Source organism: Stegostoma tigrinum, chromosome 18, assembly GCF_030684315.1.
Source record: "Stegostoma tigrinum isolate sSteTig4 chromosome 18, sSteTig4.hap1, whole genome shotgun sequence".
NCBI lineage: Eukaryota > Metazoa > Chordata > Chondrichthyes > Orectolobiformes > Stegostomatidae > Stegostoma > Stegostoma tigrinum.
In genome coordinates, this window is record NC_081371.1 from 17,538,701 (window position 1) to 17,682,879 (window position 144,179).

General features: G+C 41.3%; 1 protein-coding gene and 1 long non-coding RNA gene across 7 annotated transcripts; one reads left to right on the plus strand and one right to left on the minus strand.

The window, feature by feature from the left end:
* The first annotated feature begins 4,171 nt into the window (after window positions 1-4,171).
* prr5b (proline rich 5b (renal)) lies at window positions 4,172-110,923 on the plus strand. 6 transcript variants are annotated; one of them, XM_048548559.2, is made up of 9 exons: window positions 4,172-4,537; window positions 42,540-42,653; window positions 44,346-44,426; window positions 46,801-46,849; window positions 59,036-59,093; window positions 63,711-63,802; window positions 72,034-72,174; window positions 105,297-105,435; window positions 107,720-110,923. In XM_048548559.2, exons 2-9 carry the CDS (start codon window positions 42,550-42,552, stop codon window positions 108,310-108,312), a joined length of 1,257 nt encoding a protein of 418 aa, XP_048404516.2. In that variant the 5' UTR covers window positions 4,172-4,537; window positions 42,540-42,549; the 3' UTR covers window positions 108,313-110,923. The 6 variants fall into 6 exon arrangements, with proteins under 6 accessions (XP_048404516.2, XP_048404513.2, XP_048404520.2 ...); XM_048548556.2 differs by lacking the exon at window positions 4,172-4,537 and adding an exon at window positions 15,833-15,850; XM_048548563.2 differs by lacking the exon at window positions 4,172-4,537 and adding an exon at window positions 28,314-28,331.
* Window positions 30,779-42,645, minus strand: LOC132210704 (uncharacterized). The gene is made up of 2 exons (XR_009446875.1): window positions 42,522-42,645; window positions 30,779-31,973 (listed from the first exon to the last, which is right to left on the minus strand). It is a non-coding gene; the product is annotated as an uncharacterized LOC132210704 (long non-coding RNA).
* Window positions 110,924-144,179: the final 33,256 nt, after the last annotated feature.

Below are 144,179 nucleotides of genomic sequence, written 5' to 3' on the forward strand. Positions count from 1 at the left end.
ATCCAGTCCTTTCAGGAACATCTTCAGCCACTTTCCCACTCTCCTGTCTCTGTGTCCACGACATTTTAACATTTGAAACATGTTAACATTTTAAAACAAATATAAACAGCTCAATGACAGAGTAATTCTGTGAATCTCAATTATTTTCCCATTTCCAGATCTACTGGGGCTCCCAGTCTCTCAGCAGATGATCAAGGTTCCAGTGTTGTCTATTATTTCACATTTAATTATTGGTGTGGATACTTATAACAAGATTACTGGTCTTAATTTTGTGAAATGAGAAGGGAGAAAGAAACTAATGTTTCATTGCTGCAGTTTTAAATGATCAGAATAGTTAAATCTTTGAAGTGATATTCATCTTGCTTTGTGTTCTCCAACAGGTGAAAGGGCTGCCAAAAGCAGGTGGCAATCTATCACACTGAATTGCGACGGCGTTGACATTTAATAGGGTTTTCAAGAACCCTGCATCATCGTGTCCTCCTTATGTACCATTAGACCTTTTGAGTTCTTTCCCACCTGAAAACTGGTCTTGTTCCAACTCACCTATGAAGGCTGGTACAAACAGGGATATGGACATTTGAATAATTGCTAAAGGGCTCATAGCTGTTAGTAGATAAATCCTAATGAGACATGTTTTTCACCAGTCATTTGTGAATTTCAGTCAAATGATTCACAGGTCTTTTAAGGTTGTGATGTAGATTCTTTTGTCATGTCAGTCACTTCACAGTGCTGTTTCTTTCTGTTCCTGGTACTAAGACTAACTCCCAATGACATGTAGCATGTATGTCTACCTGGTGAATACCTAGTCTAGCTATTCATCACTAGATCTTGCTGGAAGATATCAAATAATATCAGGTCCACTGCGCATGATCACTTACAACCAAACTCAAACCTTGCTGAGTGTCTTGAGGATTGGCGGCTTGAGGGAAATATGAAACTTCTTTAGCACAATGAAATTTTTGAAGAAGGGCTCTCACACATCAACATTCTAACATTAATTGTATATGTAGATCTCTCTATTACCCTCTACTGTCACCTTCAATGACAGGTGCATGATGCTCCTGGACATTATGTTCACTTAAATTGAAACTTTTTATTCCGCCTTTGTTGTCCTGCCCTTTTCCCTAACATAGATTCAAACTCATCTAATTCTCTAATTTCCTTCACATCTTCTCACACACATTCTTGGCGCTCACCATGTCTCTAAGATCCACTCTTTTTTCCTTACCCTAATCCCAAAAAGCTGACTATTCATTTCCCCTGCTGGCCTCTATGCTAGAGACATTAGAAACACATTCTTTCTGTTTAGGTTGTCTCTTTTCCCTGTCTTCACGCATGACCCTTGTGTGCTTTGTAAACAACTGTCCCATCTCCAACCTCTCCTTCCTAACCAACATCCTTGAACAAGGATAATGGGAACTGCAGATGCTGGAGAATCCAGGATAACAAAGTGTGGAGCTGGATGAACACAGCAGGCCAAGCAGCATCTCAGGAGCACAAAAGCTGACGTTTCGGGCCTAGAGCCTTCATCAGAAAAGGGGGATGGGGAGAGGATTCTGAAATAAATAGGGAGAGAGGGGGAGGCGGACTGAAGATAGATAGAGAAGAAGATAGGTCGAGAGGAGAATATGGGTGGGGAGGTAGGGAGGAGATAGGTCAGTCTGGGGAGGACGGACAGGTCAAGGAGGCGGGATGAGGTTAGTAGGTAGGAAAAGGAGGTGCGGCTTGAGGTGGAATGAGGGGATAGGTGACAGGAAGAACAGGTTAGGGAGGTGGGCACGAGCTGGGCTGGTTTTGGGATGCAGTGGGGGGAGCGGAGATTTTGAAGCTGGTGAAATCCCTCTCCACCTATCTTCTCCTCTATCCATCTTCAGTCCGCCTCTCTCCCTATTTATTTCAGAATCCTCTCCCCATCCCCTTTTCTGATGAAGGGTCTAGGCCCGAAATGTCAGCTTTCCTGCTCCTCTGATGCTGCTTGGCCTGCTGTGTTCATCCAGCTCCACACCTTGTTATCCTTGAACAAGCTGTTGTGTCCCTAATCCATGCTCATCTCACTCACAACACCATGCTTAAGCATGCCAACAGTGAAACTCTCCAGTCACTTCCCACTACTGCCAAAGCACTGTAATAGCCCAAAGCAAAATCACAAACGAAATCCCCGACATTGCTACTATCATGCATGATTCTTTGTTATTCTTATTACCCTGTCTGCAATCTTTAACATGGTTGACCACAGTGTCCTTCTGTCATTCCTCTCCTCTGTGGAAGTGGTGGTGTAGTTCTAGTGTCAATAGATCAGTAATCTAGGGACCCAGGCTCTATCCTCTTTGGATATGAATTCAAGTGCCATCATGGTAGAATGCCTTTCTCACAAATTCTTATTTTTCCATTCAAATTCCTTGATGGTCTCACCTCTAGCATCTCTGAAATCCTTCTAGCTTTAAAACTCTTTGAGAACACGTGCCTACCCCTGGCCCATAGCAGCTAGTGCACGGTGGATTTGAATTCAATAATGAAATCTTGAATATCAAGCAGTCTTGGTGATGGTGATCATGACAATTATTGATGAATGGTGTAAAGACCAATCTGGTTCATTCATGCCTTTAGGGAATGAAATCTGTCATCCTTACCTGCTGTAGCCTACATGTGGCTCCAGACCCACAGCAACATGTTTCACTTTTAGTGTCATCTAGAATGGTCTAGCAGGCACTCAGTTCAAGGGCAATTCAAGGTTATAGGCAACAAAAACTGGCCTTGTCAATTACAAGCTCTTCATAGTATCACAGAATCCTTACAGTATGGAAGCAGGTCATTTGATCCAGCAAATCCACACTGACTCTCTGAAGGGCATCCCAACGAGACCCACTCCCTACCCTATTCCTGTAACCCTGCATTCCACATGGCTCACCCACCTCACCTGCATATCCCCGGACACCATGTGTAATTTAGCATGGCCAATCCAACTAACCTGCACATCTTTGGACTGAGGTAGAAAGCCACGCAGATGGGGGAAGAATGTGCAAACTCCACACAGTCATCCACGGCTGGGCGTTGTGAGGCAGCAGAGCTAACCTCTGAGTCACTGTGCCACCCCTAAAAGAAAGAATTCTTTCCACTGAAAGAATGAACATAAAGTACTCATTGTGACTGCTCTGAGACGAGCATACTCTTATCCATTCAGAAATTAACAAATAGCCTGTTGTAGCTTCTCTGTCTAGACCACCATTATCTCCAGATTCCACCAAGAAGCTATTCTTGGCTGATACCTATTTCTTGCCTACCTGTTGCCACTCCTCAATGACATTATCTCAAGATGCTGAAAACACCCAGCTCCCCCACACTGCCACTTCTCCATGCCATTGCCTGCCTGTGCTCCTGTCTCAGCTCATCTGCTATTCAAATCCTCAGCCGATCAAGGCTATCCCAATGACTTCTCCCTCCAGAAACCCACTGCTGTTGTATCCTATCTCACACCAAGCTCCATTCATCCTATACTCCCTCGTCCACCAATGCCTTGTTTGAAAATTCTTATGTTTATCTTCAAATTCATCCGTGCCATCAGGCCCACCATCTCTGAAATTTCTTCTATCGCTGAAACTTTTGAGAAGTCTGCCTTCCTTTGTGTTTAGCTTCTTGTAGACACCTTGAACTCACTCAAGCCACCATTCAGTGGCTTGCATCTTCAGTGGTCTAACTCGTGAATGCTGGAATTGTCTCCACTAAATCTTTCTCTCTTGCACTTTCCCATCCTTGCAAAACTTCCGATAGCCCCCTGCACCCTTTGACAACGCTTACCTTCTCTTTGACTATCAGTCATTTTGTGCCAGTGTCAAGCTTGTGAAGTTTTACGACTTTAGAGTGTCACAGAAAGACAAGTTGCTGAAGTGGCAAAATGACAATGTTAAACTCCATTTACAAGCTCAACGAGGTTCTGATGAATAAAAGCTGCACTCTATCACGCCAGGATAGAAGGCAAATTCACAAATCGCCCTCTGTGAAAACCCCTGCCCTCACGAGTACAATAAAACTGCTATATTGGCCGAGCCTGTTATCGCATTAAAAGACATGAGAAAATGAAGCTGTAGAAGGCTAATCACTTATTCATATCTTGGCCTTTCATTCTGACGTACCATTTGTGTTTGTGCCGCTGTGGTTTGGGGCGGATGTTGCCTTGAAGTCCCCTCTCCTGGCTTCACTCCAGCGCAGTTTGCAGTTAGCACATTGTGCACTGAAAATCCCCACCCTTCTCCGCTCCCAAACATCTTCACACAAGCGGACGGCTGCAAAACGAGCAAGAAGGAGGAAGAAATAAAGCGTCATTCAAATGCAGGTACAAGTCAGAACTGTTCTCGTATCCAGTCGCAGAGAGAAACCGTCTCTCCTCAATGGATTTGCTTCCTTGATGGTGATGAAACTGACAAGTTGCTGAAATACATTTGCTGGATGAATCCAATCCTTTGCAGTGGGCTGCAGGAGCGTCTGATGACTGTTGCTGTTGGTAACGCGCTGCTGCTGTCTTCAGCGGCTGTAAGTTACGGTAGGTGAAACGGAACATCTTGTCCGCCGACACGCTGTTATTTTTCTTTAACAAATTGCTGCTTTGTGCTATCTCAAGAGGGAGTTCGCTCGGGAATCTTAGACGCTCAGGGGGGTGTCAAAAATAAAAGGCTGGGACGGTCTTGGAAGATCAGATGCTGTCACAGGGCTTTCACCTCCTCTCCCGAGCAACGAGGAGCCATGTCCGGGATGAATTTCAAGTAGGAACATTGGGATTAGATTTGTTTTTGGGACAAACTCAGCTCTTGCTCTGGCGCCGCAGTGTTGTATTAAGTGCATTGGAATGCAAACAGTTTCCAATTTGTATAAATATTGTATAATAAATCTTTTACTTTTTTTTGGTTGGGGGTGAAGTACATTTGAAAGGTCGGTCCCCATGGTCGGAGTTGAATGTTTAAAAAGTCCACATGCATTGTTCAACCCCGTTTCAGTCCTCATGTTTCCCACAGTACTTTCTTTAATTGCACTAAGGAATGCTGTTGATAGCTACTGAAGGTCTGTCAATCCAGAGAAACTGAGTGGTACAGCAAATTAACATTTCTGAGAGTTTGAGTTCAAATCCGAGCCAACCTCAAGTAAGATCACATTCCTGGGCAGGCCAGGAGAGAGAAGCCGGAAAAGGGGGACATTTGGTTCATATGGAGCCAGTTCTGGATGAATGCAGAGCTGTTGATGTCAATGCTACACTGAGACTCTGTCGGAGACCACAAGGATGGCTGCTCTGTGACCATTAATACAGCAGGGGGCACTCTTCTGAGATGCTAGGTTATAATGATAAAGGTGTTCCGGCACCCACAGAAGGAGTCAATTCGGCCCATCGTGTCCACACCGGCTGTTCCAAGGAGCATCATGACCTCGCGCCGATCTCCTTTCCAACCTCGCCCCCCAATCCTTACACACCGTTTCTGTTGAAATAACTATCCAGTGCCCTCAAGTGAACCTGTCTCCACCGCATTTCCAGTGCATCCCATTCTCCAGCTACTGCTGTGTGAAAAAGGTTCATTTCTCAGACCACCCTTGCTTCCTTTGCACATTACTAATTATTGAGAGAGGATTTTTTTCTGCATCGTATTGCATATTATCCGGGAGCACTTGACCATTGACTCATCACAATTGCTCTATTTTTGTTGGCACTGATAAGCTGCTTTCATAAGCACAATTGCCCCAATTGCTAATAATGAAGGCAGAATAAATGTATAGGTTAGGTCGTACCTTGTCAATGAGGGAATAATGACCTTTATAACTTTATACACTCCATAACGTCAGTCTTCTGTTGGTAACACAAAGTTCAACTGCACTTACAACAGCTTGTTGTTTGAATGACGTATTAAACTAAATCCCAATCTGCCATGTGTAGTGAACCTAAAGATTCTTTGTACCATTTTGTAGGGTTCTTTCAATGTTCTGGGCAATATTTAATCCTCAACTGACATTACTAAAACTCAATATACTGTCAATATCTCATTGCTGTTTGTGGGACTTTGCAGTCTGCAAACTGGCAGGTGCATTTTCAACATAGCAACACTGACTACCCTTCAGAAATACTTTGCTGGATATAAAACACTTTGGGTTGCCCTGATTTTATGAATGAGGCAGCTTACATAATTGCTGAAAGTAAGATGCAACAGAATATGGAAAGGAGGAACAATTTGGACATAAACTTCAGTTCATAAATCACATGACAACCCTAAAGTGTATATTTTCCATAAAAATAGTATAATAAGTCCAGAAAATACAGTTAAGTACAAATTCTTTATTTTTGGTACACCGTTATAAATAAAATAATGAGATAAAGCAAAAACAGATATGCTGGCAAAATTATTCAGCCTACTTTTAAAAATTACATTTTATCATCATCACAATATCCAAGGAAATTATTCACTGAGTCATTTTTGAAAGGGAGCACAGATGATAGCTTTCCACATCCTGGAGCTCCAGTATTCTGAATTGTACTTTGGACTTTTGAAGAGCACTAAATTTCCTTGATCATCTTATGATAAACATTTCTTCTTAATGAACAACACAACAGATTTGCTGTCCACTTATTTCTTGCTGTTTGTGAAATCTTGCCCTCTCATTCTCTGTAATAATACCTATGACAGTGATGCTTGACACATTTCATAGATGCAAGTCCTGCTTTCCTTAGAAACAGGATCAAGACATTACCCAAACCGATGAAAGCTTCTATTTGAAGCACCCATGTAGCCCCCATAATATTGATGCTCAACAAGTTCTGCACGTTTACAAATTCATCCTGCGTTACAGAGTCATGGCAAATCATATTTTCATCATAAAGTAACTTGTGAAAAGGATTCACCCACTATAGAGTGAACAAATAAGTGAAATACCATAAAGACCAAAACAGCAACATACGTATATGCTTGGTATATGAAAATTCAGGTCTTTAACTACAGCATTATAGCTATGCATTATCAATCCCTCAAAACCTACAAATATTTTATTCATGGTTTGATCTTTTAACCTGGGTGCTGGAAACCCAAATTTAAAATTCAGTTACACTTCTGCACCATTATATTTCCATTTGTGACAATGTGTACATTTTATGGCGAACTTACTAACACAGTACTGTCTTTGGAAATGTAAGGATATATTTCAAGAGTGTCCTGGCACTAAGTGCTGTTCTGGAGAGCTGGTGCAGGCCCTATGTGCAGAATGGGCTCCTCCTGCACTGTAATGCATCTGTGATTCCGTAATAGACTGAATTTCTGTGTAGCAAAATGTCTTAGCCTGGGCCTGAGTATGTCACTACTGTTTGGTTGCCTACCTGCACTGAGGTTTTGTCTTGATCATGCTGTTTTGCAGAGGTGCAGATTGTTTACTTTCTAATTTCTACTTACAGAAGTTGGCTGGATATGAAAGAATAGTTCACCAGCTCAAGAAAATGCATACACTAAAATAATTGAGGCACAAACAATTAAGTACTGCTTAGCTTTTTCTACCAGTATACAAAAATTTGTACTTACAAACCTGTGGTTGAGGTGATGGTAGGTTTAGGGGAATTAGATGTTCATCCATCTCTATCAGCATATGCTGTATCCCATTTTCTTCGTAGTGAAGTAGATGATCCAAAATGCAAAAGCACAGAGCTTGGAATAACAGATGTCATTAGCATGGATCAGCTTGTAGGGTATTGTCGTTTGTATATATGTAGGACAGGGTTGAGGCCAGCACTGAGCAGACCCAAACAAAGACATTACAAAGTTGGCACACTATTGAAGCATCTCATACCAAATCTCATCACAGCCATATCCAGTGTACTGCACAGCCGCAATGCTAGTCACAAAAAGGAATCACATATCCATGCAGATGACTTGACACGAAAGCATAATCGCAACCTGATATACTTCTGACTAACTCCAGTTTACATGTTATCCTTCCAGGAACATCTGATCAAAACTAAAAAGATCAAAACCAGAAACAACCTCTTAACCAAACTTGTGTGATCTACTTGGGGTACTACTACCACAACACTCTGGACATTAAAATTAGAGGGAGTAAATTTAAAACTGAAATGAGACGACATTTCTTCAGCCAGAGAGTGGTGGGCTTGTGGAATTCATTGCCGCAGAGTGTAGTGGAGGCCGGGACGTTGGATGCCTTCAAGGCAGAGATCGACAAATTCTCGATCTCAAAAGGAATCAAGGGCTACGGGAGAGTGCAGGGAAGTGGTGTTGAAATGCCCATCAGCCATGATTTAAATGGTGGAGTGGACTTGATGGGCCGAATGGCCTTACTTCCACTCCTATGTCTTATGGTCTTATGGTCTTAGCACTTGCTCTGTCTTGCTCTGCAACAGGGTGCTGCATAAGTGTCCAGTTATCTCACACACACATCTTGCGGGTTCTCAGTTGAATGTGCATTGTAACTCAACACCTCTGCTCACACTTCTCCCTTGGCTTCCTGTCCTCACAAAGATCCCTTTCCCAAACAGCTACTAACTAATGAAAATCCATCAGCTGGTTGAATTTATACATGTTGCATCTCACACCACTCTGTGAGGATCTTTTCAATCCAACTACTGCCTGTTTTCCATCCTAAATCCCCATTTGAAGCAAACTTCCTGAACAAGATTCTACCGACAGACATCCCTTGGATCAAGGAATGGGAAACTCAGGAGGTCATTAACATGTGAGATAACAAGGTGTAGAGCTGGATGAACACAGCAGGCCAAGCAGCATCAGAAGAACAGAAAGGTTGACGTTTTGGGCCTAGGGTCTAGGCCCAAAACTTCAGCCTTCCTGCTCCTCTGATGCTGCTTGGCCTGCTGTGTTCCTCGAGCTCTACACCTTGTTATCTCAGATTCTCCAGCACCTGCAGTTCCTGCTATCTCTGGTCACTAACAAGTTCATTGTGAAAAACCCCATTGTGTCAAATAGCAGACTTTGAACTACCTTGGTGAAAATAACACTTGCTATACAGGCTCAGGACAATTCAACCAGTGGGGCCTTGATACAAACCCCTTATAGACTTGTGGAGAGACACAAACAATTCTGCAAATTACTGAGGAGAGGCCCCTCTATAGATTTACAGACAGACTGATCACCTCAAATTCTATAAATAAGGAGGCTATCACTTGGCTTTGGCGATTTGCATTCACTGAATAAATAAAGTAAACTAAAGTAAATGTAAGAGCATAATCAAAGTATAGGTGAGTAATCCTTACATCAGCATTGTACAGTAACAAAGTTCACCAAAAATAGTCTTCAACACCTCATAAAAATACAACTGAAATGCTGTTTCCACTTGATTTCCATATATAGTGCAATCAATCTTCTGTCTTTACCATTTCTATCTCTGGCTCTGTCTCTCTATCTGTGTGTCATCATCCGGCTCCGATTCACCCCCTCTCTGTCACTTAATGTGTCTGTCGCTTTTTTTTGTTTTTCCCATCTGTTGTAGATATTTTCCTCCAAACTGTTTCATTTAGCAAATCCATTCCCTGAAGTGCAAAATCTTGAAGATAGAAACGGTTTGCAAACTTTATTCACAATATTTGTATGAAAGAACATTACTATGGAGTATGCAAAAAAAAGTGGTTTTAAACAAGAGTTTAAGTACAAAGTCAAGGTATATACAATTGTTATGGTGTAATTGCAAGGGTTGTGTGGCATAGTTTTTCAGTGAATGAAGGATGTGTAAATTATGTTGGATCAGAAAACGGTGTTATGACATATCTTGTCATAGCAATACAACTCTTTAATCATTGTTCCACTCTGTATCAGTGATGTTGAGGCAGAGTTTTGCTGCAGTATGCTTGCTTTGCTCCTGATAATGTGATAATTGAGAACTCCTTTCAGAGCTCACCTTGCTTCGATCTGTAAATTCAGCGAAAATTTTTCGGACAATTGGTTGTCATTAACCTTCAGGTTCAGAGAGAAATGAATGGTCTACAGCTTAACATAGAGTCACCCGTTCATAGATTTTTGAAGTAGTGATTTAATAATAGCACTCTGCCCTTTGAAGCAAGTTACTCCAGACAAGTTTGATTGATTGTTTTTTCAATTGTTTGATTTGCGATTAAGTCTGAAACAGGCAGCAGCTCACATTTATTCTAGATTTCTGAACTGACCAAGTTTTAAAGATTTCAGCACACATGCTGTAACTTAGTAATGAACCACTACCACATCAGGGATACATTCTAAGTTTGCTGGAAGGAGTGGATATTAATTTAGTTGGTAGGCTGCTGAATGGTTACCATTCTCCTGTCCTAGACACTATCGACTTCTTTAAAATTGATGACCGGCACCCATCCAGACAAGTAACAACGATTCTATTCTCACTTGAGCCTCACACATGAACAGGCTTTAAAACATCAGGGTGTAAATAACTTATTATCTAAGAATCCCTACTTACCTTTATAACCTTGGTGTTAATATGGCGTGTGTAAATCAGCTTCTCTCCAATAGTAAGGTAAAGATTGCTAATGATGGGGTTTTACTTGTTACGCATTGGCATGACTGCCACCAATTATTTGCTAGTCCAACCTGGGATTTTATTCCTGCTCCTGTTATATTTTTGGAGAACCTGTCACATCAAATGCAGCTGGTCTACAGAGGAATACTCTCTCTTTACATTGCTTCAGGAGGAGCCCAAGAGGAATAGGTTCTGTAATTGACCTTAAGGTCCATCTATTTTAGAAGTTAGATCTTATGACCTTAAAACAACAAGCTAACTTGCATCCGATTGCAAACAAATACATTTTATATTACAATGCTCTTGGCCTTGAAAATATATATGTTCTGGAACACACTGTAAACACATTTGCCATATCTAAATGATAGTTTAGATTGTTGCCTTTACAAATGCAATTTGCTTGCAGAAAAGTAAGCTGACTGACAATATTATGGTTTCCTAGTGCTCCCAAGGTCCAATAATTTGTTTTGAAATCAAGACTCAGGCCAGAATTTTTGTTGGGTCCAGAGGGCCCCTTGCCATAGGCAAAATGGCACCCAAGCCCCGATTCAGAAAGACCCTGTCCCAAGTTGGCACCCATCTATTTTTGCCAGACCCAGGTCACATTTCACTCCTGTGTGGGTCATGAGAGTGGCTGTGTACTTAGCAGTGCAGTTACTGTCAGTGAGACTTATCACCTGGGGGCAGGGGTTGAAGCCTTGCTGGTTTGCAGGGACCTGTTGGGAACTGGCTTCAGATGCAGCCTCTACATTTCTGGAGGAGAAATTTTTGTCACTTGGATTGTGCTGTAGACGAGGGTTAGCTTTATCATGCAACCCAGCCATTGTACTCCCTCTCACCGGCATGATGGCTCAGTGGTTAGCACTGCAGCCTTGCACTGCAGGGACCCAGGTTTGATTCTACCCTCGCGTAACTGTCTGTGTGGAGTTTGCACATTCTCCCCGTGTCTGCGTGGGTTTCCTCTGGGTGCTTCAGTTTTGTTCCACAGTCCAAAGATGTGCAGGCTGGGTGGATTGGCCAGGCTAAATTGCCTGTAGTGTCCAGGGGTGTGTAGAGTTGGTAGATTAGGCATGGTAACTATAGGGTTACAGCAAAAAGGTTACGAGGTGGGTCTGGTTAGGATGCTCTTCAGAGGGCTAGTGTGAACTTGTTGGGCCAATTGGCCTGTTTCCACACTGTAGGGATGTCAAGATTCTGTATCATCATCCCCTTCTACTCCATGAACTAACAGTGTTACCTCCACCAGTTACTGGGTGACATTCCTCAATTTATGACCATTTCAGAGGAGACATCCGGAATCATTAAGCTCCTGGGTGAGGATGGATGAACTGGCTTCTGTTCTTCATTCAGCCACTCCCTGGCTTGGTTGCAACAAGGTTAATTGTAAAAGAATTCCCTTCCCTTCTGAATGCCCGTCTCCCAGATCAAACAAATTTTAAAAAGGGGCCATTTCAAAAAAGCTATTGTGAGTTAATAATGGAATGAGTTTCTTAGTTATTAAAATACAAGAAGAAACTAATAACAAAACACATATATACATATAGATTAGGAATAAGTCTTTTCTCACATTTCACTGTGTGGTCATGATTCTAAAGTGATTATTATCAATTTAGCACTCAATTAGTATTGCTACTGAGCCCCATTTTACAACTTCTTTCAATATTTTCACTAAGAAAAACATCACATTACTATGTCATCAAGAACAAGAGTTTCTGTCGCTAAGATACTTTTTACTACTCTTCTGATCATTTTAGCTTTCCAAGCTAAAGGTCAACATTTACTATTCTTTCCCACAACATGTGTCATATACTTCCCGGAAATGGTGAGCCCATCACAGTGATTCACATAAGTAGCACCACTTAAAATCAATACGTTTCATGGACATCTCTCAATAATTAAAACTTCAAAACACAACGCTCCACTTTTAATTTTTTCAATTTTTTTTGTTTGCCCAAATAATATCTTCCATGTTGGGATCTTTCATAAATGTACTCAACTATAAAGGCTTCAAAACTGGCATCTGGCCTCATTTGGGTATGCAGTTCATCTGTCCAATTAGAGTTTGCAAACCTTCCATTTCAGTTTTGGAAACTTCTGCATCTTTTTCCTGAATAGCAATGGGGCTAACATTTTCCAACTAAGATTGCAGATGCAAAACGAACTTAATCCATTCTCCCTGATTTCCAAATGCCCAAGAAGCTTGACTTCCAATTTTGAATTCTGCTTTAAACCTATTTATAGGCAGGTTTTCAAATTCACTGCTACCACTGCACACATCATAAAAATGCCTGAAAGCTGTTTATCATGTTGCTAGTAAAACATGACAGACTCAGCCTTGACCTGAAGACAGTCCAATTTTAATAAGACATTCCTGATTGTGAAAGACCAAACTCAAGAGACGTCTTTAAGCCAGTATGCACATGTATTTAATTTCCAGAGAGTCCCCACTGTGTCTGCTGCCTGTTATAAATGATGACAAAATACCTCTTACCTCACTGGATCCATATTCCTCAATGGTCACCTTCCCTGCTCACAGGAGTGGTTATCCTCTGTCACCGCCTTTCGGTTGCTGCGGGTGGATGAAGGAGTTTGTATAGGTTTCCAATTGAGCAGCATCCCTGGGCCCTGCTCATTGAAGTGGGGTATAGACCTTCCTGCTCCTCCCTCAGTTTCTCTTCAGTCAGACAATGTGGACTGAGAAATATAAAAATGAAAAAGCAAGTATTTGATTGTCTGTGTAGACAAACCATGTACTCTATCTAATCAACGCTTTGCAAGTTGGGAGGGTGCAGGTCAATGGGAGTGTATTAGTGGGAGGTTTGTCTGGATTTTGTTCCATCCTTTGCGTGTTGTGCTTCAAACCATTAATTATCCTATTGCCTTGCTCCTTCTGAGGTATGCTGATATACCATGACTATCATTCCCATTCAAAAGGTCACAGAATCACAGAGTCTGTGTGGTGCAAAGGGAGGCTGTTTGGTGCATTGAGTTACAGTGAGTCCTCTAAATGAGTGCATATGAGTTAGTGCCATTCTCCTTCTTTAACCCCCATATGCCTGAATACTTGTTTCCATTTATTTGGCCCTCATTCTCAAAATGTAGTCCCATGTGCACTAAACACTGGCTCTAAAATCATTTTTTTTTCGTCATACGTGACATTAGATCAAGCTGGTTATTTCAACTGAAGTGAGTAAGATAATCTCTCAAAGTCCTTTTCAGTGTAACACCAGGCATTGTTGACTTGCCTACTCAGTGGAGACCTGCTAAAATGAGCTATTGGATTCCAGCTTCGCAGGGGTTAAAGGTTGCAAAGAAATAATTAACTGTTACTATTGGTCATTTCCCTCCAATTTTCTGCTGTCCTGCAGGGGTATTTTTACCTGTCATGAGGTCCCATAGTGGCTGACAGTCCCTAGCTACTCTTCAAAAGAACTGCTCTCGAAATTTGAGTTATGAATGTCAGCACTCTGTTTACTTTTAACTATGAGGGAGCTCACAGCAGCACCCAATGTTGCTTTTGTCCAAAGTCAAATTAAAATAAACGAACATGAAGCCAGTTATGTCTGCAAGCAAAAACATTAACACAGACTCCAAGAATCTTCCATACGTAGACAGCCCTAATTGTTGTCATTAACACTTGCTGTACCATGAAGAAAGGTGATAGAATCACACCTCAGAATCTCCTATTGCTGACCTTTTTCTATTCAGTGGCAGAGCAGTCAAATATATCCAATTTGTATACAAAATAAATTGCTCTGTCGCATCTGTGACAATCTTTATGATCGTTGTAAGCAATTGAAAAAAAGTTTCTTCATTGTTATTCTATGCTCGGGTGAGGGTTGGAGAAGGTTTGTTAATGCAGGCTGGTGAAAAATGGGTGAGAGCAGGTCTCCATTTGTTCCCTATCACAGTGACGTTGTGGTATAATTTGTTCAGTAGCTTTCCAACATCAGTGGAATTCTTGGCTTCAGGGGAAATAAAGATGGAAATTGCTGAGGCACTAGCTCTAATCTTCCAAACGTCCTTTGATTCAGTAGCCAGGCCAGGACAAGAAAATTCCAAATGTTACAGCCCAACTTGTTTGAAAAATATCGTAAGGACAACGTCACTATGGAAAGGATAACAGCCTTCAATAGTAGTAAGGCACTTACAAGCAATAACACTGCACAAAATGAAGAAGTACTTCAACAAGTGTGGATTAATTAAGGAAAGCCAATGTGAAATTGTTAAGGTTAAATTACGTTCTACTAATTAGCTTGGAGTTTTTAATGAGACGAATGCAGTTGATGTAATGTGCATGGACTCGGAAAAGATATTTGATAAAGTGTCACATATTGGCTTGTCGTTAAAATTAAAGAACATGGAATAGAAGAGATGGGGCAGCATGGATATGAAGTTGGCTGACTGAAGATAACAAGAGATTAGTGATAAACAGTTGTTTTCAGATGGAAAAGGGAAAAAAGTGGGGTTCCCTTGGGTCAAAAGCAGGACTGTGGCTTTTCTTCATCTCTATCATCAACCTATTACTTGTATAGAGCACAACGTCGAAATCTGTATTGACACAGAACCTGGAGGTATTGTGAAAGGTGAGGTGGATGGTGATAGATTTCAGAAGGACATAGAGAGACCGATGGAATGGGTCGAGAAACAGGCAGATAAAATTTATTGCAGAGGAGTATTGAGTGATACATCTGTAAGCAGAATAAGACAGGCAGTTCATGCTTTAAGTGGGTCTGCAAGTGTTACTAATGATGAGTCCCTTAAGCATAATCCACTTTAATTTTGCTATATAGACTTGTGGATACAACAGTCAGGATCTCTTAGGAGTGAGATCTTTCATCTATTCATCCCCAAAAACTTTGTAACAATGTCTAATATGAATCAAAGAGATCGGGAATAGCTTGCAAATCTGGTGTAGAGTGGAGGTGATTCTATGATTCAACGAAGTATGTTTTTGCTGCAAGTTCACACCATTTCCAAACAGTACAAATGGGGTAAACTGAAGTACAAGATAAGGGAAGTCTACCATTTAGCTGAAGGCCTATCAATAGCAGACTCCACTGACATTTTTAGAATTATATGACTTCTTTACTTTGTATACATTAACTTGTTATTTTCAAAGTTTACACACTTTCTTGACTTGTTGGGATGTTGCTAAAAGGTATAAATGTTAATGTTTCTGTATAGTTTAGAGGTTTGATGAGGCCAGAATTATTCCTTGGTACAGTGGCGATTGGGTTGAGTGAAAGACTGTTGAGTTCCATGGAAACTGGGTCTTATTCTTCCAGTTTGGACTTCCACCACTGTTTGTGATGAAACTGCGCGACTACAGGAAGTTAAGTTCCTTTGTTATTCAACTGTGGGTGTTGAGCTGAATTTAGTCTGTAAATAATTAAGTACAGTCAAGTTTCCCAGCACGACTGCTTGAATTTTTAACCATCTTTAACCTTGAAATATACTAAAGCCTTCTGTAAATGTTACGTCAATGTTCAAAAGAATCTGCCGGCAGTAATATATACAGTAGATTCTACAGAGCTGATATATTGAAAATAAGCTGAAATCTAAATATATATTAAGAATATTTAAAATGAAAACTGCTTGCCAAGAAATGGCAGACAAATGCTGGTTGAAATTTGTTAACTATTCCCATGATCACTCAGATGATAAATGCACATTTTCACCTTGAGAAGGTGTGGTTAAGTGTGATGTAAAATTATACTGAAAGTCCATGATTATAATTGGTTAAGTTGCATTTTATTCTAAACTGGGTCAAGAGTTTTTTCTATAAAGAGGGAAGTGGTTTTTTTTGACATGACTGTTAAGATTGTAGAACTTTAAAATTGCGGAACTAATCATTGGATCATTCCTATTCCGTCTCTTTCTCCAACCTAACTGCTTCTTTCTCCAATATAGTGTCTCCCATGAGTTTACATTACTTTGTCCAGTCTCTTACGATGGTTTATGGAAAGGCAATAGGAAAGGTTGGATTCGAGACATTTTGACCTTTTTCAAAAATACAAACAAGATACATAGAATGCAGTCTTAAAGAACGATATTTAAACATGACTATTTAATTTCACTCTTATAAAATCCTTCTTAATATTCTATACAATTTGTTGTGTGCATCAACAAATGTGAATATTTCAATGTGCAGGGTGTTACTATGTTTGACTGTATTCAATATTGCCTAGGGCTTGTTGCAAAATTTTTAATAAGTCACTCAGGACAGTTCAAGCATTACTGTGTGGGAGGGAAACAGACAGGAGTAGATTGTATGTTAAGCAGTGTTGCTGCTAAGCTGTGCTGCTAAGAAGGAAACCACTGTCTTTGTGACTAGTGCTCAGGGATGTCCTTGGGGTCAGTAGCTGCAGCCATGTGCTGGAGCTAGTTGAGTGGTGGACAGAATTGTTGCAAGATCTGTACAATCTGTCTTGATCATATTTGCTGTTTTTGTTCCCTGAGAGGTACTTGATCGTAGTTTGTTACCAATATTTGTCTCATGTCAGTTAGAATATAATTTGTGTGTGTGTGTGTGTGTATGCACAATATCCATCCACATTATTATCATGTCACAACTTTTTCAGGTTACAAACATCCAATGAGCACAAAGTCAGGCTCATTAGTTCTCATTGTTTAGCTGCTAGGGGTGCAGGTCAAAATGGTGTGCATTGTGTATGTGTGCAGTCTGCCACAAACCACATTGAATGCCATTTTGGTGACAGTGTTAGCACTGTGCAGCTAACCTCTGTCAGATGTATGCACAGAATGCAGATCATGATGTAAGTGTGCAATGCCGATTAAATGCCAGTTCAGTGTTCCTGCTAAAGTCATCTTTTAACGCATGTTCAAATGTACGAGATTAACAACAGTGAGGAGAATTTCCATTTGCGCTACTTAAAGGGATAATTAACAGCTTACAGGACAGTTGTTGTTGTGATTCTGTAAGTGTTTGCTGCTTTCTACATTTCTTTCAACTACAAAAGTCTACAGGATTTATTGTAGTAGAGTCAGAGTTTCTGCTTACTTCAAGAATTCTGCAGAAACCAATTGCTACTGGACGGAATGCATTATTTGGCATTCCCCTTGGAATACAAGAGTATTGAGCCAAGGAGCAGAGGAGCAGCTGCTGGTTGATTGAGGAATAAGAGGAAAGGGGTGAAGGGCTTTCAGCAAGAGGCCATATCTATCCCTATCTTTAGGGACCAATCTCTACAACTGAACGTCGGTGATGAATGCTGTAAGACCTGCTGTAGCCACCGCTGCAACCTTAGAGCAGGATAAAGCCACATCAACTATGGTGGTGACTGTAGCTATGAGTATTTGTTGATACATCCAGCATCTTCCTGACAGAAGCTGCAGTTATTTGCAATGGGTGGCTGTTTGCCATCTATTGTTGCCTAAATGAGGTCACTGAGAGCACACCATCTTTTTTACTCTCTCTTGCCAGAAACCAGCAGGTGGAATGAGTGTGTGGCTTTGCTAAGACTGCTGGTTTTCCCATGGTGCAGGGTGCCATTGACTACAAGTCCCCAGTACCAGAACTGGACCATATTTGAGTTCCGTGAGTCAGTGTGAATGTTTAACATCTTCATGGATGCCTAAAAGTTGATAACCCTCATTGAATGAGTGGTTATAAGACATGTACTATAATCAAGAGCCTGTAGATCTGCAGGTTTTCTTCTTTAGGCCTTTATAAACCTGGCAAACACAGCAGTAATTCTGCCAACTCTAACAGGTTGACACTTTGGGTGAACTGAAGAAGCTGCATGTTGAAATTACTACAATTGTTTTTCCACATAGCAAGTTGTTAGGGAATGGAGTGCATTGCATGGAAATGTGATGGCAGCAGACTCAATTGAGTCATTCAAGAGGCTACTATATTTTATTTTGGATAGCAGTTGAGTGCTGGGTTATGAAGCAAAGCCAGGAGATTCGCACTAGATACTAGAGCTGGATGAGATAATAGTCAGTGCAGACACAAAGATGAATGGTTTTTTCTGTACCTTAATCATTCTGTGAATGCAGTGTGAATACCATCAGAACTGTATTGTAACTTATAGAAACAATAGCATGCATTATCCTAAAGTTCCAGTGGGGATACTCACAATTAATAGCTGTAAGTAAGCTCGTAAAATTGCCTTTCAGAGAAACGTTTTACACAATTGGGAAAGCTCTCCTCAATTGGGATTATAACAGAGAAGTGTGAGATTAAATTTAAATTATCTTTGATTTAGGATTGAACTTGTTCAGAGTGCACAACATAAGGATTGAGTAACTTCCAAAATAATAGATTTTTTGCGTTTTATGGAAGCAGTAATTTTTTAAAAGAAGAATTGGGAAAACAAGCTATTGCTTTGCACAGGCACATGATTTTTAATGTAGATGCTGTTTTGCATTTATAGCATGATAAAGGACCCACCTCATTTCCTTTCAAAATTGACAATAATCTGATTCCTCTAATCTTCATTCAGGTTGGGTGTTGGCTGCAACATCAAATTTCTATATATTTAAACATTGTCATGTTCATGTTCGCAAGGAAGGCAGTATAGGGTATTTATTATTTGCAAATTTACGAGGTTTATGAAATGGAAGCTGTCTTATCTAGTCAACAGTAGACAGAAGGATTTGGCCTTTGAAATTTGGTAAAGTTTTCTTTTTCAGAATATACCAGGCAGCTTTGTTTATTGGTATTTTATCTTATTGCAATGTATTTTCATGCCGCATATTCATTGATAAATACTATGTAGAGAGCAAGAGTAAGTGAGGTGGGTGTGCAAATAATTCTGCAGATTGGTTTGAATGCTTAGTTGTGAATGGCAGGATGATCTGCTGAAATTGTCTGGTGACTCACTGTCTGGTATATTTTGACTGTTCAGCATAGCTTCATGAATTGTTTTAGAATGAATGAAGCATGTCTCTTGATGGGACACTTAAGTAGGAAATTCTGCAGTTAACCAAGAACAAGGTACAGCTTTTAGGAAATGTTTTCTGATCCAACCATTTAATGAGTGCATGATATCTCCTCTTCTGCGAGACGGACGATTATCTTGCAACTGGTATTGGAATTTTTTTTCAATTATCTTGAGAACTAGGAAGGGAAATTTCACAGCTTTTATATTTGTGGATGCTTTATATGTATGAATGTAATAAGCAGAGTAAACCTCATAACATAAGCCTTTGGAAGGACAACTTTCTTTTATTTTGTATTTTATCTAGTTCTTAACAATCTTTGTGTTAGGAAATAGTTGTGCAAAATAAACTAAATGCAGAATCATTATTAATAGTTTATTACCCAAAGTAATTGGAAGTGCTAATACCAATGTGTATTCCATCCGGAACAAAAGTGCTGGTAAAACAAATCAGGAAGCTCCTGTGGACAGAAAGAGGAATAAAGTTAATGCTTCAGAAGTCGTCAGCTGCAGGTTTGTCCTTGTGCTGAGTTATCTCTGAACCTTGACTTTTTCCACAGACCTGCATTCTTTCATTTTTATTTCAGATTTCCAACATCTGCACCATTTTTATGTCCATTGTAAAGAGTAGGCAAGCAATAGATTTCATCCGAATCATCATAAACTCCAGCACAGTCGTGAGATTAATGGGGAACTGTCTACTCAGATTCTTATGTGCACCTTCCTCATGCTGTAGGGAAGAAGGTTTCTCTGGACCACAGCCTATCACAGTCTGTAGAGGCAGCAGATGTGATTTTAAATGGAAAGCAACACGAGACTAAGGCAGAATCTTGCTCACCCATAAACAATGTGGGCAAAGGTGAGACAATTGGGCAAATTGGGTCAGATCCACTGTAATGAGGCTCTCGACGTTGAGAGCATGAGGTCCCATTCTCCAAGCCAGAGTGTTGAATGGCAAGAGAAGAATCTCACCAGTGACAGGCTTGTTTGCATCTATTAGCAGGCATTAGCATCTCATTATTTGCTAAACTCACCTCATTAAGATGCTTTTACCCATTCTCCCACCCACTGGATAGAAACTCGACGATGCCATTTCCCATGCTGCAAGTCAGAGCAGGACCTGGGTGTCTCCAGCTCACCTCTCACTCCTCCTCCATCTAGTCCAACCTTCCCCAACACATAGGGTGTGCCCCACCTGCCGCACAGATGTGAGCATCAGGCATGTACAAGCCTCACCGTTCCCTCGTGGCACATCTCTAACCCATTCACAGTGCTCTTCACCATTCCAACGCTGTACTTTAGAGTGCACTGATACCTTTCATGGAAATGCTGCTGCTAGGACACTGTGCTCAAGGACAGGCACCCATCCCTCAGATTGGGCCTAGTGCATCTCGTGGCTTCTTGTACTCTATTAGCAGCTACACACTTACCACCTGCATGAATCTCGATCTTGCCATGCCTTGCCTTTAGTGCTTTACTCACTCAGCCAGAGTTTAAAGGTACCAGTACTTTCGTCTTGCCATGTTTTTAAGGCACAGACACACAGCTTCTCATAGTTGTCAGCAGTGATCCTTCAGGGCAGGCAGGGTTTGGAAGTGGTACTTTCTTCTTTGGGGAGTTCAGATCCTGGCTGCAATCCCCCCTTGACCGTGCCACGCAGCTTTAGGAATCAATCCCACTCATGGCTGCAATGCATAAGCAGTGTATTGCTGCCTGGAATGATTTACCCCAGATGCAAAGTAGCAGTCACCTCCCAAGTTCCCATAGTTTCTACATAGTACAGGAGCTGCTGACTTCATACCTTGGGTCATAAAACATCTTGAAGTGTAAAGGATTGTGAGCCTTTGTACCCTATTCTGGTGGTTGAAGTTAGAAAGAGATTGACTCACACAGCTGATGATAAACAGTGACTTTATATTGAGAAGGGTAAGGACTTATTTATAGTGTCCCCAATGCACCTTCGGATGGTGGTCGTCCATTCCCTCCTGCTATGTTTCAGTGTAGTCCCAGGCTCTGTCTGCTATACAGTGGAGCCCATCAGACAAGCCCGTGAGTGCTTGTACCTAGAGGCTCCAGACATACTGAGTGCGTCCTGCCCAGAGGCATGTCCATCCTACTCGTCTTGAAGGCTGATGTGGGAAGCAGGCAGGAAAGAGGTGGAAGGTTTGGCTATACTGGAGTGTTGTGAAAGGAAATTTCTGGGGCTCCTCTGCACAGCTGCATCCACCAGGACCTCCCAGTCCCTGTCAGCAAAGTGGGTGCCAGTTTTCCTCTTTCTGCCCTGTCCATGGCAGTTCAAACAAATTGCACATGGCAGTTCCAATCTGACAGCACTTGACCTGGGGCACAACTGCATTTTAAAGATGGCACCAGTGCCCAGAATCTCAGGACGTCCCAGCAATGGAATCCATCAAACAACCCCGGGAGTGTTTGTGTCAATAGGGCCCAGACATAATCGGTGTATCCTGCCCAGTGGCATCTGCATTCTCATTGTTTTGAACTTCCACTGCTGGTGAGAGGGCAGAACTGGTGCATGGAGTAGCCATTGGCTATGGTGTAAAGCCAAGCTGGGGAGTTTCGGAATACAGAGCGAGCAGCTTCAGTAGGCCCCATGGAGAGAAACGCTCTGTAAAACTTGCCAAAATTGACATTTTGATTAGTGCTAAAATTCAACCCATTCATTCTTCAGTCAATTGCAGGGCTATTTATTGAGCTGTAACAAATTTATTTAGGTATCTAAAAGTTTGAAAATTCCTGAGGTTTTTTCTCTAAAGTTTCTTGTAACGATGGGGTTGTCACTTTACTAGAATCACAGATCCTGAGTCACGAGGCTGGATTGTAGTTTAGTATCAGACCTTGATAGGCTGGAAAATTTGTTTAGAAATTTAGTACAGTGATGAGGATTGGTAGAAAGCATACTGCTATTTTTATGAACTTAGTGGAGGCTGGTAGCTTAATTTTTTTTCCAGAATCTGAAAACCTGGGTATTCACTACAACAATTAAGCAACAATATTCACTGTTTAAATCAGAAGTATTTAAGACAGACAAATCAAAACTAATAATCACACTATCTTAAACAACCAGTTATGTTAAAGATTAAAAGTACAAAGATCACAAACACTTACACTTCAAAACATGTTTCTCAGTACGACCTTCCATCTACATCCAGGTAACTTACAACTCCAATAAACTTATGTCAGGTACTTTTCTGAAACTGAAACGTTAATTAACTACTTAATCTGAACAGAGTTTCAAGATTCAATAAGGGCTGAGATTTCTTCAGGCCTATGCTTACTTCCCTTCATATCTTCTCCAACCATTCCTTAGTTACAGACTCCCAATTTAATTCAGGCAGTGCAAAGGTGTAACACATAGCCACCTCAGATCAGAAATCCCCTTGGTTCTAATGTTCTTTAACTCTAAAGTTGAACCAATATCCTATACAGCCACAACATGACCTCCCGACTCCCATACGCAATGCATTGACCAATAAAGGCAAGCCTACCAAATGCATATCTACCAGTGACTCCACTTTCACGAAACTATGAACCTGCACTCCAAGGTCTCTTTTTTTCAGCAACACTCCCCAGGACTTTACCATTAAGTGTATAATTCTTGCTACGATTAGCCTTTCCAAAATACAGCACCAGACATTTATCAAAAAGAAATTCCATCTGCCATTCCTCAGCCCATTGGCCCATCTGGTCAAGGTCCTGTTGTACTCTAAGGTAACCTTCTTTGATGTCATGTGCAAACTTATTAACCATACCTTCTATGTTTACATTGGAATCATTTATATAAACGACAAGAAATAGTAGACCCAGCACCGATCCTTGTGGCACACCATTGGTCATGGGCATCCAGTCTGAAAAGCAACCCTCCACCACCAGATTGTGTGCAATTCTGGTCTCCCTGCTATCGGAAGGATGTTGTAAAATTTGAAAAGGCTCAGAAAAGATTAATGAGGATGTTTCCGGGGTTGGAGGGTTTGTGCTACAGGGAGAAGCTGAATAGGCTGGGGCTGTTTTCCCTGGAGCATCGGAGGCTGAGGGTTGACCTTATAGAGGTTTGTAAAATCATAAGGGGGCATGGATAGGGTAAAGAGGCAATGTCCTTTCCTCAGGGTGGAGGAGTCCAAAACTAGGGAGTATAGGTTTAAGGTGAGAAGGGAAAGATTTAAAGGGGTGGTGCATTAATGGAATAAGCTGCGAGAGGAATGGGTGGAGGCTGATACAGCTACAATATTTAAAAGGCACCTGGTTGGGTACATGACTAGGAAGGGTTTAGAGGAATATGGGCCAAACACTGGCAAATGGGACTAGATTTATATAGGATGTCTGGTCAGCATGGACGGGTTGGACTGAAGGATCTGTTTCCGTGCTGTACAGCGCTACACCTCTATGACTCTTTGGAGTCTTGTATCCAGATCTCGCTTTCTCTCTGTTCAATGGCAAACCCAAGTCACTGTTAAGAGTCTTTCAGATAATAATTGGTTTAATTTTTTAAGACAATACCCATCACTTCAAATTAATTCAGCTGGACAGAAATGTTGTCTGTTCTGTAGCCAGATTGTTTTAATCTAAACTCAAATTATGTGAATACAGAACCATCTCCAACAAATTCCTTTCCCTGTTAATTAGTAAATTTCATACTGACCTTTTCATTTCTATTCTTTGTCTTCAGGGCAACTTGGTCACATGATGAGTTACTGGAAGACATATGCCTTACAAGAAATCTTTGAGAAATCCAGCTTCTGAAGGGAGCACAATCCCAGAATTTAACAGTTTTTTTTTGTCCCAAAACACTACCATGGTGAAAATAGGCTGCAAGTCTACAATGCACGGCAGATTTTTTAAAAATTATTCATTAACAAGATGAGGGCTTCACTGGTTAGACAACATTTATTGCCCATCCCTAACTACTAAGAGAGCAGTTCAGAGTCAAGCGTATCAGGTAAGGATGGCAGTCTCCTTCCCTAAAGGACATTAGTGAACCAGATGGGTTTTCCCCCCAACAATCAACAATGGATTCACTATCATCATTAGATTCTTAATTCCAGACATTTTTATTGACTACAAATTTTGCCATCTGCCATGGCAGGATTCGAACCTGGGTCCCCAGAACATTATCTGGGTCTCTGGATTAACAATCCGGTGATAATACCACTAAGCCATCACCTCCCCATATATATCACCATGTTTTTCTGACAGAAAGTACATACCTCTGAGCAACATATTTTTTGTACCACACAGCTGATTGGGTAAATGCCCATACCTTTGAAAATTCTCTTGCAGAGCTGTAAGTAAGCCAGATGCAACAGAGCCTATGTTATACATGGCATGTCTGGGTTGCTGTATGGCTACATAGTTTAGAGGGGCCATTGCTTTTAAGGCCGCTGATGGCTAGCAAATTTTAATTAAGACTTTCTGGGTCAGTAATACCTGTGGATTGACACGAGCAGATGGGGAAGGAATAACTTGTCACACATCTAACAAGTCTCTGATCTAGCTTCTTTATCCTACTCCTAATCTTTCGCCTTCTTCCTCATGAGATGAGAGAAATTTTCGTAGGCTTATCGGCTGTTGCCAGTGCAAAACTGTATTTTGATCTGAATGACATTATTAGCAAATTGACCTTCCAAAGTGCTAAACAGATCAATATGCAGCACTTACAGTCGTTGGAGTAGATGCACTAAATTACCTCCTCAATGTGGTAAAAGCCAAAAGAACCACAGATGCTGGAAATCAGACACATTCTGGGTCCAGTGACCTGAGGAAGGATCAATAGACCTAAAACATTAACTCTGACTTGTCTCCACAGATACTATCACACCTGCAGTGATTTTCCTTCAATTTCTGTTTTTGCTCTTCATTATGGTGTTTGTCTGAAGGTTGCCTTCATGACCATTCATGAACTGCTGGTCATTATTTGGGTAACAACTAGCTCCTCACCATGGACCCCAATTAAATGGGTAGATCAGGTGACTTGTTTCCTTAAAGAGAATTGGAGGGGTTTTTTTTCTTTGAACGATAATTGGAATGCAGTTTTTTTGATAGTGCACTTAAGGTGGTAGCTATTAAGAATGCCAACAATTTGGACAAAAGTCCAAAGAAAGCTATGGCTTCCTTACAATAATGGGCAAGGCCTGACACAGCATTTTGAAATGTCTAAATATAAAGTGTTTTAGTATTTTCATCTACCTTAAAGAATAACTCATGAACTTGTCTGGCAGAGAGATTTAGCAATTTCTTGACACTGGATTTTGAGTTTTGTTTCATTAATAGAAATAGAAGAAAGTTTTGCGTCCTTTTTTCTCTATCTTGCTAATGTGGGAGGTTCTGAAGTAATGTAGATAATTTATTTTCAATTCAAAATGTGTTTGTTGTGGGAAGTGCGAGTCTCAGGTTATCCTGTACTTGAGGCAACAAGAATATACACCATGACCAGAGAAATCACACTTTCACATAGCTGTGATAATGATTTCGACACAATATGTCATGGTCTTGGAAACACACAGCATTCATTTCAATTTGCAATGATGGTAAATAATGAAAAAATTTAGATCTTTCAAGTCGATGTGTAATCTCAAAAGCAGAAAGGGGCCAAGGATTCTTCCTTCTATCATCTGAACTGCTGTGAGTGCACATGGGCTTGGTTTGTCTGTCAGTTACAAGTTAAATAGATATATGGAAAATTTACTAGAAACACAAGAAGGAAAACAGACCTAGAAAAAACCGTTCCTCTTGAACAGGTTACAGATTGGAACATGACAAATTGTGTTCACAACACTATGAAGCCATTGTTTGCTCCAAGTTAGCAACAGATTCAATGATTAAAATGAAAATAATTAACTCCCATCTTCCAGCATACATCCTGAAATTGGATATCAACATGATAAACATCTTTATGTTTATCAGGCACGGCATATCTACCTAAAGTATAAGGTTACCTCAGATCAGCATTGGTGAATGAATAAACAACAAGGACCAAGACTGCCTGTGTAAATATACTGATTGTTATTTGGCATAAAAGTGAAGGTTTTTCTAGTAATACAATGAGTGTGACTTTTAACTACTGATTCCTTTTTCTCTTCTGAGAAACTGGTGAGAGATAGCTGACAATCTTGGGGTTCTGGGAGGTGCGAGGAGGTGGGCGGACTGGCGTGCGAGGAGATGGGCAGACTGGAGTGCGAGGAGGTGAGCGGACTGGAGTGCGAGGAGGTGGGCGGACTGGAGTGCGAGGAGGTGGGCAGACTGGAGTGCAAAGAGGTGGGAGGACAGGAGTGAACGGAAGTGGGCGGACTGGAGTGCAAGGAGATGGGCGGTCTGGAGTGCAAAGAGGTGGTTGGACTGGCGTGCAAGGAGATGGGCAGACTGGAGTGCGAGGAGGTGGGCGGACTGGAGTGCGAGGAGGTGGGCGGACTGGAGTGCGAGGAGGTGGGCGGACTGGCATGCGAGGAGATGGACAGACTGGAGTGCGAGGAGGTGGGCAGACTGGAGTGCGAGGAGGTGGGCGGACTGGAGTGCAAGGAGATGGGCTGACTGGAGTGCGACGAGATGGGTGGACTGGAGTGCAGTTTGGCTCCTCATGAATAAGCCAAGGGCTTCATGTTGCAAACATAAGCTGTACCTGTAAACAGGCACACACGCCACCTCCCTGAAACAAGGATGAGCAATAATTCAAATGTAAAAATGCAGGTCCTATGCTTTGTGAAGGTACAAATACGCAGTATTGAACATTTAGTTCATTTATACCAACCAACTCAGCCAATGATCCCCACATGTAGACCATTGAAAACTGGCTCTGGAAGATTTAAATATTTTTCAGTCCTCCTACCAGCCTGTTTGATAGACCCCTGGCTCAATGTATCACATGAATGATATCCTTCTTTCCCAGTTTTAGCATGAAACCTGCCTGCCGAGCAGCACACATCGACAGGGTGCTAATGAGAGCTGGGTGCTCCAATGATCTAGGTATCGTGCCATCACCAATGGATCCAACATGGAAGATGGCCATTTCTTACAAATAGTACAGAGCAGGCCTTTGTATCAACTAGTGCCCAGAAGGATCCCACGCATGGGATTTGCTGAAGTTTGCCAATTACAACCACCAAATGTGACCTTAAAATATCACACAGTGAGCCAGCGTTATTTTAAGTGTTTGTGGGATGCCTGGCAGAAAACATTTGTTTGGAGAAATGAGTCTCCTGGTTTATAAGCTGTCTAAGGGGCTTTTCATAACTGTTGACTAAACATAAGTTCTAAACAGCATTTTTTACCAGGGTTGCTGACCCCATGCTGTGCTGTTTTTAACATATGACTGGGTCCAAGAATGTGAGGTGGAGACTCCATGCTGCAGAAGGAAAGAGTTATAATGGTTAGCTGTTGACAAATGGTCGGCTGTAGAGCCTAACTCCTGGAAAACAGCAGGCTATACTGGCAACATGCTGGCATTAATGCAGACAACTTGCTGTGAACAATGAGCCATAAAAGTTACACCCTGGCAAATGAAGGGTTTAAAGTCTACACCTTAAATGCAACTGTCACAATGGTTTGTCTGTTTGTCTGTATGTAAAAATGTGGGTCAGACACTGTTTCTATGAGACAGTTACATTTTTACCATGAATAGTTCGCTAAGAGAGGCCAGCGAGGATGGAATTTTCCAGTTAGCAGGGTTTCCGGTCCCGCCACCCAGTCAGTGAGAATGAACCCCTGCCAATCAAAGCGATCCTTACACAGTAATTTCCTGATTCGAGGAGCATTAATTGGCTGAAGACTGGATTACCAAACTGTATTTGAGCAGAAGTTCCATTTCAAAGAGCTGCCAGTCACTCTGGATTGATCAGTGGCTTTGTCATTCCAACAGCATCAGTGGCCAAGACTTGGACTACAAGCAATCCTCGGAATTTAAGGCTTGGAGTTTGGGAGCAGGTAAGTATTTGTGGTAGAGGGAGTGTTAGTGATGGAGAACAGGGGCCCTTAACTAAATACCTAACCTGTTCCTGGCTGAGATGCGTGCAGCATGATCTCCCAAGCATTACCACTAACTCCTGAACTCTTCACACACCAACTTTAAAATCGAGGGTAGGTGAAAATCTGACTGTATTTGCAGCCAAATATTTAAACTCTTAAAGGCCTCAATTTGTGTGTGATTGAGTGAGCTGCCTCCCATAGAATTGTACATAGGTCATGGGCAGGAGGAGTGATGGATTGCTGGAGAATTTTACAGGACCCAACCTTGAAACCAACCAATGAAGGACTGTTAAATTCACCGCCCCCACCCCCACCCCCTCACTCCCAGTCTAGGCAAATGCCATGAAGTAACAGTGAAACAAATGAGAAAACAAGAGCGAAGTTGTTTGTTCTGGGTGGGCTGATATCTAAGGACACACATACAGTTTCATTGGAGAAGTATCAGTTTGACGGACTTTGCTAGCCTACATAGCCCTCAGTCAAACACACTAAATAACTGGTTACTTGCTGATAAAGAAAAATGACCTGAATATCATTTTAAGAATGAACACTCCAGTTAGCAAAGTGAAAGACTGTGGATGTTGGAAATCTGAAACAAGCACAGACATGCTGGAGAAACTCAGCAGGCCTGGTGGCATTGGTGGAAAGAGGGGCATAATTAATGTTTTCAGTCTGATATGAGTTGCAAAGAAGCATCATATTGGATTTGAAGCACTAACTCTGTTTCTTTCGCCGCAGATACTGCCAGACTGCCTGAGTTTCTCCAGTATTTTATGTTTTCCTTTGCGTTAGAAACCTGTTCACAAAAGTACAAACTTTTTTTTCCCCTCTGGTGTTGAGCCCCTGTGGGCTGGTTTCCCCAAAGCTCAACAGTTTTGTAATCTACATTCTCCATTTATGGTGCTTCAGTAAAAACATGCGTTTTTAAGCACCTGTTGAATGTGCAATTACAAGATTTATTCAGTGACTGAACTGCCACTGAAATGTACAAATCCAAATTGAATCAGGTTGCTGAGGGAGAACCTGGGCAAAGCTTCCTTATTAATGATGTTGTCTGGTGTTCCTGAAGAACAAGAGAGATCGAGAAGGGATGTGTGCTATTCTCCACAGGCATTCCTTCCAGAATTCAGTAAAGAATTGCTTGGGGAATGAAAATGAAAGCCAATGGGCCAGTGAAGAAGTTAAAATCTAGAAGCACTTAGTGCATGAATGTCTGTTCCGTTGATGAATACATTCCCCTCTGCATTATTCAAATAACTAATGCTTCAGCACCTACCAGAACAATAAGTGTGAGTAAGCCATTAACTACATTATTGTTTATAATCTTAATGACTACTAGCAACAAGAACATACCATGGCAATCCAAGATTAAACTGTTTCTCATTATAGTCACCTGACCAGAAGGATTTGTTTAACAACAAAATAAAGTTATGAATAGCATAATATATTGTTTTGTTCCCTTGTTTCCCTAAACACTTTTACAATGTTTTTATTTTGAAATACAAGTGTTAATAATTTTAACTGGGGAGGGATGGAAAATAACTCAGCCCAATTTTAACCGGTTGAATTAGTATTAATAAATGTGCAGCCATAACCCTAGTGATGACTGATTATTGACCATGCAATATTGCCATGAACATATGCCATTTGAAATTTAAAAAGTGTAAAGGAGTATTAACAAAACAAATTTCTTTTAGCATACTTCCAATGTATTTACATTTGAAAATCAGTAAGGGCCTAGTCTCCTTTATCTGAATGTAGCCATTATTCAACAGAAGTCACCAAATGGCCACAGCCAAGGCTATGATTATACTGTTGCAAACACAAATGGTAATTTTAGCAACAAATGTCTTACACACAGTGCCGATAAATGTACTTGCAAACAAACATTTACCACCTTTTCATGGTGCAAACTCTTGTTGCTTCCTCTTTCCCAAAGCAGAGTTCTGATCTGAACTAAACACTATCTTAGTGCAGCCTTCAGATTATTATCCGATAGTTGCAACTAGTACTTTGACTTCATCAGAATGATAGCAGAGGATGGCACACAGAGGATCTGCCCCCCTACAATCCTTCCAGAATCTGGTTGGGTGTTGCTTACGCATGCTCATTATTGATTGGGCTATGTCACTGTTGCCGTTAGAATGGTCATTCCATTGGTCAAACAGACCATGAGGATGGCACACAACCTCACACAATGCTGATGGTATTTTCATGTTGTGTATGACACGTTGAACATTTCAAAATCCACTGGAGCAAGTTTAATCTCACAATTCATGGATATTTGTTCAAATTCAATGTTATTAAAACAATTAGCAACCAATGCCTCTGATTATTTTGTAAGGGATATGGAGAGTTGTAAACTGTTCCAACTTCTGGATATATATTTTTACAAAAATCTAAGATTATAGGTTATACCTTTAATATCACATATCATGAAATCAGCATTTTTCCTTACAATGTGAGAGGATCATGACATTTCAGGCAAGCAATTACAGTTATAAAGGCATCTTGCTTAACCTCAGACCACAGTATACCATATTGTGTATTTAAATTGATAGTTTAGGATGTAATGAAAGCTCAATTATTGTTTCTTTATTTATGTCCGGTGCTCCATTGCCAAAGGTTTGGAAATGATGTGAACCAGAAGTGTGTCTTCCTTTCCAGAAATTAAAATTTCCTGCAGTATCTACAGAATGTAGCATCTTGATGAACATGCCTCCGAAAACCATTATCAAAAGGAGATTAATTGATTATTCATCTAATTTCTGTTTGTTTGGATCCTGTTTAGAGTTTTTGAGAAGATTTGTGGCTCAGGTTGTGGATGAGGTTGCAGACTTGCTTGCCGAGCCAGTGTGATTGATTGCAGACGTTTCATCAACCTAGTCAGTGTGCCTCTGGTGAAGCGTTGGCGTTCTGTCCTGCTTGTTTTTTACATGCCTTGGTTTGCTGGGGTGCTCGGTATTACTTCCAGTTTTGTTCTTCAGTGGTTTTAATTTAGGTCCAGTTCAATGTATTTGTTGACAGAATTCCGGGTGGAATGCCAGGCCTCCAAGAATTCTCTCGGGTGTCTCTGTTTGGCTTGTGCTATTATGGATGTGTTGTCCCAGTTAAATTCGTGCCCTTCTTTGTCCATGTGTAGTGAGGCAATTGAGAATTGGTCATGTCTCTTGGTGGCTAGTTGGTGCCCATGTGTCCTTACTGTCAGTTATCTTCCAGTTTGGCCTATGTAAAGTTTCTCACAGTCCTTGAATAGTATTTTGTATATTACATTAGTTTTACTAGTTGTGAGTATGGGGTCCTTTCCATTCGTCAGTAGCTGTCACAGGGTGGTTGTTGGTTTGTGAGCTACCCTGATACCTCGGGGGCCTGGGTAGTCTAGTGGTCATCTCTGATATGTCCCTAATATATGGTAGGGTGACTAGTGTGCCTGGCCATGTTGTGTCTTCTTCTTGTGGTCTGTCATGGAGGTAACAGTGGATTGTGCTTTTTGGGTATCCATTCCTTTTAAAAACTCCATGTAAGTGCTCCTGTTTTGCTTTGTGTAATTCCGGGTTGCTGTGTGTTGTGGCGATGTTACCCAGCAGGGTGACGAAACATCTGCAATCAAACACATCAGCTTGGTGAGCAAATCTGCAACTTTGGACCCTGTTACATGCAAACTGATGCTTGTATTTTTCTACATAACATACATTGTAATTAATTGAATAAAAAGTGCTATGATATGTCTCTGTCAAAGATATTTGTGAAGATATATAAATGTGCACATCAGAAAGTCAGAGTCAGAGAGTCAAACAGCATGGAAACAGACCCTTCAGTCCAACCAGTCCATGCCAACCATAGTCTCAAACTAAACTAGTCCCAACTGTCTGTGCTTGGCCCATAACCCTCCAAACATTTCTTATTAACGTACTTATCTAAATGTCTTTTAAATGTTGTAACTGTACTTGCATCCACCGCTTCCTCTGGAAATTCATTCCACACACGAACAACTCTCTGTGTAAAAATGTTGTCTCTCATGTTTTCTTTAACTCTTTACCCTCTCATCTTAAAAAGATGTCCCCTAGTCTTGAAATTTCTCCACCCTAGGGAAAAGACATCTGCTATTCACCTTATCTATATCCTTTATGATTTTATAAACCTCTATTAAGATCACCTCTCTACTTCCTACCCTTCTGTGAAAAAAGTCCCAGCCTATCCAGCCTCTCCTTATAACTCAAACCTTCCATAACATCCTGGTAAATCTCTTCTAAATCCTCTCCAGCTGAATAATTTCCTTCCCATAACACATGGATCAGAAAAGGTCACAGTTACTCTAGTTCAGGCCTCACCAACTTGCAGTACAACCTCAACATAACATCCCAACTCCTATACCCAAAGGCCTGAGTGATGAAGGCAAGCATGCTTAATGCCTTCTTAACCACCCTATCTATATGAGATGCAAACTTCAAAGAACTATATCCCTGAAGCCCTCGGTCTCTCTGTTCTACAACACTATCCAAGCCCCTACTTTTACTTGTATAAGTTTTCCCTTCGTTTGCTTTACCAAAAAGCAATAGCTCCCAATTATCCAAATTAAATTCCATCTGCCACTGTTCAGCCCATTGACCCAATTGATGAAGATCTCTTTGTAATCTTAGATAACCTTCTTCACTGTCCGCTGTACTACCAATCTTTGTCATCTGCAAACATACTAACCATACCTTCTTTATTCTCATTAAAATCCTTTATATAAATGGCAATCAAAAGTGGACCCAGCACTGATCCCAATGGAACACCACTGGTCATAGGCTTCCAGTCCAAAAAAACAACCCTCCACCATCACTGTCTGTCTCTTGCCATGAAGCCAATTTTGTATCCAATTGGCAAGCTCACCCTGAATCCCATGGTATCTAACTTTACTAATTAGTCTACCATGCGGAACCTTGTCAAAAGCTTTAGTAAAGTATATACAGAGTCTTTACTTCAGAAATTGTAACAAGTAAAAGCCCTTTATTGAATTTCGCCTGGAATTAATTGCTAAAGCCAGCAGGAAAATTCCAACATCCCAACTAATTCGGAAAGCCCCAAGTGTTTCCAAATAAAGGCCGTAAATTTCTGACAACAATGTCTGCTTTGAATTGAAAGAACAGCTGAGACTGAAAGATTTGCAATGTATAAAGGGTCCTGTCAGCTTGAATTCTAAGTAAGCAGCATATTTCACTGGTCAGAACATATGAAAAGGAAGTAAGAATTCACTAATATTTTAAATGAGCAAATTCAAATCACATAGTACATTTTGAATGGAAGGCATGTTTGAATGAACTTTGATTAAGTTAACATAATTTGAGTTAAATGACATCAAATTTACTTCCTTGAGTAGCTTTGTGTTGAACAGTTTGTTTATGGAATCCCTAAATACCATGGATAATGGATAATTTAATGCCTTCAGGGAAATTAGTAAATCAGATTTTTTTGCTGAAACTTAAAATTCAAGCTGCTGTGGAATTTGAACTCATGTCTCCATATCATTAACCCACGTTTCTGCATTACTAGCACAGAAACGTAAGCATTCTGCTCACTGTAGCTGACATAAGCAACATTTCATCTGTAAATACACTCCAAAACAATGGTAACTTCCTGGTCAAGGTGTCAAAGGCCATTGGTATCATCTGATAATAGCTGCCATTCTAACATCAAACCTTTCAGTAAAAGATGGTCAGGTTTCATTGCAAGTGGCTATAGTACCTAAAACTGTCTTTAAATACCATAAATCATTACGAGAATAAATAATTTCGCTTATGCATCACCTACCCCCCATAGGATGCCCCACAGGTTGTAATGTATTGTAATGAGGGAGATACAGCAGCCAGTTTGTAAGTAGTGAACTCTCATAGCCTGCATTGAGATACTGAGCAGATGGTGTATCTTCATGAAGTTGGTTGTGTAGTAAATATTAGTCTGAACATTGGGAATATCCTTGAACATCACATGGTGCTCTTCAGAGGGTCATGACAGTCTGGAAAAGTTCCTACTGAATTCAAAGCCACAACTGTGTGAATTTTGAGAAACTTTACATTAAAACATCTCACAAGCGGCTTGTTAGAAAAATGCAGGAATCCAGTATGAGGAGGATAAAGCAGCGTGAATGTAAAGTAGAGTGATGAATAGAAAACAAAGAGCAAGAGTAAAAGGTTGGTTTTGGAGAGTGCTGTAATGTGGTGCTAGATTCATGTTTACTCCGGACACAAAGTTTGCATCTCAATACAGAGAACTCAAATCTGCTGATGACCCTGAGGCATGAGGTTTGGCAGACAAGTAAGGAGGACAGTAAAGAACGATGCTGATAAATTAGAAAATGCAAGGAAGATGGCAAGGAGAGTTTAAAATGGCTAAGCTCAACAAGAGTATTGTTTCAATACAAGATTCAACAGATTTGATTGAGTGTCCAGGACTTTGAATGTCCCTAAAAAGTGTGTGAGCCTTGGTAAAGAGGGCCTTTGGCATGTGCCTGGGGAAACTCGTACTGGGGAGAGACTTGACAGAGACCCACAGAGTATTGCAGCATGGAAAGATGCCCTTCAGCCCATCTGTAATGTTCTATGTTCTATGTAAGTCTACACTGGTCATCAAGCACCGATCCTCTCTAATCCAGCTGGGTAGATTTGTAGGCCACAGTATTTCAAGCGTTCACTCAAATATTTCTTAAATGTGATAGATCCCACTTCTACCACTGAGTTCTAGATACCACCTACTGAGTGAAAACATCTGTCCTTAAAATCCTTTTAAACCTTCGGTCCCTCTTCTTAAATCTACGGCCCCTAATTGTTGACACTTTTACTGAGGAAAAATGTTTATTCCTATCAATCCTATCTATGTCCTTCAGAATTCTGTTGATCTCAATCAGATCCCACTCAGCCTTCTCTGATCTAAGGAAAACAGCCCTAGTCAATGTAGTCTGTCTTCATAGCTGGAGCACTCCAGCCAGGACAACATCCTGGTCAATCTCCTGTGCACCCTCTCCAAAGCAATCACATCCTTCCTATGGTGCGGCAACCAGAACTGCTCATAGTACCCCAGGTGTGGCCTAACTAATGTTACGTTACAGCTCCATCCTAACTTTCTTGCTCTTGTATGTTGTGCCTTGACTAATAATGGTAAATATACCTTCTTAACTATCTTATCAACCTGTCCTGCTGCAAAGATCTATATGCATGCTCACCAAGGTCCTGCTGATCATCTGAACTTCACAGGGTCCTACCATTCATCATGTCCTCCCTTGCCTTTGTAGTCCTCTCAAAATGCATGACCTTACACTTCTCAGAATTAAACTCCCTCTGACCAGCTCATCTGTATCGTCCTGTAGACTAAAGCTTTCCTCTTCATGAGAGACCAGATCACTTGCCTTTAAATCAAAGAAGGCTATCAGGAGATTAATTCTTCTGAGTTTATTAAAATTAAGAACATTCATCAAGTGTATGGATAAGACTGTTTCCTTTGGCTGAAGAGTCAATGATGAGAGCTTTTCAAGATAATATTATCATTGAGGAAGTGAGGGGAGGGGTTAGGCGCAATTTCTCAAAAAGTGAGTTGCAAGTGTAAAGGATTCCTTGCCACAGAGATTGGTTTAAGCAAAGACCACTTCATTTTCAGGGAAATTTGTATAGATGTTAAAAGCAGAAAAAGATACAGAGATACTAGAACTAGGGCTCACAGTTTAAAAATAAGGGGTCACCCATTCAAAACAGAGGGGATTTTTTTCTCAGAGGGTTTTAAGCTCTTGGAATTTCCTTCCTCAAAAGATAGTGGATGCAGAAACTTTCATATCTTTAAGGCAGGGGTAGATAGATTCTTAACTACTGAGCGGATGTAAGATTATGGGAGAAGCAGGATTGTAGAGTTGAAGTTAAAATCTGATGAGCCACAATCTTATCTAATGGTGAGCAGGCTTGAAGGGCCAAGTGCCTACTTTTCGTCCTCATTCTTTTACTAGGTGGGACCTGGGCAATGATACTAATTTAGCCCTCACAAAGAGCTGGCACAGATTCAGTGGGTGGCAAATTCCCATGTACTTCTGGATGCTAATGGTGGAAATAAACGTGAGTCCTGAGCTGGCACTGACCAGCAGTGTGACAGGCAACATGACCTCCCATGATACAGTGCCCTAACTGCCCAGCTTCTCCTTTTGCAATCTGATGGGTGACTGGGTATAATCAAAAAAGAGATTGATACATGTTTAGAAACATCAAGGGGTATGGAAAGAAAGCAGGAACGTGCCAGTGACATAGAGCATAAGCCATGATCATTCTGACTGATGGAGCAGGTTTGAAGGGCTAAATGGCCTCCTCCTGCTCCTAATTTCATTTTAAGCTAAAGTATTTAATTTGTTGATTTTTATTATTCACTTGTAGAACATAGGCATCACTGCCTGATCAGCATTTACGGTTAATCCCAAGTTGCCCTTGAGAAGATGGTGGTAAGCTGCCTTCCGAGAATCACTGCCATCCAAATGCTGCAGGTTGGCCCTGAGGGAAGGGAATTCCAGGAATTTTACCCAGCGACATTGAAGAAACAGTGATATGTTTCCAAGTCAGGAAGGTGACTGGCTTGGAGGGGAACTTGATGGTGGCAGTGTTTCCATATATCTGCTGCCCTTATCCTTCTAGCTGAAAGTGGTCGTAGGTTTGGAAGGTACAGCCAAAGGATCTTTGGTGCATTTCTACATCTTTTTGATACTACACACTGCTGCTTCTGAGCATCGGTGGTGCAGGGTGTGGATGTGATGTCAATTAAGCAGGCTTCTTTGTCCTGGACAGTGTCAAGCTCCTTGAGTGTTGTTGCACCGATCCAGAAAAGTGGGGAGCATTCTCTCACACTCCTGACTTGTGCCTTGTAAATGGTGGACAGGCTTTGGGGAGTCAGGAGGTGAGTTCCTTGTCTCAGTATTCTAAGCCTCTAACCTGCTCTTGTAACCACAGTGTTTATGTGGTGAGTTTAGTTGAGTTTTTGGTCAATGGCAACCTCAGCGATTCTGCTAGGATGGATTCAGTGATGGTAACACCAATGAATATCAATGGGCAGGGGTTAGGATTGTCTCTTATTAGAGACGGTCATTGACTGGTATTTGTGGCACAGATGTTACTTGTCAATTGTAAACCCAAGCCTAGGTATTGCCTACATCTTGTTATTTTGAACATGGCGTTGCTTCACTATCTGAGGAGTTGCAAATGGTGCTGAACATTGTGCAATCACCGACAAACATCCCCACTTCTGACCTTATGATGGAGGGAAGGTCATTGATGAGGCAGACGAAGATGGTTGGGCCTAGGACACTACCCTGAGCAACTCCTACAGAAATGTCCTGGAGCTGAGATGATTGACCTCCAACAACCACAACTATGTGCCAAGCATGACTCCAGGTAGCAGGAGGTTTGTTCCCCATACCCATTGATTCCACATCTGGAGTTCCTTGATGCCACATTAAGTTAAAGCAGACTTGAATGTCAAGGACTGTCAATCTCACCTCACCTCTGGAATTCAGCTCTTTTCTCAATGTTAAAACCAAGGCTGTAATGTGGTCAGGAGCTGAGTTGGCCCTGGCAGTACGCAAACTGGGTATCACTGAGCAGGTGCTGCTTGACAGCACTATTGATGACACCTTCCATCGTTTTACTGATGATCAAGAGTAGAATGGTAGTGCAATAATTGGTCAGGTTGGATTTATCCTGCCTTTTGTGTACAGAATGTACCTGGGCAATGTTTCACGTTGTCAGGTAGATGCCAGTATTGTAACTGTACTGGAAGAGCTTGGCTAGTGGAGTGGCAGGTTCTGGCTCACAAGTCTTCAGTACGATTTTCTGAATGTTGGTAGGGCCCAGATCTTTTGCAGTCTCTGCTGCCTCCAACTGTTTCTTGATATCACATGGAGTGAATTGAATTGGCTGAAAAATGGCATCTGTGATGCTGCGGACCACTGGAGGACTTACTCCTCCAATAAGTTGTTCACTTATCCACCACCATTCGCGACTGGATGTGGCAGGACTGCAGAGCTTAGATCTAATCCATTGATTGTGGGATCTCTTTGCTCTGCCTCTCACTTGCTGCTGTTGCTGTTTGGCGTGCAAGTCATCCTATCTGGTAGTTTCACTAGGGTTGACACCACATTTTTTAGGTATGCCTGGTGCTGCTCCTGGCATGCCCTCCTGCACTCTCCATTGAACTAGTGCTGATCTTCAACTCTGATGAAGAGTTATCTCAACTCAAGACATTAGCTTGCTCTTTCTCCATGGATGCTGCTGACCCACTATGATTTCCAGCATTTTTTTTTCAGTATTGATCCTCTGGTTTGATTGGAATGGTTGCATGCGGGATATTCTGAGTCATAAGGTTACAGATTGCACTGGAGTTCACTTCTGCTGCTGTTGACAGCCCACAGTGCCTCATGGATACCCAGTCTGGTGCTGCTAAATCCTGCACAAGGACTGTGTGATGGCCACTCTTATTGATACAGTCATGGACAGAAGCATCTATGGCTGGCAGATTGGTAAGGATGAGGCCAAGCATATGTTTCCTCCTTGTTTGTTCCCCCACCACCTGTTACAGAATCAGTCCAGCAGCTATGTCCTTTAGGGCACCACCAGCGCAATCAGTAGTACTGCTGCCAAGTCACCGAAATGGTGGACATTGAAATTCCCCACCCAGAGCACATTTCCCACCCTTGCCACCCTCAGTGCTTTCTCCAAGTGATGTTCAATGTTGAGGGGTACTGATTTATCAGCCAAGGGAAGATGGTACATAATCAGCAGTAAGTCTTCTTGAAGCCATGAAACTTTATGCCATTGTTTACAACTCCCTGGGCAACTCCCTTCCAACTATATGCCACTGTGCTGGGTCTGTTCTGCCGATGGTGATGGTGGTGTCTGGGACACAATCCAATTCACAGAACCATATCTTGCCGATAATGTAGGCTGTTGCTTGATTTATCTGTGAGGCAGCTCTTCCAGTAGTGGCACTAGCCCCCTGATGTTAGTAGGGAGGCCTTTGCAGGGTTGACAGAGCAGTTTCTGCCATTGTCTCTTCCAGTGCCTAAGTCAATGCCAGGTGGTCTGTCCAGTTTCAATTCTTTTTGAGACTTTGTAGTGATTGATATAACTGAGTGGCTTGCTAGGTCATTTCAAAGGACAGTTATGATTCAACCACATTGTCGAGGGTCTGGAATCACATCTAGGCCAGACCTGGTGAGGATGGCAGATTTCCTTCCCTAAAGGATCATTAATGAGCCAGATAGGTTTTTCCAATAATCAGTAATGATTTCATCAGTAGAGTGACACCATAAAATACAGTGTGAATATATGATTGAAAATAGAATTGAGGATTATAAGGATATGTCCAGGGATTTAATTCATATGGAGTTGTTATATCAAAATTGATAACAAATCAAATTTGAATAAATTAAAGACTTGCATTATTTTTGCGTCATTCATGACCTTAGGGAGTATCAACGGGCTTTCTAGTCAATAAATACTTAACATGTAGTCACTGTTATAATGTAGGAAACGCAGCAGTCAATTAGCAAACAGCAAATTCCCACAAACAGCTATGTGATGATGGCCAGATAATCTGTTTTTGGTGATGTTAGTTGAGGGATAACTAGCAGTCTGGACACAATGAAGAATTTCCATGCTTCTCCTCAAAAATCAGGGCTTGGAAACGATTATAACCATGTAAGGGACCAGATGGTACCTCGTCTTTTGCAAACCATAGTATTTCAGGCAATATAACACTCTCTCAGTAATTAGTCCATTGTCCATCAAATTTAATATGTTCAAACATCTGAGCTCATTCTTGAACCCATGTCTAATTGGCTCTGAGATGTGGGTACGGCTACTAAATTAATATCTGAAAGTTAGATAGACACATTGGAATTTTCGTTCATTTACTTTGATGAGATGAAGGGCTCTGTACAGAAAGTATAAAATAGGGGTAGCAGTCAGCCATTCAGATCTTTGAGGCTGCTCCCCCTTTGAATATGATTGTGGTTTATCATTTAACTCAGCATCCCATTTTTGCTTTGTCCTTACACCCTTTGATTCCATTAGCCTTAAGAATTATACCTAACTCCTTCCTGAGAACATTCAACGTTTTGGCCTCAACCCTTTTCCGTGGCTGAGAGTTCTACATGCTCATCAATCCCTGGGTTGAAGAAATTTCTCCTCAACTCAATCCTGAATGACTTATCCTGTATCTTTAGATTAGCTTTAGATGTTAACTTTCCTCAAGACAGTTTTGGAGAATTATGATACGGAAGACTTCCATACAATCTACAAAACAAACAAGATGGATCACTAAATGGTCTTTCTTATTCCATGTATTGTTCTTCTTCGAACCATAGAATCCCAACAGTGCAGAAAGAGGCCATTCAGTCCAGTGAGTCTGCACTGACTCTCTGAAGAGCATGCCACCCAGACTTATCCCTGTAACCCTATATTTTCCATGGATAATCCACCTAGCCTGCACATCTCTGGACACTACAAGGTCATTTAGCATGGCCAATCCACCTAACCCACACATCTTTGGACTACGGGAGGAAACCCACGCAGACACAGGGAGAACGTGAAAACGCCACACACCTGAAGCTGGAATTGAACCTGTGTACCTCATAATGTCAGGCAACAATATGGAACACTTAACCACTGCACCGCCCAATAAGCTTTTTTATAACAGGGAATAAAATAAAAACAAACTAGTATGTATATCAGTGCTTTTCATATTACAGGCCTTCCCAAAATAGCTTTAGAAGTCTAATCATAAATATTTCCCACACAAGAGACCATTTGGGCCATTGCGGCTATATTAGCCAGACTTTGTAACGTTCGTCCACGTGACAGTTGAATTGCACAGAAAGATCCCACTAGAGCACTGACATAGATAAGTTTTGTTTTACTGGTTTTGGGTAAGAGAGAAATTTCTGGTGGGACGTTGAAGGAATCCCCTGCCCTACTTTCGATTTGTAACCTGAGGTCTTTCTCGTCCACCTGAGCAGAGAGAACGAAACGATTGGAAGTGTAACATCAGCTGATAAGGCGCTGTCATCAGCGTTGGCTTACTGCTTGCTGTCGACTGCACCCTCCAACCATGACAAGGCAGCATTTTATCAATCCTGCACGGAAAATATCAACCTAGTTCACGTGTTTGAGTCTCTGGAGTAAGGAAATGGAACGGCAATCTCCTGTTTCAGAACTGAGATTGCTAACCCCTGAACCGAGGCTCTATGGGAAGTGACTTTAACTCAGTTTGAATTCAGTGCTCAAATCTGAGCCAGTTTCCACTGCTAGAGTTTACTGTCTGAGATTGAAGTGCACCCATTGCGTTTTTTCTTCATTTTAACTGAAAATTAATACTTAAACGGTGACGGCTCAGTGGAAACAGTTCATTTTTTAAAAAAAAACTGCATTTGTAGCAAATAGTTCAAACACTGTGATCAATCTGTTCCATAGCAGGAAGTGAGCTAATGATCAAACTGCTCTGTACAAGGTGCAAATTGTCCTCATAAAATAAATCTCTTTTAGCTTTTTCAATGGAAAGTACGACAGGAACATTCGCACACAGTTACATTTCACACTTTCCTACTGTCGCAACTGTTCTGATAGCTTCTGGTTGTAAATGATTTCTTTTTAGAAAATAAACTTGTTGCCAATATCTTGCAAACTCTCTTCCCATCTTCTTTCCCCCCACCCCCAGTAATCCCTTCGGAAAAAGCAGTAAGGGTGGAGTCACGGCGTCAGATCCGCTGGCTAGCTTCTCTCTCGGTTTGTGTGTATGTGTGAGAGAGAGATGTGCAATATTAATGTGTGGGAGTAGTTTTTCCTGAACTTGCACCAGGTTACTGCTTAAAGTGTGTGGCATGTAGTCACCATTGAGTTTGATCTGCATGTTTTTTTTGAAAAGGAAACTAACTCTTTGAAACATTCACCGTTAATTATGAATCGGTTTCTGTTTTAAAGCTACCTCCAGTTTTTTTTAAACATTTTCTATTTTATCGCCTGCTGTACGGTTGATTCCTGAGACTATTCACTAACTGCATTTGTCCAAGCAGCGTTCTCTCCTTACTGCCCCCGCCGCCACTTCTTATTTTTGCCGTTGGGGTGAGGTTTTTTTTCTTGTACTAACCATGAGGAATTTCCGCAGACCGAAGTTCATGAGTTCACCCAGCCTCAGCGACCTGGGAAAGAGCGAGCAAGCAACGTTGGATGAGCGGGGGACCCAGCAGCGACGCGCCGGCTCCAACGCCACCTGGAACAGGTAAAGTCTACATGCAGCTTCGCACACCCCCCCCCCCCCCCCCCCCCCGGCTCACTGTCACAGTTTACAAGTGCATCTTACTCTCCTGTGATGATGCTCGCTAGCTCCTAGTTTGAAACTGAACCACTGCATTGCATGTTAGTTTATGTAGATCAAAACTCTCCGTTCAGATAAGTTTGCGATCTGCAATGGGTGCCTGTTTTTAACATTATTAAATATCAAGGCTACAGTAACTTTGGGGAGAGAAACAGTTAATATTCTGAACCCGTTCTGACTCTTCACTGAAGAATGGGCAGTTCAAAAAAATCAGATGCTTCTCTCTCCACAGAAGCTGTGTTACTGTTTCTCTTTCATTAGATTTCTAACATCCACCCGTTTTGATTTGGCTCTCCTGTCCGGAAGTTGCCTGGATTTAAATACACTGCTTGTCTACACGCACTGAGGTCAATATTGGGCTGGACGTTTCCAAATTTCAGGTTGCCTCGCCAAACGGACTCTTGCCATTCAGTGGGCAGCGTGATGCCACTGCTATCAGTGGCCTCCCGTTGAAGCTGGAGACGAGAGAGTGTCTCCGTGTTGGAGCACTCTTAAAAGTTCAGGTACACTTTGTTTAGCTTGGGCAGGCTCCAGTGAAGGGAGGGTGAAGCCCCTCCAACAGCAGGACCGGAGCCTTGGGCCTGCTGGGTGACCCTCATCCGGAGTTGCCTGAAAGGAAAGCTCATCCCACCCCAAGAGAGTACCTCAATTCTCAACTCACAACAAGGAAACCTTAAGGAGTGAGGTGTCAGCTACGCTGTTTATATCCAGGATAACATCTGTAACAAAGTAATTGAATATTTACAATAACATGCATATCATAACACGTGAAGTTATAACCCTAGAGTGTGCATCTACATATAAAAATAGTATCTAATTTGGAAATATTAAAAAAATTGTGCAAGCAGCCTATAAACAGTGATTATGGACAATGTACAGTTCTGGCATCATCTATAGCTGTAACATTAAAGACAGGACTCCTTTTTAAAGTATAGTATTAATAGACTAACAAATGAGGTGTCTTCAGTTAGGTGCTTTGAAATTAATTTCTTGGTAGAATAATGGTAAGAACACTGAGACATCTGCTCATGGAAGGCAAGTTTTTTATTGTTGTACTAAGATCCTTTTAAATCAGTGAGCGTTTATAACTGCTAGTATTGAGAAGATAATTTAATGTTAAGCTTGTTTACTGCCATTAGGTCTGTCTAGAATTATATTCAGAAGCTTCTTCCAAAGTGAAAGGTCTGTCTTCATTGCATATTCGGATCAGTTTATGGTTATCATCTGATCTTTTAAAATTATTTAATGGAATCCACCAGATATTTTATTAATGGAATAAATTAACTGTACTTTAACCCACAACTGGCAGCTGCTTTACCATTTCTGAGCACTACTCCAAAGTTAGTTTAATTTAATTGTAGCCAAGAGGACAAATAATTTATAAGATGTACCTGGGTTGAAATTTAATATTTAGGAAAATGTGTTACTAACTTGAAATACAAGCACTGGACTGATCACTAGTCACTGCATTGTGTCAACTAGTACCACCAGTGTGAAAAGCATGACTATACTATATTGGTCTAGTTAATTGGTATATGTGAGCTGGACTGTATTATTTAACTGGTCTGGACAAATGTTGAGTCTTTTGTTTTGCAGCATACAGAATGCTGTAATTGCTGTATTCCAGCGGAAGGGTTTACCTGATAATGAACTCTATAGTCTCAACGAAGGAGTTAGGTAAGTAAGCAAAGAATTTCTGTAATTGAGATTAACTTTTTCTTTCTTTGTTAAAATGCTGGTTTGTCCAATTAGAGCTTCCATGATTTAAGAAAGCAGACTGAAAATAAGCATTTTCTATAAATAAATTGATCTGCTGATAAGCCAGTTGTCTGGAAAATTCTATTTTGGTGGAGAAGCTAAGTATTTAGTGACGAAAAATGATGCTTTTTGTAATTTAATATGATCTGCAGCAACGTCATGTGAAAAGATGGTAAGTCTACCTGGGAAAATGTAATAGTGCTTTGATTGACTTTCCCCTTCCAGTGACGACTGTTCTCACGACTGTCTGTACCTTGTAGCTGATTCACTTGTTTATCAGGAAGCAAGCAGTTTCATGGGACCAATGCTGTTTGCCACTTTGCTTTGAAATCATGGCTGGGAGGACCCTTTTGTGACACCCGAGTACATTAAGCTGTTTCAATTCTGCCCGTGTCTGCGTGGGTTTCTTCCAGATGCTCCGGTTTCCTCCCACAGTCCAAAGATGTGCAGGTTAAGTGGATTGGCCATGCTAAATTGCCCGTAGTGTTCAGGGGTGTGTAGATTAGGGGGATGGGTCTGGGTGGGATGCTCTGAGGTTTGGTGTGGGCTTGTTGGGCTGAAGGGCCTGTTTCCACACTGTAGGGATTCTATGAAACTGTGAGTAATACATTATTTTGCTTTCTACCTGTATTTTTGAGTATTGAACTTAATCTGTGATGATGACAAAGCTGGTGAACTGTTTTGACTTGTTTAAAGTCACATGATTTAAGTCCTGTCTAATCAGTTCAGCAAGGTTGCACTCTGTTGAACTCTACAACTTTGTCAAGCCAGCCCTCCAGATTGCATCACTAACAGCTATAATTATTTGAAAATAAATTTTTGTTTTAATACCTACAATACTGATCTCCTTTTGAAATTTTCCCCAGTGGTTGATCCTTGAGGTGACATATTTAGAAACCAGACTCTAACAACAAAAGATTGTTGATGGGAAATACAGAGTGGAGTATTTCACACAATAGTAGAAAGTCGGAGTTAACATGGTGAGACGCCATAACAGTGACTCTAGGAGATTTATACAATGCAATCTGAAGTGACTGTTTTTGACCACAGTCTGTTTACTGAGCTCTGTGTACATTTGTAGCTGCTTTTGAATGATTTTGTCCTGTATTAGTCAACTGTTTTCATCTTTGTTTTTCTTTAAAGCAGTTTTAAAATTTAGATCTTCCATCATTTTGTTAAATTGCAGAATAGGCTCAAGGGGCTAAATTGTTCACTTAATGTTCCAGTTGTGTTCCTAAAGAGTGAAGCCAATCTGATGTTCCTATGGCAACCAGTGTAAAGGCTGCAGTTGAATTCTGTAGGACATTCTATGTTAGAATTTAAAAAATTGAATATTCCCAATTTCCTATATTTGTAAATGAAATAACATTTAAAAGCACATTTTAAAATATTAATTATGCTAACTCTTTATACTTCTGCTCACTAATGCTTCTCCCCATCACTTCCTCCTTTTGTTCCCTGTTGCTTCCTGCTCCCCCCTCCTTAAACTTTACTGGAAGCAGAGAAAAAGTGAAAGGAGTCATGAGGGTACAGAGCAGGGAGGGAAGCTGGGAGGAGGATTGTTAGTGAGTGCGAGAGCAGGAGAAGCCAATCCAAAATAGCAGGCCACATAATACTAAGTCAGCCTTGGCATGAAACATTTCCAGTTTGGCACTTCTAGCTCTAGTTGTACAAGTGTACCCCAGTCAGACAATGACTTAAAACCAGATGACTAAAGTCAGAGACTGCTGTACTCCCACCTCTACTGAGTTCATTTATGTTTTTAAACCATGTATGGCTTAATTGAGGGAGTAATCAGCAACCTGCGTTTTCCACTCACTGTGATTTGAGAACTAAATTCATTTCACACCTTTAAGGATGGGGGCATGGAAGGATGGTAGAATGTTGACCTAACTTGGCCATCAGGAAACTGACAGAAATGCACGTAACACTGCTCTTTCTTAATGACGACAGTTTTATTCTTTGTTGAAATCCTGAGTATTCCGTTGTAGGTGTGGTTAAATTGACATCTTCTGCATTACCACAGCCAATACCTAAAGGCAGATGTCATCATTGGAAGCAAACTAAAAACCATTTGACTTTTTCCATACAATATACCTTAGTCATAATTTCAGAAAAGCTTCATGTGCCAATTTCATTTTATTTCCTAAGTTCCTTGCACCATCCTTCTTTATGACCTCTGAGTGCACGTGCTAGTTGAGGACAGTTTTGAGCTGTGGATCCATGCCCAGGCACAACTAGTTTGACTGGCCCAACTTGATTCTAATCTTGACATTTTTTTCTCTTGCTGCAGACAGTTGTTGAAAACAGAACTTGGATCATTTTTCACTGAATATCTTCAGGTTAGTAGCATGTAGTTTTGCTTTAGTCTCCAGTCTGAATTGTTCATTTAGAGACAGATTTGTATATTTTTAAAAACAATATAAATGGTCTCACTGGCATGAAATACTACAAATTGAAAACTAGCAGCACAGTGCATATGGACTCGCAGCTGGGACTGAGGAGAAAGTGGGACTTTCTCCTAAAACCCAGGATTCCTCAAGAATCTTTCAAGTTTTAGTACTATTGCATAAAATAGAACGAAATTGCGAGAAGACTGTATAGAGTAGATAGTTGGAGTCCTTTTTCCAGGGTAGAAATGTCGATTACTGAGAGACATAAGTGGAAGAAGATGTGAAAGGCAGGTTTTGTTTTTCACGGAGTGGTAAGTGCCTGGAATGCACTACCATAGCAAGTGGTAAAAGCAGATATAATAGCAACTTTTAAGGGGCATCTTGAATGACAGATAAATTGGTAGGGAGTAGAGGTCTACATACTGCGTAGAGACAAAAGGATTTTAGATGAGAAAAGTGTTGTTTGTTGGTGTAGGCTTGGTGGGCTGAAGGGCCTGTCCTGTGCTATGCTATTCTTTGTTCTTTGCCCATCTGTATTGATTGATGCTGTACATGTTGTGATATTTTCAACATTAAGGATGACTTGTATTTAGAAAGATTATAAGGTTCACTGAAACACACTGGGCATATAAGGAAATATAGTTATGCTCCAGATCTCATTATAAATACTGTAGTGAAAATTATTTCAGGAACTGTGACTTTCCCAAATTAATGGTATTGTGAGGGAGAAGAGCTGCGAGACCATTTATATTGTTCTTACAGAAATTTCATTTCAAAATTTAAAATAACCTTCCTTTGACAAGTGCACCATTGCATTCTGAAGAAGTCCAGCCCTGTAATGCAACATAGTCACCACAGTTGAGTAGCGACCTATTTCATCTCTTCCTGGTTGATTTCTGCCCAGTAGGAATGAGCTGGAAAGGGTACAGTTTCCACAATACAGAACATGCTGTCAATAAGCTTGATTTATTTTCCATGACTGCCACTGTCAGGAGTTTTCCCTCCGCATTACAGGAGTTGGAACATGGATGGGTGTTGATAATTCACTACATAGTGAGCTCATGAACTGGCTATTACAAAGTCTACATGAGTAATGGTTGCCTTCTGCACAAGCCTACCCCACTACTACAGGACCTCCATATCTTAGCGATTCTTGTCTATTTCTTTGCCATGTACTTGTAAGCTTATCTCTTTCTGGCCATTTGCCTTCTATTTCTTTCATATCCCAAACCTAAGAACTACAATATGCTTTTTGTTCTCCCATCATCCACGCTTCAAAAGAATCCAACATGTCAAGGTGCTGTTATATCTTTTCTACTGTCCTGCTCGCACCTCATCCTTCTCTACGGCCCTGTACCGCTCTGCAGTTGCCCAGTGTATCCCATATTTTAAATCCTTTGTCCTTTTTATAAATTCCTCTGTGATCTTGCCTCACCCTATATCCAGAACACACCCTCCAGACTCGTATTCGTTGCTGGTCGCTGGAGGCGAAAGATAGAGAGCAGTGAAATTCACCCCGCTTCACCCATCTTTAGTGACAGAATTTATCCATTTCTGTCCTACTGTTTCAAAATCCCATCGGAACCTCAGCCTTTTTCTGTTGCTGCAATTCCAAGTGATCCTCAAAGCCCATCTCTTTAACAAGTGCTCAATCCTCGTAATTCCTCTTTTTTAGTCCATTATTTTTCTTGCCACCAACTGCGAAGTGCCTTGGGATGTTTTATGGCATGAATGGTTACACATTGCAATTATTTCCACAGCTGCTGCTGTTTAAATCTTGTTAGGAGGTTTGCATAGGCCTCTTTCCTAACAGGATGTTCTCAATATAACGGTCATTAAAATGAGCAAAGGAATCAATTTTGAATTTCAGCTCTGACTACTGTCCAGTGGAAATGTTCATCACTCACAACCCTGTGGCCCAGTATTTTTGAATGTGCTGTATAGAAATGTTTAAGAAGTAAACATAAAAGTGAAAAAAAAAACATATGTTTTAGGTGCCCTGATTGTGTGGTGGCAGTAACTTTTGATAATAAGGTTTTGATTTTTTTTTGATTGATAGTAATGTGAATCTCAAAGCATCTAGCCACTAGGTTTGGGTTTAGCAAATCTAGAATCACAAATATGAAAGTAGACCAAAAAAAAGCCCGAAATTTTATTGTTTTAAATTTGCACCATTTGATTTTAATCTTTATTTTCTTTCGTACTCTGAAGGTTTTTGCCTTCTGTATTGCCATACTGCTTTGTGTCCCAGAGAGACTTTACTTTCTTACCCACATAACATGGTAAATACCAAGGGAACAGAGAGCCTTGTTGCCTTTGTTTCAGCCACAGTTTTGGTTTCATGTTTTCACATGATCATCCTTGTTAACAAAAGATTGTTAGAAAACTTGGGCCTTCTTTAATAGCCAAACAAATTTAAGTTGTCAAAGAAAAAGTGAATGGTAGCAATCACTCTCAGTCATTGAAAAACTTGTCCAGTTCCTCATGGTTTGTGACTGCTGTCCAAATATGATGCAATTTACATTCTCGTGCAGTGGTTTCCTTGCTTTTCAACTGTGTATGGACATCACCTGGCTAGACTTCCTCTGGAAACTTTTGATGAACCCGTTCTTTTGAACAAGAGAGATTGATGTGTATTGAGTATAACTTAGTTGAACAAAAGCTGCTAATGAAAAGCTTATTATATTAAACAGCATTTATACTTGTACAGCATCTTCATTGAAGGAAAACCTCATGAGGCACTTCAGAGGAGTGTTTGTAATACAAAGTTTAACTAGCCCAAAGAAACAGGTTGTATTTCAGTTAAATGGTTTGTTTCCCATCCTGTCTCAGATACAAACATGCAACAAATTAAGATGTTGAGCTAAGCTGGCACGTGGTACCAAAGTTTAAAGCTGGTTTATAATCTCTTAAACACAGTGATTGAGTTATGGAGGCCAACACTGTTCTAAATTTCAACTAAAAATGTTTTTATTAAAAATTTTCAGTTGAAAAACTAACGCATACATTTATATGTCGTAAGGACATCCCAGATGGATCTTTGTAAAGCTGTATGTTTTGTGAAAGTAGTACTAAAATGTAACAGAAACATTAAAATGCTCACACTACACAGCACACGTTCAACCCAATGGATATTAAACTTTGTTCCTCGTTTTTATTTTTGTTGCTTTAAGTCATTTGCTGTTATTTATTCTACTTGCAGAAGTTGTTGATTCCTTTGAGTGAGATAATGTTGAAAAGGGAATTGATACTACTAAACCATAATACTGTTCGTGATGACACGGAGCCCAATACATTTCCATGTGTTTCAGTTGCTAAATAACACTGGCTACAAGTAGTGAATAGCATATGATAATGAAAATATCTGTTAATCCCATGAATGGAAAACTGCAAAAATAATTCTTACTGAGTTGTTGGATTTCTTCAGTTCAACACAAGCAGGGTAGCAATTTTCACCAAGAAGTAGTTTGCATCAAAGTGAACCTGGTCTTGATTCCATCGCAAAAATGTCCCTACTCTCTCAACCCTCGGATGAACAATCTTGGGTGGAATTTTCCAGTTTCTTTTAGAAGGGTGGGTAAGAAACTTAATTGGGCAAGAGGCAAAAATTTGGTTTCACAATGGTGAGTTAGTTTTGCTGTTACGTTTGCTGAGCTTTTCAAGAGAGCCCTTCATGATTTGGAACCTGTTTCCTATTTATTCATGTGCCATGTATACTCTTTAACATACCAGTCCTCTGGAATTGTGTTCTTGAGTGCAATTTTTTTAGCTAAAAACAGGAAATGCTTATATTCACAAACTCAAACTGTATATGACAGTTGTACCTGGTGGAGTCAACTTGTTCCCCAAAGTTCTGGTGAGTACAGACATCTTTAGTTATTATTAGTCCTTCATAACTAAGGTATTCTTTTGCAAAACCATGAAGCCTGTTCACATTGATCACCTCATGATCAACAAGCACTCTGATGTTAAAGGATTTGGTGTTTGTGGTCTACCCAAATGAAGCAGCTACACTGGATGATGCCAACAAACCTGAACGGGGCAGCCGTTGGGACTCAAACCCAGATGCCCAGCTTTTGTGATTATGCCCTTGACTTGTGCAAGTCTTTGAAGAGCTGTTTAATGTGTAATTTCAGGTTGTAGAGACAGAACAGTGACTCAGTGGTACATGAGCTGCTGAGTGCTGTAGCTGTTTATGCTTTTAGTGTAAACTGTCAAATGTGAGGAACAGTACCATTGTGGTGCCAGTAGTCTACATTGGGAGCTACAATGAAGGTAACACACTTAAGACATTTGATGGAGATGTCTGGCACTCAACCTCCTGGGTGAATCTTGAAGCATTGAGTAAACAATGGTGAGTACCCTTCGGAGCACAAAAAATTATTTACCTTGTTGTGACATTGAAGGCAGGTTCTCTTGAGCCATGCGCAGGTACTGACCTCAGTAGCCATCTGTATTCAGGTTGCTTTCATCAGTCAGCGTGGCCTTGTATTACTATTGTTGAGGGAGAAGAATTTCCATTCCCTCCTGTGCAGTCTTCAGGAGAATTTCTAAGGAGATGGCACTGAAGTGTGGCACTACTTTCTGACTGGCCTTTGATGTAAGGAGTTGTGGTTGCTTGAAGTTCCTGGGTTGTGAAGAGTGGCGTATTTTCTGGTTATCCTTTCATTGTCTTTCTGGATGTTGGAGCCTGGCAGGACTTGATGGGGGAGGGTAGAACTTCCATAAAATTTGGCACTTTACCTGTGCGTGAACATGTAGTGAACGAGAGGAATGCAGTTAGGCTGGAAGAGGTGGCCACTCCTCAGAAAAAAGTGCAACTTGTTTTTATGCCCACTTCTAAACTCAGTCACAAAAAAATGCCCCTTATTTCTAAACCTGTTTTTTTTTGAATTGAGGACTGGTGTCTTTGTAAACAGTTTTACAGACAGTCTTAATTTCTGTAGCGGTTAAGTAATTGGCACAGTCTTTATAACGTAACCATGGTTACTGATGGAGGGGATTTAAGTCAAGCAATGGCATCACAGATGTTTTTCTCCTATTTTGTGCTGCATTGTCTCAACACTTGTACAGAAAAACACAGTCCATACACACTGCTGCCAAACATAAAAGCTTTACAAGATGCTTCAGGTGGGTTATAGTTCTCCTTTCTCACGTGTGTTAATTGATCACGTGTGTTAATTGATCACATAGAACTCAATTAGTTCAGCCTTTCAAGTCTAATACTTTCTTCTCAATGGAGCACACGGTACCTGATTATTATTTAATTGTTTCATGTCCAAGAATCATAGAATGATTACGTCAATGAAAGCAGTCATTTGACCCTTTGTGTGCTTCCTCTGCAAAAGCAATCCCTCCAGTCCCACTCCTTTGAATTGTGCCTTTTAAAAGAGAAGAAAACAATCTGCTTCTATTCACAGAGCCTGGCAGTGCGCTCCAGATCCTAACCACTCATTAAACCACAAGGTTTTACCTCATGATACCTCAATTTCTTCTGTGCCCAGACTCCTCATTATTTTTAAACATCTCTGTCAAATCTCTGCTTCTCTGAGAATCATCTCCAGTCTGTCCACGTCACTGAAGTTCTTTCCCTGCAGCAGTTCTCCCAAATCTTGTATATCTCTATCCAGTTCCCCCGAGGCATGGTGTCCAGAATACCCAGCCGAGGCTGAAATGTTTATTTTATGTAGGGACGTTGTAAATTCTTTGTTTTTTATTCCCATTATACTTTCATGGGATGTGGCCTTGTTGAGGAGATAAGCATTTGTTGCATGTCCCTATTGAACTGAGGTGCTTACTCAGCTATTTCAGAGTGCAGTTGCATCTATGACATTGTGGTGGGTCTGGAGTAACGTGTAGGCCAGGCCAGAGAACGATGGCAGACTTCCACCCCTGAAGGACATTACTGAGCCCGATGGGTTTTTACAATAATTGATGATAGCAATAGTGACTATGAAATTGATACTCGCTTTCAATTCCAGATTGATTTATTATTGAAATACAAATTCCATTAGTTGCCTTGGTGGGATTTGAGCAAGTGTCCCCAGATCAGTAGTTGGCCGCTGAGTTATTGCTCCATGGACCACTGTATCACTGTCTCCCGAAATCTTGTGTACTCAATGTCCCTATTTAAAAATGTCATGTTTCTGAATGCTTTACTAACCACTTTCTCCATCTTGCCTGTTACCTTCAATTCATGTATATTCCTATGTTCCTCTGTAGAATTGTACCCTTCGCTTTATTACATCTCCCCTCTCCTACCAAAGCAGTTATAAATTGCATCAGGCTGATTCCAAAAAGCCGACAGATTAATAGCTCAAACCCCTTAATATAGTTCCCCACTGCCTCAAGAAAGTAACTAATATAATTAAAGACCTCCCCCACCACCCCAGTTATACTCTCTTCCACACTGTTCTGTTGGGCAGAATATATAAAAGTTTGATTACTGGCTCCCCATTGTTATCAGACTTGTGAACAGACCCCTCAAATGTTAATTCACCTCGCCCCCTCTCCTCCCATTCTCCACCCCCCCCTTTTCTGTGGCTATAACACACTAATCTGCATTCTGTTCTGCGACCCTGATGCATTTTTGCATGGAATGATCTGCCTATATAGCAAACAAAACAACACTTGTCACACTTCCTCGGGACATGTGAGAACAATAAACTAAACGCACTCAGTCCATTTTATATATCGGTCCCATATATCCAAAATCATGATGAAAGAGGATGGAATTAAAGCTTACTGCACCAGTATCTTAATTGTTTAATAATGCAAGTTAAAATGTAAGCAGCCTGTAGTAATCTCTGTATTGGTGTCTGCTGCATCACAGTCTCCCTAATGAATGTTTCCAATCTAGTTTCACTGTGTATAATTTTTACATATGTGCTGATTAATTGGAACTAATTAGAAGAAGTAGTAGCAGCAGCAAAATAAGCTGGTGCCTCATTAACAGAAATAGATTTGCGACCCATTGCTCTCCTTCTCCTGTTTTTTTTGACCAGTGTTCTATCTGCACAATGCAGTTTCACAAGTGGACACCATGCACTGTGTATTATACCCCACGCCTTAGCCAAGGTTCCGGTAATGGGGTGTGTTAAAACTGGGAAAATGTTGCACCAGAGATTATGGGTCTCCGTTTGAGCAGTAGTCTCCTGAGGATTTGATAGAAATATGCATTGCCCTCTGAATTTAAAAACATAACAGAAGCAAGAGTAAATAAATCAGCCATTGAGCCTGCTCCACCATTTAATACAATCGTGGCTGATCCCAATTTGGTGTCGTCCCCTCCCTCCTGGCCTGTAACCCCTTAGCCCCATTACTGATTAAAAATTGCCTATGTCCTCCTTAAATTTATTCAGTGTCCTGGCATCCATTGCACTCTGGTATAGAAAATTCTTCAGATTCCTGGTCCTTTTGAGAGAAGCAATTCCTCCTCATCTCTGTCTTAATTCTGCCAGCCTTTAGCTTAAAATTATGATCTTTGGTTCTAGAATGTCCCACAAGTGGAAACAATTTCTCCAAGTCTACTTTGGCAGTTCCCTTTAGCAGATCTAAAGCTATCTCAAGCAGATTTTTAAAAAAAACAGCGTGCGTGGTTGTTTATAAAATAGTGAACATTTTAAGAAAAAACACGTAACAGCCACAGTTGTGTCCCATTAAACACAAAATGGGCAAGTTGTTTGCTTTGAGTAAGTCACATGTCCCACAGAGAGAGTTTGCTGTGCACAGAAGTTCCTTTTGGTGGAGCTCAGATGCAGTCACATTGTTGGTGACAGTATGGTGGATATAAGCTGGTGATTTGGTTCATTTTGCATGCAAAGTACTGGGTTCTTCTCACAAGTTTCCAGCAATCATCATACAGTCCCTTGTCTCTTCAGAATGTCACACCAGCCATTTGTATGAACATTCCAGTTAAACCAACACAGAGGAGTAGGAGGTGAGATGTCTACCTTCACCAGCTCTGAACAAAGGGAATCGGGGAAACATTAGACAGGAGATGATGCTAACAACTACAGCTATCTGTTAGAGAAAACAGTGGGTTTTGATGAAGGACATTAAACTCATCCGATTTAACTAAAATGACTGAACCTGAAACCCTGTTCACATCACAGAAAATACTGGGGTTGAAGCATCTTTAGTTATACAGCTTTTTAAAGTCAGTCTGCTTGTAACTTCAGCAGTGAAGACAGCAGCTCGAGTCTGGGCTCATGGCTCCCTCTGATCTCAATCTCTCAAAAGTCTGATTTCTGGAAAGAATCTGGTATTTTGCCTGTGAAATGAACCAATCCCTAGTTTACATCCACCTTGACACCACCAACTAGAGCTCCAACAAAGGACCTCTCCACAGCCCGTTTGATTTACTGGTCCTGCCTAACTTGTGTGAACTGATGCCAATATCCTCCTTGTGCAATTTGTAACTTCTGTTCCTCCTCTTAACTTTACTTCTTGGGCATGTGTGTCTTTGAATGTCTGTTGCAAAATATTCCCCCAGAATTTGAATGCATTAATAAATCCTCTGTGCTTGAACCCTCAGGAATTTGGTGTGGGTCATTTTTAAATTGGATTTCACAAACAGGACGTGTTGAAACTGAAATATCAAGATGTAGGGCTAGATGAACACAGGCCAAGCAGCATCAGAGGAGCAGGAAAGCTGACGTTTCATGCCTAGACCCTCCTTCAGAACCCTTCATTTTCTGAAGAAGGGCCTAGGCCTGAAACATCAGCCTTCCAGCTCCTCTGATGCTGCTTGGCCTGCTGTGTTCATCCAGTTCTACACCTTGTTGCCTCAGATTCTTCAGCATCTGCAGCTCCTACTATCTCTTGGTGAAATTGAATGTACTTTTTCAATTTTATAAAAGAAAATCAGTTAAAAACATTCTTTTGTCAGAGACTGAAGGGAAGAAAGGTGAAAGCAATTAAATTCAGCTCTTTCCCTCTTGAATGTGATAGTGTAATGTTTGACTGGTATTCAGAACCTTTTCACTGCTGCACAGTTGGAACCTGAAATTTACAATCGGACTCATGGTTGGATTGTGGGATTTCTCTACGCTAACGTCACTAACTACCACAAGCCTTGGATATTGAGGGGTATATGACATTCAAGAAAAATAATGAGTTAGGTACAGATAGAGTGGTTGATCCATTAATCAAGGACGGCATTTGTGCAAGAGTAATGTGTTTTGGAGATCAGGATGTAGAATGCGTTTAGGTGTAAATGGGAAATAGTAGGTAAAAGAAGTCCGTAGCGGGTGTGATCTTCTGGCTGCCTAACAATAATCAAAATTGGAACAAAGCATACAGACAGGAAGATTGAAAGTGTGTGATAAATGAAGGATTATTGCCGTTCCCATCTAAATATAACTTGGAAACTCAGACTAGCTACAGTAGCCTGGAAGAGGAATTAATACATTATCACTTGTTGGACCAGCAGATGTTAAGGAATGATTATAGAAGTTTTTATTAAATTTGGTATTGTCAGGATTAATGACCGACAATATGATTGAATTTTGCATCCATTGTGAAAGGGAGAAGATTGGATCAAAGACTAATATTTCAAATTGAAGTAAGAGCAACAAAGTGAACATGAAAACTGAGCTAGCATTCCAAGCTAGGGAATTGTTTGATATAGATGCAGAGGCAGACATTTTCATGGGATATTTCAGAATATACTTATTCTGTATATTCTAACTGTTAAGCAAAAAGTTCTAAAGGGAGAATCCGTTATGTGTGGTTAACTAAAGTTGGGGAAAGCATCTGACTTAAGGCGAAAGGATATAACTGTACAGAGGATGATTGAGAGGTCAGACGATTAGTCAAATTGTGAAGAACAGTGAATGATTATAAGATTAATCATGAGGAAGAAATTAGGGTGTGAAAGGAAGCTGGCTAGGGATACAAAAATGGGTAGTCAGAGTTTTGACTGATTTTTATTTGGAAAGGAGCGTAAGTAGAAGGTTTTTGTTCTGTAGAGCAGTGGTTTTTAACTGGGGTGTATAAACAGGAATGCTCTGCCACTTTTGGAAAGCAGCGCCAATTTACCTGAGCATTGAGCTCGTGTCCGTGCTTCCAGTCTCCCTCTGAGGTCAGTGTCTATCACTGAAGACAGTATCTGCTGACACCTGGTGCTCCTATGAATTGCACATACACGAGTGTCCAGAGCTGCACACATACATTCCCCGACATTGGGCATGTGCAGAGATGCAGCACCATGTACTGAGTGGAAAATTGGGTAGGTTGTGGAATTGCTGTTCTCATTGAACTGTGCCTTGATGCTGAGATGGATGGGAATTGGTGCTCTAGAAAGTGAGAATGAGGAATAAATAATAGTTAACAAGGAAATAGTCTTCAGTTTCAAGGATATACACAATAATCCAGTAATACCCCTAAATGCAGAGGTGAAAGGGAGAGAGGAATTTGGCAAAATGATAATCATGAGGGTAGTGGCACTGAACAAACTGATTGAGTTACCAGTTGACAAGTCTCTCGGTCCTGATGAATTTCATCCTAGTGCCTTCAGAGATTCCTAGATCTAGAAAAGTTTCCATTAAACTAGAAAGAAGCTACTTTTGTCCCTTTTGTTTTCTCAAGAGGCCAGCACCCTCTGTGTAATCTCAATTACAAGTGCAGCCTACCAATTTGATCTTTTTAGGATTTACATGTTGTTTTAAAATTTAAGTTTAAGGTTAAAGATGGGTGAAAGCCATCACAACACCTGATGGTTCCTCTTTCAATCCTGACAAAGTTTTGTGCTGGTATTGATACTGAAGAGGATAGCTATCATTCAGACACGTTTAAAACAATATGTGGCTGAAAGGATGGTTAGTTTCTCGACCTTCATTCTTGTATTTGCAGCTAAAGTGACATTTGATCTCACAGCCAATAATGAAAATTGAAGGTACGTTTACAAACAGGGTGATGTATTTACCATGAAGTGTCACCTTGTGCCATCGATGATGCCACCAGATCGTTTTCCTTTTTCTCTGCCTCCTGCTATGTCTCAGTGCTGGACTTGGGTCTATATCTAGTGTGAAGTAAACCTGCCTTATGGTGGTGTCTGTTGGTCTTCGGAGCTTTCACCCTGGGGGTGTTCGTGGCTTGAGTGCTAAGAGTGTCCTGCCTAGATGCAGGTTCACTCTTTTTGGCTTGACCTGCCATGGGATCCCAAGTTGGATGGAGATAGATGAGCCAATTGAAGCCTCCTGAGAGGAGACTTCTGGGCAGCCTTTTTGTGGTTCCTCGTCTGCTGAGTATCTGCTGCCACCACCCAGTCTCTGTGAAGAAGGTACACCTGGAATAAGGTCGAGATCTCTCGTAACACTGGTGCTTTGCAGTTGGTGCGAGCATTGCTGGTTAGACTGACGGAGTGCAGGCTTGTGCCTCTATCTAGCACATGTCGAGTAGTGTGCTGGACCTGGGTCTCCGGGACAGCTGTCGTCCTGTCCGTGGAGACAGGCAGGTACGTCCGTGCCACAAGCAGCAGGGTACAGATGGCATTGATAGTCTCTTCCAGCCTTTTGAGGTAGTTAACCCAGTGCCTCTGACAAACCTGCCTGCTGCTCCTTTGTCAGTCTGCTGTATCACCTCATAATAACAGATAAAGAGCTGTGCATGCAGTCTTGTTTTTCATTGAATGAAGAATCCTATGAGCTGTGTTAATAATTTACTGTCACCATTTAACAGTTGAGGTGCATTTTAACATTGTGTAAACTTAAGTGATCCTTGGATCACAGCTTTAACTTAAAGACAGGAGCTTCAAAAGTTCAGGTTTGTTAGTGTACCATAGATCAAATGGTCTCTGGCTCCTGTGCTCCACAGTTCAGATTGTGTTCTAAATTAATACCAATTGGGAAATTATCTTTGTGTGTATTTTGATTTAATCCTGTGTTTTGTTGCTGATAATTATTCACCTTTAAAACTGTGATCCACATTGGAATGATCTGAATGTTGCACGTCTAAAATTCCGTAGCACCTATTCACAAAATCACTTGCTACAGAATGGATTTAGATTTTTGATTCTGTCCCTGATATTCTCAGTCAGTATTTAATTCACTTGCAGCCAAGTGTTTGCTGACTGTACTGACAAGTGTTTGCAAATGTATTGAATTTTATTTCATTTTGTGTTTCCTTGCGTAGAATCAGCTGCTTACCAAAGGCATGGTGATTTTGAGGGACAAAATTCGGTTTTATGAAGGTAAGAAGATGGCTTTTCTTCTAACAATTTTTGTGTTTCGTGCTGGCATCAACTCTAGAATTGTGGTGTGCTGTGACCGATTCTGAAATTAACCTGTTATGCAACCCGGTGCTTGTCTATGGCCTGAATAGTACATAGAAGCAGTGACACCAACCCTGCACACACCCCCCCCCCCCAAAAATAAAATGGAAAAGTTGGGGAGAAGTCTATCTCTGTTTGGCTGAATCAGAGCTTTTTATGACAGTTGAGTGGCTTGATGTGGGCCTTCTGCCCCCGTCTGGAATGAAACATAAAAAGTGTCTACACCAGTCAAGAAAGAGAAGGAGAAAAGATCATCCATTCTAATCCCCTAAACTCCTGGTCCTGGTCTAGAACCTTTCAGGTTACAGCACTTCAGGTGCAGAACTGGTTATCTTTTCAAACATTTTACCGTTTCTGCATCCACCAGCAATCCCAGTGGTGAATTTCAGGCACGTGTCACCCTCGGTTAACAAGTTTTAATCCTTCTGCCAATCGCCTTAAATCTATGTTGTTGCACCCCCAACCCACCCAAGTAAATGACTTGGGATCATGGTGCTGTCCTGTATATCTAGATCCCTCTCATTGCTTTTCTACACATCAATTAAGTCAATCTGCAGCCCCTTTCGTTCTAAAGTAAGCAACATTAAGCCTCTCCAAACTTTGCTCATAGCTAATAAAGTGTGAAGCTGGATGAACACAGCAGGCCAAGCAGCATCTCAGGAGCACAAAAGCTGACGTTTCGGGCCTAGACCCTTCATCAGATGATGGGTCTAGGCCCGAAATGTCAGCTTTTGTGCTCCCGAGATGCTGCTTGGCCTGCTGTGTTCATCCAGCTTCACACTTTATTATCTTGGATTCTCCAGCATCTGCAGTTCCCATTATCTCTGATACAATTTGCTCATAGCTGTAATTTTCAAGCCTTGGCGACATGCTCTATGCTCTCTCTCTCTTCGAGTAATTGTGTCACCCCTGTAAAGTGGCTGTGCCAGGGCTGGGTGCACACAGTTCCAGCTGTAGCCTAGCCAGTGTTTTGTACAGTCCCACCATTACATGGCTTCTCTCTGAGAAGCTGTAAAAATCAATCTTCTGTCTCTGGTAATATAAAGAAGCTCTTTGGGTATGTAGAAAAAAACTTTTTTTTAATAACCAGTGAACAAGTGAGTTTCTTTAATGTGAGCTTCTTTATTAAAGCTGTCTAAATTGCTTGCATCTCAATTTTTTGTCCTTTTTTGCATAATGAGGATTAGGACCGAAGCTTCACTGCAAAGTTAAACTACTCAGACCTTCATAACGCTTCAAAACAAGATTTTTCTCTGTTTACGTTACCTTGAATAATGCTGCTGTTCCTGTTTTCGCTGAAATTGAACACATAAAGATCACTGTTGACAAAAACATTAATTTGATAACAATATACATAGACAATTTAACCTTTAATATTGCTGAGAAGAGAGACCCGCTGTCAAGTTTTTCAGGCTTGTTTGATCAGATTAAATACAAGAAAGCCAACTGTCATACTGTCACGACTATTTACACTTTTTGGAGAAAAAAAGTTGCTGATTAGTTGGCAACTTGATGCATAAGCCATGATTTAAGCTTGATTAATTACCTGAAATGAGTTCTTTGTGAAGTTTATTTTTGATTACATCGAAGTGTTCAAAAAATGCTCCCTGATCATAGAATCACATTTAATAGTAATGTTTAGTTTTGGGTTTTTGCCGATGGGGTCTGATTAAATACAGTCTGTTCCATGCCACTTAAAACAACCAGAGAAGTGTGCTACATGATTCTGTGATTGGGCAACACGTGTTAAACGATCATGCATGTAGTAACACCGACCCTAATAACCAATTCAAGATGATCCATCAAGCTCGTTATTGACTCCTTACGCTGCTGCTGGAAGCATGCATTCAAAAGCATGAACTCCTCTGCAAACAAGGAATATATTCAAGTCTTGTGCCTTTTTTTAAAATTAGTTAGGAGTTTGGAAAATCAGTAGTCCCCTGTTGCTTTTTCTATGGCAATGCCTCAGCCAATCAGGAATGGCTCACCAACCAATTTGTAGTCTTTCATTCATTGTGTCATTTGCTCTGATTGTTTGAAATTTGGTGTTCTAGCATCTCTCTTTTCAGTGATGTTAAAGTTCGATACTTTCAAATGGCTGTTTAACCTCACCACAGCTAATATAAACAACTCAAATTGCCACTAATAGACCACCCCATCCTTCCATCACAAAAACAAGACTGATCACAGTCTTTTTCTCGAGATTTAAAAAAGCACAAAAAAAACTGTGGGTGCTGTAAATCTGAAACAAACTCAGAAATTGCTGGGGAAACTCAGCAGGTCTGGCCACCTAATGCGTACCCCACCCGATGACTTCAAAACACATATACCACCCTTTTCTAGCTACCGTCAGTTCTGTGGAAGTGTCACTGAATGCAAAATGTTAACTCTGCTTTCTCACCATAGATGCTGCTGGACCTGTTGAGTTTCTCCAGCAATTTCTGTATAATTGACTGGGAGTGAGAGCTGCATGGTATAGGTCTGGTGCTGCTAGCTTCATTCCCCTTTTCCCCTCTTCACTGAGTTGTTTGTTGAAGAGTTCATGATGCTACAACTTGAGCTGTTACACCACATAGTCTCTGAAAGCCATGTCCTACACAACATTGTCCATCAGTTACTGTATTAGCTGGGTGAATCAGAACCAAGGCACGAGGAAAGATGCAGCAGAACATAAAGATATCATTGCAACTCAGTGAGTTGTGTTTTCTGCCTATTTAATGTATTGGGAGAAAAAAAATTGAGAGATTCTTTGATATAATTCTTCTGATAATTTTGGGCCATTGTTCATCTGATGGTATCCCAGTATTTGAAAAAGTCTGAACATTGCTTGTGATTATTTGAATAAACCTTGAAGCAAGTAGGAATTTGTTATGGGGAATAAAGAGATGGTAACCCGATTAAATGCACACTCTAGTTCGATCTTTTCAAAGGAAGACACAAATAACATCTCAAAAATATGGGTGGATACAAGGCCTAATGGGGAAGTTGGAACTAAAATAAGTTAATGTTAGCAGGGAAATGGCGTTGCGGAAACCAATGGGATTAAAGCCAAATAAAGCCCTAGGGCCTGATAACCTTCATCCAGAGTGGCTGCTAGAAATAGCAGATACATTAGTGGTCATCTTCCAAAATTGTATAGATTCTGGAACAATTCCAGGAGGATGTGAAGATGTTTCACTGGGATTTAGACAAATCAAGTAAGTGGGTAGATACATGGCAGATGCAGTACAATGTGGATTAAATGTGAGGTTATCTACTTCAGTAGCTAAAACAGGAAAGCTGGTTATTATCTGAGTGGTGATAGATTAGGAAAGGAGGACCTGCAATGGGACTGGAGGTGTCCTAGTATATTGGTCACTGAAAGTGAGCATACAAATGCGAGAGATGGTGAAGATGGCAATGGCCTGTTGGCCTTCATAGCAAGAGGATTCCAATACAGGAGTAGGGATGTCTTGCTGCAATTGTATTTGGCCTTGGTAAGACCATATCTGGAAAATTGTGCACTTTTGGTCTTATTTGTGGGAGCAAGTTCTGGTTCTGGAAGAAGGTAATGAAGGTTTACCAGACTGTTTAGGACTGAGTTGAGGAGAAATTTCTTCATCCAGAGTGGTGAGCCTGTAGAATTCTCTGCTGTTGTCAGTAGTTGAGGCCAAAACGTTGTATGTTTTTGGGAAGGAGATACAGCAAATCTTTTATTAATCAGCACCTATAGGACCAGGAGAGTATTGGGGCTTAATCAAATATTCCAGTTAATCAAGAGATTCACATAATCAATGTAGAAACACACACTTTATATTAGAAATATAATACAGGGGCTATACACGTTACTGTTATACTTTATTTGTGCTTAAATCATTTAAATAATAAGATATCTTTGCGTTAAATAAAACTTGTGAGCAGAGAGCCTTCTCACTTGCACCTGAAGTGACCATTAAGAAATTGCGGAGTTTGTCATCAGACAGTAAATGTCCAGTAATTGAGGTATAGTATATAATTTCTACCAGTTTATTGAGAGTGGCAGTTCATAGGGTACTGGTTAAAACGAACTTTGCTGTAGATACAGTTCTTGGGGCTAAAGGGATCAAAGGGTACGAGGTGGAAGCAGGAACAGGGAAATGAGCTGGATGATCATCTGTGATCAGATTAAATTATGGAGCAGGCTCGAAGGGCTGATTGGCCACGTTCTGTTGCTGGATTCTCAGTGTTCCTATGTAAATGATCATATGTCAGCAACTGGATAAAATTTACATTGGTAGTTAAATGCCGTTGATAAATATTATCATTTAGCATGTTTATCAAAATGCAGTGTCCGTGAAAATGCTTATAGATCATCCTTGTAGTTCACAGTTATGAGTACTAAACACTACTGAATGGGTACATTTCCTATGTAACCTATTCACAGGTTGTACTAACCAAGGTACTATGGCACCACATCAGCAGTGAGTTAAAGCCAAAAGAAATGATTAACAATGAGAGACTTTTTATACTTGTAATCCTTTCTGTTTCTTAGATTATGTTTTTTTTGTTAATATGTAGGACAGAAATTGCTTGACACAGTGGCTGAAATTTGGGACTTTTTCTTTTGTGACATCCTTCCTATGCTCCAGGCAATATTTTGCCCTGTCCAGGTAGGTTAATTTGTACATCTTTGTAATAAAATATCCTTTCCTCCCCTGTTTTAGAAGAGAGTGGAATAGTGTTGTCAATTTTGTGTATTGAGTTTGTTAAAGTGAGGGTACTGTAGGCAAATTTGTGGATGACACATATGGAAAGGCAGGTTGAGAGAATGATACAAACAGCTTACAGAGGAAATATTGATATGTTCGGTAAGTGGACAAAAAGTTGGCAAATAGAGTATTATCTGAGAAAATGTACACTTGTTCTATTCGGAAGAGAGAACAGAAGAGCAGTATTATGTAAATGGAGAAAAACTGCAGAAAGCTGCAACACAAAGAGATGTGAGGGGTACTTGCGCACAAAACGCAGAAAGCTAGCACACAGATGGAACCTAAAATCGCTATAGTGTGGAAGCAGACCATTTGGTCCATTGAGTCCAGACCGATCCTTCGAAGGGCATCCCACCCAGACCCACTCCCTAATGCTATCCCTGTAACCCTGCTTTTCCCGTGGCTAATCCACCTAGCCTGCACATCACTAGACACTACGGACAATTTAGTTTGGCCAAACCACCTAACCTGCACACCTTTGGACTGTAGGAGGAAACCCAGGCAGAGGTAAGGAGGGTGTGCAAACTCCGTACAGACAGTCACCTGAGGGTGGGATTGAACCTGGGTTCCTGGTGCTGTGAGGCATCAGTGCTAACCACTGAGCCACCATTCTCCCTTAGGTGCAGCAGGTAATCAGGAAGGTGAATGGAATGCTAGCCCTTATTTCAAGGGGGATGCAACTGTACAAGATGCTGATGAGACTGCTAAGGCAGTAGTGAGAGCTGTTTTGGTCCCCTTGTTTAAGGAGAGGTGTCATTTTGTTGAAGACAGTTCAGACACTGTTCACTAGGGTAATCCCTCATAAGAATGGATTGTCTTATAAGGAAATATTTGACACTGTATAGATTGGAGACCATCTCATTGAAACGTATAAGATTCTTAAAGGGCTTGCCAGGGTAAATGCTGAGAGGATTTTCCCCTCATGGGAGAGTCTAGGATCAGAAAGCATAGTTTCAGATTGAAGTGGCACCAATTTAAGATGGAAAAGAGGAATAATTTCTTCTCTCAGGACTCCGAGTGTTTGGATCTGCTTGCCAGTGAGAGCTGTGGGGGCAGAGTCCTTGTGTATATTTGAGTCTGGGGTAGATTCTTGCTCCATAAGGGAGTTGAGAGTTATGGGGAAAGTGCTGGAAATCGGTCGTGAGGAGTGTCCAATCAGTCATGATCCGATTGAATAGCGGAGGAAACTTGATGGGCCAAACAGCCTACTCCTGTTCTTATTTCTTGTGGCCTTCAAGTTGTGTCCCTTAAACAGAAGGGAGCAATGGTGATTGTATTCTGTGCTGCTAAGTGTAGTGCTGGTTACATCTCAACAGAGGCAGATTACCACTCTATAACAAATAACACAATTCTGGTTCTGAAATGAAAAACAAAACTAAATTGCTGGCAGATGTGCTTGAATGTCAAACCACATTGAGCAGGTAGCTACTGCAGCAAATGAACTAATTTTAATAAGATCAAAGAGTGCAAGAAATTCAGAATTGCTGTCTGAAAATAGTTGTCACGGGGAGGGGGAAAATGTCTTATCTGGCCTTGATAGTAATCATGAAATGGGCTATTGCTGTAAGAATGACATCATCCATAATAGAGCATGGAACAAACACAGAATGCTGGAGAAACTCAGCAGGTTTGGCAGCATCTGTGGAAAGAGGAAACAATTAATGTTTTGAGTCAGATCTGACTACTTGAGAATTTTGTTTTTATGGAGCGTAGGCATCATTTGTAAGACCAAGAATTGTTATGTTATGGATTGATTTTCATTTTCAGTAAACCAGAAGACAATTGCAGACACAATCTACTAATGAGCCTTTATAAGTTTTCCTAAATTCATGTATTCCATGAATCTAGTTTTACTTTTATTGTTCTGCTCATTTCTATATTGTTCTAACTAGGTTAAGTAAGTTACCTTCATGGTTAATGTGTCAGTTTGGCTACATTTACTGGCCATTTATCTCTTAGTCAACATACACAATCTCTCCCATCAACATGACGAGGTGAAAAACTCCTTGCAACCAGCAACACTGTACAGAATACTCGATTGCTGGAGAAAGATTTTATTGGGCCCGTAGAGCTGAATGCTCTCCTCCCAATGTCTCTGGACTATCAAAAATGCAGCCGTCCTTCTAATACCTGCCAAGAACAGAGCATGTGCTTCTCCAGTTATCTAAGTAATCAGAAACTGGTACCGTCCTTTGTTTGAAGCTGGAGGAAGTCAGCAGGCCAGGCAGCATCAGGGGAGCAGGAAAGCTGACGTTTCAGGTCCAGACCCTTTTTGAAGAAGGATCTCGACCCGAAACGTCGACTTTCCCGTTCCTCTGATGCTGCCTGGCTTGCTGTGTTCCTCCAGCTCCACGCAATGTTGTGTCTGACTCCAACATCTGCAGTTCTTGCTATTTGAGTGAGTTAACCCCTTTTGTTTCTTGCCTCCAAAATCAGGTGCCTTTTTCTTTTCACTTTATTTTTCAACGGTAAAGGACCAGCAGTGAAATAAGGAAAGTTTTTAATGCAATGATTTGTTGAAATTTTGTATGTAGAGCTATTTAAGGTGAAGGATATAGATTAGGTAGGAGTCTTCAAAATGCGATTGGGTAAGGACTTTTTCAACATAAAGTGGGGTTATTGAGTTGAAGAAGAGACAAGGCTGTCGATTTGATAATGTAGAATTTGAGTATTGCTGAAAAAGGACATGTTTAAGCAAAACACTCATCAGGTCAATTCACAAGAAATCCCAAAGTAAAAGGAAAACAGCATTTTTAATGTATGATAGGAAAGTGGTGATAGATTGGCCTCTGGTAGAGGAGTTGCCATCTAAACTGCACCCATTAATGATGACTGACTGTTAACTGCCAAAATGTGCTTACATTTTAAACATGGTAAGTTGACTCTGATCAAGGTATTTCCCTGAGAAAAGAACAAGGCCGTATGTTTTAATAAGTAGCTTCACTGCAACTACACCAAAATTGGTTATCAGTGAGTAATTCTTTGCACAATTGGTATTATATAGAAAACATTGTCCAATTGTAGTGTCATATTTAATGCTGAGCACTGTTGTGAGTTTTACAGGTGCAGTCTGGATGGTACCTCGCTTGCTGTGAAAAGCTGAAAGGATATGCTGTTTAATACAATCTGCCAAGCTGATCAAGGTGGCCATTATTCATAGACTGCCCTTAGCGCACTTGATACACAACATCAAATGCTGTTGAGTACAAGTAAAATCATGAATGGACCTACAGTCATTACGTTTGGTCCTGAAATGTGAGCGATCTACCTCCTATTGCACCATGTCAAAGGTTTAAACAACAGGTTTATGCTGTTTTACACTGCTGTTGTTCAGCAGCAACACAAACTAAGTTCATGATAACAGGATGCTGCCGTGGAGCCGGAAATGAGTCCTGCGTCCATGTGTGAACAATATGGTGTGTGAAATTCAGGTAGGTATGCAGGAAGTACGTCACGAAGGTTGGCTGGTCATGTCAAACAGCTTAGCCCCTCATCTATTCAGAACAAGCAAGGTACTGACCATACCCAGCTAACCCATGCATGCAGTGCTCACAACATACTGTATAACATTGTAAGTGCTTTTTGCAATTGGACAGCATTTGCTACTTAATCCTGAGTGTGCAAGTAATTATTATGGCAGACAATTTATAATGGGGTTACAGAATGGCACATGGAAGCGACATATAATAAAATACAAGTCCCTGTTTTTCTTTAGGAGAGAGTGTGCTATGCAGTGCTGCGCCTGTTTCAGTGCCACAAAATGATGTCAGCCATTTTCTGGTCAAGGCTTAGAAATGAACCAATCAAAGTCTCCATGTCTTATTTAAAATTCAAATAAAGCTTGGCAGTTAATGTTCAGGTATCAGCATTATCTGTTACATTCTACAGCCATCTCTTCTCCCAATCAGAGTCTATTGGCCAACCGATAAGGACTGTCTATCTGTTACATTGTAAATGTTGTTTTCTCTTTGCTTTAATATTTCTTGTGAATTGTCCTGATGAGTGCAAGACAAAATGGCTTTCTTTCAGCAATGGCTGGACCATTCTTTAAAAGAGTCAACACCTCTGTGGGCTGATTAACATCCCGCTTTGCAGTACCACTCCACAACTGTTTTTAGGTTTCCCACACTGACAATGCTAAAGCGTTGAAACAGGATAGCAGTTTTGAAACAATATTTGCCACGAAAAATAACATTCGCATTCAAGATGCATCACAGTAAGTTTGAGCTGCTTGTGTTTGTGTCTGGAATGAGGCAGTAGGGTAAAAAATCCAGGAGAAAGGAAATCTTACATTCTTTCTTAAAAAAACATCATTGAGGGTATGTGGTTGTCAATAGGTTGGCTAACACTTATTTACTGTCCCTAATCCCCAGCTACCACCTTGAGTCACTGCAGTTCTTATGACTTTTTCCTGTAGAGCTTGAGTAATTTGCTAGACAAGAAGTGCAGTAAACATCCATCTACCTTGTTGTGGGTCTAGAGTCACATTTGGGAAAGACGAGGTTACACAGGCTTGTCCTGAGTAACATTAGTGAAACAAATGGTCTTTTATAGCAATTGATGGTAGTTCCGTGAAACTATCAGCGAGACAAATTTTGTATTCCAAATTTATTCAACAAATTTAATTTTGTTTCAATGTGATGGTTGTATTAAATATGTCTCTTGAGCATTAGACTAGATTTTTGGACTATTTGTTGGTACCAGAAAATCAAGCAGTGTTGGGAAGCAGAGATTCCCCTCAAAAAGCCCTGGAATCTTCACGGTTCATTTAGATCGGCTCTCAGGCCAGCAGATATGTGGAGGGGTTTGTCGATATTTTTACAGACTTCACTTGATTTTCTTTCCATGAGTTTTCAGTTACTGATCAGACTAATGAACCCCAACTTGCACCTTGCTACATGTCGTAAGTGGGAATGTGTGCTATCATGGTGTGCCCTGACCAGCATATTCTCCTGTCTTCACAATAAGAAAGTCAACACAACATTCAGGCTGGTGCACATGGATTAAAATGAGCAGATTAATGAGGTATTACACAGAAACCGTTTAGTTTATAGCAACGACTTAAACATATAATGAATGCCTGAAGCAATTCATAAAGACCGGCCTGTGAATAATTAGAGCACCTTTTGTAAAATATGTTTTGCCTAACATTCTACAATCTGTAGGGCTTCTCAAGTGAAATATTTTTGTAGTTCCTAGTAAAATGTCAAATAATTCACAGTTCAATTTTGGGAACGTTTTCAGTCGAATTGAAGTTGAGCAGCTACATGAGGCAATTCCATCAAATTGTCTTAGATCACAAGTGTTCATGTCGACACAGTCTTCCTCTTGTACATCAACTTGATGGGGTAGCCATTAGGGAATCTAAATTCATACATTTCCACTGTCAGTATGCTGAAATTAATTAAAACTTCAAACAGAATTGTGCATGCTGTCGAGTTAGCTTTGAACAAATCAAGTTATAAATGTAGGCATCAGCATCAACTGTAGACACTAGGCAACACATAACACATTTGTCGGCTTCTTGACCATGGGCATGTACTTGGTCTGGAAGATTTGAATTTTTTCCAACAGTAGTACCACAGCTGTAGAAGGTGAACTACATTAAATTGGGGGTAAATATTTAATAAGCAGGAAATAAGGAGGTACAGCTCTGTCACTCAATGGACTGTTTCTGTTGACTAATGTAAACTTCATTGAAAAGAAACATTCAGGCACAAGCCTATTATTGTTCTCCTACATTTCTATCTGTTCAATCCAAAAAAGCTCACTCAACCTTCTGTGTCTCCTGAAACTTTGAGTCTAATTCAGAGATTATTGTACCACAAGTCTGAAATAAAAGTCCTGTTTTTACAGCTGCAATCTAGGGAGATGTTAGGGATATCTTGGTCATGGAATTATGTTACAGGTATAGCAGTCTAGAGGCTTTGACTAATCCTGAATTGCAGTTAGTGTGATTTGAGCTTCTATCCTCTGGATTAATTCAGCTTCAATAACGATTTTCAAATAAAAGATGCTTCCGTAACAGTCGTCATGAAGGTGTGGATTTGTTGTTTAATGCCCTACATGACAAGAAGCAAGCTGGTCGGTATTATGTGTACCTTTAACCATGCACAAGCGTAGTTGACTTTTAACTCCTCCTCTGAAGTGGCCTAACAATGAATGTAGTTGTATCAAACCGATGCAAGAAGAAAAACCTTACCACCATCTCAGAGTTACTAGGGATGAACAATAATTGCTGGACTTGTCAGTAATACATCCGAAGAATGAACATTAATTATATTCAATGCGTTGCTTTTTTCTTGTTCGTAAAAGATGAGTTCAAGTTTAAACCTGCAAACTAAAATGTATTTCTGAAGTTGATTTTTTTTTTAAAAAAAACATTCTACTCCATATCTCATTACAGTCTTGGCCCAAGAGCAGAATTTGAGTGTTTGTCCTGCATGTGCAAGCAGCATTTTACCGAGTGTAGGATCTAGATAGTTTCGTAAAATTGCAATCAGTAGGAATTGAGAGGAACACTTTTTTTCTGTTTCTGAAAAACTATTCAGAGTTGTACTTAGCACAAAGGAAGCTAGTTGTGATTGTTGGAGGCCAATCACTTTAGCCCCGTAACATCTCTACAGGGCTACCTCAGTGCAGTGTTCTAGGTAAAACTATCTTCAGCTATCCCATCAGTGAGTTTCCCTGCATTGTAAGGTCATAAGTGAGGATATTTTCCAAAGACTGCACTGTGTTCTTCACAACTTGGATATCAAAGTGTGCAGCAAGGGCTGAGCATATTTGGGCTTGGACTGATAACTGGCAAGTAACATTTTTTGCTAAACAAGTGCCAGGCAATGGCTGCCTCCATCTCCATTTGGCATTACCATTGGTGAATGTCCTCCTGTCAGTATCCTGGGGTTACTATTGACCAGAAACTGAACTAGACCAGCCATATAAAAACTAAATACAAGACTTAGAAGGTCAAAATTCTGTATTAAGTAACTTTATTATTTATTAGATCCCCTACAGTGTGGGAACAGGCCCTTCGGCCCCACAAGTCCACACCAACCCTTGCAGCATCCCACGCAGACCCATCCCCCATAACCCCCACACCCCTGAACACTATGGGCAATTTAGCATGGCCAATCCACCTAGCCTGCGCATCGTTGGACTGTGGGAGGAAACCGGAGCACCCAGAGGAAACCCACACAGACACGGGGAGAATGTGCAAACTCCACACAGACAGTTGCCCGATGCTGGAATTGAACCTGGGTCCCTGGCGCTGAGGATGCAGTGCTAAGCACTGAGCCACCGTGCCGCCCCTGCCTAACTCCTCAAAGCCTGCCTACCATCTACAAAGCACAAATCAAGAGTGTGATCATATACTCCCGTTTGTATGAACAGCACTTAAGAAGCTCTACACAATCCAGGATGAAGCAACCAGTTTGGTTCTCTACAATCAGATACATTGATTCTGTGCACCATCACAATAGCAGCAGTGTGTTTCATTTGCAGGATGCATTGCAATAACTTACCAAGGCTTCTTCAACAGCACCTTGAAAACTGACAGTTTACTGACTAGAAAGACAAGGGCTCCAGGAACACTGCATCTTGCAAGTCCCACACCAGCAATAGCTTGCCGTTGTTTTACTGGAGCAATATCCTGGAACTCACTCCCCACCCCACACTGTGGGTGCACCAGTGGCACAGAGGGCCTCACTAGCACCTCCTACCTGATCTGCAACCCTGACTTGACATTTCTAACAATGAAAATTAAGATCTGTTCCATTCATTATAGTCTTAGGGCAATTGGAGATGGTCTTGCCAGTGATAACAGCACCCATAAAAGTGAATGCGGTTTGATTGATAATCACATCAGTAAAGTTTGATTAGAGATGGACAAGATTGAATTCCAGTATAAAATTGTAATTTGCATCAGTGCCCTTAGAACAATTGAATATAAATGCCAATGTTGGTGTATGGATTTGGTGGTATTGTTTCGCTCAAGTTTACTGTGGTAGATTTTTGTGCTTTCTATCATGACTTAATGTGTAACTCTGCAGATTTTCATATAGCTGTGTCCATTAAAGTCCTTTAATACTTTTAATCATACTTTGTTACGTTTTTGTTTTTAATTGATTTAACAGGGAAAAGAACCCACCGTTCGACAGATAGCCCTATTGCATTTCAGGAATATTATCACACTAAACGTGAAACTAGAAGATGCTCTGTCACGGCCACGTGCGAGAGTCCCACCTTCACTCATTCAGATGCTGCTTATATTGCAGGTAGGCGTAAACTGCATCTTTTAACTGTTAAGAAATGGGTGAGGAGAGGCATTGTGAGACACTTTATTCTTCTGTCTCTGACCTTTTGTACATTAGCATGTGGTTTCAATTGTCTCCTGCAACCTCTTTTTAAACTGCGGATGTGGTAAAAACTGAGTGATGTGGAGCTTAACATTTATAGAGTCAATGCACAATGGTTTGAATTAAAGTCAAACCCAAGGCTAGTGGTAATTTGAAACAGTGTTGATTTTGTAAAACAATATGTATAAATGGCACAAACTCCAAAGTAAACATGCGGCAATTTATTTTTAATGTTTAGTGCTCCATTGCAAATTTGTAGTTCAGTACAATGGCCTCATTACATTGAATCTAATTAGAAAGAAACAGTTTCTAGAATATCAAATGAGCACTCTGTATCACTCCAACTGTAATAATTAATACACTAAAATCAAATGGAGCACAAATACTTGCCTTGAACGTTCCATTCATTTTCTGTTTTACTTATTACAACAAGAGGATTTGCTGGACTAGTGACCCAGCCAAGATTTAGCATCTCCATATTTATTGAAGCAATTGAGTTTTGGTGACTAGTTAGTCAAATCAGAATGTGTGGCTCATATATGATGGGATTCTGGAGTACCTTTTGGGAGACCTCCTTGTCATTATAGATGTAATTTATGCGAAGTATAATTACAACAGATGCTGGAAATAGCCAGCAATGCATCAGGTCTTGTGGCTCCAGTTGACCGTCCTAAGTGTAGCCCCTGTGTCAGAACTCGAGCACATTCCAAATTAATGCTGTCTTCAAAAGGACAACAAAAGGAAGGGGATGCAATGAACATTTGCACAGATACAAAGTTGTTTTCCTACTGGGTATGCAATTGACGTTTCAGTTGGGCTTTTCTTTTTCATAGTTTGAATTCCTTTGTCAGTATCTTGTTTTGTAGCAGTCATGCACAGAGTTAGAAATGATAGAAAAATAATTTTGTATCAATATTGACTGTGGCTGATGTTATTTGAAGCTGTGCAGGGTGAGAGAACAAAATGAACATGGTTAGTTGAAATCACAAGGTGCTTTAGGTTAATAATTGTATATGAACACATGCCAGTCATCATGCTACTCTGTAAAGCAGGGACATGATTTGAATACAACCATGAACAGTTGACTGAGAGTTGTGGAATAAACTAATTTTTTCTAATGTAATACAGACCTAGTATTGCTGGAAATTTTTTGTCTTTGTTCAAGGACAAGTATGTTTCTCTGTTTCGCATATGGGTCAAATTTCCTTGTGTAGAAGAAGACGGATTCCAGTGAATGCAGGATGGGAAAGAGCTGAAAAATGATAGTTGATTAGCATCCCAACATCATTTGGCTCACTCTGACCTTCTCTGCTGTGGGTTCAGAGTGGAAGAGCTCATAGGTCTGAGGTGTGGGAAGGCAACAGAAGTGATTAAAGAGTTAACTCGGAGGTTTTTCAATTATGAAATCCTCCTTTCCTGGCAGCACACAGCTTCCACACTGTATGTGCGCTTTGCCAGGATTACTGAAGCAGGTACATTGCGGGAAGAGTTCCTCCAGTGAAACTGACAAGCTGTACAAGATTTGATCAGTTGTAGTGAGAATCTCCAGCCATAGCCAGGTGAGCAGCTGTTCAGAGCATGTCTATCAGAGAGGGCTATCACTGCTTGACTGTGATTTTTAAGTTATTGGAAGACACTTGATCTATCCAACACTTCACTCACTTTGCTGGCAACAGAAGAGTACAGCCATTCAGTATGACATGGAGCCAGCTTACCCACTTTCAGCTTTCACTGCTACTGAGATCATGTCGTTGCCAGTAACAGGTCCAAAAGCAGCACTGGCCACATTTCCAATCCCACCCATCTTGGAAAGAGCATCGAGAACCATGTGGAAGAGGGCATGATCCCTACAGTGCAGTCCGTAGACAAATAATCACTTTTATCATGCCTGAGCTCCAGTGTGTCAGGATGTACAGAATCTTCTGGCAGACCACAGCTGACACCTGTATCTGGAATAAAACCTCCTTTTCAGTGAACCAGCAAGGCACATGTTGCAAATGACCAACAAGGTGCCAGTGACTGGAGGATCACTGTCACCACCCAACAGCCTCCGTCTACCCAATTTGGACACTACCTTTGTTTTTTAAAAATTAATTCATGAGATGAGAGTGTTGCTGAGTACGCAACATCAGGAGTATTTTAATGACTATTCCCAATTGCCCAGAGGACAGTTAAGGGTCAACAGTTGTTGTGCATCTGGAGTCACATGGAGACCAGACCAGGTAAGAATGGCAGTTCCCCTCCCTAAAGGGTATTAGTGAACCAGATGGATTTTTCCAAAAGTTGACAATGAATTGATGTTCATCATTAGACTCAATTCAAGTTTTGAGAGTGAAAAAGCAGTGAACTGTGAGTGTAATTACTTTTGTTGAAAGGAAGGAAGGCTGCCTCTTGTGGAGCACAAGAGTGGAGTGTGGGTACAGCCAAGGTGAATGTCAGTTTGGCTTTTTGGATAGGGATGTGAGATGACCTCAAGGTGAAAGCAAGTGGTCCTTAAGAGATGTTGGTTTGAGGAGTGTTGTGCAGGAGAACATTGGCCAAGTCATGGTGTGAGCTTAGCATCTGGCATTATGTCACTTGCCTGTCATGCCCTGCTGATGTCATTTGTCCTCCTGGTTCACTGTTTTTCCAGGTTGGGGAGAACCACTGTTCTAAGTTCCTTGTCCACTTCCATCCTCACATGTTTGAGGATGTTGTTCTCTACCTCCAGTACTCGGGAGAGACCACCTCAATGAGGCCTCTGGCAACCTCAGCCTGACTTTTGGGTAAGAGTGCAAAACTGTCATTTCCTCATTCCTGTGGCCTCAAAAATCAGTCCCTGGAATCAGAGACATTCCTTCAGCTCCATACATCTGACCCTTCCTTGGCCTTGATTGTTGATCTGGGAGTTCCTCAAAACAGTGTTAAAACTGCTGTTCTTGGAAAGAACTTTGGCAAAGCCCTCATGAGGGAATTGGGTTCCTGATCTGAAAATTGGCCTGCCGTCCAGCGCAGGCTAATTGGGGAAAATTGTGCCTCCTGTGTCACTCTAGGTGCTCTGAAGTTAGGTAGTTGTTCCATTCTGTTCCAGCATTTGACTTTGGTCTTGAGTTCAGAAGATACTGCATTCATATTAGAAATCTATTTTCTTTCCAAATCTAAGTGAAATCACCCATTTAGGAGAAGATTTACATTGTAAAAATGCACCTGTTGGGACTGGTGCTGAGACTGCCCAACCTCACTTCACATTGGATCCTTGAATTATCAAATGAAAGCCTTCCCTTCATCTCTCTGGGTTGGATATGAATCCAGTGACAGATATGAAAGGGCTCACTCAGTGCTTTATCTGGTTGCTAACTGGGTTCCCACTGAATTTCTTTTAAGTCAATACATGTAGTTCACACTTGAATCTGGGTACAATAAATATTTATTCCTAGTGGAATATTTTTGGCAGTCCTTCTGTTCTGAACATAAGATCAAAGGTTGCTGTTGCACACCAGACACACTTTTTTTGTTTCAGTAACCATTTCAAGAGCAGTGCAGATAGATCCAGCATTCTTTCTGGTTAATCACATTCCCAAGCACGTGGGCACATACAAACTGTGTACCAAATGGTGGTGCTGTGCATGTTATGTTTGAAAGGCTCAAATTATTATTAGATGCTTTTGAAAGAAGCAAAGAAACCTCTACCTCTTTAAAAAGCTGCTTGAAATGATAAAGGTCACTGGTTCCTTTTTGATTCTGTTTCACTGTAGCATGAATTTATAAAGAAACATAAAAACTAGGAGTGGGAGTAGGCCATTCAACCTTTGAGCCTGCTCCACCATTCAGTATGATCATGGCTGATGGTCTGTCTCAATGTCATATTTCTGCCTTTTCCTCCTACCCATTGGTGCCTTCCAAATCTAAAACTTTTATCTCATTCTTGAATGACTTGGTCTCCACAGCCATCTGTGGTTGAGAATTCCACAGGTTCTGTATCTTCTGAAGAAATGTTTCCTTACCTGAAGGCAGCAGGGTTAATCTTGTGCTTGTTACCACGCAGCTGTTGTCATCTGCCAGGCCCTGTGGTGTGAGGCAGCTGTGAAAGCATGATTCCCATTGGAAAAATACTGCTGACTTTGCAAGTGATACACGTGAATAGTTATTGTGTTCACAATCCCAGAAGTACAAAGGAACCCTTTTGAGTCTGCTGTGCTTTTCATTTAATTTTTAATGTGTTGTATATGGTTTACAAGAAAATGACTGAGTATCTGAGATGTGCAGAATTCCAGAATGAGCCTCTTGGAAGAAGTGAGTTTTGGAGAGGAAGTTCAAAGTGGAAAATGACTGCTTGTGTAGTTTTAGTAACTGTCTGTGCCATAGCTTTCACAAAAGTAATGTAGATGACTAATCAGCAGTTTTCAGAGTCTGTATTTCCCAATTATCCACAATAATGTGAATCTACGCTTGAGTTCATGCTACCAATCAAAGCTTGTGAAAGACTCTTACTAATTTTAAAAATGTTAGACTTGTTTGGGGCCTCCACTTTTAGCTAGACTCAAAATCCATCTCTAACTTAAAAGATAATTTACCTGATTTAAATAAGTTTAAATTTTAAATGGGTTCAGGCTGCTGTTGGAGTTCAAGCTCATCTTTCCACATTTATGGAAGTTTTCAGACTTTTCCTCATAATCAGCAGAACCCGTTATGATGAACGTAAACTCAGTCAGTACCTTAGCTACTTTTTAATTAAAGTTTGAACAACCTTGGCCTGTGATTTGCAAACCACAGAATGTGTGCATTTGCAGTCAGGTGACCAAAAGAGAGCAATGCAAATGCTAAGGCGAAAGAAAATGTACCTCTGCCCGGTTCTCACTTCTGTTACCACCACGTTGACTGGTGACACACAGATCATTCAATTGTTCCCTTATTGGACACTATAAACATGACCAGAACAGTGAATCATGAGAAACTGAGCCGATGAACACTAAGATTTCCTGTTTAGTTTTCTAGATGTATAAAAGCCCTTCTAACCAATTTCCAAAGTATTTCATGACTGGTATGAAAACATCAGGTGGTTTAAGATTGTGGCAGTGCTGTGTTGAAACCTCATTAAAATGATTCTATGATAATGGGAACTGCAGATGCTGGAGAATCCAAGATAACGAAATGTGAGGCTGGATGAACACAGCAGGCCCAGCAGCATCTCAGGAGCACAAAAGCTGACGTTTCGGGCCTAGACCCTTCATCAGAGAGGGGTCTAGGCCCGAAACGTCAGCTTTTATGCTCCTGAGATGCTGCTGGGCCTGCTGTGTTCATCCAGCATAACATTTCATTAAAATGATTCTATGTTCACTAATCGGTGACTGGGGAAGAGTGATGCGAAATGTGATCGTTGAGAGTAAAATCTTAATTGAAAGGTTGCGGCTGAAAGTAATTAGGTTTTATTTAAATTCTTGTTAATTGTTGCTCGTCGATCATTTCACTCAGTATGAGCAAGACTTGCTCATCCATTTAAAGTCCCTTCAGGCCATTTGAAGAACAACAGAGGGATTTTCCAAGTGACTGTCCCACAATTATTCCCAACCAACTTCAATTAAACCAATAAACAGATCATTAACTCATTTAGAGATAGTAAGAACTGCCGATGCTGGAGTCAGCTGTTTGTGGGAGTTGCTGTGTTTAAAATTGAGTGCCGCAAGTTCTACATCACGGCAAGGACTGCACTCAATATGTTGGCAATGAAATGACCTCCTGAAGTTATGGAATGAACTGTATCTATCTTTTTGTTTTGGTAACTTGTTAAGGGACAGCATCAATTTTTTTGGATGGCAGTGAAAATCTCGAAAGATTACAGAAGAGCTGTCTTTGCCCTATTCAGGATAATACTATATCAATTGAGCCCGTATCGATTTTCGCATTTAGCAGTGGCAAATTTGCTCCATTCAGCTGTTTGGCTTCCACTTTTTATTCAAAAGTGTAACTCTGCCTGATGTGTAGAGAAGCTTCTTCATGAAGACTATATCATGTAATTGCTTCAGACTTTGTGGTTTCTGGAATGGTCATAGGAAATATGCAGCTTGTTGCTGGGTTAGGCTTTGCTGAGTGGGTGGTTTGTTTTCATAGGGAGGAGTTTTTGACTTGAAAGCTAGTATTCTAGAAGATGAGCATCCCTGCAGTAAACACGGTCTAGGGGCATTTGGGATTGGGTGGATCTGTGGTTCTTTATAGCTTGAGAAAATATTTTCAGCTCTCCGGTGTTAATAATGTGGTTTAAAATTCTTTGATCTCTCCTGGAGTTCCTGGTTAAAGGAGCCCCATGGATTTGTGTGGAGTTTAGTGTCAGTAAAGATGTAAAACTGCAGAAACCACATCAATTGGAAGCTCTTGAGAGCACCTGGCTTTGCAGTAGAACTCGTTTTTATAAACAATGGAGCTTGCATTTCTGGGATACTCTAGCATTAATTATTTTTATGTCTCATCAATAATCTCTGGTTTAGGTTGCTTTATTTCTAAAGTTAAAATGCAAACCTTAAAATTACCTTCTTTCTTGCAACTTAATCCCAATCTTAGAGTTTCCTTACTCCACATTTACTTGGCTCATCCTTTTTCCTCCCGACTCAATCAATCCAACCGAAGCACATTAACAAATCTATTTAAATTTTAAATGGGTTTGGCCTGCTGTTAAGTTCAAGCACATTACTGTGGAATAATTTTGTCTCCACCTGCCAAAAATTACTTGGAAATACAATAGTTATTGTTTCAATCATTCCCTGTCAAGACCTCAGTTTGTAACTTTGCGTAATTATGGCATGTGTCAACATAATAAAAACAAGAAATGTTGGTAATCCATGTGGAATAGACAGATATCAATATCATATCCAATACATATTCTCTCTAAAGATGTGCATTAGCTCATTGAATGTCTACTCAGTTTTCCAGGTGTTGACTGACTTTCAGTTTGTAATGACCTTCACCAAATGTTTTATAAATTTCACACTTCCACAGAATGCTCGGTTTTGTTTTTAGCTGAGAAATCAAGATAGATGTTTAAAACCATCATTGTGATTGAAGTGAAACAGCTTGGCAGCAATTATCAATTCAGGAAGAGATTTAGCCAGACTGCACTGAAGTCCTCTCAAATACTGTGTACAGCTTTAGCCTCCATCCTTAAGGAAGAATGTCACTGCATTGGAGACAGTTTAGCGGAAGTTGACTGCATGCATATCTGGAATCTGCATGTTTGCTTTACGTGGAAAGCATGGACAAAAGTGGGCTTTTCTTTCACAAGTTTAGAAGAGTGACGGGTGACTTGATACGAGTGTATAAGATTCTGAAAGGTCTAGACACAGTAGATGTGGAAATTTGTTTCATAAAAGTGTACAAAATTGGTACAGGAGTAGGCCTTTTGAGCCTTGTCCACCACTCAGTATGACTGTGGTTGATCATCCAGCTCAGTATCCTGTTCCCACTTTCTCCCCATTCACTTTGATCCCTTTAGCCCTTTGATCTTTATCTAGCCACCTCCTCCTTCTCGAAAACATTGGCCTCAGCTGCTTTCTGTGACAGAGAGTGACTCTGTAGCTCTGAACAACAAGAACAAAGGGGCAGTAGTATTAAACAAATTGATGAGGAGAATGCTTTTCTGATGTTTGTGCAACGTTAGAACTGCATCAAGGTGGTGACCTCCAAGCCCTTAAATATTTTAAAGGTGAAGATTGATTCTGTTACCTAACAAGAATCAAAAAGGTTATTGGGATTAGGTTTAAATGTGGAATCCAACACCTACACAAATCTGAAATGACCTTTATTGAACGGAGGAGCAGCTTGAAGGGCAGAATATTCTAATTTTCCTCCTGTCCAAATACATAGTGAATTTTGAAGAAACTTGGAACTGCGTCATTGTCTGATTGGGCAGAGAAAATGATCATTTGTTGGATATTAAAGATGATGCAGCACCTCTTCGGTAGAATAGAGATTTGGTGTTTTATCTTTCCTCACTATCACCGTCGAAACAGTCATAAGGTCAGGTGCACAAAGGAATGTGGATGTGGTAAGGAACAGTCTCATGGCAGCATTGATGCTCTTTTCTGCGGCAGAGACTTTCCAAATAGTTGTGTTGGAGTTTGGAACATCTGCTCTGGAAAAGAACTTAAAATGGGAATGTTAAGATCTAGTCATCATGGTCCACGTTGGTACTAAAATCATTGGTAGATATAGGAAAGAGGTGCTGCCAAGGGACTACTATAAGTTGTATGCTAAATTTACAAAGCAGAACTTCAGAAGATATAATTTCTGGATTAGCACCTAAACCACATGCATATGGGCTGATGTTAAGATGAGAGCAGTGAATTTGTGGCTTTGTAGACCAATGTGGGAGAATTGGGTTCATGTGCATGGGGCAAGTACCAATACTAAGATAAGTAGGATATACCACCATTGCCTGAATTACATTTCTCATGAGCGATATAACTAGGAAAGTACAGAGGACTTTAAAATAAACAAGGCCAGGCGAAATGAGGGATCAAGTGTGAGTAAATGTAACCAACCAAGGGATAGAGTCGAGGCAAAAGAACAAAACAGCAATGTGGGGAAATGGAAATCGGAGAATAGTGGGAAAGGACAGAGAATAAGCCTAATGATGCAACAATAATCAAGACTAGGTGCTGCAAAGGGAGCAAAGAAAAGTCCTGTTGAGTCTATAACTGAGTGCATGTATCATTCATAACAATGTAAGTAAATTGGTAGTTCATATTAAAGAGAATAAGTATGATCTGATAACTGTTATGGACCTGTGACTGCAGTATGACTAAAATTGGGTCCTGAATGTTGAGGGTTTTATGATATGCAAGAATGGGAACTAGATCAAGGTAATGGAGTAATGCTGCAGCTCAGGATGGTAATGGGATAACCTTTTGTTCAGGATCTTTGGACATAGAATCCATTTGGATGAAGATGAAGAACTGAAGGGAAACTAAGTCACCAACAGGAGGGATCTACTAGCCCCTTTACAGTAACCACAATGTGGAACATAGTATGAAAGAAAATTTAACGGGTGCTTGAGGTAAAGGATGGTTGATTAATTGTGCGTGATTTTAATCTACTGATAAACTGGAAACATAAGAGTGGCAGCAATAGCCTGGCAAAGTAAATAGAATGCTCATACAAGATTTTGGTATTGTGCAATGTGAGAGAAGTGGTTAATGACTTCAGAGTAAAGACACCTCAAGATAGCAGTGACCACAGCAGGATTGAATTTTGCATCCAGTTTTGTGGTTTTATCGAAGAGAATTTATTAGAATTCTTCAAGAGTCACACTATAGCAAACAAGATGGCAGCACAGTAGGGCTCCTGAGCTAGAGCTCCTTCACTCTGACTGCGTTCCTTTTTTTTTCCTTATACCTCTATACCTTTTCCTTATTCCTCTATACCTTTGCTTACCTGTTGCCCTGAGCTCAGATAACATTTGCAGTGGTGAGGGCCCAGTGCGCAGACCTCGTGTGAGGTCTTACTTACTTTCCTGAGGTAAGCACAGGACCTGGCCTCGGAATTGGCGGCTACTGCATCATGTGTGATGTCAGGGAGGTAGGCCCAGCAGCGACAGGTGGCTCCTGAGGATCAGCGAGTTTGGTGTTGGTGACGGCAAAGCGCTGACAGAAGGGCATCACAGCAACATTGAGGCGGACCCTGCGGCAAGAGGTGTGACTCTGACATTGTTTGGTCCAGCGGAGGCAGTGACAGAAGGGTATCAGCCCAGCAGCAAAAGATGCCACCTGAGAATTGGTAACTACATTGGTTGGGCCCGGAGTCGATAGTGACCAAAGCAGTCGAGGAGGGATGGCAGTGCAGGAGTTGTTGATGGTGATGAGCTTGCTCGAGGCTGATGGGCACTCTTTCAACTAGATTTTTAAAATTTTGTTCTTTTTTTAAATTATTCAAAATGGTGCCAAATCGTGGCAACAAATGAAAATGTTTCACTCTTTATTTTTGTTGTGTTACTATGATTTACAAGTTAAAATACAATCATTCATTCACTGTTGATAAAGGGCTGCCCTTTATGAGCTGTACTTGGATTTCCAGAATGGTTTTGAAAGGGTCCCATGCGAAAGGCTTTAGCGCAGTGTAGGAGCTCATCGTGTAGGGGGTGACATGTTAGCATCGTTCAGGAGTTTGTCTCCTGCCGGTCAGAGTATAAATTACTTGGTTTTTGTCTAATTGGCAACATGTGACAAGTGGAGTTTTGTGGTGATCTGTGCTGTGCCTTCAGTTTGTTTCAGTTTATATCAGTGACTTGGATGAGGTTGAAAGCATGGTGGCTCAATTTGCAGATGACTTAAAGATGGGTGCAAAAGTGTGTGCAGATGACAACATGCATGCAGACTGATAGGCTACGTGAGTAGGCAAAAATCTGGCTAACGGAGTATAATGTGGGACAGTGTCAAGCTCACTTTGACAAGAAAGAATAAACAAGCAGAGTTTTTATAAACTGAGAATGACTTTGAAATTCTGAGGTGCAGTGGGATCAAGGTGCTCTAGCAGAAAAGTCACTGATAGTTAGTAGGTACAGGATGGGATCTTGAATGCTAATTCTTTGAGGGAGAGATTGAACACTAAAATAGGGATATTATGTTTGGTGAGACTGCCTGTCATATTCTGCACTGTTTTGGTCTCCCTGCTTAAGGAATAATGTCAAAGCATTGCAGTTAGTTCAGAGGAGGCTTATTAGGTTGATATCTGAATTGAGTTGGTTGTCTTGAAGAAGATTGGAAAAGCTGTGCTTGTTTTCAGTGGAGTTTGGAAGAGCGAGGGGTGATTTTGATTAAACATATGAGGTCCCAAACGATATTGACTAGGTGAACGTGGGAAAGGATGTTTGGACTTGTAGAGGAACCAAAACTCGGGATTAATGCACACTTAGTTTCCTGCCAATCTCCTAACTATGCTGTCCAAACCTAACCCACTGTTTTAAAATGAGGAGTTGCCCTTTTAGAGCAGAGATGAAGAGGTTTCCCCCAAGTTGTGACTTTTGAACAGTCTGCTTCAGAAAATGGTGAAGGTAAAAGTCATTAAATTTTTTTTAGGACGGTGTGGTGGATAGACTTTTTGTGAGGCAAGGAAATCCATTCTTGTCGGAGTTAGATGGCAATGTGAACTGTAGATCAGCCTTGATCTTACGGTACAGCAGTACAGGCTTATAGAGCCAAATCATCCACTTCTGTTACCAATTCATATATTTTTCTGTACCATGTTAGATTCTTTGGTTATTACCGTATTATTATTTGTAGGACACTGTGTGTGCAAATAGGTTGCTGCATTTATTGCATGACGTAAGGGACTACACTTCAGAAGAATATAATTGGCTGTAAAATGCTTTGGGTTGACTTCATGACAGTTGCTGCATAAGTAGAAGATTCTTTTCCTCCACTGAGAAATTAAAATGTTTCTAGTTTCATCCAAGAAAATGAGACGAGGCACATCCAAATTAGTGTCGAAATGCTGAGCCGTACCTGCCTTCCTCCAGGGATAGGTACACATTTTGGGGGGGTTACAGGCACTGTGTTGTTGAAGTTGATCAAAGAGGTTGCTTTAAAATAAAACATCGATTTGTTTTTAGTGGAAGTGAGAATTATAGTTGACCCTTTGCTGGATTTCTGTAGGAAACTTCAGATTTTTAGTCCATGTCCTGTTTTTATATACCTAGTAATTTAGACTTAGAGGAGTTTGTTGCACTTTTCTTTCAAAGTTAATATTTGCCCTTGTGGCCCCACCTTGCAGATCGGTCGCAGCTGAGCTGAAGAAGTTTGACAACTCGGTGAACAGGCCTGAAGCTAGTGTCCAGTTGATAGGTCTCAATTCGATTTCACCTCCCCCCACCCCTAGCTCCGATGTATCAGGGGCAAAGGGGATTGCTGCTGTCTTTCCTGCTTGACAAACAGCCTTTTGAGCAGACTGCTGAGGCTAGATAACTTAAATAGAAAATATTTCAGACTGATGCAGTTTTAAAAATTCAAGGATGTTTGGAAAGTATGTACCGCTAGGTTGAAAGTTCAAAACTCCACTCTCACTCGCACACTCAGAAGGTGGGTTTGAAACTCAGGTTTCTAAATTTTTTTTTTCTGAAGTTAAAGATTGAATTTGACTTTGGTTGGTGTTGATATGATCTTTATTATCTTTAGATTAATGTTTGAATGCTCGACCGAATTTGTAAGCACCAACCTTCTACCATGCAAAAGTTGCATGATTTAAACCTTTTGCTTGCCAGCCCAGTTTCGGTCAAATATTCATTTACTGTTTATTCTGCCCTCGGCCATTTGGAGCTGTTAGGCAGAGTAAAATGCATAGTGTGTCAATTCATTCTGTAACTCATAGAGAAGTTAGTCAGCTCCACAGAGGAACTTAAAGTGAATTCCTCAGCTTATTTCATGCTGTCATACCCAATGTGGTCATCCTTCATGTAAGTCTAAATAACAATCAACATTGTCAGGAGTTGTAGATGGCAACTTTAAATTTCTACTCTTCGGTTTAATCAGCTGATCCAAACTTCAGGGTTTTTTAAACTATAGAAACTCTGACGCACAGTGATACAATTTGATCTCATCTAAAACTATCATTTCATGTTTGAATTCTGTGTGCTGTTGCTGCTTTCATCCTGTTTTGATAAATGCTTTGCTCCTCTTTTCTCTGACTAAAACAAACAATGGAATTGGACAAGTGCGTTGGAGCAACCTGTTCAAACAAGAGAATTTAATATGCTTTTTTTTTGTAAACATCTACTATCCCAAGCAGGAGAGATTTAAGCATGAATGAAAATCTTCACTGTTGTTGCAGGTGTTTGTTCTTTGAAAATGGAATAGAGAATTCAAGTTCTAGAGAAGGAAACCGTTGTTAAAGTCACCTTTAAAATGCTGGCAGACCCTTATTATTTATTAATAGCTCTCATCAATGCGAGGCTTGTTCTTGCTTGCCTGAGCTTGTCTTCCTTCATCTCAGCAGGAAATTCCCATTGACATTTTTAAGCTGAGTTGGAGCGAGTGTGGAAATTGGGTCAGAGCCCAGTGGAGCTGTCAGCTGCTCAGTGTCGACGGGAAAGAGGCCAACACACAGTTGCAACCACTTTCATCCTGCTTCTCTAGCTGATGCTTCTTCCCTGTCTGCCTCCCAGCTACCGCTACCTACTTATTGCTTACTGTAAATGTATTTTGAATCTTGAGAACGAACTTGTGAAAAGCGACTGGCCCAGATGGAGTCCCCGGCCGTGCACTCAGATCCTGTGCAGAGCGTCTGATGGGATTATTTACAGACATCTTTAACCTTGCCTCACTACAATCTAAAGTCCTCACCTGTTTCAAGAAGACAACCATCCTCACGGTGCCAAAGGAAAATTGTGCATTGTGCCTCAATGACTACTGCCTCGTGGCTCTGACCTGCATAATTAGGAAGTACTTCAAGAGGTTAATAATGGCTCATATCAAACTCTACCCGATCAAATTGCCTTAATCCTTTGCAATTCACCTACTGGCACAACAGTTCCCCAGCCGATGCCATCTCCCTGGCCCTATACTCATCCCTAGAACATCTGGATAACAAAGATACGTACATCAGTTTCCTACTTCTTCACTACAGTCCCACCTTCAACATCTTAATTCCAAACAAATTCATCTCTAAACTCAACCTAGATCTCAGCTCCCCACTCCCAACTGAGTCTTCAACTTTCTGACCCATGAACTGCACTCAGTAAGAATAGGCAACAACACCGCCTCCACCAGAATCCCCTCCACACCGGTGCCCTGCAAGGCTGTGTACTCAACCCCCTTCTGTACTCCATGTACACTCATGAATGTGTGGCCAATTTCAGCCCCAACTCCATTTACAAGTTTGACAACACTACCGTAGTAGGTCGAATCTCAAACAACAATAAGACAGAATATAGGAAAGAGATTGAGTGCTTAGCAGCGTTAAGTAAACATAACAATCTCTCCATCAATGTCAGCAAAATGAAAGAGCTGGTCATTGGCTTCAGGAAGCAGGCTGGAGGGCACGCCCCTCTCTGCATCAATGGTCCTGAAGCGGAGATGATCAAAAGCATCAAGTTTCTGGGAGTGATGATCACCAGCAATCTGTCCTAGTGCACCCACGACAATGTGACAAACCAGAAAGCACAACATCGCCTCTTCCTCAGGAGGCAAAGGAAATTTGTCATGTCCACAAGGACTGAAAACAATTTTTATGCACTGCAGAAATCATCCCATCTGGATGCATCGCAGCGCAGTAAGATTGCTGCAGTTCCCAAGACTGCAAGAGCTCTGAAGAGTCATCGAGTCTCAATGTTAGCTTACTCATTCTCCATGGATGCTGCTTGACATGCTGTAATTTCCAGCACTTTTTGTTTACACTAGGTAGTAACCTCTGATATAAAGTGCTGGGGGTTGCTAGGTGCATTTGGCTGGAACATGTGGTTCACATTGCAGAGTACTGCCAACAGAGTGGGTTCCATTCCCACACTTGCTGAGGTAACCATGAAGGATTCTCCACCTCCAACTTTCCCTTTGCCCGAGGTATGGTGATTCTCACCGGCACTTGTCTTCCCCGAGTGAGGGAGCAGCCCAATGGTCCAATAGGACAATGGTGACTTTATGTAAACGATACGTGATCCTTCCTTTGGTCAGACAGCTGGCTCATACTTGCTATTTAGCAACATTGTTAGTGGTGTTCTGGAGGACGAGCTAGATTTCAGTACCATTTATCACCACCTTCACCACCTAAATCGTCAGGATAAAGTCACTGTGTGATATCACTTTGAAAGTTGTCATTTTTATTCCTGACCCCTATGATGCATTAATGCCCCTTTTCCAGTAATAATACCCATTTTTTAATTTTCTCTGTATATCACAGAACAGAAGTCTGTTCTTAAGGGAGGTGATTAGCATATGTGCAAAGATGGCTATCCAAAAGACCACCTAACACATACGAATAGTTCCAGGCTCAATTTGAACTTGGTGCTGTCAGGACTGTGCCACCACCCTTCTGCTTCTCCCCAACCCACACCCCTCTCAAAATCCTTCCCCCATTCCTCTTCATGCCCTTCCACTCCCTCTTCATGCTGTTCCCCTTCCCTCTGTCACTGTCTCTTGCACTCTGTCCTGTCTAACGTCTCGCACTCACTGGCTCGTGCACGCTCTGTCCCTTGAAGTTTGTTCATAGAGTAGTTTATAATATTGTGATGAAGTTCAATCACGTATGTTTCATTATAAATAATGAATTGGGTGTGTTAAACTTTTTAAATGTAATCCCTTTCTCTGAACTTCATGTATTTTAACATTTTTTTACTAAATTTGACTTTATATTTATTATAAGGAAATATAGATGTATGTGAAATGTCAGAGGCAGTAAAACCTTAAAGTTCTGTCAAACATTTGAGCATGTGCATTTGTTCTAATCTGGGGAAAACGGCAGTAAGGTTTTGTTGATGTTTGCACCAGAGTAAATGTATTGCAGTGTGGGCTACCTTGATTTTGTGTTGTGAACAAGAAATGGGGGCTACTGTGTACATGTTACAAAATATTTTGGTTGGATTTTATTATTGTCATGTGTACCAAAGCAGAATGAAATGTGTTGTCTTGCGTGCTTTACTGGCAGATTGTACCATTCGAGTGTGTTAGGGTTACTGAACAGAGTGCAGGATGCACTGTTATGATATTGAGAAAGTGCAGACACAAAGATCAAAGTTAATATTTAAGAGGTCCATTCAATAGTTTGATAACAGTGGGGAAGAAGCTGTCATAAATCTGGTTATATGTATATACAAACTTCTATATCTTCTGCCCAATAAGAGGGTGGAAGAATGTATGGTTTAAAACGGTTCAATATCAGAGAAACATCCTCCTAGTTGCTCTCTGAATGTATTTATTAACAAATATTATTGTGCACAGTAATACAAAGTGACAATTCACTAGCAATTTAGTCTTCTTGTTGACTTCATAACTATTACTTGTTTATGAAAATGCTATAACCTTCCTGTAAGCATTCGATGATGTCTTTCCAAGACAACAGTCATATAATGGCTTCTGTACAAAGAGTGTTCTTACGTCAAAATACTCTTTGTGCTATACATTTGCTCTGAGGTTCAAGGGATTTGTGTTGCCATGTTGTCTTCCATTGATAGGTCAATTAGTGACTCTCTTCTTGCTTTGTGGGACCTTTCATTAACAATTAAGTCTCTACTTGAGTTTTGCTCTGACTGCTTCTCACCTGGCCCTGTGGACGTACTGGTTTTAGCTCTCACCACCAACACCCCCTCCCTCCACCAAAACGCAGCTAGAAACCCCAGTCACTCACCCATCCTGAACCCCTACCTCACCGCCACGCCCCCCCCCCCAACTCCCCCCTTCAAGAAACAGAACCTGCAGCTCAATGATATCTGTACTTGGTTTGCACTGTCTCTGCCTGACAGATCCAAGCCTTTCAAGCAGGATGGCATCCAGGCAGGGATCCTTCTGACTAAAAGGAACGCTGTGAATTAAAACTCATAGTGTTGGAAGAAATCCTAGGTTTTGTATTTCACAACCATGTTTTCACCACTGACTGTGGGTCAGTAGATATACCCCTCTCAGAATTGCAGTCAGTCTTCACAGTGCTCACCTACTCTTCATTCGTGTTAGAAAGGGAGTTTCTGTCAAACGTTTATTCCTTCTTTGAAGATAGTCCCTTTCTGGGCACTTTGGCAATAGGAAAGTTGATTTTTCACATATTCAGCACCATTTATCAGACAGCTGTGCAGCATATAATCTTCATTTTCCAGGCTAGCAGTGAGGAAGCTGGCCAGTGTGGTGCAAGTACTTCGATAGTTGTCTCCTGTGCTTTAGTACATGTGCTACAAGTTTATAATTCAACCAGAAAGGGGAGTGCAGGAACCAGGCCAGACAAACAGTGACTAGTGTCAGCAGAGCATCCTACTAAGGATGCATGGCAGCTGGGAGAACTGTAAGGAGGCATAATGTTAATTGATATGAAAATGTTGAGTAAATCATATCCAAAATGATAGTTGAATAGTGTACAATTTGATTTCTTAGGGCACAAGTACATTAGGTGTTTCCTCTGGCAAAAGAAAACCACCTGTGGGAGTACTAACATGCAGATTTTGTCTATTTGCACATTTCTGAATGGTAAATGATTTGGAGCACAGGCTGGTGAGCTGTAGGATTAAATGGAGCACGCAATCCCATGGTCTTGGAGTTGGTGGAGGGGAGACGCTGGTGGATGTAGAGATGTGGGGCACGTGGGGTGTGGGGAGGAGAAAGAAGAGGATGACTGAGAGGGCTTGCTTGGTGCGTGAGAGAGAGAGGAAGGACTGCGGTGCATGGAAGCATACACAGTTGGTAACAGGTGGTGGCATTAGCAACTTCAGGATAGTGACCTTTGTTAGAGAGAAACATTAGGAAGGTAAGTAAAATCTAGCAACAAGGTTACTGTGGAGGGATTAAAGAATGAAGGCAGGGATACAACATAGGAGCAGAAGTAAGCCATTGAAAATACCCAACAACCCAGATTCTACAGCCCACTGAGCTTAAAAATTCACTATCTTCTGAGAGAAGAAATTTCTCCTCATTTTTGTCAGAACTGGCCAACACCTGACTCTGAGATTTTGGCCTCAGTTCTTAGACTCTCCCTCAAAGAAGATCAGTCTCTCCACAGCAATGCTATCAAACCATCTAAGAGTCTTAGATGACATAGTGTGGAGCTGAATGAACACAGCAGGCCAAGCAGCATCTTAGGAGCACAAAAGCTGACGTTTCGGGCCTAGACCCTTCATCAGAAAAGGGAAGAGGGAGAGGGTTCTGAACTAAATAGGGAGAGAGGGGGAAAATTGAACAGTGGGAGTTCCACTGGTATTTGGTTCTTGTTCACCATGCGAACCCGTGGACTGAGCTGTGTGGTTTGCAGCAGTTCTAAGGGTCACCCATAATGAAATGGATTGAGAAATTATCCATCTGAATGCCTTTTAGTGAGAGTTGAATGTTACATCCACCCTAATCCCCTCAATATGCTTATTTTAACAGGCACATTCACACAAACACCCTTCACGTTCTGCATCAGACATAATCACTGAATAACCAAAATTAACAACTTAATGTCGGTGGAAGAACTATAGGGTGGTTTATTGCTAGCCGCTGATTGTCCTCCCCACCCCCCACCCCGTGTTTTGGGGATTCTACTCTCTCAAAAGCAGAGAATGATTCCAGTACAAGGTAGCAGAAGACATCAGACTGGGAGCAAGCAGATTCTGCTCAGTCAGCAAATAATTTCTGCTAACTCACAAGGCAATAACTTACCAATTAACTTCTCTTTCTGTTCTCTTGTCTCACCAATCCAACCTTAGGAATGGTGACTTCTAGTGTAAAATGTGTCAGCAGTATCACTGCCAAGCTACTTCACTGCTAAATGATTATCCTCTGGCTTGAATGTGGCAGGAAGGTTCAGGGGGCTGTTGGACTTGTATGCTATTAACACAGCCTGCCCCACCTTTCACATCTCCAGCAGTCCTTATTGGGCATCATTTGGTGCAGAGATCCTGGCTGTTTTGCCCATGAGTACTGAGCGCATTGCAATGCCCACTGCACTAACTTAGTTCACAATGGAAGCTAATCCTTTTCTTAGAGCTCAGTACTTTGCCATATGAATATACTCATTGAATATTGGAACTTCATCAAATAATTCCGAGATGGTGTCCCCTAAACTTCAGAAAATCCACTGATACAGTATTACAACGGTTTCAGTTGATCTTAAGAATGATAGCCACTGACTGTGCAACTAATATCTACATCGGTGGAAGTAGACATCCTGGGAATTGTTTATTTACCATTTTAGGAGGTTATAAATGGCTTCTGTCCTTGGATTTCAAGTTTTCCAGTCGTATTGGATGATGAGCTGTAATCAGAATCCTATAACAAGTTGTTTTAATTTCATTCCAGATGATGCAGAAATTGTTGCCTGATGGTTAGGTCAGAGAAACTCATTTCCCCATGAGCTCTGGTCAGAAACTAGTGTAGAGATCCATTTTACTAGGCTTTCATGCTTTCAGGCATTTTCCTGGGATTTTGAGGTTTTCTTGTGAGGGATGTGATGAAATGGTTTTAGAGATTCATCTCGCTTTGAAGGCATAGAAGCTTTCACAGAGGTATTGTGGGAACCTGATGGCCTAGTAGAATTATCGCTGGACTGTTAATCCAGAGACCCCCAGGTAATGTTCTGGGGACCCAGGTTCGAATCCTGCCACAGCAGATGGTAGAGTTTGAATTCAATAAAATATCTGGAATTAAGAGTCTAATGATGACACAAATCCATTATCGATTGTTGGAAAAAACCCATTTGGTTCACTCTAGGAAGCTGCCACCCTTACCTGGTCTGGCCTTCATGTGACTCCAGACCCACTGCAAGGTGGCTGATTCTTAACAGCTCTCTGGGCAATTAGGGATGGGCAGTAAATGCTGCCTAACCAGAGACACCCTCATCCTGTGAATGAGCTAAACAAACCATAGCTAACGTCCACACTTAAGTTAGCAATGTGCCTGCCTCTGACGTGTCGATGTCGTGGAGGGGAGGGATGGAGTGGTGGGGATGTATCACAAACCGAGGGAAAGTGTGCTTTGAAGTTTTCACTTGACTGGAATGTTAAAGTTTAATCAGTCCCCATGGGTTTATCGGGTCCAAATCATGTTGAGGTTTGTAGTAGGTGTGTCTGTGATTTGGGTATCATTAAGCTTTATATTAATGGTATATTGTCTGTGTTGGACTTGCACAGGAAACAGTTATTGTCCAAGAAAAATAGTACTGTTATGGGGGAATAGATTTACAGTAGTGTACAGGAACATTTAGTAGCAGAAGGTTGTAGGTTTGAGTCCTTCTGTGATTAGGGCTCTTGTGGCACAATGGTTGCGTCCCTACCTGTGGCCGAAAAGGTTTGGGTTCAATCCTGCATGCCCCAGATGTGTTTATATATTTTGACTTCTATCTACAGGAACATTTAGAAAATTTCATAAATCTACTCATCCCCAGGTTCCTATTGGTGAAATCTGGATGTCACTATCTCCTTCGGAAAACTAAGGTGTTTACCTGACCATTCAAGAGATAAGCAATGGAGAGCTGATTGATCATATATATATATATATATATATATATATATATACACACACACATATTTTCAGGTTTACAGACAGTACAAGGCAGCCAAAAATCACTTGAAAACTGCCTCTGCTACTGCCATGTACTTACCACCTTGAAAAGGGAATTACAGAAGAGTGGGAACATTTTGTTTTCTTGCATCCTCAGCTTTCTACTAGACTGTATACTTAAACATAGTACAGTTATAAGAAACTAGAGTGAACTGCTGCTATATTATCATATCCCAAAAGTCAGTTTAACTGCCACACTGATTCATGCAAACTTCATTGTTTCATTCTGTCTTATGGCGTTCTCAGGAGACCCTTACCTCTTTGCTCTCTCACACACACACATCCTGTTAGTCCAAGGTGGCAGGAAGATTGCAGTATGTACAATCACACAGCTGTACCTCATGATATTTTCTGTTCAGTGGTTTCCTAGAGGCTCAAGTGAAGTCAGTATTTTTACTATCCATGCAGAAGTTGAAGTAAATTTTGCAGTATGTGTGACTGAAGTTCTCAGCATTTGCCATCATCACTGTTCTGAAATTGACTGAAATGTCTGGAATCTGCAAGGTAAACATGGAAGTCTGGAGGTTCCTGTTATAGAGTCACAGAGTGGTAGAGGTGTACAGCTTGGAAACAGATGATTTGGTCCTAAATTCACACATTCATAATATCCTAAATTCATCTAGTCCTATTTACTAGTACTTGGCCCATACCCCTCTAAACCCTTCCTATTCATATACCCATCCAGATGCATTTTAAATGTTGTAATTGTACCAGCCTCCACCACTTCCTCTGGCAGCTCATTCCACACACACACCACCTTCTGCATAAAGGGAAACCTTTTCAGGCCCTTTTTAAATCTTTCACACTCACATCAAACATAGAACAGTACCACACAGGCCCTTTGACCCATAATGTTGTGCCGACCTATTATCCTGCTAAGATCAACCCATCCTGTATATCCCACATTTTACTATCCTCAATGTGCCTATCTAAGAGTTGCTTAAAAGTCTGTAACGTATCTGATTCCACTACCGCTACCGGCAGCACATTCCTCACGCCCACCACTCCCTGTGTAAAGAACCTACCTCTGATATCTCCCATATACCTTCTTCCAGTTACCTTAAAATTTATGCCCCTGGTAATAGTTATTTCCGCCCTGGGAAAAAGTCTCTGATTGTCCACTCAATCTCTCCCTCTCATCATCTTGTAACTCTCTATCAAGTCACCTCTCGTCCTTCTTCGCTCCAGTGAAAAAAATGCCCTACATCCCTCAGGCTTTCCCCATACGACCTGCCCTCCAGTCCAGGCAGTACCCTGGTAAGTCTCCTCTGCACCCTCTCTGAAGCTTCCACATGTTTCCTGTAATGAGGTGACCAGAACTGTACACAATATGCCGAGTATGATCTAACCAGAGTCTTATAGGGCTGCAGCATAACCTCATGGCTCTTAAAGTCAATTCCCCTGCCAATGAAAGCCAACACACCATACGCCTTCTTTGCAACCCTTTCAACTTGGGTAGCAGGTTTGAGGGATCTGTGGACATGAACCCCAAGATGGCTCCATTCCTCCACACTGCCAAGAATCCTGCCATTAACCCTGTATTCTGCATTCAAATTCGACCTTCCAAAATGAATCACTTCACACTTTTCTGGGTTGAATTCCATCTACCACATCTTTGCCTAGCTCTGCATCCTGTCAATGTCCTGTTGCAGCCTACAACAGCCCCCTGCACTGTCCCCAATGCCACCAACCTTCGTGTCATCGGCAAACTTACTAACCCAGTCTTCCACTTCCTCATCCAAGTCACTTATAAAGATCACCTATGCCCTCCAGTTTTTGACTCCCCTACCTTGGGGAAAAGACCTTGGCCCTTCACCCTCTCCATGGCCCTCATGATTTTATAAACCTCAATGAACTTACCCCTCTGCCTCTGATGCTTCATGGAAAACAGATCATAGAAGATCATAGAATCCCTACAGTGTGGAAACAGGCCCTCCGGCCTAACAAGTCCACACCGACCCACAGAACATCCCACCCAGACCCATGCCCCTGTGACCCACCTAGCCCGCACCTCCCTGAACGCTATGGGCAATTTAGCTTAGCCAATCCACCTAGCCTGCACATCTTTGTTGGAGGAAACCAGAGCACCTGGAAGAAACCCACACAGACACGGAGAGAACGTGCAAACTCCACATAGACAGTCATCCGAGTGCGGAATTGAATCCGGGTCCCTGGCGCTGTGAGGCTTCAGTGCTAACCACTGAGCGACCATGCCTCTCCCTATAGCTCAAACCCATCAACCCACTGACATCCTTGTAAATATTTTCTGAACTTTTTCAAGTTTCACAACATCCTTCCTATAGTAGGAATTGCATGCAGTATTCCAATAATGGCCTAACCAATGCCCTATACAGTCACATCATGACTTCTCAATTCCTGTACTCAATGCACTGACCAATAAAGGCAAGCATACCAACGCCACCTTCACTATCCTGTCTCCCTGTGACTCCACTTTCAAGGAACTATGAACCTGTACCCCAAAGTTGTTGTTCAGCAATGCGCCCCAGGATCTTACCATTTAAATGTATTAGTCCTGCTCTGATTTGCCTTTCCAAAATGCAGCACCTCATATTCATCTAAATTAAACTCCATATGCCATTCCTCAGCCTGTTGGCCCATCTGATCAAGATCCTGTTGTACTTGGAGCTTATCTTCTTCATTGTACACTACACCTCCAATTTTGGTGTCATCTGCAAATCTACTGACCATACCTGCTATGTTCACATTCAAGTCACATATAAATGACAAGCAGTGGACCCAGCACCGATCCTTGTGGCACATTGCTGGTCACAGGTCTCCAGTCTGAAAAGCAACCCTCTCCACCATCGCCCTCTGTCTTCTACCTTCAAGCCAGGTCTGCATCCAAATGGCTGGTTCTCCCTGTACTTTATGTGATCTAACCTTACAAACCAGTCTACAATGAGGAACCTTGTCGAATGACTTACTGAAGTCCATATAGATCACGCCCAGCGCTCTGCCCTCATCACTCCTCTTTGTTACTTGAAAAAACTCAATCAAGTCAGTGAGACACAATTTCCCACACACAAAGCCATGCTGACTATCCCTAATTCGTCCTTGCCTTTCCAAATACATGTAAATCCCATCTCTTAGGATTCCCTCCAACAACTTGCCCCTCACCAATATCAGGTTCACCGGTCTATAGTTCCTTGGCTTTTCTTTACCACATTTCTTAAATAGTGGCACCACGTTAGCCAACCTCCAAGCCTTCCAGCACCTCACTGTGGCTATAAATGATACAAATATCGCAGCAATCACTTCCCTAGCTTCACAAAGTTCTAGGGTACATCTGATCAGGGCTGTGGGATTTATTCACCTTTATGTTTTCTCAAACCTCCAGCACCTCTACCTCTGTAATATGGACATTTTTCAAGGTGTCCATATTTATTTCCCCATGTTCTCTATCTTCCATGTCCTTCTCCACAGTAGACACTGATGCAAACTATTTGTTTAGCATCTCCCCTGTTCCCTGCAGTTCCATTCATAAGTGACCTTACTGATCTTTAAGTGGCCCTATTCTCTCCCTTGTTATTCTTTTTTCCTTAATGTGTTGGTAGAGTCCTTTTGGATTCTCCTTAAACCTATTTTCCAAAATGTATATGTGTTTGTGTGTGTGTTTGTGTGTTTGTGTGTGTGTGTGTGTGAGAGAGAGACAGTGAGGTTGCATACGAGAGAGAGGTATTGGCATTGATTCTAATCCACTTTGTAAAGATCATTATTAACTCTTTGCAAGCTACCATTGGTTAGGAGTCACGAATCTTTCAAATAGTGCCCAAAATTATGATGGACGAAACTCTATAGCATTGGAAAACTATTTTTACATCCTCTTAACATCAGCTTTTTCAATTCTGATAATGTTTCTTAAGTTTACAATATTGCAACTTCTAATGTATTTGTGAAATTGTTTGTTTTTAATAAAATTTATCCTTTTCTTCTTAGACAATAAATAATGCATTTTACCCTCTGTTCTTTGAGTATAATATGACTACTTACCTTGCTAGGTGTCAGCACTGTTACTAGAAACCTGCAATCTGAGTCAATGACTTGGATAAAGGGACCATATTTTACAGTTGTTATATTTTATGTTGGCACAAAGATGAGAAAGTAGGTTGTGAAGAGAACACAAGGCGTCTGCAAAGGAGTGGGCACATAAATGACATGGAGTGTAATGTGGGGAAAATGTGAACTTGTATATTTTAGCAAAAAGAGTAGAAAAGAAGCACACTACTTAAATGGAGAGAGATTGCAGAATTCTGAGTTGCAGAAGGATCAGGTAGGCTTGTACGTGAATGACATTGTTAGTTTGCAGATGCAGCAAGTAATTAGACAACTGAAATACCAAGTATTTACTGCAAGCAGAGTGCAACAGCCAAACAGCATTGGTGACTCCAAACTGGAACACTTTGTGCGGTTTTGGCCTTTAAGAAAACACATTATTGTATTCGAAGTGTTCAGAGAAGGTTTGCTCAATTGATTCCATGATGCAGGGGCTATCTTGTGAAGCAAGGGGTAGATAGTTAGATCTGTATCCATTGTTGTTCAGAAAAACGAGGAGTGACCTTATTGAAACCTGCAAGGCTCAATAAGGTGAAAGCTGATTTGATATTTCCTCTTGTAAGGGATTAAAACTAGAGCACACTGTTTAAAACAAGAATGTCCAATGTAAATAAATAGCAAAATGCTATGGGTGCTGGACATCTGAAATACAAACAAAGTGCTGGAAAAACTCAGCAGGCTTGTCAGTATCTGTGGAGAGAAAAACTGAGTTGATGTTTTGAATCATTTGGAACTGAGAGTTGGTGATCAGCTTCTGCGTGGCAGCCAACAGCACGCTACCCAAGAGTCACACTGGTCTGAAAACATTAGCCCTGTTCTTGCAGCACTTTGTTTTCATCTCCTACTTATGGGTCTGTGCAACTGCCGCTCCCAGGGAGAGGTGGAGTCAGGGTCACTGTACTTTTTAAGACCAATTTCGGATGATCCTTGTTTTACAAGGCAGTTGAGGGTAGGCAGGAAAACGGAGCCAAGGGACCACTCAGAACAGCCTTGATCTTCTTTAAAGGGAGAGAAGGCAAGAAGATTGTATGCTCCTGTTTTTAATTTACATGGTTCCCTTTCTTGATCGCCCTAGTTTGAAATAAATGTAGGCACAGGAAAACCCACACTGCAGATCTCTAGGTTTTGGTGGGTGACTTTGCTGGAGATGCGCTGTGAGTACTGTCTGCAGTGTAAAACCTGAGATTTATGTGAGCGTTACACTGAGCTGGAGGCACAACTTGTTAATTGTGGATTACAGGATTGGATTTAAAATTCCAGCCATGATTTTCACACTTGGGCTCGGCCTCCTCCTTCCGCCTCCGCACCCCAGGACAGTACAGTGGTGAGCAGGCAAAAGTCAACAATGCCTTGAGCAGGACCTCGTGTTGCTCTGAACAATTAGTCTCTGAGGGAGCTTGGCAGAGGTTGAGGAATATTTGCAGCTCCCTGACTGGTCTGTCACATAGGAGCCATTGTCTGCAGTCAGGGGAATTAGGTTTTGTTAGCACTTTATTTTCTCTCTGCAGTTCAGCTTTCCTTTCTTTATGTACAAAGCCTTCCTACGCTGGGAAAGCCTTTGCTATAGTTTCTATGGTGAAATGAGTGTGAGGTACTAAAGGACATGCACACTAAATATCCATTTAGCTTTCATGTAGAAGAAATGCATGGCTCACAACATACACAGTATGTTAAAACTGGGGCTATGTGTTTAAGTGGAAAACAATGCATTGCACAATTACAAATCACTGGTGACTTTTTTTTTGCAATATCAATATGAAGCAAAGTATTAATTGTTAATTTATGTCTTTTGTCCTCTCAATTTCAATCAGGAGAGAGCTATTTTGGCCAAAGGATTGAGGTATTAACTGGTGCTGTGCTAATAGGACACATCTGTTTGAAAGGCTGTTTTTTTTTTAGCACACCATTTTGATCCTAATTGTTGTTTATCAGAACTTGGGTTTGCCTACATATGCTAAACCTGAAACCTGCAAGATTACCACCTGAGTGCTGATTATCCACAATTTCCAAGGAGCATGTACATTTAGGCTACATAAACTCTACTCACATCCAGGCCAGTTCAAGTCATGGAGAACAAAAATAAGGACCACAGTTGCGTGCTAATTTCAGGATACAGTAGGCTGAGAAAACAGAGGATTCATCACATTTCAGACAGAAACAATCAGCATTTTTCAGTCTTGCTGAATCTGAGCCAGAGCGTTGACTGAAGGTAACTTGCTGGTGGATAATTAGATTGGCTAGGCAGGGGTCCAGCATCAAATCAGTAATATTAGCACCCCCACCTCATAATGAACAGGCATGTCTGTCTTTTTTATTCATTTAATGGATGTGGGCATCACGGGCAAGGCCAGCATTTATTGCCCATCTCTTAAGTGCCCTAAGCATAGTTAAGAATCAACCATATTGCTGTGGTATTGGAATCTCCTGCAGGTCAGACCATGTAAAGATGACAGTTTCATTCCCTGAAGGGCATTCATGAACAGGTAGATTTCTCTGACAATCAATACTGGAATTATGGTTATCATTAGACTCTTAATTCCAGATTTGCGTTGAGTTCAAATCCCACCATCTGCCATAGCAGGATTCGAACCCAGTTACCTTAGTCTGTGGATTGACAGTCCCCTGAGAATACCTGTAAACCATCGCAGTCAGTCACAGGTTGCTTCTGAAAGGGATTCCCCTTCACAGTGGAGGTAAGGCACCTGAGGTGATGTTTCATTTGAACATCTTGAAGATCCTTCAGTATCGATGTATCTCTAAGCACTAAGGGCACCCCTACACCCCGAGGACGGCCGCTCACCACCACGTCTGACAGAGCAATTAGGAATAAGCACTAAGTGCTGCTCGAGCCAATAATCCTCATGTTTCATGAATGAATTAAGAAAAAAAAAATCTCCAAGGAGGTAGTGGGAACTGCAGATGCTGGAGAATCTGAGATAACAAGGTGTACAGCTGGATGAACACAGCAGGCCGAGCAGGAAGGCTGACGTTTTGGGTCTAGACCCTTCTTCAGAAATGGGGGAGGGGAAGGGGATTCTGAAATAAGTAGGAGAGAGGGGGAGGCGGATGGAAGATGGATAAAGGAGCAGATAGGTGGAGAGGAGATGGATAGGCTAAAGAGGCGGGGATGGAGCCAGTAAAGGTGAGTGTAGGTGTGGAGTTAGGGAGGGGATAGGTCAGTCCAGGGAGGACTGACAGGTCAAGGAGGCGGGATAAGGCTGGTAGGAAGGAGCTGAGGTTGGGGCTTGAGGTGGGAGGAGTGGATGGTCACCAATGTGAAGTCCACATAGTCTACATTGATACTATTGGGCTGCAATGTGGACTTCACATTGGTGACCATCCACTCCTCCCACCTCAAGCCCCAACCTCAGCTCCTTCCTACCAGCCTTATCCCGCCTCCTTGACCTGTCAGTCCTCCCTGGACTGACCTATCCCCTCCCTAACTCCCCACCTACACTCACCTTTACTGGCTCCATCCCCGCCTCTTTGACCTATCCATCTCCTCTCCACCTATCTGCTCCTTTATCCATCTTCCATCCACCTCCCCCCTCTCCCTACTTATTTCAGAATCCCCTTCCCCTCCCCCATTTCTGAAGAAGGGCATAGACCCGAAACATCAACTTTCCTGCTCCTTTGATGCTGCCTGGCCTGCTATGTTCATCCAGCACTACACTTTGTTATCCAAGATCTCCAGGGAGTAGCTCTTCAGTGAAGCACCTTACACCTTGCTACTTACATCAGGAGCTCCCATTTTGGAGGGGCTGCTAATCTTCCACTGCTGAGGCTCTCCTGTTGGCCCTTTTCTGATGATACCAGTCGGCTATCCATTACTGGAAGGCATGTATGACAACTCGCCATCCATTGACCATCTTGAAATCCTGTCTGACATCAGGACGATGGAGGGTCAGAACCCAAAAACAATTCTGGCATCAGGATCTGTCTCAAAATTGAAAATTCAGCTCAATAGCTATCTGTATTTGAAACACTTGACAAAGTGACTGATGTATTATTCATGCAATCAGTGTCCATTCCACAGTTAGGCATCTTGGGAACAAAACCTCATCCAATAACATCAATCATGTTTTATTGTTTCAGTTGAGCCATCATTCTTTAGTTTTGCTATGTTGGATTATGCTCAACAAAAAAGCTGCAAAACTCCTTTTCAACATAATCAGAAATATTTCAGCGCCACCTATTCATTGAGATGTTGATTCAGTTGCATTGTGCAGCTTTCAATTCTACTGAAGTATTCTGTAGCCAAGGGAGAACCACTGCTGTTTTGTCCAGAGCACTGTGCAGTTATTGAGACCAGATCACAGTAATTTTCCTTTGTCACAATATTGTTCCTCTGTCAGCTCTGCCTACTGAGCCCATTTAAATTTCTTTCTCCATCAAATGACAAACGTGTGAATCCAATTAGCTTTATAAATCGATGAGGGAGTTAGATCGCTAACTACCAAGAGCCAAAAATAAACAAGACCTGAAAACGGACGTCGGGGAAAAATACACATTTTAGGATCGAGCCCAAAGAGAGAGAAAGACAGTTGGACAGACAAAGGGGTTGCTCACGATCATGCTGGGAGGGTGTGTAGTTGTCCCATTAACAGCTCTGTTGTTTGGCCCACTGTCTTTCTCCCTCTTTGGGCTCAATCCTAACGTTTACACCGTACCTCAGTCACCTCCCTATTTTCTGCATATAAACTGACGTTTTCCCAGGCACCACCAGTTCTGAAGAAAGTTCACCGGACCCGAAATGTTAACTCTGTTTTTCCCTTCACAGATGCTGCCAGACCTGCTGAACTTCTCCAGCAACTTTGTTTTTGTTCCTGATTTGCAGCATCTGCAGTTCTTTTGATTTTTACAACCAAGCTCAACCATGGTGCGCACTCTGCTGAAGCCAACTGCATTGGCACCGCCCCCCCCCCCCCCCCCCCCCCCCCCAGCTCTGTCACGGCAGAAATGAACTGACTCAGCACACGTCCAAGAATAAACATTTTCCAATTCTCTGTGGCTGGGCTACTTAATGGATAAATTTACTGAACTATTAAAGCTAGAAATGATGTGTAACACACAATAAGTAAACAAACACTTGCTTATATACATGAAGGGTAATCAACAGAATTATTAAATTTCAAAGTGTTACCTCTATTCAAAGATACTTTTCACCTTGTATCACACTACACTGTTAATCAGTGTGCTCCTTTTGTTTATGAGATGTACTTTTTAAAAATGATGCACTTCAGTTCATAAGAATCCTTGAGTGAGCAGCAATACTGATGAGAGGTTTCTGTGTGACTCTGAAGTTTAAAGTTGGCAGTTCACAGTTTCTGTACTGTGCAATATGCTAACTTCCCACTCGTCTTTTTAGAATATCGGCACAATCCATGCTTTCCACAAACATACCTAGATCCTAATACAAAAGGAAAATACTTCAGGTACTGGAAATCTGAAACAAGCACAGAAAATGTGTGAGAAACTCTCAGAAGAAGTCATATCAGGCTCAAAATGCTAACTCTGCTTCTCTGTCTAGGATGCTGCCAGACTTCCTGAATTTCTCAGGCATTATGTACTCCTTTTTTTTTCGGTTTTCTCTGTGTGCCTAATACACCAAGGGTGGTTAGTCTGTTTGCTTTCTTGACGAACATATAATGCTCGTTATGAATTTGAATCGCTGAGATTTCAGCAGTTGCTTTTCTGACTATATAGTGTACAACACACGTACTGCACAATAATTTTCCTCTGAACTCATCAGGAACCAGTTCCTGTTTTTATTACTGTTTGGTTACTTCAGAATTATTTCAGTTATAGCTCTAAAGCTTCACAACAACAGGGGAGAGTAAAGCATTCCTGTGAGGAGTTGTATAAATGATAATAATTCAGTAGAGTAGTACCATCATTTGTAAAGTACCACTAAGGCTGTGCTTAAAGTAATTGCAAAAATGTACTTTCCTTCCTTTCATTTGTATATCATTTGGAGTGACAAATAATATTCAAGTTTGAAGTCAAGTGAGAGAACAATTTCACACTGAAGCTCCTCTCAAACAAGGTGCCAGCAAAGTGTGGTTGTTGTCTGGACAGCTGCAGCCACTGGTCAGTGCTGAGTTAAAATCTGTCACGATTCATGAGATCTTCATTTTTGTTGCTTATAGAGATCAGGTATGACTGGGTTTGTTTCTTTGATGTCTGGATTTTGCGGGAATCAAAGCAAAAGCATAACTTCTGTAATGTTCTTTCACAAATATCTCTGGGCTCGACAGTGTTCTTGAGATTAGCAATTGGACTCCCTCAACATTTTGGACAATCAAAGTTTTTGCTAAAAGTCTTAAATTCTGGTTCAATAAAATCAGTCCTGTTTTCGATATTTGGACTGAGAAAGTGGGAAAATATTTGTGGGAGGAGTTTCAGAAAAACGATCACTAGTATAATATTTTGTAACGTTTGGGCGTGGGCAAAAGGTAAATCTGCTGTAAGGAATGAGGAAGGATCACTGGACCCGAAACGTTAACTCTGTTTTCTCTTCCGCAGATGCTGCCAGACCTGCTGAGCTTTTCCAGCAACTTTGTTTTTGTAAGGAATGAGGATTTCAGCTCTGTGCCTGAGACTGGAGCTGGTGTCCCTGATATTTTACATGAAATGAGAATATCCAGCTTTGTAAGGTTTGCTGCATGCACTGAGAATTGTGCAAGTAATTTTCATGTTATAATTTTCATGAAACTACGAAGAGTGAAAGAGTCATTATTCAGGCATCTTCGGATGGCCTGTATTAGAAAATTTCCAGGAGTTCAAGAAAACACATACTGCATCTGGACCTGCAGTATGGATATGGGGTAGCATGGTGGCTCAGTGGTTAAAGCTGCTGCCTCACAGCGTCAGGAACCTGGGTTCAATTCCACCCTTGGGCAACTGTCCGTGTGGAGTTTGCATGTTCTCCCCACGTCTATGTGGGTTTCCTCCAGGTGCTCAGGTTTCCACCCACAGTCCAAAGATGTGCAGGCTAGGTGGATTGGCCATGCTAAATTGCCTCATTATGTTCAGGGATATGTAGGTTGGGTCGGTTATAGGGGGATGGGTTGGTCTAGACTTGCTGGGCCAAAGGGCCTGTTTCCACACTGTAGGGATTCTGATATGTCTGTGAGGTTCATTTGATGATAACGTGAGTTATGTTAAGTTTGCCCTGTGAATGTAATCAGCCTCAAATCTGGCAAAGGAGAAAAGTTCTGTCACTAATGCCATGATAATTTTAAAACTGCATAATATCTCTAGAACAACATTGCTAAACCATTAGCAGTGCAATGCTCAATCAGTTTACAAGTCTAGTTTGCAATCGCTTGTTCTTTGGCTTGTTTGGAAGTTCAGCTTTCGTAGCTCCCAACTGTTTGCTAACTCGATTTGAACAGTCCTCAGTTCTGACCTCCATTAATGGCCCAAATATAAACCTATTTCTGCACATCAAAAATGGAAGTGTTAGCTAATACATGCTGTCTCCTATGCATGCAGGACATTTCAATGTTGAAGTGAAATTATGCAATTTATTGGGAAGCCGGTACAGCATGTTTCACTCTGCAAAAGCTAGGAATGTTCACGGGCATTTAAACTGAAAAATGCAAACATAAATAAATGATGAAAGATATAGCTTCACTCTTTAAGCTACAGATGTAGAGGACAAGTATGTATTGACATGAAGCACTCCAGAGACAGATAGGAAAAATCCATTCAAATATGCATGAACACTTTAAACAAGCACAGAATGCTGGAGAAACTCAACAGGCTTACCACATCTGCGGAGATAGAAACAGAGTTAATGTTTTAAGTCTGGTATGACTTCTTCAGAATTACAAAGGGGAGATTGTATTCTGGCCAGTTATACCCTATTAGATGCATTGCTTCCAATATTCCTGCTATTCCTTGAGGTGCTATCAATCCTTAAATGTATTGTAACTTTTCACTGTTGTCACAGTGTTTCTAAACCAGAATTTTACAAAAGTAGGTCTTTTCAAGCAGAATTGAGGCTTTTTAGTGGTATTGCGCTCTTTTCATAGCAGTTGCATAGATTTTGGCAAATTAGTTTGACTTTTTTCAGCCACTCCTCAAATGTGAGTGTAACAGTTATCTTTGTTGTGACTGGTTGTATTTTGCCTCAGTTTCTTCGGCGACTGTAAGCACAGTACACATTGAAGATGTATTTCCTCCTGCACTGTTCTTAAATATTCCAAAGAATTATCCATACTAAACACTTCTCATGCAGTCTTTGAGCATTGCAGAGAGTTGCTGTCATCCATCTTGGTCAGACAAATACCATACTGAGTGAAAATGATATAAGCTACAAGTCTGGCTCCTTTTTAAATATGCCCTCAGCAGCACCAGCACAGAGTATGTGGCTGCCAAGTCCAGACTTCAACTTCACATAAAGTCCCTGCCCTTCTCTTTCTTTCCTCCCAGACAAACTTTGCTGAAATTGAGAATTCCCATTGTGAAGGTGGCTATGATAAGTACAAACAGAACTATGACACGTCATTGTTTTTAGAGGCCTAGAGTCTACAATGAGCTTCTCCTAAGGTGTGGTCAGCAACAGATAACTTAATTATACACTCTCTAGAAAGCCTAATTTCAAATATCAATCCCTGTCTCCCTTCCCCCCGCCCCCCCCCCCCGTCGTCTCTTCCATCCCCCCAACCTCTGTCTTCCCCCCTCCCCCCCTCATCTTTCCTTTACCCCACCCTGTACATGATAACTGTTCACAGCATGAACAGGCTAGTAAACGGATTTCTTCTATTTCAGGGAGTTCATGAATCGAAGGGTGTCACAGGGGATTATCTGCGGCTGGAGATGCTGATACAGAAGGTGGTGTCTCCATACTTGGGAACGTATGGTCTGCACACAGGGAACGAACAAGCTATATATTCAGCATCTTTTCTGGGTAAGAACATAGATAAACCATTCATCGTAGCAAATTACAAACCATAAGTCATTGAGAGGGTTGAAATAAATTGTAGAAAGGTTTCATTGAACGTGATTGGAAAAGATGAAGTTTGGAAGAGAAATCAAAATTAATGGTAATGTTATTTACTGGATAAAGCATATTGGTAGCTTTATGAACAATCAGGGCATGATGGTGTTATACACCTTTTGGGTGGAACTCGCTCTATGTCACACTAATCTGTTAGGATGCTAATAGTTTTGCATTTTACAGCTATATCCAACCATAATCTGACCTATGACATCTTTCAAAACTTGGTGTGAACATAGGCCTCATCTGATGACACCTTTGCAGTAGTCCATTTATTGCTCCTGCATATTAAACCTGAACTTTTTATATATATGATGCTTTGGATATGTGTTGGTGTTACACTGGACTTGCACTGTATGTTCTGACTTCCTGGACACTAAGTCGGCTGGGTTTCTTTGGACGCGACACTTCAGAGATGCGTGCATGTTCAGGTTTGAGAATGGTCTATATGTTCAGGAGATATGTATGTTGGAGGATGGTTTGTTATGTGGTGTGACTCCTCCAGCGCTGGTTTAATTTCCGCGCCACCTGTGGTTACCATTAGAGATCCTAACTTCTCAACCTCACCCCAAGCCCAAGCTGCAGTGACCTGCCAGTTAAGCTCACTACCGGTTCCCTGTCTCTAAAGTAAGAGCAGTCTTATGGCCCACTGAGGCTGTAGTGACTTTCCATGGATATGGATGTGTCACCTTAAGAAAGATAAAATTTTCCTTACATATATGTAGTCCTAACCTACCACACACATGTGTTTTCCTTCTTGGTGTTGTGGTTGATTTTCTTTTTGGAATTGAATTCAACGGCTGAAAGTGGGAGTTCAACCTCGTTGCTTTACTTAAATGTTAATCATGTCCTTTCTATTGATTTGAATTCAGTATTGTGTCATTTTTGAGCATTTTGACAGTATCCATTCATAGATCATTTTATTTATTCATGTCAGGAAACATTGCTGGATCACTCTCAAATAGAAAATGCAATGTATTCTGTCTCCACTCTATATAATGACTGCTATCCATGGTCCAAGCTGCACTTCACATTTTGTTTGTTTGTTTCTTCCTATCTTAATTCCTGCCCTTATTCAATCATCTTCACATTGCCATTGATGACCATTTGACTCTGGTCTTCCCCAAGTAAATGTTCCCCACCTAGTCCCCTGGCTGCAACTGTCCCAGTACTCCATGAACATACTTATTGTGCTCTGCTCCCCCAGGTTCTTTTTCCTTCTGAGCAGACTTAAGGCCGCCTCCTACCTGAGCCTAAATACTAACCAGCAATTCTACCACAGTGGTCACTTGAGACATCAGACTCCTCTACCTCAGAATCAATCTCTCTGCAGCTTCACCCTCTCCACAACAAATCTTGCATTGTAAACCTCAATTTATCTGGTGTTTTGCAAGCTGCTCTCCAAAAATTTTGTAGAAGTAAAAAAAAATTCAAGAAAGTTTAGAGGAAATATGTTATCCACAAAAATTAGTTAAACAAACAATTGTCAAAGTAAAGTCCATGAGTTCCATAGACAAATGTTAAAGAGGATTATTTATAGTCTTTGGGAGCAAAGATTGGGTAGGTCATGTTAACTGTATATTATAGTTCCGTAATTCTAAGTCTAGAATGGGCAGGAAGTGCTTCTACTGTGGAAAAGATAGAAGAAATGGAGGTTAAGTATTTCTTGCGATAACTCTAGCCACTTAGTAACCTAGTAGAGCATTTGTGTAGGTCTCAAGCAAATAGAAGCCCCTCTTTCCTTTTTTAAGCTGAAGGTTGGCACCTGATTTGAAGGAACCTTTTTAAAAAAAAGGGTAAAATGGAGATCATGCCAAAAATGGCAAGTTTCTTAAGAAAATCTTAACATTGTTGTTCAGTGCAACTATTATTTCATTAGACCAGGCTACATCCAAGCCTACGGGTGTGATTTCAGTAAAGATATCTCACTGAAACTTGAAGTGTGCTTCACCTTCTGAGTTCTGTCAAGCCTCACCCATTTGTACCGGCGTGCATTCATTCATTCATTCTGTTTGTCAGTAATGATCTGTTTCCATGGGTACAACTGTGTATGCTTCAGTGAGTGTGCAGTCAGGTTTGCTGTTTATTTTCCTTCCAAAGTCTCAGTCTTAGCAATGGCCTTGTTTTCACATTGCTGATTTTTTTTCATTGTTGTTGTTGCTAAAATTATCAATTAAATATTTCTCTTTGACAGAGAAACGATTGTTTCCACGGTGTTCCAAACCAAATGAAATTCTGACCAAGAACCCAGTGGTGCGTTCAAAGAGCTACAACAATCCGATGTTAACCCCAGTCGCAGAATACGAAAGTGAAGGAAGTCTGGCGAATGGCACAAGTATCAGAAGGCACTCGGTGTCAGAAATGACAACTTGCATCGAATCTGAAGGCTATTTAAATCTCAGTCCCTGCGTCACAACCCCCATTGTAGACCCAATCTCCATCATGACTGCCACAGCAGCACAGAATCACTTGCCCGGAGAGCAAGAGCCAGGCAGCATACGAACCATTAATGAACTTCTCCAGTGCAAAACGATGAGCGAACCCATCATCAGCCAACAACCAGATTGTTTCCTCATTCAGGGTCCACGTGAGGACCAAGTCAATGCCTTTAAATTATCAAGTAATCCTTCCATGCTACCTGCAGCATCAACCAGTCCTGAAAGCACAGGAGACAACACTTTGGAATCAGTGGGTACAGACTCCGAGGGGATTTTTCTTGACTTTGGTCATAGATGTTCTGAGACACCGACATACAACAGAGAGTTGAACAGACAAAGTGTGGTGTGACCTTAAGAACAGCAAAATTAATACTGCAGTGATGGAAAGTCCCCACAACTACAGCCAAGCTGTCACTGTTGCACTGCCAGTTCTTAGATGTTGAAGTATTTTTAAACTCATCAAACTGAAGAAGATGATTTCTGATACATAAGTTGAATTTGAAGTATGAATCATTATTAAAACCAGCAATGTCTACTGTCTACAACTAATTTAGTTGAGCCTAAGGCATTGTTGCAATTAATGTATTGAATGGTCGTACCAACTCCAGCCAAAACCAACAGAACGAGAGACAAATTCCTAGTTTTCCCATTTCTCCCCTCTTAGTACTCCAGTAACCTGTAGCTTTGCAGGGCAAGACCCTGGGCATATTTTTGCAGTGCACAAACTCAAATCAGATTAGGCTAATCTCAGTTATTGTTTTTTTTCTGGCTCTGTGTTTTTGCTGCAATTCCAGTTTATGGCAGATTTTCAGAGAAGCAGAGCAGTGGACTTTAAGTGGCAGAATATTTTAATTTCTTTTATTCTTTCTTGGCATGAGAGTCTGCTGGCCAGGCCAGCATTTATTGCCCATCCCTAATTGCCCTTGAGCTGTCGATTACTTGACCATTTCGCAAAGGGCAGTTAAGAATAAACCACAGAACGAAGTCTTCGTTAAAAGAGAGTATTCAGAGTTCAGTTTGTTATTCAAAATAGCAGCTGTGTTGGTATTTTTCAATTGAAATACTTTGTGACCAAAATGCTTTCACAATGTCACCTTTCTTTACCCATTCTAAATTACGAAGGATGCCCTCATGTGCTACATATTTCGCATAGATTGCAATGATTTTTATAGGCTTATGATTTGTAGATTTTTAAAAAATCCTTGTCACTTGTACAATAATTTTACATGTAGCCTTTCATCTGGATAAGTCTACTATATATATTGTAACTATTGAGAAAAAAACGTAGCTGGCTCTGACTTAAAAAAAACTACTGAACGACTCCTAATGAAGCCTTCCATCGGGAGATATCAGAGCTGATAACCTTTTGACAACTTTTCCATTGCTGCCTGGGCTCGGTATCATGATTTGCATTATACTGGCAAGTGAGTGGAACCTGTGAAAACCTGTGAAAGAAAGATAAAAGGGAGTTTAATTCAAAACAAGCGTTTCAAAGAGAACCATACAGTCAGTAACAAAAGTGTTCGAAAGTTGTTGGTAAGAGCACTGATATTTCCATTTAGAAGAGAAACCTGGTTCTGTTGATTTTGTTTGATGGTTTGCTGAACTTTGTCTCACTCTGATGCTGTGGTTTGAAGCCCAGAAGACTCCCTGTTTTGAGTGCTGTTGGATTTTACTTGGGATACCTCTTGTGGAATGCACTTTATAAATTGAATGTAACATGAGTAGGATTTGAGGAAAAACTAGATTTGTTTTTTAAAAATCCCCAAGACATTTGGGCCAAGATTGCCTCAGTAGTTAGCACTGCAGCCTCATGGTGCCAGGGACCCAGGTTCGATTCCAGCCTCAGTCTGTGTGGAGTTTGCACGTTCTCCCCGTGTCTGCGTGGGTTTCCTCCGGGTGCTCTGATTTCCTCCCACAGTCCAAAGATGTACAGGCTAGTTGGATTGGCCATGCTGAATTGCCCGTAGTGTCTAGGGTGGTTCTGGTTGGGATGCTGTTCGGTGAGTTGGTGTGGACTCCATGGGCAAAATGGCCTGCTTCCACACTAAGAATTCTGTGGAAATGCTTCAATTCAGTTTTACCCTGTCCAACCATCATAAAAGTAAAGACCAGTATATAAAACATAACTGGATAATTTGACCATCCGATACATAAAGCAATAAGCGAGACCTAAACACAAGTATAAGTCTGGTGGACCAACCAGTAATGGTGAAACTATTACCACACTAAGTTTATTAATTCAGTGGCCTTGGGAAGCAGAGCACTTTACCATCTTAGATTATACCTTCAGAATTATTTTTCTTCATTACTTATCATTTGTAAAGCTTATAACCAGGAATGTCTAGAACAGTGTATTCACATTTTAACCATTTTATCTCCAGCCCACCTCCCGCTATGCTGCACTGTTCGAAAATGTTGACCATTTTCTGAGTACAAAGCGGCCTTTAGCATTAAACTCATTTCGGCCTATTTCCAATATTGTCACCAATTCCAACACACACACACACACACACACACACACACAAAATAGATGGTCATCAGGATCGGAAGCTAACAAGTGGCGAACCCATCTGGACGCTGCTATGCCCATCAAGGTCATTAAACTCCACTGAGATTGAAGATCACATCTGGAGCCCTCCTGGTTTGAGAGGCTGCATTTGTTGTGCCATATGTAGAGTGTGTGATGGCGTCTTGTTATTATTCTTGACCCTGCACCTCATAGGTGGCTAGACAGATTTCGCCAAGACTTGATTCTGTAGCCAGTCACCACTTCATTTCATTTCATTGAAAATGCATGCCCTGCCACTTATCCCATTCTGTAGAACTATGTTAGAACAAATAAACTCAGTAGCGACAAGTCAACAGGTACTGTGTTAATGAAAATATTTGTTTAAAGCAATCCTTTGCTTAGTTTCATTAACTCCTACAATTGATGCTATTAAACCCATTCAGTGTTGGCTATTTGTGTGTTTTCCATGAATGTGCAGCCTTGTGGGGCTTATGTTATGGTATTTACAGTTATAAACTGTTCAGTGGATTTCATATCACGAGAGTCACATATTAACGAACAGTAATTTCTACTTAAGCCTTCACTTAAGAGCCACCTGGTTGATCAATACATTAAGGCAACTGACTTCGTATGGAATTGCTGTATATCCTTACCTATATTATATATGTTGTTTTATCATGTAAAACAGCAAGTTTATTGCTTCAGCCTGTAAAAGTGAGAAGACTTATTTTTATTTAAGAGAGCTTGCACAAACAAGAGTAAAACAAAAATCCCCTTTTAAGTTGCTGGTATCATGTTGTTTGATTCCTTTCTCATGGTTCATGTTAAAGTAAATTTCCATGGGCGTCCTTTGTATCTAGCAAGTGGTGATAGGCTGTTTGGTCATGCATACTCACAATTTCCAACATTGATTGTTGCAAAGTAGTGAGGGACAGGAACTCTGGCTATTCTTTCCCCTCCTTAGCACAGGGACACCTGAGATCAGCAATGAAACGCTACTACATAAACATGATCAAACAGATTGTATTAACTTTTCCCTATTGATGTCTGTTTTGTTGATTTCAGTCTCTAATTTTGCTTGAACAGTAAATATTGACAAAATTGTTGAGGATGTGAGATTGGAGGAGGAGCTGGAGGTATTCTGAAGACACTCACAATGTACTTACTTCTAGATCCTTCATGTCGTCGTTTCCCAGTGATGGAATTGGCACTAAAACCAGAACATTGTGTCCCATTTTGGACACCTTATTTAAGGAAGGATGTAAGTGCTTTGGAGGTGGTTCATAGGCATAGACCTAACTTTTTCATGCAGAGGATGGTGCATTTATGGAATGTGCTGCCAGAGGAAGTGGTGGAGGCTGGTACAATTACAACATATAAAATGCATCTGGATGGGTACGTGAATAGGAAGGGTTTAGAGGGATAGGGGTCATATTGGGATGTGTAGTCAGCCTGGGTGAGTTGGACTGAAGAGTCTGTTTCTGAGATATATGAATCCAGAAGTAGGCCATTCAGCCCTTCCAGCATGCTGTACCATTTGATATGATCATCCAACATAGCACCCTGTTCCTGCTTTCTACCCATACCCTTCAATTCCTTTAGTCCTAAGAATTAGATTGATATCTGGAATCAGCAGGTTGTCTTATGAAGAGAGGTCGGATAGACTGGGCTTGTTTGCGTTGCTGCTTAGGAGAATGACAGATGATGTGATTGAGATGTATAAGGTCCTGAATCTGTTTGGCAAAGTGGACATGGAAAAGATGTCTCCTTTTTGTGAGTGAGTGCAAAATTGGGGGTTGCTGTTTTAGGACTGTGATGAAAGAATTTTTTTTTCTGTCAGCAACTGAGATAGCAGTGAATGAAAACGTAGATTTAAACTTGATACATGATGTCCCAAAGACTTTTATAAGTGGAATTAGAACAGAGTTTGGTATACAGTCATGAGTGTATATAGAGTACAGTAAGAGGCCACAGTGGCTCAGTGGTTAGCACTGCTGCCTCAGCATTAGGGACCTTGGTTCAATCCCACCCTCCAGGCAACTTTTGCACACTTCTCTATGTTGGCATGAGTTTCCTCCAGGTGCTCCAGTTTCCTCCCACAGAACTAAGATGTGCAGGCCATGGGAAATTGCCCATATTTTTCAGGGACGTGTAGATTAAGTGGGTTAAGGGGGATGGGTCTGTGTGGAATGCTCCAAGGGTCGGCGTAGACGTGTTGGGCCGAAGGGCCTGTTTTCACCCAGCAGGGATTCTATGAATAAGTAAGATGAGGGCTGAGTATGTCCCTGTGTGGAGCACTGGTGTTACAGATTGTTGTGGAGGAAGTGTGCACCCTACAATAAATAACTGAAACAAGGGCTACATAAGGTAACACTTGCTGAAGATTTAGGTTTTGGAATCATCAGGGCAAACAGAAGAAAGCTAAATATCAAACATGACAGTTTATTTTACAGGAGAAAAAAGTGCCAATTGCTTGGCAAATTGATTCCAATTAACCACACTGCTGTGATGGTGAAAGTAACAGTGAACAAGGGGCACCTGAAACTCTGAGATCGTTTGGAAAAAGCTGCGAGGCCTGAACATATTTCCTTCGTTTGCAGGGAGTGCCTCCTGTAGTAGGTATAAATGAGCCATATTACAAACTCCCTGTTAATGCAGCAGTAATGCACTCTGGGCAGTATTTGCTGAGCAATCCAATCATAGAATCCCATTAACAGCAGATGTTTTAGTTTTGGATTCTGCAAGTGGAGACTGATTGATTGAGGGGTGATGGTGATGTTATGATAATATCACTGGGCTAATAATCTAGAATACAGGGCTAATATTCTGGGGATAAGGGTTCAAGTCCCTTAGCTGATGGCAAAATGTGACTTTAATAAAAACAATGGAACAAAATGCAGGCTGGTAGAGGGACCTCTAGTGGTATAGTGGTAGTATCCCTACCCCTGGATCAAGAGACCTGTGTTCAAGTGTCCATCTGCTCTAGAGGGATGTTAATACAGTCTCTGAACAGGTTGATTGGGGGAAAATGAATTTTTTTTTAAAAAGGGTTCAGATTTGTTGAAGACAGTCTGGACTTTGAAAATTGTTGAACTTGTTGATAAAGCATTTTTGAATTTGCCTTTCCAGGGTAATTTGAGGTAGACTGGGCAGTTTTAAACTCCAGAGGTAGAGATGGACCTGCTGCAATACGTTATTTTTTCTCTACATCCTTGTTGAGAAAATTGCAGTCAGGTACTCAGCAAAGGTTACCTTCACCAGTCAATATACATCTTGCAAGACGTATAGTTCCACAGACCCTGAGGTGAGCTTTATTAGCAATCTTCTAAATGGCCCATTTGTTCACCATACAGTTAGAGCACAAAGGTGTCCTGTGGGAGAATAGTTCTACACAAACTAACAAAATAGCTGCAGAAAGTAGCCATTCAGCCCCTCAAACCTGCTGTACCATTCAACACAATCGTGGCTGAGCTGTTTGTGTTCTGAATTTTCCATTCCCTTCCTCCCACAATATTCTTTGATTCTCTTGTTTGATGAGAATTTATCGACATCTGCATTAAAAATATCTGCTGGTTCCTTCTCCCACTGTTTTCTGAGGTAGAGGTTTCCCAAGTCATACAATGCTTGCCTTGTATCTCTTTTAAAATTTTCCAGGGGTTTGGGAGCTTTGGCCACATGTCTTTTCAGCATTATTGTTATTACTGTATGAAGGAAAACTGGCCAAAAATATAAAGGAGGATAGTAAAAGCTTTTTTAGGTATGTAAAAAGAAAAAAAAATGGTTAAGACTAAAATCGGGCCCTTGAAGTCAGAAACGGGTGAATTTATGGGGAACAAGGAATTGGCAGAAGAGTTGAATAGGTACATTGGATCTGTCTTCACTAGGGAAGACGGAAGCAATCTCCCAGATGCAATAGTGGCCGAAGGACCTAGGGTAATAGACGAACTGAAGGGAATTTATATTAGGCGGGAAATGGTGTTGGATAGACTATTAGGTCTGAAGGCCGATAAGTCCCTGGGACCTGATGGTCTGCATCCCAGGGTACTTAAGGAGGTGGCTCTAGAAATCGTGGACGCATTGGTAATCATTTTCCAAGGTTCTATAGATTCAGGATCAGTTCCTGCGGACTGGAAGGTGGCAAATGTTGTCCCACTTTTCAAGAAAGTAGGGAGAGAAAACAAACAGGAAATTATAGACCGGTTAGCCTGACGTCAGTGGTGGGAAAGATGCTAGAGTCAATTATAAAGGATGAAATTATGACTCATTGGGATAGTAGTAACAGGATAGGTCACAGTCAGCATGGATTTACGAAGGGGAAATCGTGCTTGACCAATCTTCTGGAATTTTTTGAGGATGTATCTATGAAGATGGACAAGGGAGAACCAGTGGATGTAGTGTACCTGGACTTTCAGAAAGCCTTTGATAAAGTCCCGCATAGGAGATTGGTGAACAAAATTAGGGCACATGGTATTGGGGGCACAATACTGACTTGGGTTGAAAATTGGCTGGCTGACAGGAAGCAAAGAGTAGTGATAAACGGGTCCCTTTCGGAATGGCAGGCAGTGACCAGTGGGGTACCACAAGGTTTGGTGCTGGGACTGCAGCTGTTTATGATATACATTAATGATGTAGACGAAGGCATTAAAAGTAATATTAGCAAATTTGCTGATGACACAAAGTTGGGTGGCAGTGTGAAATGTGAGGAGGATGTTATGAGAATACAGGGTGACTTGGACAGGTTAGGTGAGTAGACGGATGCGTGGCAGATATATTTTAATGTGGATAAATGTGTGGTTATCCACTTTGGTGGCAAGAACAGGAAGGCAGATGACTATCTAAATGGAGTCAAGTTAGGTAAAGGGGAATTACAACGAGATCTAGGTGTTCTTGTACAGCAGGCAGTGAAGAAAGCTAATAGCATGCTGGCCTTCATAACAAGAGGAATTGAGTACAGCAGCAAAGAGGTCCTTCTGCAGCTGTACAGGGCCCTGGTGAGACCGCACCTGGAATATTGTGTGCAGTTTTGGTCTCCATATTTGAGGAAGGACATTCTTGCTATTGAGGGAGTGCAGCGTAGGTTCACGAGGTCAATCCCCGGAATGGTGGGACTATCATACGTTGAAAGATTGGAGCGACTGGGCTTGTATACACTTGAGTTTAGAAGGATGAGAGGGGATCTGATTGAGACGTATAAGATTATTAAGGGATTGGACACTCTGGAGGCAGGCAGCATGTTTCCGCTGATGGGTGAGTCCAGAACCAGAGGACACAGTTTAAAAATAAGGGGTAGGCCATTTAGAACAGAGTTGAGGAAAAACTTCTTCACCCAGAGAGTGGTGGATATATGGAATGCTCTGCCCCAGAAGGCAGTGGTGGCCAACTCCCTGGATACTTTCAAGAAAGAGATGGATAGAGCTCTTAAAGATAGTGGAATCAAGGGTTATGGGGATAAGGCAGGAACAGGATACTGATTGTGGATGATCAGCCATGATCATAATGAATGCTGGCTCAAATAGCCGAATGGCCTACTCCAGCAGCTATTGTCTATTGTCTACTGCCTGTGATTTCTGTGTATTAACCTAGGCCCAGGAGGTGAATGCACAGTGTCTTGTTCATCAAGTTTAAATCTATATTCCCATTTGTGACTATCTCCAATTGCTGATATATTTAATGGATTTTGATTTTTGTTTTTAGATCCATCCACTTATTCAGAATGAGCAAAGTAACCATTAAGACCCAAATTGTACTGAGTCACCCTTGGACTTTTGGAACGGATGGTTAGGTTTTCACCTGATGGTTTATGGACCACTGTTTTGTCCCTGAGCCTCTGGAAATTGAGGCTTGATCTCCGAGTGAAGAACCCAGGGGAGATTCAAAAAGCCAGGGCAGTGTCTCAAACACTGTGGTTCTTTATTGGTACCTTCCCAGCTCGAATTGCCAGTGTCTGTGTATACAATGCCATTCCATTGACCTAACAAGGAGATGGCAGTAGCACCATGTTTTGTGGCTTTCACCATTGGGGCTTTTGTCATCAATGTCATATGGTCAAATTTCCAATCCAGCTGATGCGTTGGAGGGCCTGTACTTCAGCTACAGTATGTACAGTTAACATTTACAATCCCCTGCAACCGGCTGAAACAAGTTGCTAGGAAGATGGGAGTTTGACAATGCTAGGAGCGCTCCTGCAGGTTACGTGCAATGTAAACGTTGCTGCAATTCTTTCTAAATACCCCTGCTGTTAAATGCAATTTGCTTCTATAAACCACAAACTCTAACGATGCTATTCATACTTGGATCTTGGCGTAGAGCTTACTGTTTTGTATGAGACAGTAGGTTTATATGAGGACTCTGTAAGCTCAGAATGGCGGTTGAGTCTTGTGTGAGTGTGTTTCTCAGGTCCTGCCCTCTTTCCCCCTCCACTTTTCATGGCACTGACACATGCTAAAATATAGTTCACCCACATCCATAAGAGATCTCTGCCAAATGGTCAATTTGTTATGTGAACTGCAATACCAGCAGGCTGAGCATCAGTGACTGAGCTTCACGCTGAAGGTCAGCACTTTCCCTTTATAATGTGCAATCAGGAGAAACTAGCCTTCATCAAAATGTATCATCCTGCCCTAATGCTGCTTGTCTGTCAGGTTCTAAAAATAGTATTCTTTTGGTCAAGCGCGCAAGCTCAGTCATTGCCTCCTCCAGCTGCATCTTCTTGGTAAGTTGTACGTAGTTTAGTCTGTGAGGGCCATCTAGTGCTTATTGTAAACATTTCCCCCATAAAGTAAGAGTTAATGGATGAAGTGGCCTGCCACCTAGTGTTCAACAATGGTATGTTAACACTTCAGTCTCGCACAAAAGACCCTTCTTCAAAAACGATTATTTTTCGACGTGATTTCTCACTTCTGTCCAGGGCTTTACTTTAAAAACATCAACTGCTTACCATTGTACAGTTTCATGATTGTTAGGAGTTCATACAACTTGAGTCAGCTTTCATCAGAGGTGTTGTCAAAGCAATTCCTTTGTGAGGGCATCACAGCTCTATCTAAAGCTAAAACCACCATCTTTTAGCAGTATAATGTTTACAATGTACGCTTTCCAGCAAAGGGTTGGTGGATAGTAATAATTAGCAAGAATTCTGGCCATTTCTGGCTAGTTTTTCCACCAAAACTGTAGCATGACTATCTGTATCCCAACTGAGATAAACTTAAGTCTTCACTGAAGTAAAACCATTTAGGTTGGAGGTGATCCATTGAAATGAGTAAGGAGTTGATTGAAAGGTAGGAGACAGAGAATCAATGAATGTGGGTTTTTACCCTAGCTGTCAGGATGTGCCTTGTAGTCGGGACACTGAGGCTTCCCAATGTCAGAACATTTCAGTTCCAAAAACAGGATAAAACCTAGCAACAACAGATTTGTCAGCATCACCTAGGAAAGTGATGGGAAAACTCCTGGAATAGATAATCCAGCGTAAAATCAGCAAAATTTAGTTAAATGTAGATTAGTTAAGAAAAGTGAATCACAATCAAATAATTTGTTTGAAAGCTTTGATGAAGTAACAAAAAAACGTTGGCCATGGTAATGTGACTAATGTAATGTATGTCGGATATTAAAAGATGTCTGCTAAAGTCGCACATAACATGCTTGTTATCAAAGTTAAAACCCATGGAATAAAAGGCATAATGGCAACACAGCTACAAAGTTGTGAGGGTGGCAGTAATTGCCTTTGGACTAGGAAAGGGGTTCCCAGGGTTATTTTTGTTTCTCTGAATTAATGATTCAGACGTGGGCACAGGGCATAATGTGCCGAAGTTTTGCAAAGAACTTGGAGATGTTATGAACTGCAAGGATGATGATAGACATTGAGGACGTGAACAGGCTGATGGAATAGGATAACATGTGGGGCGTTATGTACTCTTAGGAGACTTGCTTATGGTCTCCTTACTGTGCTATAAGTGTGAACTGATGGTGTAAACACGCCAGACATGGTCCTATTGGAGATCAGTTGAAGAATGCTATGCTACTAAGTGCACAGTCATAAAGCACAGCAACAGACTCTTCAATCCAACTTGTCCATGCTGACAAGACATCCCAAACTAACCTAGTCTCATTCGCCAGGATTTGACTGGTATCCCGCTAAACACTTATCTAAATGCTTTTTAAATGTTTATAATTGTACCTGCCTCCACTGCTTCTTCTGGTACCTTGTTCCATCCATGTACCACCCTCTGCATGAAAAATATTAGCTCTCAGGTCCTTCTTAAATATTTCCCTAGTTCTCTAGTTTTGGATTCCCCCAGCTTAGAAAAAAGACCTTAGCTGTTCACCCTATCCATTTCCCTCATGATTTTATAAACCTCTATAAAGTCGCACCTCAATCTTGGACGATCCATGGAAAAAAGCCCCAGCCTATCCAGGCTCCCCCATAGATCAAACCCTCCACTCCCAGCAGCATCTTTGTAGATTTTTATTGGCACTCTCTAAGGTTTAGCAGCCAACTTCCAAAAGCCCAGGCATTGATGTTTAAAAAAAAAAGTTTAGATCCTTCAATACCACAATATCCATGCCTAATTTCTCAAGTTGTGAGGGGTGACATAAGCATTGCCACAATAGTAAAGATATACCACTGGAGACAAAACTCATGTTGTTATTAGCAACAATGACTGTATATAAAGAAAAGGCTCAAAGATCTGGGTTCTAGATTTTTGGAAAGCTAATTAAAGATTATATAGACAGCACCCCTAAGCATCAAAGAATTCAGACAATCAGCAGCATCAGCTTCTGTGACGGAAGACATGAGTACAAGTCCATCAATCAGGCATTAATGAGTTGGAAGACAGATTTCAATCAGAAACAGATAAGCTAAGTTACTTCAAATATAATCTTTTGGAGTAGTGTATTTAATACGAAAAGGACTAAAATATGTGCAAAACTAAAGGCTACTCTGAGTTTTCTATCTTTTTAAAGAGACTGCACTTCAAATTCTGTTTCAAAATAAAGGTAGCGATATAAAATCATTGCTCTGCTAAAGGGAAATACAGCTTTGAAAACAGTAAGGAAGCAGTTTCATACAGGAATAAGGATTACCACTCTCCGTTTTCTTTCTGCAAATCAATGCCAAAAGTAAAAACCAAAAGGCTCGTACATATCCATTGCTCCTTATTTGGTCCAAATGCCAGCAACTACAAGACTGTAATTTTAAAATGACAAACCTGTGGCTCTCAATCACAAAAGGTTCCAAACCCCAGTAAAGGAGCAACAATATGAAAAATAGAAGGAAGCAGATGCCAAAAAACTCATAAAAGGAGAGAGAAACAAAACCAGTAAAATAGATAAACAAACACTGTACTGCACTCAACTTTGGGAAGCAAAAAGCAAAAATCTGGAAAGAAATATGTATGGTAAAAATGTAGTTATAGATTAGGTACCCAATGATAGTCTTGTTGAATTACAACATTACAAACAACATACACAGTTTTGTCTTACACACTAAGTGCTAGATGTTCCAAAACTAAAGCTCTCAGAAACTTGATAACATTAACAAGGAAGGACTTCGCAGAACAAATACAATGAGTCTTTGCACAAATCATCAGGTTAGAAAACATCTGGAAAGGTCTCAAAGGCCAGCTCAAGACAAAACAAAACAGGAACAAAAACAAAGTTGCTGGAAAAGCTCAGCAGGTCTGGCAGCATCCATGGATGAGAAAACAGAGTTAACATTCCGGAGAGACCATTCTCTCCGTGACTCCCTTGTTCGCTCCACACTGCCCTCCAACCCCACCACACCCGGCACCTTCCCCTGCAACCGCAGGAAATGCTACACTTGCCCCCACACCTCCTCCCTCACCCCTATCCCAGGCCCCAAGATGACTTTCCATATTAAGCAGAGGTTCACCTGCACATCTGCCAATGTGGTCTCCTGTATCCATTGTCCCCAGTATGGCTTCCTCTATGTTGGGGAAACCAAGTGGAGGCTTGGGGACCACTTTGCAGAACACTTCCGCTCATTTCGCAATAAACAACTGCACCTCCCAGTCGCGAACCATTTCCACTCCCCCTCCCATTCTCTTGATGACATGTCCATCATGGGCCTCCTGCAGTACCACAATGATGCCACCCGAAGGTTGCAGGAACAGCAACTCATATTCCGCTTGGGAACCCTGCAGCCCAATGGAATCAATGTGGACTTCACCAGCTTCAAAATCTCCCCTTCCCCCACCGCATCCCAAAACCAGTCCAGTTCGTCCCCTCCCCCCACTGCAACCACACAACCAGCCCAGCTCTTCCCCTCCACCCACTGCATCCCAAAACCAGCCCAGCCTGTCTCTGCCTCCCTAACCTGTTCTTCCTCTCACCCATCCCTTCCTCACACCCCAAGCCGCACCTCCATTTCCTACCGAATAAACTCATCCCACCTCCTTGACCTGTCCGTCTTCCCTGGACTGACCTATCCCCTCCCCACATCCCCACCTATACTCTCCTCTCCACCTATCTTCTTTTCTCTCCATCTTCGGTCCGCCTCCCCGTCTCTCCCTATTTATTCCAGAACCCTCACCCTGTCCCCCTCTCTGATGAAGGGTCTAGGCCCGAAACATCAGCCTTTGTGCTCCTGAGATGCTGCTTGGCCTGCTGTGTTCATCCAGCTTCACGCTTTATTATCTTGGATTCTCCAGCATCTGCAGTTCCCATTATCACTAACATTTCAGGTCCGGTGACCCTTCCTCAGTCACCGTCCTGAAACGTTAGCTCTGTTTTCTCATTCACAGATGCTGCCAGACCTGCTGGGCTTTTCCAGCAACTTTGTTTTTGTTCCTGATTTACAGCATCCACAGTTCTTTTGGCTTTTAAAAATAATAACAGATCTCAACTCATCACTTTTACAGGCAGCACCGCTAAGGATTTATTGACTAGTTAGTCAGAAGACATGACAGCAAAAAATACGAGTGTGACTTTTTTGAAGAGAAACTATCAGAGAGGTTCATTGAAGCCATGACCACCTCCATACCAAGTAAAGCTTTCAGGAAGGATCACTTGGCCAACAGATAGAACTATACCACTCGTGTTAGTTCTGGAACATTGCAAATATGAAGATACACAGAAGGCCAAGAACCGTTACATTCTTTAGGTGCAGACAGAAAAGCACATCAAAGCAGTAAAATCTATAACAAATGCAGTTTACCACATTAATCCAAAAGCTGTCCAGCTTCTATTCATATCTGTAAAGCAGGTAGCACCAAGGTCAACTTTTTATTCATACACGAGATTTGAACACGCCTGGTTAAGTTAGCATGTATTGTCCATCTTTATTTACGCTGGAGAAGGTGGTAGTGAGCTGCCTTCTTGAACGGCTGCAATTCTTGGCATGTTGGGATACCCGCTGTTCAATTAGGAAGGGAGTTCAGGGGTTTTGACCCAGCGAAAGTGAGGGAATGGCAATGTAGTTGCATGTCAAGATGGTGTGTGACCTTGATGAAAACTTGTGGTTGATGGTGTTCCCACATACCAGCTGCCTTTGTCCTCTAGGTGGTAGAGGTCATGGGTTTGACAGTGGTGTCAAAGCAGCCTGGAGGCATTTTGTAAATGGCACATACTGCTGCCACTTTGTGTCAGTAGTGTTGGGAACGTTAAAGATGCTGGACAATCAAGCGGGCTGCTTTATCCTGGATGGTGTCATGTTTCTTGAGTGCTGTTGGAGTTGCACTCATTCCTGGCAAGTGAAAAACGTTCCATTGTGAATTTTGCAATGCACGTTGTGGACATGTTTTTAGGTTCAGAGGTAAGTTAATAATCACAGAATTTCTAGTCTCCGAGCTGTGTTTGACACCACGGTATTTATTTGGCTGGTGCAATTCAGTTTCTGGTCAATGGTAATGTTACTGAATGTCAAAGGTAAGTAGTTAGATCCTCTCTTGATGGAGATGTTTATTGCCTGTCACTTGTGTGGTGTAAATTTTACTTGCCACTTATCAGCCCAAACCTGGATGTTATCCAGATGTTACTGCATATGAACATAGCTACTTCAGTGTCTGAGGTATCACAAATAGTGCTGAACATTCTGCAGTCACCAGCAAACATCCCCGTTTCTGACCTTATAATGGAGAGAAGACCGTTAATAAAGCTGAAAATGATTGTGCCAAGAATACTACCCAACAGTACTCTTCTCATGATGGCTGTCAACATTTGACACAACCATCTTACTATATCTCAGGTTTGACCCCCACCAGAGGAGACATTCCCCTGATTCCCATTGACTTCAGTTTTACCAAGGTTCCTTGATGCCATTCTCACTGCAGTGTTGCTTTGATATCTAGGACATTCACTCTCAACCTATCTCTGGAGATTAGTCTTTTGTCCATATTTGAACTGAGGCTGTAATGAGGTTAGGCTCTGGCAGAACCAAACTGGGCATCAGTGTGCTGGTTATTGCCGGGTAGGTATTGCTTGACAGCACTGATGATGACACTGTGCACCACTTTACTGATCAGCAGTAATTGGTCAGGTTAGATTCATCCTGTTAGTTAGTGGACACAACATTGTCAGGTAGATGCCATTTCTTAGATTGGGACACAGCAAGTTTTGGAGAACAAATCTCCATTACTATTGCCTGAATGTTTTAGCATCTCTAACCTTGAGACTATCTAATGCCTGCATCTGTTTATTGACATCATGTGAAGTGAATGAAATTGGTAGAAGTCTGGCATCTGTGACAACGGGGACCATAGGAGAAGGCAGAAATAGATCATCCAGTCTTCGTATGTGGCTAAGGATGACTGCAAATATTCAATGATCATAGGAACTGCCGATGCTGAAGAATCAGATCACAAAGTATCGAGCTGGATGAACACAGCAGGCCAAGCAGCATCAGAGGAGCAGGAAAGCTGACGTTTTGAAATTTTCTGCAGAAGGGTCCAGACCCGAAACATCAGTTTTCTTGCTCCCCTGATGCTCCTTGGCCTGCTGTGTTCATCCAGCTCTACTCCTCGTGATCTCAGATTGCAAATATTCAATCTTGTCTTTTGCACTTGTGTGCTGGGCTCCCCCATCTTTGAGGATAGGGATATTTGTGGAGGGTCCTCCTCCAGTGAGTTGTCTAAGCGCCCACTGCCATTTATACAGATGTTGGTTTGGCATGCTTTGCTGACTGTAACATAGTACAGGTGGCACATTAAGAATGTACTTGCTGTTGGCCTGTCATGATAGTGTCCTTTGATTCTTGTACCATTCTATAAGAATCAATGACATAATTCCCTGAAGTTTGTGTCACATGTAGATGGGGTGGTTAGAAAGACATTTAGCAGACTTGCTTTCATTGCTCAATCCTTTGTGTACAGGAGTGGGGAAGTCATGTCGAGGTTGTACAATACATTGCTGAGGCATCATCTGGAATACAGAGTCCAGTTCCGGTTGCCCTGTTATAGGAAGGATATTATTATACTGGGGAGGGTTCAGAAGAGATTTATGAGGATGTTGCCGGGTACAGACAGCTTAACTTATAAAGAAAGGCTTTATAGACTGGATAACAAAGTGTGGGGCTGGATGAACACAGCAGGCCAAGCAGCATCTTAGGAGCACAAAAGCTGACGTTTCAGGCCTAGACCCTTCATCAGAAAAGGGGGATGGGGAGAGAGTTCTGAAATAAATAGGGAGAGAGGGGGAGGCGGACTGAAGATGGATATAGGAGAGTATAGGTGGAGAGGAGAGTATAGGTGGGGAGGTAGGGAGGGGATAGGTCAGTCCGGGGAGGACGGACAGATCAAGGGGGCGGGATGCCGTTAGTAGGTAGGAAATGGAGGTGCGGCTTGAGGTGGGAGGAGGGGATAGGTGAGAGGAAGAACAGGTTAGGGAGGCAGGGACGAGCTGAACTGGTTTTGGGATGCTATGGGGGAGGGCTCGATGGCAGTTGGAGATGAAGAGGTTGAGGGAGGGTAGGAGGCCTGGGGGTGGTGTTCAGGAGGAGGACTTGTGTTGGAGGCGGGTGAAGGAGGTCAGTGGAGGGAGGGTTAGGTTCACGGTTAGAGAAGTAAGCGTGGAGGCAGGGGCGGCGGAAAAACTGCTTGATGACCGGACATGACTGGTATTCGTTTGGTGGCAATTTATAGACTGGAACCTTTTTCACTGGAGCATAGGAGGTTGAGAGTTGACTTAATAGAGGTTTATAAAATTATGAGCGGGGGTTGAGAGTGTCAAGTTCCTAGGAGTGACAATAACGACAACTTGTCCTGGACTTACCACACAGATGTGACGGTCAAGAAGGCACAACAATAACTCTTCTTCCTCAGGTGGCTCAGGAAATTTAGTATGTCAGTAAGGACCCTCACCAACTTCTACAAGTGCACTATAGAGAGCATATCATCTGGGTGCAAAAAGGCCTGGTGCAGCATCTGCAGTAAGAAACTGCAGAAAGTTGTGTGCACAGCCCAGACCATCATGAAAGCCAACCTTATATCCGTGGACTCCATTTATATGGCTCGTTGCTACAGGAAGATGCCAAGTCATCAAAGACCCCTTCCACCCTGGTAATATTCCCCTATGACCTCTTCCATCAAGCAGAAGATACAAAAGCTTGAACAGACCCCAACAGGTTCAAGAACAGCTGCTTCTCTGCCGTTGTTTGACTGTTGAATGGACCTCTCTAACTTTCAGTAACGTTGATGTTGCTTCATGCACCTCCTGTACAGTGGAAGCTGTATTCCTCACTCTGTCCCAGCACACTATGATCTGCATGTCTTTACTTACTATGATCTGCCTGTACTGTTTGTAAACAAAGCTTTCCCCTGTACTTAGGTACATGTGACAATAAATTAAACCAAATCAAGATAGGGTTAATGGTAGCTGTCTTTTCCCTAGGATGGGGGATTTTAAGACTAGGGGCCATAGTTTTAAAGTGAGAGGAGAAGCATTTTAAAAAAGACCTGGGGTAAATTTTTACACAGAGGGTAGTTTGTATGTGGAATGAACTTGCTGAGGAAGTGGTGGATGTCAGCACAGTTACAGTGTTTAAAAAACACCTCGGTAAGTATATGAACAGGGAAGGTTTGGAGGGATATGGGTCAGGAGAAGGCTGGTGGGATTAGTTTTGATTGGAATTATGTTCGGCATGGACTGGATAGACTGAAGGTGTTGTTTCCATGCTGTATGACTCTATGACTTTGATTAAGAAATCAGGAAGCCACAAATCACAAAGGGTTGGCAATGGTCTAGTAGTATTATTGCTGGATTGTTAATCCAGAGAGCCAGATAATGTTCTGGGGACCCAGGCTCGAATCCCACCATGGCAGGTGGTGGAATTTGAATTCAACAAAAATCTGGAATTAAGAATCTTAATGATGACTGTGAATCCATTGTCGCTTGTTGGGAAGAGCCCATTTGGAAGGAAACTGCCATCCTTACCTGGTTTGGCCTACATGTTACTCCAGACCCAGAGCAATGTGGTTGTCTCTTAGCCGCCCTCTGGGCAATTAGGAATGGGCAATAAATGTTGGCCCAACCAGTGATGCCCTCATCCTGTGAATGAAAAAAAGGAAAAATTCACTACCAAAGAAAGTGGCTGAGGCCAAACATGATGTGTTTTTAAGAAGGCAGTAGATTTGGCTTTTGTGCCTTAAGGGAACAAGGGATATGGGGAAGGGTGGGATTAAGGTATTGGGCTCGATGGTCATCCATGATCTTATTGAATGACAAAGAAGTTTGAGGAGTTGAATAGTCTATTCCTGCACCTACGTCTGCAAGATGAACAGGTTTTTGTTCGATACTTTATTAAGGCTGATAAAGCCAGGATGGATAAATGGATCTGAGTTAGGTTTCAGAGTACTGCGCATTGTGCAGAGTCTCAAAGGCCTGAATTGCTTACTCGTATGCCGTATGTTTCTATAAACAGCTGACAGAAAGGCTTCCATCCACCCATTTCCAACATACAAAGGCCAGCTTTTTCCTCAAGGGTAGGGAAGGCATTCCAGAAGTATGACTCCTCACTACCAGGCTGCTGTCGTGAAAGTGGGTCTGACCTGGGATTGACCACCTAATGGCCAGGCTTGTGACCATTACCGTAAGCATAGACTTAGGAAGCTGGCCTTCAGTCTGCTCAGTAATGTGGTACACCCATAAAACCAGGTTATTTAAAGTAATGAACAAATAGAAATGTCCAATATTGAATTTTATATCCTCAAAACTGGATAAGAGCAAAAAAAATTAAACAGGAAGGGGGTGTTTGTTTATAGGAAGATTGTGATGCTAAAATTTTAGAGGCTTTAGTTCAGCTTGGTTGGAGCTGGGGATTACACGAGGGAGCATCTAGGTGTCATAGAGGATGGCCAATTCATTTAGTGGCTAGGCCAGCATTTATTACCAATGCCTAATTGTCCTTAAGAAGGTGGTGATGGGCTATCAGAATGCAATCAACTGGCAAACTGCAGAGTTTGTTGTTCACTGTCATCTGTCAGTACAGGAAACAAAACACAACAGCAACTTTTATAATTGCATTTACTAAAGCGACGGACAAAAGCAATGCCTGTAATTGAATGATCTCAGTCAGTTTGGAATTAGATGTTCAAGATATTATTACTCATTACATGTAGTTTCCTCTGTACTGTCCCCTACTCATAGTTTTCATACAAAGTAATGAACAATTTAATGCAAAAATTATTGACAATACTAATTAGACCTTGGAAACTTGAAAATAATTCAAAGATTTACAAGATAAAACAAAATGGCCCCAGTAAGCACTGCTTACAGACGGTTTGCAATCATTCGTTTGAGTAAATAGCCAACAGCTTTCTTAGACCTGTAGACATCGGGATTACAAATGCTTGTGCCTCCTAGTTTGGCATTATTTTATTCACTATGCGAGAAAGAGATTCTCGCTGGACAATGCATTATTCTATGCTTAAAGCTAACACTGTAACTAACATACTCAGGTACCTCCTAATACCTCTGGGCTGTGAATACCTTCACACAGCTTCACATATGGCCTGATTGTTGTTCCTGGATCGGGGATCAGACTTGGGAGAAATCCCGTTTCCACAAAGCCAACGTTTAAGAATGGCCCCCTACATTCCCAGGCTTCATTAGAGATGTGTAGGGGGCTCAATCTGGCATTGGGCCAGGCAGCCTTGGAAGAGAGCAAGAGGTTGCTCATTCCTGACAAGCCTGTGGAGAGCCTGGCTGGAGATAATGGCATTGTATTCAAAGTTTTAAAATAAGCAGAACCTATCTGTCCTGACTTTATCCTATCCATGTTTACCTATGCCCCTGAATCCACATCCTAAAGTCCCCAACTCACTGTGTACTCTACCCAGCCTCATACACCCCAACCCCCACTGCAGGCCAATCAATCCATGGTCCTTTATAGCACCTATGCTTTACCTCTACCAAATGAAACATTATCTCCACAAAATGTGTCCTGGGATCAAATCCAATTTTCTCTTCAAATTGTTAATTACTTTATCTGAAAACTATGAGTAGGAGAGAGTACACAGGAAACTACATGCAATGTGTAATAGTATCTTCAACATCTAATTCCAAACTGACTGAGATCATTCAATTGCAGGCATTGCTTTTCTCAGTCGCTCCAGTAAATGCAAAAGGGCTGAAACAGAAAACATTCCTTCAACACTCACTCCCCACTCACTCCCTCTCCCCGCTACAAAGTCTCCATGCCCTGCCCACACAACCTAATGCCCTCTGCCCACTCCCTATAAACCTCATGCTCTGATGCCAACTTAGTGCTTTAGTTCCACCCACCACTTCGACCGTCGCCAACCATGTAAATTCACTGAGTGTTCAGGATGAGGGCAGTGCCATCAATACTCAAGAATCTCCGAACCATTCAAAGCAAAACATTCTGTTTGATGAGCACTCCACCTAGTGGCAGCAATGTGCAATGATGCATTACAGCAACTCACCAGGGCTCCTTCAACAATGCCATTTAAACCTATGGATCCTACTACCAAGAGCAGCAGATACATTGAAATGCTACATATGAGTTCTCCTCAAGTCAGACTTGGAGCTATAATGCCCTTCCTTCAGTTGCTGGGTCAAAATCCTGGAACTTCCTCCTGAACAGCACTGTGGGTATACCTATACCACATCACCCATACCTTTTGAAAAAGACAGCCCATCACCAACTATGCAAGGGCACTCGGGGATTGGCAATAAATGCTGGCTTAGCCAGTGAATGAATTTTAAAAAGTGATTCTGACAAAAATGCTACTGAATGTGGAGTGGCATCATGAGTGTTTCAAGCCTCCACCACTCTGGATGCAAGGGGACCTTTCACAATTAGCAATTGTTTTACATTAGATTTAAACACACCAGGCTTCTGTTGAAGTTGCACAAAGATTTCTGTATCGGGCAACACAGTGGCTCAGCGATCATCCAGGGTAGCAAGGTGGATTCCACTCTCAGGCAACTGTCTGTGTGGAGTTTGCATGTTCTCCCTGTGTCTGTGTGGGTTTCCTCCAGATGCTCTGGTTTCATACCACAGTCCAGAGATTAGCAGGTTGGGTGGATTGACCATATTAAATTGCCCATAATGTCCAGGGTATGCAGGTCGGGTGGATTAGCCTTAGGAAATGCAGGGTTGCAGGGATGCTGTGGGCCTGGGTGAGATGCTTTTTGGAGGGGCAGTGTTGATTTTGTGAGAGATTAGAAATGTTGTTTCTGCAGATTAGGGTAAATGGTGGGGTCTTGCAAAAGAAGAACATTATAGTCACAAGATTTTGTAGCAGAAGTTTATCATTAACCAGAGATTAGGTTCTGCAAAGGCGGCAGTTAGCATGACCAGAAATAATGTTTCTGCAGACAAGGACGTGGTAGAGTTAAGGGTGTTGTAGCAGAGGCTTATTTCTGCAAACCTGACGATTCGCACGTACAGCATGTCTAGCGCTCTTTAGGATAGCAAATAAGGATTGCAGTAAACAAGGGAATGGGGCCTTCGGCCAGCAGAAAAGGGAACAATAAACAAGGGCGGTCCGATAGGACGGGGAATGATAGGATAAGAGAAGACCAATGGGAGCAGGGAGGCGTGATTCCGCAACTTGTAAACTGTATAAGAATGTTTAACATGCTTTGTAGTGTGTGCCTGTCTAGCAGACACCCTTTCTTGCAAGATCGTACAGAATAAAATTGTCTTTTTCCAAGGCTTTGTCTCAGGCTGAATTTGTGAGGAGGGACTGTTTCTCACAATTTGATGGGCTGAATGGCCTACTTCCTCCCTGTAGGGTTTCTATGATTTAGCTGATCAATGCATGAAGTACCTAGATTGGTCTAACTGCAAACAAGATGACCCATAACTCATAAATCAGACAGACTCTTAACAAAAACCATGAAATTTAACATAATATCTCTTTTGTTCAGGCATAAGCCAGTATCAATCAGCAGGTGCTTATAAGTAGCATTAGTATCTTAATGAATCTGAAACAGGTCTGAGCTCTTACAAAAATATATTACAGCATCCGAAATATTTGTACACTTGTGTTTCAAAAACCCACATATATTTAGAAGATTCATTACAATCACTTTTGACTGAAATAGTTGCCTCGTTTTAGGATTAATCCTAACCCACATATTCCAGCTTAATGTATAATTATATTAAAATACATTTGTGTACAATGGACTGACTATTATGACCTCCAAATCTGAGTTTTTGAAAATGCCATCATGTTAGTTAATAGAAACATGTCAATAATTATTACAGGTAAAGATCCTATAGCCTGTGTTCCTATAGTCTATATGATAGTTCCTATGATCCTCTAGTCTATGTTGTCTACGCCATAAAATTAGATACTTTTGTGCATCACTTTATACATACTCATTCATAAACTGTCCAAAATTTTGGACATGATTTTTGTTTGCAATGTTTTGAAATAAATCAATATTACATTCTGGTATATAGAATAATAGATGCTTAGTGAATTGTACAGACGTGCCACTCTTTTAGTTCTAAAACATAACTTGCATTTTGATAGTGTTCCTTATGCGGGGAGAAACTCAATGTGCTTTACATTAGGAGTGTAAAACAGTGGATATTCAGCAGGAATAGGAAGTTAGAAAATAAAAAATGGGTTGGAAAATGAGATGTTTTAGAGAGGTAATTTTAAAGCAGAATGGAAAGAGAGAAGTTATGCAGCTAAGTAAGAGGTCTTCAATACTGGAGTGATGTAGGGCCATAAGGGAAAATACTTGGCATTGGTAAAGTGGGAGAACTTACAGAATTTCAAAAATTTGGTCAAAACTTAAAGTCACCTTCCTTAGTGTCAGAACAAGAGAGAGAAAAATATCAGCACTCTGAGTCCCCAGCACAACCTTTTCCTGATCGGGAGCTTCTGAAAATTCAATATTTATCCCATTCTTCAGTTTTAAAACATGACCATCTCCAAGTTTTCCCACTCACATGTAAACACTACCAGTCCGAGTTAACTTACACAGAGATAGAAAGAACTGCTGATGCTGGAGTCTCAGATAACACAGTGTGGAGCTGGAGGAACACAGCAGGCCAGGCAGCATCAGAGGAGCAGGAAAGTTGACATTTTGGGTCAGGACCCTTCTTCAGAAAAAAGTCCGAGTTAAGTTGTGAAGGTGCATCAGCTGAGAATAACAGTGCTCCTCAGGCACGCTCCATTTTCAGCAATCTTGAGGCAGAGGCCCAGAGTCTGATCTGTATAAGTCTCACTTTGACAGACCTGCCTCTCAATGCATATCAATGCAGTGCCATTGACCCTGTGCCCTGGGCTCAATCCCAGCTAGCGCCTGCTGCTCAGCTAGGCCCAGACTGGTGCTCTGCAGTGTGCCATACCTGCCAGGCTGCACAGCAGTTGCATGATCAAATATGAAAACTTGTCTCACATTTCTGAATGCTGTCTCCTACACCTTGCACTAACTGTTCTTTTGCACTAAATGATGACCCCATAACAGTGCTAAATGTGCAGGTTTATGCTTCAAATGGCAATTAGCTCCAAATTTATGGAGTAGTGTACCGTATGAGAAAGTTAAATACCCTCTGTTACTGAAGGTGAGATATAGCTGGAACAGCACAGTTCAAGATGGTCTGGGTACCAGGTAAGAGGACATATGTGTTTTTGAACATGCCACTGGAGATCCTGGTGAAGGAGGATCACAAAGGAGGGGTCAGTTCACCCTCCTGCAGCTTGTTCTGTTCTGCCTAGCCTCACATCTTCCTCCTACTCCTCACCCAGACCTAGGGCTCCTTGAGAAGATTATTAGGAATTGGAACAGAAATAGGCCAAATAGACCTTATTTCAAATGATCAAATGGATAGTCTGGTATACAGTTGGGCATGCTCTTTAAGTCTCAGTTGCTATCATATTCAATGGTAGAACATTCTAAGAGGGACAATTCCAAAGATTCATAACCCTGTGAATGAAAACCTTTCTCCTAATGGCCTTAAGTGATCAGCCCCTTCTCCTTAAGCTGTGGCCCCTTGTTGCAGGTTCTCCAACTATGGATCAACTCTTGGTGCCTTCTCTATCACGTCCCTCCAAAACCTCGTAAACATCATCTCATTTTCTTCAAACCTCCAGAAGCTAAAGGCCCTATTTGTTTAGCATGAAGTAAAAAGTTTACATCCTCCAACACAAATCTATGGGCAGATTGAAATAAAAATCTACTAACACGGATTGAAGATTTGGCTGATACAAATTCATGGAAACCACTACTGAGAAGGATTGACCAATGTTCAATAATTTTAGACATTAAAAGGAGGAGATTGCCTGCTTCAGAGATTCAGGATTCTGAAAAAAAACGTTGCCTGTGTCAGCGGAGAGTATAACCGCTATGAAGCAAGTCCAAAAAATTAAAGAGCCTACAGTTTACCTGGAACTGCAGACCTCAGTCTGTCAGGGAGAGAGTGAAGGTAAAGGGTCTCCATCCAATAAACTAGTAGGTTTCCAACCCTGGTGAGAACGTGTTTTGGAAGAGCAATGAAATCTCCAGATCACCTGAATTTGTAAGGTTGGAGATTTTGCAGAAGAAGAGTTGTGTAATTTTTAAACACACATATAAATTAATGAATAAAAAAAAACTTGGGGGAGACGTTGTAATAGGATCTGAAAGGTTTAACACTAGGCCATGCCATAAACACCATCCACTATGATGATGTCATTGGGTTTTTGCGTCTCTAAGGGGAGGAGACTGTTCTAGTTAGACCAGCAGTGGTTTTCCTCAACACACTAGACCAAGCAGGTCCTATACTTAAAGAGGATAGAATCAACAACATTTGTCATGAGCAGTAGTTGACCTGACCTTACAAGATTACCAACACCATTAACAGTCAGTCAATGTGAAAGACGTTTGAACCTAATGAGTGGACCTAAATTTTCTCAAGAAACTAAAAGCATAGTTGTAATAAAAGCATGTACCTAAGGTAGAATTACCAAACGAGGATTTTGCTGTTACCCAAATCACCCAAATGAACCAATATAGAAGTAAATAGGGAAAAGAAGGAGAAATTGAGAAGCCATAAAAAAGATGAAAATGAAAATTTGGGAGCTTAAAGTCTGAAGAACACCGACAGCCAGAGATAGATAAGTTACTCAGCGTCTTGGAGTTAAGTTCCTAAGAATAACAGGAAAGTTAATGTTGCACAGAGAGGATCAATATTGAATGAACTATTGTGATAAAAGCTGGAGATTCACCATTCCGATTTCCCAGGGGAAATTCTGTATATCTCAGATTGAGACAAGTCCATGAACTCTACTGTACCCTTTGTGCAGGGTAAATTTGTGATCAGGAGAGCCAGGTTAGCAATTTTCTCAATTAAAATGCCACTTAACCAGATTTTTGATTTTAAAGTCAGATTCCCATGTTTCCCAAACTTCCTGAAAGCCCCCCATGAAATTAAAGCAAGTCCATAGTGAAATTTGAGGAGGTTGTATTAATTTCAGGTAAACATGCCAATATCTGCTCAATACTTGTAGTTGCTTTCTCGCCTGTTAGTATGAAAGATTGTTCACAATACTTTTGCTGACGATTTATTTAGGACCTTTGTTCTATCGTACCACGATTGGTTGGCAATTTGTTGAACATACATTGGACACCAGCTGAGGAGGAATGTGCTTTGGAGCAGCACTAGCAGCCTCTTGGTCATGGACCAGTAGCTGCTGAGGAGAGGGAGACTATTTGCAAAAAGGTGCCGCTCATAGGGGGCACTCCCCATGAAACACAGTCCTCAGGAGAACAGGTGCTGTTTCCTTGACATGATCCAAGCTGTATCATCTCAGAAGGCTCAGCCTATCAGGACAGATGGTAGTGGCCATCTGCAGCCTCCTAGAAGAAAGTTGGGAGCAGGAAGACAGTGTGTCACAGAAAGATGCTGGTGCGAATGCATGTCCCTGTGCATGTTGCTGCATTCAATGCCATAGATACAAGGCTCACTCTGGATGCACCAGTAGATCCATATCAAAAGCAGGTTTTATTGCCACCATATCTCCCCACATCATCCACTCATACTACCTACAATTGAGGAGAACTGTACACAAACACTTACAACTCTAGTGGTCCTCATAATTTATCGAACTAGCTTAGAGATGCAAAGGAGGCATTCTTATATAAGTTACATAAAGAACAGAATTAGAGCAGCACATAATTTTCTCATATGTCCATCTGCATAACTTTGTGTAACTGCAAAGCCTTATACATTTTTCCCTAAAATTTCAACATGGTCCAACCATTGTGGTTTGTGCAGAGGTAGAAATAGGCTGCTCACATCCCAGCTCTCAGATGACATCCTCTTGGTCATGCAGCCGAGGAGGCCCAATCAATGATTTTTCCACCAGCAACACCGCAAAGGAGTAGGCAGCATTAGGGTGAAGTCTCCTGTTTGATGACCCCTTTGGCATCATGTGTCTTACAAGCTTCACTTCCAGCCCTGGGCTAGAAAACACCTTCATGTGATCAGTGTGGCCTGATTAAGCTGAAGATAAGCTCCTTGTCAATCTGTTCAAGGTGTCGGGCATACTGGCACCTGTCACCATGAACAGGGCCTGCACAGGCTCATTTGATGACAGTATTTGATGTTCCATAATGTTGACCACTCCATCCTACTCTGTCTCTCCCTCCCTCACTCTTGGCCACCAAGCCAAGAAATATACTGCTCCCCCACCTTCAAGCTACAGATTCACATCTTTCTCTCCTATCTCCTCCATTACTCCTCCAAACTGTTACAGCCTTGAGAACTCCCTCCCGGTGTTACCGCAATGACCTTGAGCACTTAGCCATCTTGGTTGGTAATAGACCTGCTGAGACACTGTTGGTGATGGACATTGAAATTCCCCCACTCAGGTTTCATTATGATTCCCTTGTTAATCTCAGTGCTTCCTCTGAGTGGTTTTCAACATGGAGGAGCGTTGACTCATCAGCTGAGGAGAGGTTGGTAGGTGATAATCAATAGGAGGTGTCCTTACCCATGTTTGACCTGATAGCGTGAAACTTCATGGTGTAGGGAGTCAATCTTTAAGACTCCCAAGGCCATTTTTTTATGACTGTATACCAATGTGCCACCACTTCTTGTGGCTATGTCATGTTGATGGACTAGGACATAGCCAGGGACAGTAGTGAGGATGGCTGCAATGTTTTCTCTAAAGAATGATTCCATAAGTGTCAGTCTGTTGCTTGTCTACTCGATAAGATAGCCCAGGCAATTTGACCAGCAGCCTTTAGATGTTAGTAAGGATGACTTTTCAGGGTCAACAGGTCTGAGTTATTTAGTGCTCAGTCAATAGTTGAAATGGTCCATCCAATTTCATTTTTTACCTTAGACTTTGTAGTGGTTTGTGCAACTGAGTGGCTTGCTAGGCCATTTCAGGGGACAGTTATGTCACCACATTCTTATACATCTGGAGCCAACTGAGACGGAATATGTAAGGATAACAGATTTCATTTACAAGAAGACATTAGTAAACAAGATAAGATTTTCCAATAATCTGCAATAATTAACCTAGTAATCATTTGATTAGCCTTTTAATTCCACATTTTTTTTATTTCAATTCAAATTCCACTATCTGCTGCAGTGGGATTTGAACCCATGATCCCAGAGCATTAGCCTGTCGCTCTGGGTTATTCGTCCAATGATAAAGCCATCATTCCAGTGCCGCCTTTGAAATAGTTAATTTATTCACGCAGTAGCTTATGTATAATCTAATGTGGAGCTAGTTAATGTCAGATGGCTTCAGTCAACTGAATGGAACAATCCAGCACATTCCTCGAGTTGAGTGGTAAATTTAGGTAGACATGTAGTGCAAGTATGCGGTTACAGTTTGCATTTATCATTTCTATGAAGTTGAGATATTTAAGCGTTTTCCATCTACCTTGCTACACTCTCTCCAAGATCAGGAGCTCCCTACAATATTACTTGAGGCATATACTGCATGCCAAGATGTGTTATACCTTTATTTTGAACAGAATGTTTCTAGATTTTCAACAGTTTTTCAATAGGTTTCAATTGATTTTGAGCATGTTTTTGTGAATGATTAGAATCTAATTGTTTTGACTTGTTGAGTCTTGTATGAAACAGAAGTGTATTGTAATTGGGATTGTCTCACTGTAATTATTTCAAAACCTTGGGTTACGTTTGTCAGGATTAAAATTTTCATCAGTATGTTTTCACATTAACATTCAAAACATGTGGATGTAGTGAATATCTTGACTGAATGCTCACAACCCACAAGTAAATGCTTACAAAGATGTTGCTGTAAATTACAACTCTCTGTCATGCTATAACCTTCAAAGTTGAAAACTGGGGGAAGTAAAGCCTGATTTAATCTCTGGAAAAATATAGATTCAAGGCCTTTGTGCCCAGCTGATTTCTTTACCAGCTGAGGGAGATGGAAGTCAGATAAAGATGTGTGAAAGTAACTATTTTATCACTTGCTATTCTATTCAACAATATTGATGACAAAGTCAGCTATGATTCAGAATTTTAAGTTTTCCCGGAACCATTTACAATGATTGTCAGAAAGCCATCACACACTCTACCTTTGAGCTATCTGTTTTGTTCTGATATAAACTATCATTCTGCAGATTTAAGACCAATGCAGACACAGCATCTGGGAAATATTCCAACATATTGCGGCTGTATCATGATACCTGCAAGATTTTTCCAGAATATGACTGTGTACATGGTTCAGTCATAACAACAGACTTCAGTGCATGAGTTGGTGAAATATTTCATTTGAAGCGTACAGGCTGGTTGGGCATCAAGACGCAGGGATAACTTAGATCTTAAATCAAAGTGAATGCGATTGATAACGGGTACACTTTGAAGTGAAGAAATGTCGCAATAAATTGTAACGATGTGTGAGAATAATAGCCCTGCAACAAAATGTTTATATTCCCTTGGGACATCTGTTTGCAATAAAGCCCAAAATATTATTGCTATTGATTTAATAGTAAGTAAGATTAGTGAGTGAAAGAAAAACACATCAATTTGATTTTGTCCAGCTACAAAAGACAAATGTTGTCCGCAGTTGAAACCTCAGTGTTCCAGGAGAGGAAAGGATTCTCAGAAGGTTACATTTCCACCAGGGATAAGGATTTTAAAGGGAATATTCTAAAGCTTGTGATATCATGAATCCCATTCTATTGAATTGAACAAACAGAAACAGGTAGTTTCATACCTGACTTTGCAGAGAAAGAAGGATTAAGGTTTTTACACTTTAAATAGGTGCCAACATTCCCCCACATGATGCTGCCTCAATGATCATATGCTAGACGAGGATCATAGACCTGTGTAGCTAACATATAAAACATCTAAAGTCATAACTGAATTATATGCTTATTATTATTATGTTGCTTTCGTAGCATTTGGAATGATCTGACTGGTTCTTAAAAATGTCAGCAGACCTTCCAAAGAAAGTACAGATCAAGAATGGTTACTTTGACTTTCTTGTCACATGCACAGTGTTTCATATGAGGCAGAATTTGGCTCAGATTGTAATAAATAGAAGTGCCACGTTCCTCCACCAAACCTGCTAAAGCAATTTGTCAAATCTTTGTAAGCTGCTGTACCATTAGCTATAATGTTCAGGAGGGATAAATGGATAATCAAAAATGTAATCACTGACATTAAGAAGTGTTATGAAATAAATTGTTCAAAGTAACATACCTACATTTCCCATCCTTTTCCAGTAGCCCACACTGTGATCACAAAGCTACAAAGTCTGGATTTGGTGGAACCATTAATCTTTAATGCATGACCTACCAGCGACCTAGTAATACTTTCTCTTGATTTTTATGATGCTGACTCGTTCTAGCTGATGTGCGCCAACTCCTCTTGATTGATGTGCCAGAGGTCTATAAATGGCAGTGGTAAGAGATAGTAAAATTGTAGCTATGCCAGCTCCATGTATTGTGACCTATTGCTACAGCTGCTGCTTTCTGATCTTTCTTCGTAGCAATTATTTCAAATGGCTCTTTTTTACTGTTCTGCACATCAAGATTTAGAAAGATATTGCAAAGTTTGTGAATTGAAGGTAGTGGGAATCATACATGTTCATCAATGCATTGTAAACCTGTTGGTTTCAATATTTACAGGGAGTTGGGGAGGGAGCTGAGATATTGTTTTTAGCAACCATAAATACCAGGAGCACTGAAAACTATCAGCATCAGAAATCTTTTTCTTCATTGTGCTCCTGGCAGCCAGCTAGACTGAAGGTTGGCCAGCTGAGAGGGAGAAAAGCCAAAGCTGCAGTTGAGAATTACTGGAGACTGTCTTCAGCAACTGGCTTGAGGCAGTGTGAGGGGTACGGATCCGGATGGACAGCTTAGATGGAGGTTTCACTGCAAATTGGAGAACAATGGCAACGGGGAAAGAGATGGTAGAGAAGGGGGTAAGGAACATTGGGATCTGGGGGGAGAGGGGGTGATGCAGTGCTGCTCCCGTTGGTGTACCCACAGGCAGTGCTGTATTTGGCAATGCTGCTGCTTTAGGTGATAAATTTCCCAAACCCTGGAAAACCCATGTTAGCGTCACAGAATCTGAATAGCAATAACATTTGAGCAAGGAACTTCACTTCTATTATAATTACCAATCTGTTGGGGCTTTCTCATTTTACATTTGCTAACCACCCAACCCACCACTGCCCCCCTCCCCCATCCTGGTGGATTTAAAATTGACCCTGATGTGTTAATGATTGAAGGATTATAGTTTAAAATCCATCTATTCTGAAGAGGAATCAATCTCTTTGAAAGTGGGCTAAAACCTCCCAAGTTCACATTGTGGTCTGCCCCACCCAATGCGGCTGAGGGTGCACCAAATTGCATGGCATGGGGACTACCTTCAGTTGTTCTGGACACCTTCCTGAAACAGGACGTAGAGGTTCCTCAAAATGCAAACTCTTGTTGTTTTCACTTATAAATCTTAAATGTGCAAGATAGGCACTCATGTTCGGAATTTGCTCCACACGGTTGTACCAGGCATTGAGCAGCTTAATCAGTGACCTTTAAAGGTAATGCTGGAGGCCCCTCAGTAAAAACTCAGGAAATCTTTAATGTTCACTTTTATTTCTCCACCAGAACACACACTATGTTGCATCCTGTTGTTTGCATACCAGAGGGCCCTTAGCCCACTCAGTCAGAGTCTGTGGATAACTCGACTACCACAAAAATATCAAGAGTTCAAGTTTGGGAAAAATATAATTTTTTCTTATTTGATATAGGAACTGGTAAAACCACCACCAGCATTTGCAATATTGAGACATTATTTCCCAAGAGTCAAATTCACCTACTGCTGTTGATTAAACTGCTGGCAGAAATGTGAATGGGAATTGTTAGTAATATAACAACTTTAAATATTTCAAACATATTGAAACCTTCAGTAACTGCACCCAGTTCATACTATGCTAATCATGTTATTCTTCTCTGGGTAGCAAGAACAACAGTTAGAGTTGCAAGATTTATATAGATAACTGTGTGTGTTTCCTCTGCCAGTAAGGTGGGTCTTCATGGAAATATGAATTTATTATGCCTATGAAGTATTGGAAGTTACTGTTTAAAATGGGGATGGAGAAACAACAAACAGAGCTGCAGAACCGAGATGCTTGTATAAGGCCTGTATTCTCAGTATGCTGTTGAATGCCAGCGAAGTTCGGGTAACTTACAGCGGCTAAGGACAAGGTTTAAACAGCTTCCATCCCCAATGATATGACACATCCTTGGCATCACATTGAAAGGCAAAGTTGCCAAAGAGGAAGTCCTTTCTTGCGATATGAGTTTTGCCTTCAGTGGAGTCTTTTGCACTTAGCAATGTTTACGTTATCCCTTGTAACATCAGAAACAAGGTGTGGATATTGTGGTATTGAAGAATCCAACAGACAGTTATTACAACTGTCTACTATGTACAAATATTATATTCACAGGCAGGCTAACACTAAGCTATTATATTTCAATAGAGCAGCATGCTTCCAGTAGCTTGGCATACTACAGTTGATCCCGGGATAAGGTGGAATATACTACCTGTGAACCCTCAGATCATATGCTATGATACATTGATGGTATTGTGAGCGTATCTCTTAAAGGTTTACTGACATACTCACTATGTGTCATAACACATGTGTGGAACACTATTCAACCAAAAATATCTTTGCTAGCTTAGGCATGTGTACAAAATGGATGATGGCCACCTTCCCCAGGGATCCACTGCACGGGCAGGCAACCCTTGCCAAGAGACCCCACCAAAACTCTGATTCAAGGATGCTGGCAAAGGAGAAATAAATAATTCACAACATCAATCGAGTGAGGAACTTTAGCTGATGATCAATGCAAATGACACAATGTGTGAGCAGGAATTCACCAACTCTGCGCTGTGTGGTTTCAAAAGCTTCAAACCAGATGCCAGCCCTGCCAGTGTGGAGTAAGGAGAGATTAACCCATGCCACACTAGCAAGGGACAACCCGTTATATAGGCACTAGTGCCAAACTTTGCATTTCCAGTGTCAGGTTGTTTGTAGCCATCAAAAGAAGTGAAGCAGGACATCTCACGTGGCCTCCCAATGTTATGTGGCTACATTCCTATCAACTCTGTCAGGTGGAAGGAAGCCAATTGCTGCTTAAAAGAAACTCATGAAATGACATTTAATTGAAAGCAAAACTTCTTGCAAATTCTGCTGCATAATCATTTTGAAATGAATGATCTTGTGATAGACAGTATGTTCCTTTTTAATGCTGGGAAATGAACCTTGCTGTAATCCAATCTAAGAGCCAGATTTATTATCATAGTTACCCTGGTAGCACCCACACTGCACTTTTCTCTGAGACAATAGAGTTCACTTATGCCTGCTCGGAAACAGACTTCTGTTCACTTAGCAACTGGGTATTGCTTAACTGTTACTGTGAATGGAGGGTTCAGCCAGCTCACTGATACAATTAAAATGGTACAGTGCAAATAGATGACAGTATGTCCTAGCGAAGGAGCTAGTGGTAGTTTGGAGCACTGTGCATAGTTCTCATTTCACAGATCAGTGAAGTACTGAAGAAAATGCAGAAAAGATTTATAAGAATGTTACCAGAATGAGAGAAATGATTGAGCTGTGGTTCTCTTCTCTAGCAGAAGAAATCTCATATAAACTTGAAGAGTTTTTTTTGGGTTGGTGTAAAAAGGTTGTTTCTAATTGTGGATGAGTGAAGAGCTAGGGGACCTAAATGTCACTAAAATATCAAACAAAGAAAGGTTGGAATACTCTGTAAAGAATGCTGTTGTTATGCTGAAATCTGGTACTTGCTGCCACATGGAACAGTTGAAACAGACAGCGTTGGCCTACTTAAAGGGAAGGTTTAATTCGTACATGGGAGAGTGGCAAATAATAAGGATATTGAATATAAATATTGGCATAAATCGTGTGATCTGAATGGTCTGTTTTCCTTTATAACGTTGGTGTAAATTGAAATGTTGAAATGCATGTTGTGCAGTAACAGCAAATAATTTAATCAGAATTTTGCTTCTCTTTATAATATTTTATATATTGGACTTGAATAAAAGTCATGCTTAATAAATACTAGGCTAAATCACCGACACAACTATATTGTGGTATGATGTATCATTTCTAACTAATCTAAGTAATGAAATCCAACCACACACCATTTTAAACTTAATAATATTGCAGAACTTAAATGCAATGATGTTTAATTTCGCAGCAGAATAAAACCTATATAAACACAAATGTATTAGTCAAGTTCCAGATCATGAATGTCTGAGCTTGTACAATATGTGTACTTCACATGCAGCAATGTTTGTTGATTCTTGCTCAGTTTGACACTTTATCTGTATAATATGCTACTTATAGTCACAAGTGAGCTGGGCAATGAGGGAGTGAAATCTGAGTGGTGTATTTCAGAGCTGACATACTGAGCCTTCAAAAGGTTATATGAGCAGGGGATTCTGAAAGGGCTAATGTTGGAGGCTGCATTAAGCTTCACCCAAACTGATGTCATACACAATTAGGTGAAAATGAAGGAGAACAGTTTAGGATTATGTAGAATGAAGTATATCCTAGGTCTCCCTTAATCTTACTAATAATGGACCAAATCTTAGCAAGGCCTAAGCAACCATTGCTATTGGTGAGACATGTGGCTGAACTGAGTGACATTTCCAGTAAGGCCAATAGAGTCATACAGCATGGAAACAGACCTTTTGGTCCAACCAGTCCATGCCGAACACAATTCCAAAGTAAACTCATCCCATGCGCCTGATCCTGGCCCATATCTCTCCAAGCCTTTCCTATTCATGTACTTATCCAAATGCATTTTAAACGTAATTGTACCCACTTTCTCAGGAAGTTCATTTCACAGTGAACCACCCTCTGTAAAAAAAAATGCCTCATTTGTCTTTTTAAATCTCTCTCCTCTCACCTTAAAAATGAAAGTCTTGAAATTCCCTTATCCTAAGGAAAAGACAATTACCATGAACTCTAAACATGCCTCTTAATATTTTATAAACCCCTATCAGGTTGCCTTTCAACCACCAACTCTCCAATGAAAGAATTTCCAGCCTATCCAGCTTTTCTTTATAACACAAAACTTCCATTCCCAGCAACTTTCTGGTACGTCTCTTCTGAACTCTCTACAGTTTGGTAATAACCTTCCCATAACTGGGCAACCAGAACTGGACACAGTTTTCCAGAAGAGAGGCCTCACCAATGTCCTGTGTAGCCTCAACATAATGTCCCAACTCCTGTACTCAAAGTACTGAGCAATAAAGATAAATGTGCCAAACTCTATTGTTTCACCACCCTGTCTTTATGTGACGCAAACTTTAAAGAATTATTTACCTGCACCCTGAGGTCTCTGTTCCACAACACTACCATTAATTGTATAAGCCCTACCCTTGTTTGTTAAACCAAAATGCAACACCTCACATTTATCCAGGCTGAACTCCACCAGCCATTTTTCAGCCCATTGACTCATTTGACCAAGATCCATGTGTAATCTTACAAAATATTCTTCACTGTCTACTATCTCAACATTATGATCACCAGCTTCATCTTTTCTGTTTTCCGGAAGCATCACGGTGAGATTATTATGAGGCATTGGTGAGATGCCAAATGACATGGATTACTGCTTCTTAAATGTTTTGTTAGCATTACAACCCACCTCATTAATACCCAGCCTCTCAGCTTACCAAACTCTCCATATGGGTTCAACATAGGGAAAACTCAACACGGAAATCTGAGCAAACACCCCAGGGGTTTCAGCTTGTGCTTGGTCTGAACACCCTCCGTGTTGGAAACTGGCATGCTCCATGGGCACCAACCATGCACAACCCATGTCCACAGACATCAGCATCAGATATGGGCCAGCATCTAAGTACACTCATGGCATAGCTCCCATACACTTACAGGATGATGCTGCACTTTAATGCTGCCCTTCTCGGGCTACACTGACAACTCTCATGATTATAAAGCAGCAAGGACGGTGAGTGCTGGGGAACATGCTCCCAGCTCATGGACAGCACCAGGCCATAACCCTTCGCTTGCTCTCATCGCACTCTCTCATTATGAGCCTACCAGGGATAGCTTAGAATATCTCTGCTTGCACTACTTTGTCTTTTTGCACTGTGTCCCCTCAGCCATAGATACCAGGGCTCATACTACTGCTGTAATGCCATCCCATTTAATGCAGCCACAAAGCCAGGAAGCTTGTCATAATTGCCACATGTAGCATGTCCCAGCACAGTAGGTCAGGAGCAGCCTCTGGTGCCAGAACAGGGGCCTTTTCAGGGTGCCAACAGTCAGGACCCTCTCCTTAGCGGAGTCAAGGAGCTGAGTAACAAACAGCACAGTGCCCACCTTGACTCCTATAGTTTGTAGCAAAAAGAGAGATGGCCCACAATGAAATGTCCAACTGATTTTTGACTCCCCAAATTAAGTCTCAGGACTTGTATGCGAGTGGTTACATTAAACAATACCCCACCAGGCCTGCCAGCAGTCTGGGGCTGGGGTGGCATCTCTGTTTGTGCCGTGGTAAGGCTTTCCCTACACAAAGATAATCCTAGCCCTTTTCCCTGAATCCCCCTATACAATGATCCCCTGCCTGATGGCTCCCTTTCCATGTTTCTCCTCCTGGTGCTTCCTGCAGTAGCTACCTTTCCCAATGGTACAAGCTGGTTCCAAACAGCTGCCAAGTGCTGACACATCCTGTAGGGCCCAGGCATACCAACTCAGAGCAGACATGTGCCTGATTGGCTTTTAACCACATCAGGGCACCAA

Coding starts and splice junctions, on each gene's coding strand:
- prr5b (XM_048548558.2), top strand. CDS start 42,523: ATGAGGAATTTCCGCAGACCGAAGTTCATGAGTTCACCCAGCCTCAGC. Junction 59,094..63,710: donor CAAAATTCGGTTTTATGAAG/GTAAGAAGATGG, acceptor GTTAATATGTAG/GACAGAAATTGCTTGACACA. Junction 105,436..107,719: donor ATATTCAGCATCTTTTCTGG/GTAAGAACATAG, acceptor TCTCTTTGACAG/AGAAACGATTGTTTCCACGG.